A 144,179-nucleotide genomic window follows, 5' to 3' on the forward strand; every position below is an offset into this window, starting at 1 on the left:
CACATGAGTGTGAGGCTAAGTGTCATGCTCTATTATGCAAATTTGCCAAAGAGTGATCCCGTCCATTGTGGGCAGGGCTCACATCATAGCGCCGAGGAGCAAATGGTTATTCAACGCAACCCACAAGGGACCTCACCGAGTAACGCATGGGCGAGGCTGCATATAGCCCCATTTTGCACACTGGGGAGCTCCGCTTGCCAGAACACCCTAGTGTAGCGAAAAATTGGGTCGCCGTTTTTAAATGGCATCAGGATCTTCGAGGCCCCCGTAGTGATCCCTGACGTCCCCCAGCCCGAACGCACTATGGGAGGGTCCCTGTCCCCCCAACACCCACACAGGGCACTCCCGACCTGATCGCGCAAGCACAGAAAATGCCAGCTTGGCACATTGCAGTGTGAACCTGGGACTCTGGCAGTGCCCATGCCAGCCTGGCAGTGCCACCTGTGCATTTTGACAGTGTCAGGTTAGCATCCAGTGGGCATTGCCAGGGTGCCAGGCTGGCACTGCCAGGGTGCCCAGGGGGCACCAGCAGTTCCAAGGCACCACCCTGCCCAAAGTGCATGCAGTTGGGATCCTCCAATCTCATGGGAGACCCCACAACTGCCGTTCCGTCTGGTCCCCATTTGTGGGGACCAGTGCTGAATCGCACTCGCCCGAGGTCTCTGAGTAGAATCCCAAAGCCTCAGGTACCTCAGGAAACTGCACATTAGAGTGAGGGGCACTGTCTTGTTTCAATATACAGATTTGCCAAATGGACAGGACTTACATCGCGTTAGATCTTGCAAGGCATTGCGAGCCGGGTAGATCCCAGGAACAGGGGCCGGGATTCTCCCTTCCGGGGACTAAGTCCCCACGCCGGCGGGAAAACCGGCGCCAATGACTCCGGCGTCAACGGGCCCCCAAGGCGAGGAATTCTCCTCTGTCCCAGGGGCTAGGTGGACGCCGGAGGGGTTGGTGCCGCTCCAGCCGGCGCCAAAGGGACAGCGTGAGTTTGCGCATGCGCCGAAGGGCTGGTGTGATCCCGCCAGCATGGTTCCACGCATGTGCAGACCGGCCGGCGCATTTTGGCGCATGCGCGGAGGGTTCTCTTCTCTGCGTCGGCCATGGCGGAGTCCTACAGGGGCCGGCGCGGAAGGAAGAAGTGCCCCCATGGGACAGGTCTATCCGCAGATCGGTGGGCCCCGATCGCGGGCCAGGCCACCGTGGGGAACCCCCCCCCCCTGGGGTCGGATCCCCCTGCGCCCCCCCCAAGGACTGCCCCCGCCGACTTACCTGCCAGGTTCGCCCATATGGGACCATACCACCCGTATGGGACCATACGCAACCCACGCCGGCTGGACTGGCCAAAAACGGACGGCTGCTAGGCCCATCGGGGCTCGGAGAATTGCCGGGGGTCCGCTGCCAATGGCCCCCGACAGGCGTGGTGTGAATCTCGTCCCCGCCCGGAAACGGCGCCGGAGAATATGGCAGCTGGTGTCAGAGTGGGATTACGCGCCGCCCCTGGGGATTCTCCGATCCGGCGGGGGGGGGGGGGGTCGGAGAATCCCGCCCAGGATCTTCCGGCTTTCAACCACACTGCGCCACAGCGAGCTGTTTTTCCGTCGTATCATGGCCATTGGATCGCGCCCATAGTGTCTCGGTTAGCTCAGTTGGCTGGGCAGCTGGTTTTGATGCAGAGCAAGTCCTGCAGTGGGGTTCAATTTCCGGTCCGGCTCAAGTTATCCATTGAGGTCCCGATTTCTTAACTTTGTCTCTCGCCTGAGGTGTGGTGACCCTCAGGTTAAATCACAATCAGTCAGCTCTCTCTCTCAGAGGGGAGAGCAAACTCTGGGACTGTAGGTGACTCGAATTCTTTCAAAATGCTTCAGAAGAACATCACCATACAGATCTGACACTGAGGCACATTGGTTGCTGGGTATCTATTTTGAATAGTCCGTGGTGCAGTCGGTAGTGTCTCTACCTCCAGGGCAGGCCACAACAGGCATTGCATTCATTATGTGGCCAAGCGGGTTGATTATCAGCCTGTAAAATCCTTCCAAATTATCTGATGGCAAACGTTAAATTGCAAGGTTGCAGTTAGATAATATTAAGAGAGAATGTTTTCCCCATGTTTCAAATACTGAGGACACTTACTACCATCGTGGAGTGCCACCTCTCCAGTTCTCTCCGTTCATAGTGCTTTTTCATAAATGTTGCACAAGTTTATTTGCATTTGAAGAGGAAATGACTCAGGGACAGTCGCAGTGCATTCCCATGAGGGGGCAAGGCAGGGCAACCAAAGGTAAAGCTGAAGTTGTACAAGACATTAGTCAGACCACACATGGAATACTGTGCTCAGTTCTGGTCACCCTATTATAGGAAGGATATTGTTAAACTAGAAAGAGGTGCAGAAGGGATTTACAAGGATGTTACCAGGATTTGATAGTCTGAGTTATCAGGAGAGGCTGGATAGGCTGGGAGTTTTTTCCCTGGAGCGTAGGAGGCTTAGGGGTGATCTTATAGAGGTTCTCAAACAATGAGAGGCACAGATAAGGTAGATAGTCAACATCTTTTCCCAAAGGTAGAAGAGTCTAGAACTAGAGGGCATAGTTTTAAGGTGAGAGGGGAGAGATACAAAAGAGACCAGAGGGGACATTTCTTCACACAGAGGGTGGTGAGCATCTGGAACGAGCTGCCAGAGGCAGTGGTAGAGGCGGGGACAATTTTTTCCTTTAAAACACAGTTAGACAGTTACATGGGCAGGGTGGGTATAGAAGGATATGGGCCAAATGTGGGCAAGTGGACTAGCTTAGTGATAGAAACTGGGCAGCATGGACAAGCTGGGCCAAGGGGTTTGTTTCCATGCTGTAAACATCTATGACACGAAGCTGTTTTGATGGTGAGAAAGTAAGATGAAGCAGAGAAAGGGTGACTATGATAAATGTCAGATTGATGATACGATGGAAGCCAGGCTGAATGTGGAGAGTTCATTGGCAAAGATTTTATGCCAGGTGACCAAAAACCTGGTCAAATCTTAAAATTCTAAGGAGCACCTCAAATGAGGAGAGAGAGGTAGAGGGGCAGTTTAGGGAGGAAAATAAAGCACATGGGGCTTCGGCAGCTGTAGATATAGTGCAAAATGGTAGAGTGTAGAAAATACGGGATGTACAAGATTCCAGTGTTAGAACATAGAACATAGAACGATGCAGCGCAGTACAGGCCCTTCGGCCCACGATGTTGCACCGAAACAAAAGCCATCTAACCTACACTATGCCATTATCATCCATATGTTTATCCAATAAACTTTTAAATGCCCTCAATATTGGCGAGTTCACTACTGTAGCAGGTAGGGCATTCCACGGCCTCACTACTCTTTGCGTAAAGAACCTACCTCTGACCTCTGTCCTATATCTATTACCCCTCAGTTTAAAATTATGTCCCCTCGTGCCAGCCATTTCCATCCGCGGGAGAAGGCTCTCACTGTCCACCCTATCTAACCCCCTGATCATTTTGTATGCCTCTATTAAGTCTCCGCTTAACCTTCTTCTCTCCAACGAAAACAACCTCAAGTCCATCAGCCTTTCCTCATAAGATTTTCCCTCCATACCAGGCAACATCCTGGTAAATTTCCTCTGCACCCGCTCCAAAGCCTCCACGCCCTTCCTATAATGCGGTGACCAGAACTGTACGCAATACTCCAAATGCGGCCGTACCAGAGTTCTGCACAGCTGCAACATGACCTCCTGACTCCGGAACTCAATTCCTCTACCAATAAAGGCCAACACTCCATAGGCCTTCTTCACAACCCTATCAACCTGGGTGGCAACTTTCAGGGATCTATGTACATGGACACCTAGATCCCTCTGCTCATCCACACTTCCAAGAACTTTACCATTAGCCAAATATTCCGCATTCCTGTTATTCCTTCCAAAGTGAATCACCTCACACTTCTCTACATTAAACTCCATTTGCCACCTCTCAGCCCAGCTCTGCAGCTTATCTATATCCCTCTGTAACCTGCTACATCCTTCCACACTATTGACAACACCACCGACTTTAGTATCGTCTGCAAATTTACTCACCCACCCTTCTGCGCCTTCCTCTAGGTCATTGATAAAAATGACAAACAGCAACGGCCCCAGAACAGATCCTTGTGGTACTCCACTTGTAACTGAACTCCATTCTGAACATTTCCCATCAACCACCACCCTCTGTCTTCTTTCAGCTAGCCAATTTCTGATCCACATCTCTAAATCACCCTCAATCCCCAGCCTCCGTATTTTCTGCAATAGCCTACCATGGGGAACCTTATCAAACGCTTTTCTGAAATCCATATACACCACATCAACTGCTCTACCCTCGTCTACCTGTTCAGTCACCTTCTCAAAGAACTTGATAAGGTTTGTGAGGCATGACCTACCCTTCACAAAGCCATGCTGACTATCCCTGATCATACTATTCCTATCTAGATGATTATAAATCTTGTCTCTTATAATCTCCTCCAAGACTTTACCCACTACAGACGTGAGGCTCACCGGTCTATAGTTGCCGGGGTTGTCTCTGCTCCCCTTTTTGAACAAAGGGACCACATTTGCTATCCTCCAGTCCTCTGGCACTATTCCTGTAGCCAATGATGACATAAAAATCAAAGCCAAAGGTCCAGCAATCTCTTCCCTGGCCTCCCAGAGAATCCTAGGATAAATCCCATCAGGACCCGGGGACTTATCTATTTTCAGCCTGTCCAGAATTGCCAACACCTCTTCCCTACGTACCTCAATGCCATCTATTCTATTAGCCTGGGTCTCAGCATTCTCCTCCACAACATTATCTTTTTCCTGAGTGAATACTGATGAAAAATATTCATTTAGTATCTCGCCTATCTCTTCAGACTCCACACACAACTTCCCATCCCTGTCCTTGACTGGTCCTACTCTTTCCCTAGTCATTCGCTTATTCCTGACATACCTATAGAAAGCTTTTGGGTTTTCCTTGATCTTACCTGCCAAATACTTCTCATGTCCCCTCCTTGCTCGTCTTAGCTCTCTCTTTAGATCCTTCCTCGCTACCTTGTAACTATCCATCGCCCCAACTGAAACTTCACACCTCATCTTCACATAGGCCTCCTTCTTCCTCTTAACAAGAGATTCCACTTCTTTGGTAAACCACGGTTCCCTCGCTCGACGCCTTCCTCCCTGCCTGACCGGTACATACTTATCAAGAACACGCAGTAGCTGATCCTTGAACAAGCTCCACTTATCCAGTGTGCCCAACACTTGCAGCCTACTTCTCCACCTTATCCCCCCAAGTCACGTCTAATGGCATCATAATTTCCCTTCCCCCAGCTATAACTCTTGCCCTGCGGTGTATACTTATCCCTTTCCATCATTAACGTAAACGTCACCGAATTGTGGTCACTATCCCCAAAGTGCTCTCCTACCTCCAAATCCAACACCTGGCCTGGTTCATTACCCAAAACCAAATCCAACGTGGCCTCACCTCTTGTTGGCCTGTCAACATATTGTGTCAGGAAACCCTCCTGCACACACTGTACAAAAAACGACCCATCTAATGTACTCGAACTATATCTTTTCCAGTCAATATTTGGAAAGTTAAAGTCTCCCATAATAACTACCCTGTTACTTTCGCTCTTATCCAGGATCATCCTCGCCATCCTTTCCTCTACATCCCTAGAACTATTTGGAGGCCTATAGAAGACTCCCAAAAGTATGACCTCTCATTTCATGTTTCTAACCTCAGCCCATACTACCTCGGAAGATGAGTCCCCATCTAGCATCCTCTCCGCCACCGTAATACTGCTCTTGACTAGCAGCGCCATACCTCCCCCTCTTTTGCCTCCTTCTCTGAGCTTACTAAAATACCTAAACCCCGGAACCTGCAACATCCATTCCTGTCCCTGCTCTATCCATGGGGCGAAATTCTCCATTATCGGCGGAAAGTCCGCCTATCGGCGCAAAAAACGGCGCAAATCCCACTTGCGTCACGTCATAAAAAAGGGCCGATAATCTGTGGCCCGAAATGGGCTAGCAGCGACGTAACGGGATCCGCGCTTACGCAATGGTTCACGCCGTGCAGCGTCATACGCGCTGCACGGCGTGACGGCTCATAAGGCCGCGCAGCTCCCCCTCACCCGACCGGAACAGCCGACCGCAACACCCGACTTGATGGCTGGCCGTCGCTCAGCCCCGAGGTTCGAGTCACGCGATGTGGAGGCGCTCCTGGACGCGGTGGAGCAGAGGAGGGACACCCTGTATCCCGGGCATGGCCGCAGAGTTGCCCCACGCCACAGCCGGCGTCTGTGGAGGGAGGTGGCAGAGGCCGTCACCGCTGTGGCCCTAACACCACGGACAGGCACCCAGTGCCACAAGAAGGTGAACGACCTCGTCAGAGCAGGCAGGGTGAGCCTCCCCCATATCCCCCATATCCCCCCCTCCCCATATCCCCCCTCCTCCATATCCCCCATATCCCCCCTCCCCCATATCCCCCCTCCCCCATATCCCCCCTCCCCCATATCCCCCCTCCCCCATATCCCCCATCTCCCCCCTCCCCCATATCCCCCCTCCCCCATATCCCCCATATCCCCCCTCCCCCATATCCCCCCTCCCCCATATTCCTCATATCCCCCCCTCCCCATATCCCCCTCCCCCATATCCCCCCTCCTCCATATCCCCCCTCCCCATATCCCCCATATCCCCCCTCCCCCATATCCCCCCTCCACCATATCCCCTTCTCCCCCATATCCCCCTCCCCCATATCCCCCCTCCCCATATACCCAATATCCCCCCTCCCCCATATCCCTCCTCCCCCATATCCCCCATATCCCCCCTCCCCATATCCCACCCTCCCCCATATCCCCCATATCCCCCTCCCCCATATCCCCCCTCCCCCATATCCCCCCTCCCCCATATCCCCCATATCCCCCCTCCCCATATCCCCCCTCCCCCATATCCCCCCTCCCCCATATCCCCCATATCCCCCCTCCCCCATATCCCCCCTCCCCCATATCCCCCATATCCCCCCTCCCCCATATCCCCCCTCCCCCATATCCCCCCTCCCCCATATCCCCCATATCCCCCCTCCCCCATATCCCCCCCTCCCCCATATCCCCCATATCCCCCCTCCCCCATATCCCCCATATCCCCAAGTGAATCCAGCCCTAACCTTAACCTCTGCAATGCACGCGCAACCGATGGTGTGCATTCATATACCTGTCTAACACTGTTGCCTTTTACCCCTGCCACCACCCCCCCCCCCCACAGGAGAAGCGCGCACACAACAATAGGGAGCATGTGAGGACTGGAGGAGGGCCCGCTGATGAGAGGCCACTGACCGTACACGAGGAAAGGGCCCTGGAACTGGCTGGCGGACCTGAGGACCGGGAGGTTGCTGATGCAGAGGTCGGGGCCCCACGAGCAAGTGAGCCACCAACAGCCCGTCCCCATATCCCCCCTCCCCTATATCCCCCTCCCCCGTATCACCTGATCACTGCCTGATGTCTAACCATGCATGCTTCATTGTGTATCGCAGGACCAAACGTCCAGGCACCCATCCCCGCAGATGCACACCGCCCGCAGGATGCCCCTCGGAGACCACGGGAGACGGAGAGACCCGCACACTCCAGCATGCGACGCCCGCAGGATGCCCCTCGGAGACCACGGGAGACGGAGAGACCCAGACCCTCCAGCATGCGACGCCCGCAGGATGCCCCTCGCACACCACGGGAGACGGAGAGACCCGCACCCTCCAGCATGCGACGCCCGCAGGATGCCCCTCGGAGACCACGGGAGACGGAGAGACCCGGACCCTCCAGCATGCGACGCCCGCAGGATGCCCCTCGCACACCACGGGAGACGGAGAGACCTGGAGCAACAGGGAGACGACACCCCCATCACGTGCGGGAGCGACCACCCAGCGATGAGGGGGGCAGCCACAGGCCCCCGTCACATCCGAGCCAGGACACCACTACCCAGGTACCCACCACTGCAACCACCGACACGGAGACGAGCGAATAGGGTGACGGGTGGCTTGCGGCGGCTGCGGTCGCAGGTGGAGGAGTCCACCCGCGTCCAGGAGCTGGGAGTGGTCCCGGTCATGCGTGCCACCCAGGCTGACACCGCACGGGTGGCGTCTGCGGTGGAGGCAATGGGTGCGACGGTGTCAGACATGGGGAACGGTTTGCGAGGCCTGAGGCCTTCCGTGCAGGCGGTGTCTGTGGCCCAGGAAATGGCTGCCCTCTCACAGGAGGCCATGAGCCAGTGCCAGCGCCAGATGGCAGAGGCGCTCAACGCCATAGCCCAGTCTCAGCAGGCCATGGCCCAGTCTCAGCAGGCCATGGCCCAGTCTCAGCAGGCCATAGCCCAGTCTCTGCAGGCCATGGCCCAGTCTCTGCAGGCCATGGCCCAGTCTCAGCAGGCCATCGCTGAGGGCATCGGCGCCAGTGGCCATGTGCGAGCTGGCGTCGCACTGTCGCAGACAGGGTTCGACAACCCCCTGGGCTCCATGGCTGCAAACCTGCAGACCCCTGTCGATACCAGCACGGGCCTCCAGGACTGGCAGCGCCAGATGTCGGGGGCGCGCCGGATGACCAGTCCGTTCGCATCCCCCACCCATGTAGAGGCCTGGGGGCCATCGGGCACCCCGAGGGAAAAGGAGGTGGTGTGGTCCGTCCCGGCTCCCTCTGTAGGGGAGGTCCCGGTACACCGCGACACCTCGGACTCCCCCCCTTCCGTCCCAGGTGCATCGGGTGGGCAACGGGCAGGACAGGCTGGCAGCTCGCCATCCCAGTCGCCCGGGCCGCAGCCTTGCCCATCTAGGCCAGGACGCCCCAGGAAACGGCCGCCAAAGGGATCCAGTGTCAGAGGGCAGGAATCACAGGAGTCCACCTCCAGTTCTGCTGTACCGTCTGGGGAACCACGTAGACGTAGTCAAAGGGCCCGTAAGGCCAAACAATTAGACACTGAGTAAGTTGGCACGGGTGCAGGGCACAGATGAGTTTTAGGGGCTAGGGCACGTGCATGAACTCCTTTGGTTATTAAAGTCAATGTTACACCTCTGTCCAAAGTGTGCGGGCGTGTCATGTACGTTGAGCGCAAGTGCGTGTGTGACGGGTGGTCTTACCTCAGCCCCAGGTGTGTCTGCCCCCTTCCCCCTGGGCCGCCATCAACATCCCCCGGGCAGAGGACGGGACCGTGCGCTGCAGTGTCACAGCCGCATGCAGGGATGGTCCGGGTGGATGGTGGTACTGTGGCCATGGGTCAGACATAGTCCAACGATGTAGAGCCAGGAGCTCATCGGAGGCGGGTTGTCATCATCCTCCATGGCCTGCGATAGACACGCGTCCACCCGCAACTGTGTGAGCCCGGCCCGTTGTGCCGCCGGTGGATCGGCAATTGGGGGTGGGGGGGTGGTGTGCATGCGGGTGGGGTGTGTGGGGTTGGGGAGGGGGGTGAGGGTGCTGGGTGGGTGGATGGGTGGGGGGTGTGGGTGGTCGGCTGTTGTCATGGTGTGCGGTCTGTGGCCATACTACCCGATTCCCATGCCCATCTAGTCAGTGAAGCGGGCGTCTATCAGTCTGTCCCGTGCCCGCTGGGCCAGCCGGTAACGGTGGCCAGCCACCCGCCTGTGTCTACCCCATCTGCCCTGACCATTACCCCCATCCCCCTCATCTGGGGAGGACTGGGCCTCTTCCTGCTGCTCCTCCACTCCGCCCTCCTCTGCCTGCGGCACATCGCCCCTCTGCTGGGCTATGTTGTGCAGGACGCAGCACACCACAATGATGCGGCCGACCCTATCTGACCGATACTGGAGGGCGCCCCCAGAGAGGTCCAGGCACCTGAAACGCATCTTCAGCACGCCAAAGCACCTCTCGATCACTCCCCTTGTCGCTCCATGGGCATCATTGTAGCGGTTCTCCGCCTCATTGCATGGCCTCCGTATAGGCGTCATCAGCCATGATCGCAATGGGTAGCCCCTGTCGCCCAGCAACCAGCCCCTCAGCCGGGGATGGCGTCCCTCGTACATGCCGGGGATGGATGACCGCGACAACACGAATGAGTCGTGTACACTGCCTGGGTGACGGGCGCAGACGTGCAGGATCATCATGCGGTGGTCGCAGACCACCTGTACGTTCATTGAATAGGTCCCCTTCCTATTAGTGAACACGGCCCTGTTCTCTGCAGGTGGCCGCACGGCGACGTGCATCCCATCGATCGCGCCCTGGACCATGGGGAACCCGGCAACGGCAGAGAAGCCCACGGCCCGGGCATCTTGGCTGGCCCGGTCCACGGGGAAGCGGATGTAGCGGTGCGCCATGGCATAAAGGGCATATGTCTGCACCGATGTCTGCGATATGCCGGACAGGTCCCCACTCGGTGCCTGGAATGACCCCGTTGCATAAAAGTTCAGGGCCACCGTAACCTTGACGGACACGGGGAGAGGGTGTCCCCCGCCAGTGCCACGCGGTGACAGGTGTGCCAGCAGGTGGCAGATGTGTGCCACGGTTTCCCGGCTCATCCGGAGTCTCCTCCTGCATTCCCGGTCCGTGAGGTCCTGGTATGACTGCCGGGGCCGGTACACACGGGGCGCCCTCGGGTGCCTCCGTTGCCGTGGGGCCGCGACGTCCTCCTCCCCCTCCTCGTCCTGTCGGTCAGGTGTCCCTCCAGCCTGGGCGGCTGCCGCCTACCCCTCTGCGGCAGCCTGCGCCGCCTCTCTGGCACGCTCCTCCTCCTCCTCCTCCTCATCCAGGGCAACATAGACATGAGCGGCTGCCACCACGGCGGCCAACATCGCTGGATGGTCTGAAAACATGACGGCCTGGTGGGGGGGAGGGGAACGACGACATGTCATCATTGCCCATATCCCCTCCTCCCCCCAGCCAGGTGGCATGGACCGCATGGGTCCAACTGTTGGAGGCTGGCACCTGGCCAGGTGGACCAACTCATTTGCCCTCCCATCACCCACCCCGGCACGGACCCCCTCCCCAACCCCCAACCTCCACCCCGGCACGGACCCCCCCCTCAACCTCCACCCCGGCACGGACCCCCTCCCCAACCTCCACCCCAGCACGGACCCCCCCCCCAACCTCCACCCCGGCACGGACCCCCCCCAACCCCCAACCTCCACCCCGGCACGGACCCCCCCCCCAACCCCCAACCTCCACCCCGGCACGGACCCCCAACCACCAACCTCCACCCCGGCACGGACACCCCCAACCCCCAACCTCCACACCGGCACGGACCCCCCCCCCAACCCCCAACCTCCACCCCAGCACGGACCCCCTCCCCAACCCCCAACCTCCACCCCAGCACGGACCCCCCCCCCAACCCCCAACCTCCACCCCGGCACGGACCCCCTCCCCAACCTCCACCACAGCACGGACCCCCCCCAACCTCCACCCCGGCACGGACCCCCTCCCCAACCTCCACCCCAGCATGGACCCCCCCCAACCTCCACCCCGGCACGGACCCCCTCCCCAACCCCCAACCTCCACCCCAGCACGGACCCCCCCCCCAACCCCCAACCTCCACCCCGGCACGGACCCCCTCCCCAACCTCCACCCCAGCACGGACCCCCCCCCCAACCTCCACCCCGGCACGGACCCCCTCCCCAACCTCCACCCCAGCATGGACCCCCCCCCCAATCTCCACCCCTGCACGGACCCCATCCCCAACCCCCAACCTCCACCCCAGCACGGACCCCCCCCCCCAACCCCCAACCTTCACCCCGGCACGGACCCCCTCCCCAACCTCCACCCCAGCACGGACCCCCCCTAACCCCCAACCTCCACCCCAGAACGAACCCCCCCTCGCAACCTCCACCCCGGCACGGACCCCCCCCCAACCTCCACCCCAGCACGGACCCCCTCCCAACCTCCACCCCGGCACGGACCCCCTCCCGAACCCCCAACCTCCACCCCTGCACGGACACTCTCCCCAACCCCCAACCTCCACCCCAGCACGGACCCCCCCCCCCAACCCCCAACCTCCACCCCGGCACGGACACCCTCCCCAACCTCCACCCCAGCACGGACCCCCCCTAACCCCCAACCTCCACCCCAGCACGGACCCCCCCTCGCAACCTCCACCCTGGCACGGACCCCCCCCCCAACCTCCACCCCAACACGGACCCCCCCCCCAACCTCCACCCCGGCACGGACCCCCTCCCGGCACTCCCCCGGAGCCCAGCCTACTCTAACCACCCCCCCCCCCCCCGCCGCACACACACACAAGCCGAGACACACCTCTCCTCACGCAATCAGTCTGCGGCCACGCCATTTCCTGCCCAGAGCCAACCCCCCAGGCCGTCACTCACCTCCTCGCTGGTCGGCGTGAGCCTGGAGCACCGGGTCACGCCGATGAAAAGGAGGTTTGATTGACGTTGACGTGAACGGTCATCACGTCGACGGGACTTCGGCCCATCCGGAAGGGAGAATATCGGCAGGCCAAAAATCGGCTGCCTTGCGCAGACCCGTGACATTCTCCGCGGCAGCGGCGCCATTAACGCCCCGCCGACTTTTCTCCCTTTGGAGACTTCGGCGGGGGCGGGGGCGGGATTCACGGCGGCCAACGGCCATTCTCCGACCCGACGGGGGGGCGGAGAATGACGCCCCATGGGCGAAATTCTCCCCCAACGGCCGGATGCCCGCCGACTGGCGCCAAAGCCGGCGCAAATCAGACGGGCATCGCGCCGGCAAAAAGGTGCGGAAGTCTCCGCATCTTTGGCGGCCTAGCCCCAACATTGAGGGGCTAGGCCGACGCCGGAGGGATTTCCGCCCCGCCAGCCGGCGGAAATGGCGTTTGTTGCCCCGCCAGCTGGCGCGGAAATGCGGCGCATGCGCGGGAGCGTCAGCGGCCGCTGTCAGTTTCCCAGCGCATGCGCGGGAGCGTCAGCGGCCGCTGTCAGTTTTCCGCGCATGCGCAGTGGGGAGAGTCACTTCAGCCTCCGCCATGGTGGAGGCCGTGGCGGAGGCGGAAGGGAAAGAGTGCCCCCACGGCACAGGCCCGCCCGCGGATCGGTGGGCCCCGATCGCGGGCCAGGCCACCGTGGGGGCACCCCCCGAGGCCAGATGCCCCGCGCCCCCCCCCAGGACCCCGGAGCCCGCCCACGCCGCCTGGTCCCGCCGGTAAATACCGGGTTTGATTTACGCCGGCGGGACAGGCAATTCCTGGGCGGGACTTCGGCCCATCCGGGCCGGAGAATCCAGCGGGGGGTCCCGCCAACCGGCGCGGCCGGATTCCCACCCCCGCCCAATCTCCGGGAGCGGAGACTTCGGCGGGGGCGGGATTCACGGCGACCAACGGCCATTCTCCAACCCGGCGGGGGGTCGGAGAATGACGCCCCATGTCTCCGAAATGGCCACAACATCGAAGTCCCAGGTACCAACCCATGCTGCCAGTTCCCCTACCTTATTTCGTATACTCCTGGCATTGAAGTAGACACACTTGAAACCACCTACCTGAACACTGGCCCCCTCCTGCGACGTCAAATCTGTGCTCCTGACCTCTATACTCTCATTCTCCCTTACCCTAAAACTACAATCCAGGTTCCCATGCCCCTGCTGCATTAGTTTAACCCCCCCCAAAGAGCACTAACAAATCTCCCCCCCCAGGATATTTGTGCCCCTCAGGTTCAGATGTAGACCATCCTGTCTGTAGAGGTCCCACCTTCCCCAGAAAGAGCCCCAGTTATCCAGAAATCTGAATCCCTCCCGCCTGCACCATCCCTGTAGCCACGTGTTTAATTGCTCTCTCTCCCTATTCCTCATCTCACTATCACGTGGCACGGGCAACAACCCAGAGATAACAACTCTGTTTGTTCTAGTTCTGAGCTTCCATCCTAGCTCCCTTAAAACCTGCCTGACATCCTTGTCCCCTTTCCTACCTATGTCGTTAGTGCCAATGTGGACCACGACTTGGGGCTGCTCCCTCTCCCCCTAAGGACCCGGAAAACACGATCCGAGACATCACGTACCCTTGCACCTGGGAGGCAACATACCAAACGTGAGTCTCTCACGCTCCCACAAAATCTATCTGCGCCCCGGACTATCGAGTCCCCAATTACTAATGCTCTGCTCCTCTCCCCCCTTCCCTTCTGAGCAACAGGGACAGACTCCGTGCCAGAGGCCCATACCCCATGGCTTACCCCTGGTAAGTCCCCCCCCCACAAGTATCCAAAGCGGTATACTTGTTTCTCAGGGGAACGACCACAGGGGATCCCTGCACTGACTGCTTCTTCCCAGTCCCTCTTACAGTTACCCATCTATCTCCAATCTTTGGTGTAACTAATTCCCTGAAGCTGCTATCTATGACCCCCTCTGCCTCCCGAATGATCCGAAGTTCTTCCAACTCCAGCTCCAGTTCCCTAACTCAGTCTTGGAGGAGCTGGAAATGGCAGCACTTCCTGCAGGTAAAATCAGCAGGGACACTAACGGCATCCCTCACCTCAAACATCCTGCAGGAGGAACATTGCACTCCCTTCCCTGCCATCCCTCTAACTTTCTACCAAGATCTGGCTAACAACTAAATTAAATTTAAAAAAAAATAATAATAATAAAATATGGTACTTACCTCACACCAATGGGTTTTATTATTAGGTTAGAGGAGGAGGGTGGGTGGGAGACACTACACGTGTAGTGTCTTGGGTTTCCTCTCCACCAGAATTTATTGGTGAGGGTCTTCCCAGAAGTCCGCGGGTCGAACTTCCTGGGCGTCATTCTCCGACCCCCCGCCGGGTCGGAGAATGGCCGTTGGCCGCCGTGAATCCCGCCCCCGCCCCCGCCGAAGTCTCCGCTCCCGGAGATTGGGCGGGGGCGGGAATCCAGCCGCGCCGGTTGGCGGGACCCCCCGCTGGATTCTCCGGTCCGGATGGGCCGAAGTCCCGCCCAGAAACTGCCTGTCCCGCCGACGTAAATCAAACCTGGTATTTACCGGCGGGACCAGGCAGCGTGGGCGGGCTCCGGGGTCCTGGGGGGGGGCGCGGGGCGATCTGACCCCGGGGGGTGCCCCCACGGTGGCCTGGCCCGCGATCGGGGCCCACCGATCCGCGGGCGGGCCTGTGCCGTGGGGGCACTCTTTCCCTTCCGCCTCCGCTACGGCCTCCACCATGGCGGAGGCGGAAGAGACTCTCCCCACTGCGCATGCGCGGGAAACTTTCGGCGGCCGCTGACGCTCCCGCGCATGCGCGGGGAAACTGACAGCGGCCGCTGACGCTCCCGCGCATGCGCCGCATTTCCGCGCCAGCTGGCGGGGCAACAAACGCCATTTCCGCCAGCTGGCGGGGCGGAAATCCCTCCGGCGTCGGCCTAGCCCCTCAATGTTGGGGCTAGGCCGCCAAAGATGCGGAGACTTCCGCACCTTTTTGCCGGCGCGATGCCCGTCTGATTTGCGCCGGCTTTGGCGCCAGTCGGCGGGCATCCCGCCGTTGGGGGAGAATTTCGCCCCCTGTTCCTGACTTGAACACTAAAATTTTAAAAAAAAACAGCAAAGAGGGACCGAAAACGGGACCAGGTAAGTGTTTACCGCTGAAATTGACTAGCCTGCTCCGCTCCCGCTGAAATCGACTGGCCTGCTCCTGCAAAGACAAGTGTTTTTAAAGGAGAGACTTACCTCCCAGAAATCACTTGCGCACTGCTCCCGCTGAAATTGACTAGCCTGCTCCGCTCCCGCTGAAATCGACTGGCCTGCTCCTGCAAAGACAAGTGTTTTTAAAGGAGAGACTTACTTCCCAGAAATCACTTGCGCACTGCTCCCGCTGAAATTGACTCGCCTGCTCCGCTCCCGCTGAAATCGACTGGCCTGCTCCTGCAAAGACAAGTGTTTTTAAAGGAGAGACTTACCTCCCAGAAATCACTTGCGCACTGCTCCCGCTGAAATTGACTAGCCTGCTCCGCTCCCGCTGAAATCGGGTGTTGGGGGAATGTCAAGAACTTGGGGGGATTGGAGATGGGAAGGGTTGAGGCCAAGGATTTGAATCTATCTCAGAGGGGCTGGTTTAGCACACTGGGCTAAATCACTGGCTTTTAAAACAGACCAAGACAGGCCAACAGCACGGTTCAATTCCTGTACCAGCCTCCCTGAACAGGTGCTGGAATGTGGTGACTAGGGGCTTTTCACAGTAACTTCATTTGAACCCTACTTGTGACAATAAGTGATTTTCATTTTCATTAATTAAAATGTAAAATACATGGGTCTCTCACTGATGTAAATCAGACTTGGCTTCATTCCTGAGCAATGTGTGCGAAGGCTCCGTCATAAAGACAGCTCTTAACAAATTGCATCATTTCCTGGAACTAAGCCTGCAGCCATGAGAGAACATTGACAACAGTGCTATGCAACTTCATTTTTGTTCCTCGTAAGCAATAGAAAACATTTAGTCAGTTAGTAATTTGCCGGCGGCCAACACTCTTGCTTCTGCACAGTAGTAACATCATTAAGTTCAACACTTCGAGTGCAACAGGAGTAGGCAAAGCCACAGGGTTTTTTGAAAGATGTGGGGCGGGATTCTCCATTGGCCAACGCTGAAATCGGGAAACGTGACTGGATGGAGAATCGGTTCAAAGATGTCGAAATCATGGCGGCTGACGATTTGACGCCAAACCGCAATTCGCCGTCACCGCAACAGCGCCGTCAATGTGTACCGGAACATACAGACAGTAAACACCATTTACATATCCTCGCGGGCCTGACCCGGTATTCCCCAGGGCCTCCACGTTTCTCCGCCTCCGATGGGCCGATGATGAGGTTCACATGTGCTTTTGAAAATCGTGAAACCAGCGATGAGGGAGAGAGAGGAAAGAGAAATGAAATGAAATGAAAATCACTTACTGTCACAAGTAGGCTTCAATTAAGTTACTGTGAAAAGCCCCTCGTCACCACATTCTGGCGCCTGTTCAGGGAGGCTGGGAGAATTGAACCGTGCTGCTGGCCTGCCTTGGTCTGCTTTAAAAGCCAGTGATTTAGCCCAGAGTGCTAAACCAGCCCCTGGTTTAGGAGGTAGGGAGGACAAAGAGAGGCGCGACCGTGGGCTGCCGGACTGGACATAGGCCAGGCTGGCTGTATTGGGGGGAGGGGCTTGCCAGGGCCGGGGAAACGGGCCGGGTGGCCGGGGTGAACCCCTACGGGACTGGGGCGGTGCCCAGCCATGGATCGCCATTGCGGTCGCCTGCAAGACAGCCATCTTGCGATGCATCCCACTGACCACCCACCTTGGCCCCTGGTTCTGCAGAGTGACACTGGCCATATGGGTACTCGCACCCCCCACCCCCGCCCCACAACCCAGTTCCCAACCCCGCACCCCACCTTCACCACACACCCCACCACCCAACCGGCCGCTATCTGCCGGTGGGGCATCACGCGGCCCAGTCAAGGGCAATGGCCACTATAGCCCCTACGAGGGTGCCAAGAAGTGCCAGCCGACAGTACCCCTGGCATCAGGGATGGGTGATCCCTGCATGCGACCTGGCCATTCTATCACACGGTCCCATCGAATCCCTGGGGTGATGGTGGTGGGGACGGTCGAGAGGGTGGGGAGCCCAGCCCACCCACAACATCCGCCTATTTCCCATCTCCCCACTGCACTCCCTCTGCAGCCAGCCCAGACCAGCCCACCCCTCACACCCACCTGACAGAGCACTGAGGCAGGTTGCAACAGTGTGAACAGGTGTTTAATGTGCACAACTATTTACAGATATGTGCCGTAGCCTACATAACTAAACTGTGCCCTGCACCCGTGTCAACATAACTAGTGTCTAACTTTCTCGCCTTACGGGTCCTAATGCTACGTCTAGGTGGATCCCCAGATTGGAGACGTCCTGCTGTGATACCCGCCCTGCAAGCTGGATCCCCATTGGCAGGCGCCTTCTGGGGTGGACGGGTCTGGATGGCCATGGCTGCTCGGGTGTCCCAGATATTGTGCCACCCTGTTCTGCCCGCTGCCCAGATACAGGGCAGTCCGAGGTGCTGCGGTACTTCGGCACCTCCCCTGTGGGAGTCACCGGCATGGGCCCCATCACCTCCTCCTCCCTTGGGGTGCTCGATGGTCCCGGGATACATCATAGGACGGGGGTACGACCGGAGCTATCCCCTGAGGCTCACCCACCAAAACCCTCTGGGTGAAAAAGTCTTTCCTCACATCTTCTCTAAACCTCCTGCCCATTACATTAAATCTATGCCCCCTGGTTCATAACACCTCCACAAAGTGAAATAGTACCTTCCTTTCCACCCTATCTACGTCCCTCATAATTTTATCCACCTCAATCAGGTCCCCCCTCAGCCTTCTCTGCTCCAGAGAAAACAACCCCAGCATAACCAATCTCTCTTGATAGCTGGAATGATCCAGCCCAGGCAACATTGCCTGGATCTCATTGGAATTGATTGTGTTCCACGTGGCGCCGGTGCCAGCCCCTTAACAGTTGTTGAATCGGTCCAGGTGCGGCTCCAGTTTTGCAGTCGTGGATCTCCATGAATCCTGCACCGGCGACAACACTTAGTCTTAGGAACAGAGAATTCAGCCCTTGCAGGGCAACAGTGATTACAGTCATAGAATCCCGACAGTGCAGAAGGAGGCCATTTGGCCCATTAATTCTGCACGGTAGCATGGTGGTTAGCACAATTGCTTCACAGCTCCAGGGTCCCAAGTTCGATTCCCCACTGGGTCACTGACTGCGGAGTCTGCACGTTCTCCCCGTGTGTGCGTGGGTTTCCTCCGGGTGCTCCGGTTTCCTCCCACAGTCCAAAGATCTGCAGGTTAGGTGGATTGGCCAAGCTAAATTACCCTTAGTGTCCAAAATTGCCCTTAGTGCTGGGTAGGGTTACTGGGTTATGGGGATAGGGTGGAGGTGTTGACCTTGGGTAGGGTGCTCTTTCAAAGAGCCGGTGCAGACTCGATGGGCCGAATGGCCTCCTTCTGCACTGTAAATTCTATGTAATTCTATGCAATTCTATGTAATTCTACTTACAGGTTATAACAAATAGGCAGTTGGATGAGTACCTGAAGGGTCGAAAGCAAACTGCAAGGTTGTGTTGAAAGAGCGGGGGACCTGACGTTGCAGGAAGTCAGAACCAGCTTGATTGGCCAAATGACCTTCCTTCAAGTTGCAACCTTTGGGGGATGGGGTGGAGGTGTTGACCTTGGGTGGGGTGCTCTTTCCAGGAGCCGGTGCAGACTCGATGGGCCGAATGGCCTCCTTCTGCATTGTAAATTCTATGATAATCTATGCACGCTTGGATGATTCTACAATAGGTTTAAAAATTTGATTCGAGGCAAATATCAGTTACCTGCTTGAAATGTGTCCAATTGCACACAGATATGATAGATCCCTAAGGGAAAAAAAAATCAAACAGCAAAACACAGGTGAGAAGGAAGGACTAGATTGAGCAGATATTTGAAATACAAGTTCAAAAGTCCGGACTGTATGGGAAGGGGTGGGGAGGAGTTCTTAACCCTGAGAAACAGCTGTGAAAATGGTAGTGCTGTGGAACCAGCTATCTGCCTGCTTGCAGGTGAGAGAGCTAGTAACCAGCTTTGACAAAAGCAGAGGATGTCTGATGAAGAGCTAGCAGAGGCAGAGCAGGCATTGTAGGAAACAACGTCCGTTCACCTGGCGATTGTGGCAGCTCTTCACCTTTATCGTGTTTTATGTTTCAGTGGGCTGTTGCTGCTGTTCACTGGAAAATTGGGGCCGGGATTCTCCAATCCCGCGGCCAAGTTCTGCCGCCGGCGTGAAAAGCGGCGCCAACCACTCCGGCGTCAACGGTCCCCGATATTGAGAAATGCTCCCCTTTCTAGGGGGCTAGGCCAGCGCCGGAGTGGTCCCCGCAGCTCCAGTCGGCGCGGAGCGGCCGGCGCGAGTTCGCGCATGCCTGGAACGGCCGGCGTGATTCCACGCATGCGCGTGGGTTCCCGCCTCCGCTCCGGCCCCCGTGTAATATGGCAGAGCCCGACAGGGGCCCGGCATGGAGGAACATAGGCCCCCATGGAACCAGCCCACCCGCCGATCCCCTGCCCTCCCCTTCAGGACGGCCCCCGCAGACACACCCTCCAGGTCCCGCCGTGTGGGACCTGAGTAATCCACGCCGGCGAGGCTCGGCCGAACTCGGCAGCCACTCGGCCAAGCCGGAGCCCAGAGAATTGCCGGGGGGGGGGAGGCGCCTGAGAATTGGCGCCGGAGAATAGGTAAGCCGGTGTCAGGGTGGCGGGGCGCGATTCTCGTGTCCCCCCGGGATTATCCGACCCGGCGCAGGGTCAGAGAATACCGGCCAGGAGCTGCCACTCCTGGGGCGAAATTCTCCGTTATCGGCGGAAAGTCCGCCGATCGGCGCAAAAAACGGCGCAAATCCCACTTGCGTCAAGTCATAAAAATGGGCCCGATAGTCTCCGGCCCGAAATGGGCTAGCAGCGACGTGACGGGATCCGCGCTTGCGCAATGGTTCACGCCGTGCAGCGTCATACGCGCTGCACGGCGTGACGGCTCATAAGGCCGCGCAGCTCCCCCCCACCCGACCGCAACACCCGACTGGATGGCTAGCCGTCGCTCAGCCCCGAGGTTCGAGTCACGCGATGTGGAGGCGCTCCTGGACGCGGTGGAGCAGAGGAGGGACGCCCTGTATCCCGGGCACGGCCGCAGAGTTGCCCCACGCCACAGCCGGCGTCTGTGGAGGGAAGTGGCAGAGGCCGTCACCGCTGTGGCCCTAACACCACGGACAGGCACCCAGTGCCACAAGACCTCGTCAGAGCAGGCAGGGTGAGCCTCCCCATATCCCCCCCTCCCCATATCCCCCCTCCCCCATATCCCCCCCTCCCCCATATCCCCCCCTCCCCCATATCCCCCATATCCCCCCTCCCCCATGTCCCCCCTCCCCATATCCCCCCTCCCCCATATCCCCCTCCCCCATATCCCCCTCCCCCATATCCCCCCTCCCCCATATCCCCTCCCCCATATCACCCCTCCCCCATATCCCCCCTGCCCCATATCCCCCCCCTCCCCCATATCCCCCCTCCACCATATCCCCCCATCCCCCATATCTCCCCCCCCATATCTCCCCCCTCCCCCATATCCCCCTCCCCCATATCCCCCCTCCCCCATATCCCCCCTCCCCCCATATCCCCCCTCCCCCATATCCCCCTCCCCCATATCCCCCCTCCTCCATATCCCCCCTCCCCCATATCCCCCCTTCCCATATCCCCCCTCCCCCATATCCCCCATATCCCCCTCCCCATATCCCCCCACCATATCCCCCCTCCCCCATATCCCCCTCCCCCATATCCCCCCTCCCCCATATCCCCATATCCCCCCTCTCCCATATCCCCCCTCCCCCATATCCCCCTCCCCCTCCCCCATATCCCCCCGCCCCATATCCCCCCTCCCCATATCCCCCCTCCCCCATATCCCCCTCCCCATATCCCCCCTCCCATATCCCCCCTCCCCATATCCCCCCTCCCCCATAACCCCCCTCCCCCATATCCCCCATATCCCCCCCTCCCCCATATCCCCCCCTCCCCCATATCCCCCCCTCCCCCATATCCCCCCCTCCCCCATATCCCGCCCTCCCCATATCCCCCCCTCCCCATATCCCCACCTCCCCATATCCACCCATACCCCCCTCCCCCATATCCCCCCTCCCCCATATCCCCCCTCCCCCATATCCCCCCTCCCCCATATCCTCCCCTCCCCCATATCCCCCATATCCCCAAGCGAATCCAGCCCTAACCTTAACCTCTGCAATGCACGCGCAACCGATGGCGTGCATTCATATACCTGCCTAACACTGTTGCCTTTTACCACTGCCACCCCCCCCCCCCCCCCCCACAGGAGAAGCGCGCAGACAACAATCGGGAGCATGTGAGGACTGGAGGAGGGCCCGCTGATGAGAGGCCACTGACCGTACACGAGGAAAGGGCCCTGGAACTGGCTGGCGGACCTGAGGACCGGGAGGTTGCTGATGCAGAGGTCGGGGCCCCACGAGCAAGTGAGCCACCAACAGCCCGTCCCCATATCCCCCCTCCCCTATATCCCCCTCCCCCGTATCACCTGATCACTGCCTGATGTCTAACCATGCATGCTTCATTGTGTATCGCAGGACCAAACGTCCAGGCACCCATCCCCGCAGATGCACACCGCCCGCAGGATGCCCCTCGGAGACCACAGGAGACGGAGAGACCCGCACCCTCCAGCATGCGACGCCCGCAGGATGCCCCTCGGAGACCACGGGAGACGGAGAGACCCGGACCCTCCAGCATGCGACGCCCGCAGGATGCCCCTCGGAGACCACGGGAGACGGAGAGACCTGGACCCTCCAGAATGCGACGCCCGCAGGATGCCCCTCGCACACCACGGGAGACGGAGAGACCTGGAGCAACAGGGAGACGACACCCCCGTCACGTGCGGGAGCGACCACCCAGCGATGAGGGGGGCAGCCACAGGCCCCCGTCACATCCGAGCCAGGACACCACTATCCAGGACACCCCTACCCGGGACACCACTACCCAGGATACCCCTACCCGGGACACCACTACCCAGGACACCCCTACCCGGGACAGCACTACAGGGACAGCACTACCCAGGACAGCACTACCCGGGACAGCACTACCCAGGACACCCCTACCCGGGAAGACGAAATACCGGACAGTGACTCAGAGTGGATGGGTGGAGACGAACCCCCACCCCAAAGTGCCATGGACTCAGAGTGGGACGAAGAGCACGACACAACGCCACTGCTGTCACCAACACCCTCCACCATCGCAGAAACACTCACCACGGTTGGGCACTTTAGTGATGAGGCGTCTGGTACACTCACTGGTGCGCACAACACAGCCGTCCCGGTACAGCAGGTGGAGGTAGGAGCAGCAGAGGGACCGGGCGGTCGGAGGGCAGCCCAGGCCAAGCGAACATCTGCCGCCCAGATGGATCCCGGGTTCCTGCAGTTACCACACCCACACATAGATCCGATGCAACCACCGACACGGAGACGAGCGAATAGGGTGACGGGTGGCTTGCGGCGGCTGCGGTCGCAGGTGGAGGAGTCCACCCGCGTCCAGGAGCTGGGAGTGGTCCCGGTCATGCGTGCCACCCAGGCTGACACCGCACGGGTGGCGTCCGCGGTGGAGGCAATGGGTGCGACGGTGTCAGACATGGGGAACGGTTTGCGAGGCCTGGGGCCTTCCGTGCAGGCGGCGTCTGTGGCCCAGGAAATGGCTGCCCTCTCACAGGAGGCCATGAGCCAGTGCCAGCGCCAGATGGCAGAGGCACTCAACGCCATAGCCCAGTCTCAGCAGGCCATGGCCCAGTCTCAGCAGGCCATAGCCCAGTCTCAGCAGGCCATAGCCCAGTCTCAGCAGGCCATAGCCCAGTCTCTGCAGGCCATGGCCCAGTCTCAGCAGGCCATCGCTGAGGGCATCGGTGCCAGTGGCCATGTGCGAGCCGGCGTCGCACTGTCACAGACAGGGTTCGACAACCCCCTGGGCTCCATGGCTGCAAACCTGCAGACCCCTGTCGATACCAGCACGGGCCTCCAGGACTGGCAGCGCCAGATGTCGGGGGCGCGTCGGATGGCCAGTCCGTTCGCATCCCCCACCCATGTAGAGGCCTGGGGGCCATCGGGCACCCCGAGGGAGGAGGAGGTGGTGTGGTCCGTCACGGCTCCCTCTGTAGGGGAGTCCCGGTACACCGCGACACCTCGGACTCCCCCCCCTTCCGTCCCAGGTGCATCGGGTGGGCAACGGGCAGGACAGGCTGGCAGCTCGCCATCCCAGTCGCACGGGCCGCAGCCTGGCCCATCTAGGCCAGGACGCCCCAGGAAACGGCCGCCAAAGGGATCCAGTGTCAGAGGGCAGGAATCACAGGAGTCCACCTTCAGTTCTGCTGTACCGTCTGGGGAACCACGTAGACGTAGTCAAAGGGCCCGTAAGGCCAAACAATTAGACACTGAGTAAGTTGGCACGGGTGCAGGGCACAGATGAGTTTTAGGGGCTGGGGCACGTGCATGAACTCCTTTGGTTATTAAAGTCAATGTTACACCTACCGAAGCTGCCTTTGTGCTCTGTCCAAAGTGTGCGGGCGTGTCATGTACGTTGAGCGCAAGTGTGTGTGTGACAGGTGGTCTTACCTCAGCCCCAGGTGAGTCTGCCCCCTTCCCCCTGGGCCGCCATCAACATCCCCCGGGCAGAGGACGGGACCGTGCGCTGCAGTGTCACAGCCGCATGCAGGGATGGTCCGGGTGGATGGTGGTACTGTGGCCATGGGTCAGACATAGTCCAACGATGTAGAGCCAGGAGCTCATCGGAGGCGGGTTGTCATCATCCTCCATGGCCTGCGATAGACACGCGTCCACCCGCAATTGGGTGAGCCCGGCCCGTTGTGCCACCGGTGGATCGGCAATTGGGGGGGGGGGGTGGTGTGCATGCGGGTGGGGTGTGTGGGGTTGGGGAGGGGGGGTAAGGGTGCTGGGTGGGTGGATGGGTGGGGGGTGTGGGTGGTCGGCTGTTGTCATGGTGTGCGGTCTGTGGCCATACTACCCGATTCCCACGCCCATCTAGTCAGTGAAGCGGGCGTCTATCAGTCTGTCCCGTGCCCGCTGGGCCAGCCGGTAACGGTGGACAGCCGCCCGCCTGTGTCTACCCCGTCTGCCCTGACCATTGCCCCCATCCCCCTCATCTGGGGAGGACTGGGCCTCTTCCTGCTGCTCCTCCACTCCGCCCTCCTCTGCCTGCGGCACATCGCCCCTCTGCTGGGCTATGTTGTGCAGGACGCAGCACACCACAATGATGCGGCCGACCCTATCTGCCCGATACTGGAGGGCGCCCCCAGAGAGGTCCAGGCACCTGAAACGCATCTTCAGCACGCCAAAGCACCTCTCGATCACTCCCCTTGTCGCTACATGGGCATCATTGTAGCGGTTCTCCGCCTCATTGCATGGCCTCCGTATAGGCGTCATCAGCCACGATCGCAATGGGTAGCCCCTGTCGCCCAGCAACCAGCCCCTCAGCCGGGGATGGCGTCCCTTGTACATGCCGGGGATGGATGACCGCGACAACACGAATGAGTCGTGTACACTGCCTGGGTGACGGGCGCAGATGTGCAGGATCATCATGCGGTGGTCGCAGACCACCTGTACGTTCATTGAATAGGTCCCCTTCCTATTAGTGAACACGGCCCTGTTCTCTGCAGGTGGCCGCACGGCGACGTGCATCCCATCGATCGCGCCCTGGCCCATGGGGAACCCGGCAACGGCAGAGAAGCCCACGACCCGTGCGTCTTGGCTGGCCCGGTCCACGGGGAAGCGGATGTAGCGGTGCGCCATGGCATAAAGGGCATCTGTCACTGCCCGGATGCACCGATGCACCGATGTCTGCGATATGCCGGACAGGTGTCCCCCCGCCAGTGCCACGCGGTGACAGGTGTGCCAGCAGGTGGCAGATGTGTGCCACGGTTTCCCGGCTCATCCGGAGTCTCCTCCTGCATTCCCGGTCCGTGAGGTCCTGGTATGACTGCCGGGGCCGGTACACACGGGGCGCCCTCGGGTGCCTCCGTTGTCGTGGGGCCGCGACGTCCTCCTCCCCCTCCTCGTCCTGTCGGTCAGGTGTCCCTCCAGCCTGGGCGGCTGCCGCCTGCCCCCTCTGCGGCAGCCTGCGCTGCCTCTCTGGCACGCTCCTCCTCCTCCTCCTCCTCCTCATCCAGGGCAACATAGACATGAGCGGCTGCCACCACAACGGCCAACATCGCTGGATGGTCTGAAAACATGACGGCCTGGTGGGGGGGAGGGGAACGACGACATGTCGTCATTGCCCATATCCCCTCCTCCCCCCAGCCAGGTGGCATGGACCGCATGGGTCCAACTGTTGGAGGCTGGCACCTGGCCAGGTGGACCAACTCATTTGCCCTCACATCACCCACCCCGGCACGGACTCCCTCCCCAACCTCCACCCCAGCACGGACCCCCCCCAACCCCCAACCTCCACCCCAGCACGGACCCCCCCCAACCTCCACCCCGGCACGGACCCCCTCCCCAACCCCCAACCTCCACCCCAGCACGGACCCCCTCCCCAACCTCCACCCCAGCACGGACCCCCTCCCCAACCTCCACCCCAGCACGGACCCCCTCCCCAACCTCCAACCTCCACCCCAGCACGGACCCCCCCCCAACCTCCACCCCGGCACGGACCCCCTCCCCAACCCCAACCTCCACCCCAGCACGGACCCCCCCCCCAACCTCCACCCCAGCACGGACCCCCCCCAACCCCCAACCTCCACCCCAGCACGGACCCCCCCCCCCAACCTCCACCCCGGCACGGACCCCCCCCCCAACCTCCACCCCGGCACGGACCCCCTCCCCAACCCCCAACCTCCACCCCAGCATGGACCCCCTCCCCAACCTCCATCCCAGCACGGACCCCCTCCCCAACCTCCAACCTCCACCCCGGCACGGACCCCCTCCCCAACCCCCAACCTCCACCCCGGCACGGACCCCCCCCCCAACCTCCACCCCAGCACGGACCCCCTCCCGGCACTCCCCCGGAGCCCAGCCTACTTTAACCAGCCCCCCCCCCCTGCCGCACACACACACACACAAGCCGAGACACACCTCTCCTCACGCAATCAGTCTGCGGCCACGCCATTTCCTGCCCAGAGCAAACCCCCCAGGCCGTCACTCACCTCCTCGCTGGTCGGCGTGAGCCTGGAGCACCGGGTCACACCGATGAAAAGGAGCTTTGATTCACGTGGACGTTAACGGTCATCACGTCGACGGGACTTCGGCCCATCCGGAAGGGAGAATATCGGCAGGCCGAAAATCGGCTGCCTTGCGCAGACCCGTGACATTCTCCGCGGCAGCGGCGCCATTAACGCCCCGCCGACTTTTCTCCATTCGGAGACTTCGGCGGGGGCGGGGGCGGGATTCACGGCGGCCAACGGCCATTCTCCGACCCGGCGGGGGGTCGGAGAATGACGCCCAGAGTGTTGATGTGATATTGAAAAGGCGTCCTGTATGGTAAATTTAATACACTGCTGTACCTCTAACCTACACCCCACTCCCTCTCACGGAATATGTGTCCTTTCCACTTTGATTGTTTTTTACTTAGTGTCAGTTGAGTATGTGAAATTGTGACAGTCAGTCTCTCCACTTTATTTTATCTTTTTTCTGCGCTTTTGTTTATTGCTTCACTGGTTCTCACAGTCTTTATTACTTCCCATTACACTGCAAATGCAGTCATTTAGAGGATTGTAAACTGAGGTGCTTTGGCCAATCTTGTCTGAATTTGATTGGCACCACTCCCGAACTACATCTAATAACAGCTTCCATTAGTGGCAGTGTGGGTTTCTATGCTCGTTTGCATTCCTTATTTTTGCATTCTCTTGTAAATCGTATACCTTGGTGTTGATTTTGATGTTTCCAATGTTTGCAGTCAGAGGTGGGAAACGGCAACAGGAAACGCTGCACAGGAGAGTTGGCGGGAGACACATCCAGAGCGGGATTCTCCTTCGGCTGATTGGGTGGAGAATCAGTTTCAACACCAAAATCATGGCAGGTGCCAGTTTCATGCCAAATCGCAATTCTCCGGTGCCTTGACAGCGGCGACAATGCGTTCCACTCCGCAAATACAATAAACACTGTTGGCATTCTCCCGAGCCTCCGGATTCACCGCTTCCACTGGGGTGAATTCCGTATGGCGAGGTTCACTTGTGCTTTTAGAAATGGTGAAATAGGTGCCGTAGCTGCTGAGGGAGACAGATAGGGGGCGAAATTCTCCCCAAACGGCGCGATGTCCGCCGACTGGCGCCCAAAACGGCGCCAATCAGACGGGCATCGCGCCGCCCCAAAGGTGAGGAATGCTCCGCATCTTTGGGGGTCGAGCCCCAACATTGAGGGGCTAGGCCGGCGGCGGAGGGATTTCCGCCCCGCCAGCTGGCGTGGAAATGACATGTCGGGGCGGCGCATGCGCGGGAGCGTCAGCGGCCGCTGACAGTTTCCCACACATGCGCAGTGGGGAAAGTCTCTTCCGCCTCCGCCATGGTGGAGACCGTTGCGGAGGCGGAAGGGAAAGAGTGCCCCCACGGCACAGGCCCGCCCGCGGATCGGTGGGCCCCGATCGCGGGCCAGGCCACCGTGGGGGCACCCCCCGGGGTCAGATCGCCCCGCGCCCCCCCCCCCCCCCCCAGGACCCCGGAGCCCGCCCACGCCGCCTTGTCCCGCCGGTAAATAGGTACTCTAATTTACGCCGGCGGGACAGGCAATTTATCGGCGGGACTTCGGCCCATCTGGGCCGGAGAATCCAGCGGGGGGGGCCCGCCAACTGGCGCGGCCAGATTCCCGCCCCCGCCGAATATCCGGTACCGGAGAATTCGGCAACCGGCGCGGGCGGTATTCACGGCGGCCAACAGCCATTCTCCGACCCGCTGGGGGGGTCGGAGAATGACGCCCAGTGTACGGAAAGTATCCAACATCGCCATAGTTTGCTGACAGTCGTGCCGCTGGCCGGGGGCTTCTGCCAGGGCCAGGGGGAGTAGCAGGGTGTGGCCAGGAGGTGGGCCGTCGGGTCAAAGAACAAAAAACAGGCCCTTTGGCCCTTCAAGCCTGTACTGGTCATGATACCAACGTTTGCCAAAACCCTCAGCACTTCCTTGTGGCGTATCCCTCTATACCCATCCTATCCACTCACAATCCTCAACACTATCTGCCGCTGACAATACTCAACACCGTCTGCCACTCGTGGTGGTTGGGCATGGACCACCATTGCCGCAGCCGACAAGGCAGCCATGACTGCCCTCTGTGAACTTCGGGACACAGGCCGTATCGTGCTGCCCTTGGTGCCCTCTGGCCCCAGCCGACCCATCAGCGGGATGGGCAGGCTCCAATGCAACCAGTGCCACCTTGTTGGCTGGCATGATGTGTGTGGGGAGTGAAGTGTGTATTTGCAACTGCAGCTTGTAAGCTTCCCAAGTGTCAATCATGAACCCAGCAAATCTCACACCGTTTCTCTTTAGAATCGATTGTCTTTTGCGTGGCACCGGTGCTAGCCCCACCTTAATCACTGAATCAGTCCAGGTGTGTGGCCAGTTTTGCTGTTGTGGAAGTCCATGAATCCTGCCCCCCGAATCAACACTGAGGGCTGGACTCTCCAATTTTAAGGATATGTCCGGAGGAAGTTGATGTGTTAGGCAGGTAGGTTCGATGTCGACTGCACTCGATGCAGGGAAGCTAGAAACAGGCATCTAACACTGGAGAAGATCCAACACTGTTTTATTCAATGATAGAACTGATATACATATTCAGCTGTGGGTCGACACTATACTGAACTGACTGGAGACCTTGTAGTAGCCTGACCAGACTTACTATCTACTGCATGGTGTTTGCACTTGCTAGCTCGCGGACTCTGACTGTCTCAGTGGCTGGGTCCCGAGAGAGCTGGAAACATAGTGCCCTCTGGCTTTATAGTGGTGGTGTCCTGTCTGGTGATTGGCTGCACTGTGTTGTGTGCTTATTGGTCATCCTGTGTTCAATCACTGCCTGTCTGCATCTCATTACATACATGAGTGGATATTATGACTGAAGTGTCTGGTTTTACAATGAAAAAGCCCCCCCCCCCCCCCCCCCCCCCCACAGCGATGCTCTGACTGATGAGGCGCTAGCAGCCACGCCACGTAAAATGCACGGCCTTCCCGATATAAATGCATCGAGAATTGCCGGTCCGTGGCTGTGCATGCGCCCGGCCGCAGGCGGACCGACCGGCCAGATAGTGCCCCCTGGACCCCCCATCGCCACCCAGGGCCACCCCCCACCAGTCTCCCCAGCCCTCGTCGAAGCCCTACCCGGCCAGCAGCACAGCTCGCCCCCCCCCCCCGACTGTGGCGGCGCTGGACACAGTCTACAGCTGCCACGCCGGCCGGGGTCACGAAAACTGAGAGCACACGTGTCCCGCGCCATCGGAAACTCAGTCCATCGGGGGCAGAGCATAAGGGGAGGGCCTTCAGGTCACATCCTAAAGCCATCCCAACGGCATGCGGCGTACTCCTCGATGACTCTGTTTTGGAGGGGGGAAGTATCTTAAAACAGGCACCGCCCCCGATTTGGTCGTAAACAGGGATTTTCCGCCCGATCGTCTCTTACGATATTGGCGTCAGCCAACGGGTCTCAGGAACGGAGAATCCTGCCGCCTGTCTTTTGTTTCGCTCTGCTAACATATGGCAGGTGATCTGCCAGAGAAAAACAATCAATAACGTCTCGGACGAGGGGTAATCCCGCGATCTCTGCATATCCCGGCATCCTAAGCTGCTGCTTGTGAATACCCAGGAGAAAAGCGTTTTGCTCTAGCAACCAGGCATCCGTCATCCTCTATTGATTGCACGCTGGCTGGTGTTGCTGCTGTCCCATGTGGCAGTCTGGAAGGAGTCGGAAACAAAGAAGTGAAGGGCTGCAGTGACCTTGATTGTAGAGAGGTTGCAATGTCCTAACTCCAGCATTTGTCTGCATGTTTTCTTGTGGAATATGACACAGTTCTGTCACTACCTCCCTGGAGAAATGCAAAAGCCTCCTCATATATCGTTCTTCAGAGAACTGTATTCTCCCGGGCCCATGCACACTGCTGGGAAAGTCAGGATTTCTCCGAACATGCATCCTTCTACTTGCTCTCCCTCCAGCTGTGGCTCTCTTTACTACTTCCCCCTACCCCTCATCCTTCCCGATTTGGATTCTGAAAACAAAATCCCCCGTGAAGACGCAGCTGCAATGCCAAACACTGCTTCACGTCCCAGGGTCTATCGTAGCAAACACATTTTGCCAGCTTAATTTGAGGAGAAGTTGCCTGCAAGTTAGTCTGAGAAATGAAAAAGATCTTCAGCTACTCTGAGGTAATGTTCCATTCAACTTTACCTGAAAGTAGCTGGAGTTTTCTTTAAGAAAGGCCTGAAGCGGCTGCCTTGTGTTTTGGCAATTAAAGTTTGGAAATTGCGTTTCTGAATGATGATAGGTGACCCAGATTTGTTAACCATTTGTCCCAAGGCACTTCACAAAAATACTAAACAAAATTTGACACTGAACTAAAGGGGTGGATATAGGGCTCTTGATCAGAGGTTTGGTTAAAGACTTCTGCTCTTTCAGGCAGGAACTTCCATCAAGAGATTCCTTCTCCCCAGGATGGGCAGTTGAAATGAAATCTGAAACTAATGTAATCTGGGCAGATGAAGTTGTGCATTCTTTTCAGATTGCTACTTCCTTGTTTAGGAAAGAGATGGAAACTATTTCCATGTTTTTCTGATATTCCTTTCTCCATTTTTTTCGATCCTAACCCTACAGCCACTGTGAAGATGATGCTCTCTCATATCTGCTTGACATTCCCTCATGAATGATTTGCCCCCACCACCTCACATACATAAAACAAACTGAGGTCCTTGCTTATTTCCACAAAAACTTGTTTACAAATCTTCAATGGGGCGGCACACTGGTTAGCACTGCTGTCCAACAGCTTCAGGGACGTGGGTTCGATTCCGGCTGTGTTACTGTCTGTGTGGAGTTTGTACATGCTACCCATGTTGGTGTGGGTATCCTCTGGATGCTCCGGTTTCCTCCCACAGTCCAAAGATGTGCAGCTTATGTTAAGGGGTAATCGGTATAGAGCGGGCAGTGCGTTTGAGTGGAGTGATCTTTCAAAGTGTCGGTGCAGAATCAATGGGCCAAATAGCCTCCTTCTGAACTGTAGTACTTCTATGGTTCTATCTCACCAGTTAGAAAACATTCTTCCCAGTATTTTTGATTGGGCATTAATTTTAGCATACCCAAATGCATCATGAATTCAGAAAACAAAGTTGGTATTCCTTGTGAATGTATTTACAAAAATTGGCAACATATATATGGGAACACACATTAGGAGCAAGTGTAGGCTATTTGGGCCCTTGTACCTGCTCTGCAATTCACGAAGGTCATGGCTGATCGAGCTGTGGCCATAGTACCACATTCCACCTACCTCCGATAACCTTTGACTCCCTTGTTTGTCAAGAATCTACCTACCTCTACCTTAAAAATATTCATTAACTCTAACTCCACTGCTTTCTGGGGAAGAGAGTTCCAAAGAATCTTGGTCCTCTGAACAAAAATCTTCTCACCTCCATCTTCAATGAGAAGCCCCTTATTTTTAATCTGTGTCTCCTGGTTCTCGTCTCTCCCACAAGGCAACACATCCTCTCAGCATCCACCCGGTCAAGTCCCCTCTGGATCTTATATGTTTCAATATGATCACCTCTCAGTCTTCTAAACACCAACAGATACAGGCCCAACCTGCCCAAACTTTCCTTGTAAGATAGCACCCGCCCCCCACCCCACCCCAGGTATCAGTCGAGTGAATCTTCTCATGTGCATTTCATGATAGGAGTGGGCCTCCTATCATATCGGTAAAAGTTGAACTAGAGGGGCGGGATTCTCCCGAACCTGGCGGGGCGAGGGGTCCCGGCTGGATGGAGTGGCGTGAACCACTCCGGCATCGGGCCGCCCCAAAGGTGCGGAGTCCTCCAGCTGACACCGAAGGGCCTCCGCCAGCCGCCGCGAGTTGGCGCATGCGCGGGAGTGCCAGCGGGTGCTGGCGTCATCCCCATGCATGTGCAGAGGGAATCGCTTCCGCACCGGGAATGGCGGAGGACCACGCCCTCCGGTGCGGAACAATAGAGTACCCCCACGGCACAGGCTCGCCCGCGAATCGGTGGGCCCCTACCACGGGCCAGGCCACCGTGGGGGCACCTCCCGGAGCCAGATCCCCCCGCGACCCCCAGGAACCCTGGAGCCCACCCGTGCCGCCAGGTCCCGCCGGTATGGGATCGACTCTAATTTACGGCGACGGGACCGGCTACAGATGGGCGGGACTTCGGCCCATCGCAGGCCTGAGAATTCGGGCGGCCCCGATGCCCATTGAGTTGCGCCGGATCCCACCTATCTCCGAGGTGGGCGGCGCAACTCACGCCGGGCCGGTTTTTGGGGGAGGGAGAATTGGGAGGATAGCGGGGGCGGGATTCACGCCGACCTCCGGCGATTCTCCCATCCGGCGGGGGATCGGAGAATCCTGCTCTAGGTGTCCAGTGCTTGCACCTGAAACAGGAACTCATTGAAAACTGAGTTGCCCTGAATGTAGCTGCTGTAAAGATTGATGAGTTAAAGTCTTCAAAGAGTCTAACCAGCGGTCTTTAAAGTAACCAGTGGAGGCCACTGTCGAAAAGGTAAGATTATAAACAAATACTTACCTCCGATGTGAAGATGTTTGAATGCCCTCGGCTTACACCCCATCACCTTTACTCCGACCAATTTCCTTCATACACTTGATTGCCATCTCCTCCACGGACCAACAAGAGGATTGCCACCAATCATGCATTGCGTGTCAAGCTGCCTGGAGATGCACATCTGGGGCGTCATTCTCCGCCGGCGGGAGTCTCCGTTTTGCCGGCGCCCGGGGGTTTCCCGACGGCGTGGGGCTGCCCCACAATTGGAAACCCCATTGACCGGCCGGTGTTACGGAGACTCCCGCCGGCCGGTCGGCGCAGAAATGTGGTGGGGCGGGTAGGAGAATTTCGCCCCAGGAATCCACCACATTCTGGTCTAATTTAAAAGAGGCCCAAGGTCTACTAATGAGCGTACCAAAGGCCTAGACATACCGATGCAGGGAATGCTTCCCATCCCCAGTTTGTGATGTCCATGTCATCTGACTGTTTCTGTATTAAGAAGGACACTCTATCCCTCCCACCCAATCAGTCACTTAGCATATCTGTCTGTCCATGATTGGTTGGTGTTCATTTGAACAAAAAAATCAATATCCTGCCAACTCCTGAAATATAAATATAAATTCAGCATAGATTTAAATAATTTTTATTCAGATAATCACTTATTTGAATCTAATTGCGTGGCAGATGTCCACAGTTTAGCTTAACGTGTGTGATTTTGCCACACATAAATCATCGTATTACAAAGGTAATTGGTTCGGTTTGAAACAAATTTTATTTGAATGGGAGGTTATCACCAGCATTAATTTGGGACAGACAGTGTCATGTTTGAAGGATCACAACAGGGCATGTGTACTAATTAGGATAGGTTGGCAGAGCGGCGGCACTCGTCATGTAAGAATTCACTGAATGATATTGGGGGTAATTTTCACCTGGGTGGTAATCTGGCAGGTTGAAGCAACCCACCCGTAACAGAACCCACTGTGCTTCCTTCCTATTGAAATGAGAAAGCTGGTTGGGTTCCAGAGTAAGTGGGAAATTTCCCCCACCCAACTAACAGTCGGGCAGAGAAGGGAGAAATGACCCAGTTGCAACTTTGAGTTATTCCTTTGAAATACCTGGGCCGGAATTCTCCGGTTGTTGGGACTGTCTCTTCCCGCTGGGTTTCTTGGCGACATGCATGGCTTCAATGGGAAGCTCCATTGACAAATGGCACCCTGTAACCAGCAAAGAGCAGACCGCTGAGGACCAGAGAATCCCTGATGTCCACTCGTTACCTCTGAATTAACTCTGAGACAGAAAATAAATGTTGCGCGTGTTGCACAGGAAGCATCATTTGTAAATAGTAACTTGACATTACTGTCAACACAGCTAGAGTTCTTTCTTTCATATTCATGTCATGTACTTTTGATGTTTTAGCAGCGCAACATTAATTTTCTGAGGTTTTTCCACTGTGTTAATCATATTTAAAAAGAATTATAGTTTAAAATCGCAGAGGTCTGTTGCATTCAGAGATTTGGAACAATTAAAAGTGGATAGGCTAAGGGATGTCAGATGGATATTAATCTGAATAAGTAACAATGTAACTTGTATTGAACATTAGCTGAGACGGAAAAGGATTTTGGTGTGAATATTGACCGTTTGCTCAAAGTGTCCATCAATACGAATCTGTCCTCAATTAAATTATTCAAGTGCTGTGATACATCTTAAGACATTTTGCCGATAAGTCAAAACAAATTATTTTTTAAGCTGAAGCATCCAATTGAACATTTTTCCTTTTGAATGCCCTTGACTCCTTCAGGGTATGTTCCACAGCATTGTGTATCCACTTTTTTATCTTTGAGCACGATTTAACGGAAACATTTCAAAGTGTCATTTTGGACATGTTTGGCAGGGTGTTTTTCGATGGCCGCGTCAGCGAGATCGCAGTCCATATTTAGTGGCGCTTAGTGCCAAAAAATGAGCCCCCATGAGATTCTCGACATTACTTGCTTCTCCAACGTCTGATTGGTCTGACTCATGCCTCAGCTTCTCACGCGAATAAGAGAGAGTTGCCTTTAAATGCTTCAAGACCACTCACTCCCAGTCAACACACAAGCCTGGCAGCGTGCAGACCTGCTCCTCACTTTGGCGATGCTGACCTGGCCAGGCTTCTCAATGCTGTGGATGAGAGACAGGCCACCCTGTTCCCCCGAGGGAGTCGGAGGACCAGTAGCTGGGTCAACAATGGTGCCTGGGAGGCAGTAGCAGTGACTGTCAGTGCGGGCAGCTTGACCAGGCGGTCTAGTGCCCGATGTCAGAAGAAGACCAACGACCTCCAACAAGCTGCAAGGGTAAGTTACCATCTCTCTCCTGGCATCGGGTCCGCATGCCACCCTACAAATTCCCAAACCCCACCCTCAAAAATCACTGGCTGACACCTTGCACCTTCCCTACATCTGGGGCGAAATTCTCCGTTATCGGCGGAAACTCCGCCAATCGGCGCAAAAAACGGCGCAAATCCCACTTGCGTCACGTCATAAAAATGGGCCGATAGTCTGCGGCCCGAAATGGACTAGCAGCGACGTAACGGGATCCGCGCTTGCGCAGTGGTTAACGCCGTGCAGCGTCATACGCGCTGCACGGCGTGACGGCTCATAAGGCCGCGCAGCTCCCCCCCACCCGACCGGAACAGCCGACCGCAACACCCGACTTGATGGCTGGCCGTCGCTCAGCCCCGAGGTTCGAGTCACGCGATGTGGAGGCGCTCCTGGATGCGGTGGAGCAGAGGAGGGACGCCCTGTATCCCGGGCACGGCCGCAGAGTTGCCCCACGCCACAGCCGGCGTCTGTGGAGGGAGGTGGCAGAGGCCGTCACCGCTGTGGCCCTAACACCACGGACAGGCACCCAGTGCCACAAGAAGGTGAACGACCTCGTCAGAGCAGGCAGGGTGAGCGTCCCCCATATCCCCCATATCCCCTCTCCCCCAAATCCCCCCCTCCCCCATATCCCCCCCTCCCCCATATCCCCCCTCCCCCATATCCCCCCCCTCCCCCATATCCCCCCCTCCCCCATATCCCCCATATCCCCAAGTGAATCCAGCCCTAACCTTAACCTCTGCAATGCACGCGCAACCGATGGCGTGCATTCATATACCTGCCTAACACTGTTGCCTTTTACCCCTGCCACCACCCCCCTCCCACCCCCCCCCCCCCCCAGGAGAAGCGCGCACACAACAATAGGGAGCATGTGAGGACTGGAGGAGGGCCCGCTGATGAGAGGCCACTGACCGTACACGAGGAAAGGGCCCTGGAACTGGCTGGCGGACCTGAGGACCGGGAGGTTGCTGATGCAGAGGTCGGGGCCCCACGAGCAAGTGAGCCACCAACAGCCCGTCCCCATATCCCCCCTCCCCTATATCCCCCTCTCCCGTATCACCTGATCACTGCCTGATGTCTAACCATGCATGCTTCATTGTGTATCGCAGGACCAAACGTCCAGGCACCCATCCCCGCAGATGCAGACCGCCCGCAGGATGCCCCTCGGAGACCACGGGAGACGGAGAGACCCGCACCCTCCAGCATGCGACGCCCGCAGGATGCCCCTCGGAGACCACGGGAGACGGAGAGACCCGAACCCTCCAGCATGCGACGCCCGCAGGATGCCCCTCGGAGACCACGGGAGACGGAGAGACCCGAACCCTCCAGCATGCGACGCCCGCAGGATGCCCCTCGGAGACCACGGGAGACGGAGAGACCCGGACCCTCCAGCATGCGACGCCCGCAGGATGCCCCTCGGAGACCACGGGAGACGGAGAGACCCGGACCCTCCAGCATGCGACGCCCGCAGGATGCCCCTCGGAGACCACGGGAGACGGAGAGACCTGGAGCAACAGGGAGACGACACCCCCGTCACGTGCGGGAGCGACCACCCAGCGATGAGGGGGACAGCCACAGGCCCCCGTCACATCCGAGCCAGGACACCACTACCCAGGACACCACTATCCAGGACACCCCTACCCGGGACACCACTACCCAGGACACCCCTACCCGGGACACCACTACCCGGGACAGCACTACCCGGGACAGCACTACCCGGGACAGCACTACCCGGGACAGCACTACCCAGGACACCCCTACCCGGGAAGACGAAATACCGGACAGTGACTCAGAGTGGATGGGTGGAGACGAACCCCCACCCCAAAGTGCCATGGACTCAGAGTGGGACGAAGAGCACGACACAACGCCACTGCTGTCACCAACACCCTCCACCATCGCAGAAACACTCACCACGGTTGGGCACTTTAGTGATGAGGCGTCTGGTACACTCACTGGTGCGCACAACACAGCCGTCCCGGTACAGCAGGTGGAGGTAGGAGCAGCAGAGGGACCGGGCGGTCGGAGGGCAGCCCAGGCCAAGCGAACATCTGCCGCCCAGATGGATCCCGGGTTCCTGCAGTTACCACACCCACACATAGATCCGATGCAACCACCGACACGGAGACGAGCGAATAGGGTGACGGGTGGCTTGCGGCGGCTGCGGTCGCAGGTGGAGGAGTCCACCCGCGTCCAGGAGCTGGGAGTGGTCCCGGTCATGCGTGGCACCCAGGCTGACACCGCACGGGTGGCGTCCGTGGTGGAGGCAATGGGTGCGACGGTGTCAGACATGGGGAACGGTTTGCGAGGCCTGGGGCCTTCCGTGCAGGCGGCGTCTGTGGCCCAGGAAATGGCTGCCCTCTCACAGGAGGCCATGAGCCAGTGCCAGCGCCAGATGGCAGAGGCGCTCAACGCCATAGCCCAGTCTCAGCACGCCATAGCCCAGTCTCAGCAGGCCATGGCCCAGTCTCAGCAGGCCATGGCCCAGTCTCAGCAGGCCATAGCCCAGTCTCTGCAGGCCATGGCCCAGTCTCTGCAGGCCATGGCCCAGTCTCAGCAGGCCATCGCTGAGGGCATCGGCGCCAGTGGCCATGTGCGAGCTGGCGTCGCACTGTCGCAGACAGGGTTCGACAACCCCCTGGGCTCCATGGCTGCAAACCTGCAGACCCCTGTCGATACCAGCACGGGCCTCCAGGACTGGCAGCGCCAGATGTCGGGGGCGCGTCGGATGGCCAGTCCGTTCGCATCCCCCACCCATGTAGAGGCCTGGGGGCCATCGGGCACCCTGAGGGAGGAGGAGGTGGTGTGGTCCGTCCCGGCTCCCTCTGTAGGGGAGGTCCCGGTACACCGCGACACCTCGGACTCCCCCCCTTCCGTCCCAGGTGCATCAGGTGGGCAACGGGCAGGACAGGCTGGCAGCTCGCCATCCCAGTCACCCGGGCCGCAGCCTGGCCCATCTAGGCCAGGACGCCCCAGGAAACGGCCGCCAAAGGGTTCCAGTGTCAGAGGGCAGGAATCACAGGAGTCCACCTCCAGTTCTGCTGTACCATCTGGGGAACCACGTAGACGTAGTCAAAGGGCCCGTAAGGCCAAACAATTAGACACTGAGTAAGTTGGCACGGGTGCAGGGCACAGATGAGTTTTAGGCGCTAGGGCACGTGCATGAACTCCTTTGGTTATTAAAGTCAATGTTACACCTACCGAAGCTGCCTTTGTGCTCTGTCCAAAGTGTGCGGGGGTGTCATGTACGTTGAGCGCAAGTGTGTGTGTGAGGGGTGGTCTTACCTCAGCCCCAGGTGAGTCTGCCCCCTTCCCCCTGGGCCGCCATCAACATCCCCCGGGCAGAGGACGGGACCGTGCGCTGCAGTGTCACAGCCGCATGCAGGGATGGTCCGGGTGGATGGTGGTACTGTGGCCATGGGTCAGACATAGTCCAACGATGTAGAGCCAGGAGCTCATCGGAGGCGGGTTGTCATCATTCTCCATGGCCTGCGATAGACACACGTCCACCCGCAACTGGGTGAGCCCGGCCCGTTGTGCCGCCGGTGGATCGGCAATTGGGAGTGGGGGGGTGGTGTGCATGCGGGTGGGGTGTGTGGGGTTGGAGAGGGGGGTGAGGGTGATGGGTGGGTGGATGGGTGGGGGGTGTGGGTGGTCGGCTGTTGTCATGGTGTGCGGTCTGTGGCCATACTACCCGATACCCACGCCCATCTAGTCAGTGAAGCGGGCGTCTATCAGTCTGTCCCGTGCCCGCTGGGCCAGCCGGTAACGGTGGACAGCCACCCGTCTGTGTCTACCCCGTCTGCCCTGACCATTGCCCCCATTCCCCTCATCTGGGGAGGACTGGGCCTCTTCCTGCTGCTCCTCCACTCCGCCCTCCTCTGCCTGCGGCACATCGCCCCTCTGCTGGGCTATGTTGTGCAGGACGCAGCACACCACAATGATGCGGCCGACCCTATCTGACCGATACTGGAGGGCGCCCCCAGAGAGGTCCAGGCACCTGAAACGCATCTTCAGCACGCCAAAGCACCTCTCGATCACTCCCCTTGTCGCTACATGGGCATCATTGTAGCGGTTCTCCGCCTCATTGCGTGGCCTCCGTATAGGCGTCATCAGCCACGATCGCAATGGGTAGCCCCTGTCGCCCAGCAACCAGCCCCTCAGCCGGGGATGGCGTCCCTCGTACATGCCGGGGATGGATGACCGCGACAACATGAATGAGTCGTGTACACTGCCTGGGTGACGGGCGCAGACGTGCAGGATCATCATGCGGTGGTCGCAGACCACCTGTACGTTCATCGAATCGGTCCCCTTCCTATTAGTGAACACGGCCCTGTTATCTGGAGGTGGCCGTACGGCGACGTGCATCCCATCGATCGCGCCCTGGACTATGGGGAACCCGCCAATGGCAGAGAAGTCCACGGCCCGGGCACCTTGGCTGGCCCGGTCCACGGGCAAGCGGATGTAGCGGTGCGCCATGGCATAAAGGGCATCTGTCACTGCCCGGATGCACCGATGCACCGATGTCTGCGATATGCCGGACAGGTCCCCACTCGGTGCCTGGAATGACCCCGTTGCATAAAAGTTCAGGGCCACCGTAACCTTGACGGACACGGGGAGAGGGTGTCCCCCGCCAGTGCCACGCGGTGACAGGTGTGCCAGCAGGTGGCAGATGTGTGCCACGGTTTCCCGGCTCATCCGGAGTCTCCTCCTGCATTCCCGGTCCGTGAGGTCCTGGTATGACAGCCGGGGCCGGTACACACGGGGCGCCCTCGGGTGCCTCCGTTGCCGTGGGGCCGCGACGTCCTCCTCCCCCTCCTCGTCCTGTCGGTCAGGTGTCCCTCCAGCCTGGGCGGCTGCCGCCTGCCCCTCTGCGGCAGCCTGCGCCGCCTCTTTGGCACGCTCCTCCTCCTCCTCCTCCTCCTCCTCCTCACCCAGGGCAACATAGACATGAGCGGCTGCCACCACGGCAGCCAACATCGCTGGATGGTCTGAAAACATGACGGCCTGGTGGGGGGGAGGGGAACGACGACATGTCAACATTGCCCATATCCCCTCCTCCCCCCAGCCAGGTGGCATGGACCGCATGGGTCCAACTGTTGGAGGCTGGCACCTGGCCAGGTGGACCAACTCATTTGCCCTCCCATCACCCACCCCGGCACGGACCCCCCCCCCCCCAACCTCCACCCCGGCACGGACCCCCTCCCCAACACCCACCCCAGCACGGACCCCCCCCCAACCTCCACCCCGGCACGGACCCCCTCCCCAACCTCCACCCCGGCACGGACCCCCTCCCCAACCTCCACCCCGGCACGGACCCCCTCCCCAACCCCCAACCTCCACCCCAGCACGGACCCCCTCCCCAACCTCCACCCCGGCACGGACCCCCTCCCCAACCTCCACCCCGGCACGGACCCCCTCCCCAACCTCCACCCCGGCACGGACCCCCTCCCCAACCCCCAACCTCCACCCCAGCACGGACCCCCCCCCCCAACCTCCACCCCGGCACGGACCCCCTCCACAACCCCCAACCTCCACCCCGGCACAGACCCCCTCCCGGCACTCCCCCGGAGCCCAGCCTACTCTAACCACCCCCCCCCCCCCCCGCCGCACACACACACAAGCCGAGACACACCTCTCCTCAGGCAATCAGTCTGCGGCCACGCCATTTCCTGCCCAGAGCCAACCCCCCAGGCCGTCACTCACCTCCTCGCTGGTCGGCGTGAGCCTGGAGCACCGGGTCACGCCGATGAAAAGGAGGTTTGATTCACGTCGACGTGAACGGTCATCACGTCGACGGGACTTCGGCCCATCCGGAAGGGAGAATATCGGCAGGCCGAAAATCGGCTGCCTTGCGCAGACCCGTGACATTCTCCGCGGCAGCGGCGCCATTAACGCCCCGCCGACTTTTCTCCCTTCGGAGACTTCGGCGGGGGCGGGGGCGGGATTCACGGCGGCCAACGGCCATTCTCCGACCCGGCGGGGGGTCGGAGAATGACGCCCCTGATCTTCGAGCTTGTTCCTCAGGACCCCCTGGCATCCACCAGCACCCCTTCATGTCCAGGTGTGGTACCCACACATGCCACCTGTTATGGACCCCCCTGACTCACCAAGCGTGTGGCTCACACTGCCGTACCTTTGACCCTGCAGGAAAAGATAGCCCATAATAAGCGGGAAAGGGCCAAGACTGGGGATGGGATGCCAGAGATCTGAGTCCTCAACCCCTATGAGGAACGGGTCCTGTAAATCGTGGGGTTGTCCGAGGGCAGAGCAGTCACCAACAGCAAGGTTTGCCTGCGCCACAGAGGTGAGAACCCACTGCCCCTTCACCCAGATGACCTGTCTCGAGTTGTTCATGTCAGACAAAATTATCCTTCCCTCTCACTGACCACATGTCCATTGTCTCGCAGGATCTCCATCTGATGAGGCCAGACCATCCGGATTAGTTCTCAGCCCCGCCACCCAAGAGACCACCTCAGAGCAGAACTCCGAGCAGACCACCATCGAGGCATCACAACTATCACCCCCAGCTTCCATCAGTCGGTGGGCGACATTAGTGGACATGCCTCTGGGGCACAATCTGGTGAGCACCACACAGTTGCTGATGTATATCGGGTGATGGCAAGAACATCCAAGGTAGACAACAGTTAGAGGCCTGGACTCAGCTGGGTCCCAGTCAAATGCCGAGTCTCTGGACAAGTTTCTCCCAGAACTGATGCAGATGATAGGACACAGCCGTGACATTCAGGAGGGGCTGACAGCGCCATTCGAGGGACTGCAAAGCCGATTGGAGGAGTCCTAAAGGCTTCAGACGCAGGGGATGGTGCCAACAATGCGTGGCCCCGAGGTCAACACTGCAAGAATTGGGCACTTTAAATTAAAACAAACACTGCAAGGGTGGCGACCGTCGTGGAAACTTTGAGGCATGACGTCCACATCTTGAGTGGCGGTGCCCAAGGCATGGATCTGTCTGTCATGACCATGTCTGACGGCCTCGACATCATGTCCGAGTCGATGAGGGACATGTCCCAGATTCAGATGGCCATTACCGAGGAATGCCAGAACGTGACCCAGTCACTGAAGAACATAGCTGAAGGCATCGACACCATGCTGCAGACAATGGGGAGCCTCCAGGACTGGCAGGGCCAGATGACTCAGATGTTTTTGGAGCTCACCACCCATCCCATGGAGCCCCGCAGGGCCATACCGGTGCCGTCAGAGAAGAGGAAGCGCTGAGGCCAACCTGGAGAGGACTGCATCCCCCCCTCCTGACACCGGCCCATTTCAAGGACAGCGGGCAGAACAGAGTGGCACGGTGATGCCTGTGACATTGGTGAGTTAGCCAGGGCCATCCAGCTCCCGGCGCTCCAGAGGATGTCAGCCAAGGGCATGAAAGGCCACAGGGCACGGAAAGTATCAGGCTGCCTCCATCTCTGATGTGCACCCCAGGGACACATCTAGGCAAAACACGAGACCAGGAAAGACCAAGAAGAGAGAGGGGCACTGAGTGGGCACTGGGGCATTCACTGTCTGTGGTTAGGAGGAATGGAAATGCAACATGGTCACTATGAAAACATGTAACACCTGATACATGTGACGCCTCGGTCGTGTTAATATTGGCGGCAGAATTGTCTGCAACAATCCCCCTGTTGCACTCCGCTCCACCACACCCATCCGCAGACACAGTGGTCAAGATCAAAATGCCGACCCCATTCCGAGGATGGGTGTGAGCGTGCCGTAGTCACACTTGTGCAGAAACTGAGGAGCACCAGAGCTTTCCTCACAGCTAATTATCAACACTCTCCTGCCCTGTGTAGTTCACCCTGGAGTAATGTTACACAGACCCTTGGAGGGGGGGACGAGGGTGGTCAGGGAGGAGATGGTGGGATGGGGGGTGGGGGCAGGGGAATGGAGGGCGAAAGGGGAAAGAGGGAAATGGTGGGAGGGGGGGAAAGAGGGAAATGTGGGGGGGAGGAGTAAAATGGGGGAGGGGGGATTGGGGGGTATGAGCTGATGATAACTCGCTGTGAGGAAAGTTCTAGTGTGCACTCCATGGGATGGGTTGGCAGCTGGATTGAGCTCCAGAAATCATTGAGTCATCTGGCACTGCCAGTCCTTGAGGCTCCCCATCATCTGCACCATGGTGTCGATGCCTCCAGCGATGTTCTTCAGTGACTGGGCCACGTTCTGGCATTCCTCGGCTGATAGACACAGCCTAGTCCTATTAGAATCTGGAGATGAAGAGAGCATTCCTCCTCACTTCCCCTCAGAAGCCATCGCGCCAACTTCACGATTTTAAAAAGGGGTACGACACAACACCCGTGTAATTTCTCTCTGGGGAGTCGAGTAATTCCCAGGAGGCCGCAGCATTCGACTTCAATCTCGCTAATGAGATTGAAATGAATGCAAATGAGGGTTAACGATATTCTCGCCATTTTTGGGCGAGATCCAGAACTCGCCACCTGGAGAGGGAGTTTCCCGCCATTCACTCTGCGTGCCCCAATCTGTGCCGGGCGCAACACAGTGGTTATAAATTTTGCCTTTTACGTCTTGATTAACTCTGGTTTGAAGCAGATTTAAATTGATGACCATTACCTCTGTGACGGTCAATGGTTCTCAGAACAATGCACAGCACTCCAGCAAGAGGTAGGAACCATTATTGCCCTGTTGGGCATGAAACGCACTTGCAAAGTCAAGTGGGCAAACATTGGTAAACAGAACTGTGTCAGTCATCGCCCATGTGAGAATCCCCAGGCAATGCCAAGGCAGTGTCAAGGAGCAATACCTGGGCAGCGCCAATGGCATTGTCGGGGCAGTGCCAGGCGGCAGTGCCATTCTAACTTTTGTGTATGGGGGAGCCTTTAAGCCTTTAAAAAGGGTACCCTGCTCTTTAAAAAATGAAGTTGCTGGTGATGCGGGCTCAATCTGAACCTGCCTTGCCAGTATAACGTTCAGGGACCCACCCCTTCAAGTTCTTTTAAAACTAAGTTCAGAGCAACATGACAGAGAAAGCCGCTGTTGGGGATGATGACTTAAAATCCCCCCCGTCCCACCCCGTCCCACCCATCCCCACCCCACCGCTGCCGCACTCTGCATAAAGGAGGGAGAATTCCACTCAATGGCCGGGATTCTCCGAAATCCCGGCCAAGTGTTGACGCCGGCGTAAACACCGGAGTGGTGTGCTCCGGCGTCAACGCGCCTCCTGGCCCAGTTATTCTCCGGATTTCAGGGGTTTGAATGGCGCCAGAGCAGCGCAAAGCACTGACCAGCCCTGCACAGTCGGCGCTGGTCCGCGCATACACGCGACGGACGGCGCGGGTCCGGTACCCGGGCAACATGGCGGAGCCCCACAGGGGCCCGTCACAGAGGAACATAGGCCCCCAACCGGAATGAGCACGCCCACCACCGATCGGTAGCCCCCGATCGCGGGCCTGGCCACCGTGGAGCCCTCCCCCAGAGTCGGATCCGCCCACCCCCACCAGGACGGCCCCCACAGCCAGAACAGCAATGTCCTGCCGGGTGGGACCATATGTGAACAATGGTGGCAGGACTCGGCCCGTCGAGTGCGCAGAATCGCCGTGGGGGCCGCTTTCAATGGCCCCCGACCAGCGCCGTGGCGACCGCGCGGGCGTTTTTGGCGGCGATTATCCGGCTGCCGGAGAATCGGTGGCCCGGCATCAGGGGCGAAATTCTCCGTTATCGGCGGAAACTCCGCCGATCGGCGCAAAAAACGGCGCAAATCCCACTTGCGTCACGTCATAAAAATGGGCCGATAGTCTGCGGCCCGAAATGGGCTAGCAGCGACGTAACGGGATCCGTGCTTGCGCAGTGGTTCACGCCGTGCAGCGTCATACGCGCTGCACGGCGTGACGGCTCATAAGGCGGCGCAGCTCCCCCCCACCCGACCGCAACACCCGACCGCAACACCCGACTTGATGGCTGGCCGTCGCTCAGCCCCGAGGTTCGAGTCACGCGATGTGGAGGCGCTCCTGGACGCGGTGGAGCAGAGGAGGGACGCCCTGTATCCCGGGCACGGCCGCAGAGTTGCCCCACGCCACAGCCGGCGTCTGTGGAGGGAGGTGGCAGAGGCCGTCACCGCTGTGGGCCTAACACCACGGACAGGCACCCAGTGCCACAAGAAGGTGAACGACCTCGTCAGAGCAGGCAGGGTGAGCCTCCCCCATATCCCCCATATCCCCCCCTCCTCATATCCCCCATATCCCCCCTCCCCCATATCCCCCCTCCCCCATATCCCCCCTCCCCAATATCCCCCCTCCCCCATATCCCCCATATCCCCCCTCCTCCATATCCCCCCTCCCCCATATCCCCCCTCCCCCATATCCCCCCTCCCCATATCCCCCCTCCCCCATATCCCCCCTCCCCCATATCCCCCCTCCCCATATCCCCCTCCCCATATCCGCCCCTCCCCCATATCCCCCCTCCCCCATATCCCCCCTGCCCCATATCCCCCATATCCCCAAGTGAATCCAGCCCTAACCTTAACCTCTGCAATGCACGCGCAACCGATGGCGTGCATTCATATACCTGCGTAACACTGTTGCCTTTTACCCCTGCCACCACCCCCCCCCCCCCCCCCACAGGAGAAGCGCGCACACAGCAATAGGGAGCATGTGAGGACTGGAGGAGGGCCCGCTGATGAGAGGCCACTGACCGTACACGAGGAAAGGGCCCTGGAACTGGCTGGCGGACCTGAGGACCGGGAGGTTGCTGATGCAGAGGTCGGGGCCCCACGAGCAAGTGAGCCACCAACAGCCCGTCCCCATATCCCCCCTCCCCTATATCCCCCTCCCCCGTATCACCTGATCACTGCCTGATGTCTAACCATGCATGCTTCATTGTGTATCGCAGGACCAAACGTCCAGGCACACATCCCCGCAGATGCAGACCGCCCGCAGGATGCCCCTCGGAGACCACAGGAGACGGAGAGACCCGCACCCTCCAGCATGCGACGCCCGCAGGATGCCCCTCGGAGACCACAGGAGACGGAGAGACCCGCACCCTCCAGCATGCGACGCCCGCAGGATGCCCCTCGGAGACCACGGGAGACGGAGAGACCCGCACCCTCCAGCATGCGACGCCCGCAGGATGCCCCTCGCACACCATGGGAGACGGAGAGACCTGGAGCAACAGGGAGACGACATCCCCGTCACGTGCGGGAGCGACCACCCAGCGATGAGGGGGGCAGCCACAGGCCCCCGTCACATCCGAGCCAGGACACCACTACCCAGGACACCACTATCCAGGACACCCCTACCCGGGACACCACTACCCAGGACACCCCTACCCGGGACAGCACTACCCGGGACAGCACTACCCGGGACAGCACTACCCAGGACACCCCTACCCGGGAAGATGAAATACCGGACAGTGACTCAGAGTGGATGGGTGGAGACGAACCCCCACCCCAAAGTGCCTTGGACTCAGAGTGGGACGAAGAGCACGACACAACGCCACTGCTGTCACCAACACCCTCCACCATCGCAGAAACACTCACCACGGTTGGGCACTTTAGTGATGAGGCGTCTGGTACACTCACTGGTGCGCACAACACAGCCATCCCGGTACAGCAGGTGGAGGTAGGAGCAGCAGAGGGACCGGGCGGTCGGAGGGCAGCCCAGGCCAAGCGAACATCTGCCGCCCAGATGGATCCCGGTTCCTGCAGTTACCACACCCACACATAGATCCGATGCAACCACCGACACGGAGACGAGCGAATAGGGTGACGGGTGGCTTGCGGCGGCTGCGGTCGCAGGTGGAGGGGTCCACCCGCGTCCAGGAGCTGGGAGTGGTCCCGGTCATGCGTGCCACACAGGCTGACACCGCACGGGTGGCGTCCGCGGTGGAGGCAATGGGTGCGACGGTGTCAGACATGGGGAACGGTTTGCGAGGCCTGGGGCCTTCCGTGCAGGCGGCGTCTGTGGCCCAGGAAATGGCTGCCCTCTCACAGGAGGCCATGAGCCAGTGCCAGCGCCAGATGGCAGAGGCGCTCAACGCCATAGCCCAGTCTCAGCAGGCCATGGCCCAGTCTCAGCAGGCCATGGCCCAGTCTCAGCAGGCCATAGCCCAGTCTCTGCAGGCCATGGCCCAGTCTCTGCAGGCCATGGCCCAGTCTCAGCAGGCCATCGCTGAGGGCATCGGCGCCAGTGGCCATGTGCGAGCTGGCGTCGCACTGTCGCAGACAGGGTTCGACAACCCCCTGGGCTCCATGGCTGCAAACCTGCAGACCCCTGTCGATACCAGCACGGGCCTCCAGGACTGGCAGCGCCAGATGTCGGGGGCGCGTCGGATGGCCAGTCCGTTCGCATCCCCCACCCATGTAGAGGCCTGGGGGCCATCGGGCACCCCGAGGGAGGAGGAGGTGGTGTGGTCCGTCCCGGCTCCCTCTGTAGGGGAGGTCCCGGTACACCGCGACACCTCGGACTCCCCCCCTTCCGTCCCAGGTGCATCGGGTGGGCAACGGGCAGGACAGGCTGGCAGCTCGCCATCCCAGTCGCCCGGGCCGCAGCCTGGCCCATCTAGGCCAGGACGCCTCAGGAAACGGCCGCCAAAGGGATCCAGTGTCAGAGGGCAGGAATCACAGGAGTCCACCTCCAGTTCTGCTGTACCGTCTGGGGAACCACGTAGACGTAGTCAAAGGCCCCGTAAGGCCAAACAATTAGACACTGAGTAAGTTGGCACGGGTGCAGGGCACAGATGAGTTTTAGGGGCTAGGGCACGTGCATGAACTCCTTTGGTTATTAAAGTCAATGTTACACCTACCGAAGCTGCCTTTGTGCTCTGTCCAAAGTGTGCGGGCGTGTCATGTACGTTGAGCGCAAGTGTGTGTGTGAGGGGTGGTCTTACCTCAGCCCCAGGTGAGTCTGCCCCCTTCCCCCTGGGCCGCCATCAACATCCCCCGGGCAGAGGACGGGACCGTGCGCTGCAGTGTCACAGCCGCATGCAGGGATGGTCCGGGTGGATGGTGGTACTGTGGCCATGGGTCAGACATAGTCCAACGATGTAGAGCCAGGAGCTCATCGGAGGCGGGTTGTCATCATCCTCCATGGCCTGCGATAGACACGCGTCCACCCACAACTGGGTGAGCCTGGCCCGTTGTGCCGCCGGTGGATCGGCAATTGGGGGTGGGGGGGTGGTGTGCATGCGGGTGGGGTGTGTGGGGTTGGGGAGGGGGGTGAGGGTGCTGGGTGGGTGGATGGGTGGGGGGTGTGGGTGGTCGGCTGTTGTCATGGTGTGCGGTCTGTGGCCATACTACCCGATTCCCACGCCCATCTAGTCAGTGAAGCGGGCGTCTATCAGTCTGTCCCGTGCCCGCTGGGCCAGCCGGTAACGGTGGACAGCCACCCGCCTGTGTCTACCCCGTCTGCCCTGACCATTGCCCCCATCCCCCTCATCTGGGGAGGACTGGGCCTCTTCCTGCTGCTCCTCCACTCCGCCCTCCTCTGCCTGCGGCACATCGCCCCTCTGCTGGGCTATGTTGTGCAGGACGCAGCACACCACAATGATGCGGCCGACCCTATCTGACCGATACTGGAGGGCGCCCCCAGAGAGGTCCAGGCACCTGAAACGCATCTTCAGCACGCCAAAGCACCTCTCGATCACTCCCCTTGTCGCTACATGGGCATCATTGTAGCGGTTCTCCGCCTCATTGCGTGGCCTCCGTATAGGCGTCATCAGCCACGATCGCAATGGGTAGCCCCTGTCGCCCAGCAACCAGCCCCTCAGCCGGGGATGGCGTCCCTCGTACATGCCGGGGATGGATGACCGCGACAACACAAATGAGTCGTGTACACTGCCTGGGTGACGGGCGCAGACGTGCAGGATCATCATGCGGTGGTCGCAGACCACCTGTACGTTCATTGAATAGGTCCCCTTCCTATTAGTGAACACGGTCCTGTTCTCTGCAGGTGGCCGCACGGCGACGTGCATCCCATCGATCGCGCCCTGGACCATGGGGAACCCGGCAACGGCAGAGAAGCCCACGGCCCGGGCATCTTGGCTGGCCCGGTCCACGGGGAAGCGGATGTAGCGGTGCGCCATGGCATAAAGGGCATCTGTCACTGCCTGGATGCACCGATGCACCGATGTCTGCGATATGCCGGACAGGTCCCCACTCGGTGCCTGGAATGACCCCGTTGCATAAAAGTTCAGGGCCACCGTAACCTTGACGGACACGGGGAGAGGGTGTCCCCCGCCAGTGCCACGCGGTGACAGGTGTGCCAGCAGGTGGCAGATGTGTGCCACGGTTTCCCGGCTCATCCGGAGTCTCCTCCTGCATTCCCGGTCCGTGAGGTCCTGGTATGACTGCCGGGGCCGGTACACACGGGGCGCCCTCGGGTGCCTCCGTTGCCGTGGGGCCACGACGTCCTCCTCCCCCTCCTCGTCCTGTCGGCCAGGTGTCCCTCCAGCCTGGGCGGCTGCCGCCTGCCCCTCTGCGGCAGCCTGCGCCGCCTCCCTGGCACGCTCCTCCTCCTCCTCCTCCTCCTCCTCATCCAGGGCAACATAGACATGAGCGGCTGCCACCACGGCGGCCAACATCGCAGGATGGTCTGAAAACATGACGGCCTGTTGGGGGGGGAGGGGAACGACGACATGTCATCATTGCCCATATCCCCTCCTCCCCCCAGCCAGGTGGCATGGACCGCATGGGTCCAACTGTTGGAGGCTGGCACCTGGCCAGGTGGACCAACTCATTTGCCCTCCCATCACCCACCCCGGCACGGACCCCCTCCCCAACCCCCAACCTCCACCCCAGCACGGACCCCCCCCCAACCTCCACCCCGGCACGGACCCCCTCCCCAACCTCCACCCCAGCACGGACCCCCCCCCCAACCTCCACCCCAGCACGGACCCCCCCCCAACCTCCACCCCGGCACGGACCCCCTCCCCAACCTCCACCCCGGCACGGACCCCCTCCCCAACCTCCACCCCGGCACGGACCCCCTCCCCAACCTCCAACCCAGCACGGACCCCCCCCCCCAACCTCCACCCCGGCACGGACCCCCTCCCCAACCTCCACCCCAGCACGGACCCCCCCCAACCTCCACCCCGACACGGACCCCCTCCCCAACCTCCACCCCGGCACGGACCCCCTCCCCAACCCCCAACCTCCACCCCAGCACGGACCCCCCCCCAACCTCCACCCCGGCACGGACCCCCTCCACAACCCCCAACCTCCACCCCGGCACGGACCCCCTCCCGGCACTCCCCCGGAGTCCAGCCTACTCTAACCACCCCCCCCCCCCCCCCCCCCCGCCGCACACACACACACAAGCCGAGACACACCTCTCCTCACACAATCAGTCTGCGGCCACGCCATTTCCTGCCCAGAGCCAACCCCCCAGGCCATCACTCACCTCCTCGCTGGTCGGCGTGAGCCTGGAGCACCGGGTCACGCCGATGAAAAGGAGGTTTGATTGACCGTTCACGTCGACGGGACTTCGGCCCATCCGGAAGGGAGAATATCGGCAGGCCGAAAATCGGCTGCCTTGCGCAGACCCGTGACATTCTCCGCGGCAGCGGCGCCATTAACGCCCCGCCGACTTTTCTCCCTTCGGAGACTTCGGGGGTGCGGGGGCGGGATTCACGGCGGCCAACGGCCATTCTCCGACCCGGCGGGGGGTCAGAGAATGACGCCCCAGAGTAGCGTGGCTGGATTTTCGTGGCCCCCCGCCGATTCTCCGACCCGGCGCGGGCTCGGAGAATCCCGGCCAATATTCTTGGAACTCCCACTTGCCTTTATAATTTGTAAATTCTTTGTAAGTTTAGTGTCCCAACTTTACTTCAACAGCAGTGATGGTGGAATAGCTTGATGGCAAGGGATAGGGATTCATCAGAACCATTACACTATTCCATGGTTGGTGCTGCATTGTCTACTTCTTTTTAGGCAGCCCCAGGAGACCGCGGATGACTTGCTTGCAATCCCATTCAGTGGGTTCTGAGATAGCTGACAAGTCCAGTGTGTGATCTGCAGACTCTGACACATGCGTGGCAGGTGGTGCTCGAAGGGTTAGATAGATTTGTTTTTTGGAGGTTTGTGTGCTCCCGCTGATGCCTGAACTTCGCCTCTGCACATTTCAGATGAGGTGTCTCAATGTGTTCGGTGACGCATCCCCGAATGAGCCTTCTCCATTTTGATTGGATTTAAACCAGGGTCTCCTATGAGTCAGTGGGTATGTTTGACCACTTTGAAGATGCTTTCTGAGGACCCTAAATTGAGATGCTTTGAGAGGACCCAGTCGAGCTAGTTTTGCAAGATTCACACCTCCATGTCAGTCAAGTTGCCTTGGGAAATGCCGCTGCTGTTGGACCACCTTTTTAGTCAACAGATTTGGAGAATCATGCACAGGTGCCACTGGTGGTACTTATCCAGTACTTTGCGGTGTCTGCTGTGGGTTGCCAAAGTTACTGAAGCAGAGAGGAATGTGGAGATCATGGCTGCTCAGTAACCGTGATGTTCGTCTCTGGTTTGAGATCCTAGCCCACAGATACTCGTTTCCTCAGAGTTAGCATGTTGGAGGCAATGATGAATTTTGGCATCTATGTTTGTCTTTGTAGAGTGGAGGCTCTCTAGACCGGCAAAATGCTACACTCTGAAACAGAGAGAGAAAGAGAGATAACAGGATTGAGTAATTCGTCAAATGAAGGTTCCAGTGTCTTGATCGGACTGGAATTGTACCAGACATTGTCCCTCATATTGTGGAATCATGTTGTGTGTAATCAGGAATGAGTCAATTGTAAATGACCTGATGCCAGGGAGCTTGATGTTGAAGCTGCTAATACTAAAGGCCTGGCCAACGAAAACAGGCAGCTGTTGCAGTGGCAACTGCTGCGAGACAACTAAGAAACGGGCACATTTGGAACGCCTACAGTTTTCATTTTGTATTGTCCTGACAGTAATTTTATTGATTAAAGGCCCACTGAAGAGACACATGATACAACACTGTCATTGTAAGCCGAATAAAAATTATAACCCAACCAAGTGAATGCACTTAGTGTGGCTGAATGCAACCAAAATAAAGAGAAAGACAGCAGGAGGTGAATTGTTTCAACAGACACTGTTTAATCAATTGAACTAGGACTGATGTACAATAATCAAGAAGATGCACTGTGTCCTCAACACAAGTTAGGATTAGTAATGGCTCACTCCAAGTGTATGGAATTAAGTGGACTGGATGGTACATTCACTGGGATGATGCACTTGTGTTCATGTTATTAAATTAAAAAGGTGCAAACCCATTTCCAGTGTCTCTGTTTGAGCTAATTATTCCTTCTTGTGTCTTCCCTTAAGCTCTGTCTCTGAGCATGGCAACGTAATAGCAACTGTGATCAGGAATTTTAACTTAGCAATTGTTTATTTTGAGATTGCTTTATTTTGCTGCTTTTTTCCATTGTGTTTTCCAGCAATGTCCTCAACAAATAGATAGCAAACTTTATTGTCTCCCCAGAACGCAGGCTGGGAAGCGGGAATGGCCGATTCAATCACAGGGAGCTACGTCAGGACAGCTGGGGCATTTTATCAGCAGTGGAAGCCACTGGTCCACTGGCATTTTGCTGACCATAGGGGTGATGTTTAATGGAAGCGGCCTTTCTGCGCCATCCCTGTTGGCGCCAGAGACTCACTAGCCAAAAGCGGGTACCTATGGCAGGGAAGGAAGCCCCTGAGTCCCAAATATCTCCCCGGCAAATTAGGAGACTGTATGTCGTAAACTTGCTGAAGCAGTCCCATTGCTGCCAAATGTGGACTTGGGCACACTTTATTCCTTGACTTCAGGATCCCAATGCCCATTGTAGGTCACTGCAAAGATACAGAGCAAACTTTAAAACACGTTTCCCTCATTGGTGAAGGAAGCCTCAAGCAGTGACGTGTGTTGCATCAGAGATTCTGGTGTGTATTTTGCCAAAGTGCCGTGTACTTAAAAATTCAAACATCAAGGCTGACACACCAATGCAGTTTGAGGGATTGTTGGAGCAGTCATTATATGGATAAGACAATAAATGGAGACTCTAGCTGCCCTCTCACACGGATGTAAACAATTCCACAGAACTATTTGTAGCGCACAAAGACTCCGTGAGACGAACAGAGTGAAGTCGATGAGGCTTTATTAAGCGTGTCTGTTCCCCCGCAGCTCGATAGTAAACTGGCCTGCGGGGGAAGACTCCGGCTTCTTATACTCCGCCTTCAGGGCGGAACTAGAGGTCAACGGCCAACCAGGACCCGGGATCTGTCAGCCAATGACATTAGGGCTTCCAGTCCCACATGACCCCCAATACATACTACCACATTCACCCCTTGTCAAAAATGAACCCGGCGGGGTGATGCTTCGTATGGTGGTAAGGGTTTACAGGGCTGGTCCTGGGAGGAAAAAAAACATTCACAAGGCAATACAGTATTGTACAATTTTGTCCTGTTGCAACTATTTACAGAGGGTATGGGAAGAAAAGCAAAATGTTCTTGTGAAAAGTCCATATTTAGTTTTAGATCGACGCCACGAGTCGGTCGGGTGGTCTGGTCGTCCGTGTCGATCGCCTCGGCCCCGATGGTGGTGGTGCTTGTACCGGTGTTGTCGCCTCCAGGAGCCTTACGGTTTCAGCTTGGGCTTTATTCTTGGTTGGTGCTGAGGGGAGGGGAACCGATCCTCCTGGGAAGGGGCCGGTCGCGGGGTGCGGTGGTGGCAGGAAGGGGGGGGGCTTGGGTTGATGGTGTCGGGGGGGTGTGCGTGTTGCCGGCGGGCGCCAGATCCCGCAGGGAGACCGTGTCCTGTCGGCCGTCGGGGTACTCCACGTAGGCGTACTGGGGGTTCGCGTGGAGGAGGTGAACCCTTTCGACCAACGGGTCCGCCTTATGTGCCCGCACATGCTTTCGGAGCAGGATGGGTCCTGGGGCCGCCAGCCAGGTCGGCAGCGACGTTCCAGAGGAGGACCTCCTAGGGAAAACAAAGAGACGCTCATGAGGCGTTTGATTAGTGCTCGTACATAATAACGACCGGATGGAGTGGAGAGCGTCCGGGAGGACCTCCTGCCACCGTGAAACTGGGAGGTCCCTGGACCGTAGGGCCAGTAGGACGGCCTTCCAGACCGTGCCGTTCTCCCTCTCTACTTGCCCGTTCCCCCGGGGGTTGTAGCTGGTCGTCCTGCTTGAGGCTATGCCCTTGCTGAGCAGGAACTGGCGCAGCTCGTCACTCATGAAAGAGGATCCCCTGTCGCTGTGGACGTAAGCGGGGTAACCGAACAGTGTGAAGATGCTGTTCAGGGCTTTAATGACTGTGGCCGCGATCATGTCAGAACAGGGAATGGCAAAAGGGAAGCGGGAGTATTCGTCCACCACATTAAGAAAATATGCGTTGCGGTCGGTGGAGGGGAGGGGCCCTTTGAAATCGAGACTGAGGCGTTCAAAGGGGCGGGAAGCCTTAATCAGGTGCGCTCCATCTAGCCTGAAAAAATGCGGCTTGCATTCCGCGCAGATGTGGCAGTCCCTTGTGACTGTACGGATCTCCTCTAAAGAGTATGGGAGATTGCGGGACTTGATGAAGTGGTAAAACCAAGTGACCCCCGGGTGGCAGAGGTCCTCGTGGAGGGTTTGGAGGCGGTTAATTTGTGCATTGGCACATGTGCCGCGGGATAGGGCATCGGACGGCTCGTTCAGCTTTCCAGGACGATACAAAATCTCATAGTTGAAGGTGGAGAGCTCGATCCTCCACCTTAAGATCTTGTCGTTTTTGATTTTGCCCCGCTGTGCATTATCGAACATGAAGGCTACCGACCGTTGGTCCGTGAGGAGAGTGAATCTCCTGCCGGCCAGGTAATGCCTCCAATGTCGCACAGCTTCCACTATGGCTTGGGCTTCCTTTTCTACTGAAGAGTGGCGGATTTCTGAGGCGTGGAGGGTCCGGGAGAAAAAGGCCACGGGTCTGCCCGCTTGGTTAAGGGTGGCCGCTAGAGCTACGTCGGAGGCGTCGCTCTCGACCTGGAAGGGGAGGGACTCGTCGATGGCGCGCATCGTGGCCTTTGCGATATCCGCTTTGATGCGGCTGAAGGCCTGGCAAGCCTCTGTCGACAGAGGGAAGGTCGTGGTCTGTATTAGGGGGCGGGCCTTGTCTGCGTACTGGGGGACCCACTGGGCGTAGTATGAAAAGAACCCCAAGCAGTGTTTCAGGGCTTTTGGGCAGAGCGGGAGGGGGAATTCCATGAGTGCGCACATACGTTCGGGGTCGGGGCCTATTATCCCATTGCGCACTACGTAGCCCAGAATGGCTAGCCGATCGGTGCTAAAAACGCACTTGTCCTCGTTGTACGTGAGGTTCAAGGCTTTGGCGGTCTGGAGGAATTTTTGGAGGTTGGCGTCGTGGTCCTGCTGATCGTGGCCGCAGATGGTTACATTGTCGAGATACGGGAACGTGGCCCGCAACCCATGTTGATCAACCATTCGGTCCATCTCCCGTTGGAAGACCGAGACACCGTTTGTGACGCCAAAAGGGACCCGTAGGAAATGGTATAATCGCCCGTCTGCCTCGAAGGCTGTGTACTTGCGGTCACTTGGGCGGATGGGGAGCTGATGGTAGGCGGACTTGAGGTCCACGGTGGAGAAGACTTTATATTGGGTAATCCGGTTGACCATGTCGGATATGCGGGGGAGAGGGTACGCGTCTAGTTGTGTGTACCTGTTGATGGTCTGGCTATAGTCAATGACCATCCTTTGTTTCTCCCCTGTCTTCACTACTACCACTTGCGCTCTCCAGGGACTATTGCTGGCCTGGATTATGCCCTCCTTTAATAGCCGCTGGACTTCGGACCAAATGAAGGTCCGGTTCTGGGCGCTGTACCGTCTGCTCCTAGTGGCGATGGGTTTGCAATCCGGGGTGAGGTTCGCAAACAAGGACGGGGGTTGCACCTTGAGGGTTGCGAGGCCGCAGATAGTGAGTGGGGGTATTGGGCCGCCGAATTTGAACGTAAGGCTCTGTAGATTGCATTGGAAATCTAATCCCAGCAAGGTGGGGGCACAGAGTCGGGGAAGGACGTTTAGTTTGTAGTTTTTGAACTCCCTCCCCTGCACCGTTAGGGTAACTATGCAGAATCCCTGGATCTGTATGGAGTGGGATCCTGCAGCTAGGGAAATCTTTTGTGCGCTGGGATAGGTGGTCAAGGAACAGCGTCTTACCGTGTCGGGGTGTATAAAGCTCTCCGTGCTCCCGGAGTCGACTAGGCATGGCGTCTCGTGGCCGTTTATTAGCACCGTTGTCGTCATCGTCTGGAGTGTCCGGGGCCGAGCTTGATCGAGCGTAATTGAAGCGAGACGTGGTTGTAGTAGTGGAGTGGGGTCCGTTATTGCCGTCCAAGATGGCGTCGGGGATGGACAAAATGGCCGCCCCCATACATCGCACGTGGCTGGGGGGTCACAAGATGGCGGCGGGGTGGACAAAATGGCCGTCCCCACGCGTCGTACAGGTCTGGGGCGGTCCAAGATGGCGGCGCCCCTCCTCCCCTCGTGGTGGCTGGGACCCAAAATGGCGGCGTCTGCGGGTCGCACATGGTGTGCTGGGGGGGCTGGGAGCGCTAGGACCGCGAGCGCTAGGACCGCGCGGAGCTCCCTCACCGGGGACAGCGGTGGTCGGGGCCCAAGTAGGTGGCGTCGGCGGGTCAGGCGTGGGGCGCGGGGTGGGGGTTAGGGTGGCGTTAGGGACGCGCAAAGCTCCCTCCTCTCCGTGGAGAGTGTTGGCCAGGACCCAAAGCGGTAGCGCCGGCGGCGGGTCATACATGGGCTGCGGGGAGGGGGGTTGGGGGGCGTAAGCGGCGTGCAGAGCTCCCAGTTCTCCCGGGACCGCGGTGGTCGGGACCCAGAGCGGCTGCGCCTGCGGGTCGTACATGGCGTGCTGGGGGGGTTGGGGCGCGTAAACGGCTTGCAGGGCTCCCTGTTCTCCCGGGACAGCGGCGACCTCGCGGGACCGGCTCACAACCGCATAATGGCCCTTTTTCCCGCAGCTTTTGCAGATAGCTGCGCGGGCCGGGCAGCGCTGTCGGGGGTGTTTCGCCTGGCCGCAGAAATAACAGCGGGCGCCCCCGGTGCGACTCGGCGTTTGGACCGCGCAAGCCTGTGGGGTGTCCGAGGGGGGGTACGGTGTTTGCCGCGACGGGTACGTACGGGGCCCAATGGGTTGCCGCGCGGTCGGGGCCGTAGGTGCGGGTATTACGCGCGGCCACGTCTGGGGAGGCTGCTAGGGCCCGTGCCTCTGAGAGTCCTAGCGACTCTATTTCTAGAAGTCTTTGGCGGATTTGGGAGGATTGCATACCTGCCACAAAAGCATCGCGCATTAACATGTCCGTGTGTTACAAAGAACAAAGAACAAAGAAATGTACAGCACAGGAACAGGCCCTTCGGCCCTCCAAGCCCATGCCGACCATGCTGCCCGACTAAACTACAATCTTCTACACTTCCTGGGTCCGTATCCTTCTATTCCCATCCTATTCATATATTTGTCAAGATGCCCCTTAAATGTCCCTATCGTCCCTGCTTCCACTACCTCCTCCGGTAGCGAGTTCCAGGCACCCACTACCCTCTGCGTAAAGAACTTGCCTCGTACATCTACTCTAAACCTTGCCCCTCTCACCTTAAACCTATGCCCCCTAGTAATTGACCCCTCTACCCTGGGGAAAAGCCTCTGACTATCCACTCTGTCTATGCCCCTCATAATTTTATATAGCTCTATCAGGTCTCCCCTCAACCTCCTTCGTTCCAGTGAGAACAAACCGAGTTTATTCAATCGCTCCTCATAGCTAATGCCCTCCATACCAGGCAACATTCTGGTAAATCCCTTCTGCACCCTCTCTAAAGCCTCCACATCCTTCTGGTAGTGTGGCGACCAGAATTGAACACTATACTCCAAGTGTGGCCTAACTAAGGTTCTAGTGGCCTAACTAACAGCTGCAACATGACTTGCCAATTCTTATAGTCAATGCCCCGGCCAATGAAGGCAAGCATGCCGTATGCCTTCTTGGCTACCTTCTCCACCTGTGTTGCCCCTTTCAATGACCTGTGGACCTGTACTCCTAGATCTCTTTGACTTTCAATACTCTTGAGGGTTCTACCATTCACTGTATATTCCCTACCTGCATTAGACCTTCCAAAATGCATTACCTCACATTTGTCCGGATTAAACTCCATCTGCCATCTCTCCACCCAAGTCTCCAGACAATCTAAATCCTGCTGTATCCTCCGACAGTCCTCATCGCTATCCGCAATTCCACCAACCTTTGTGTCGTCTGCAAACTTACTAATCAGACCAGTTACATTTTCCTCCAAATCATTTATATATACTACAAAGAGCAAAGGTCCCAGCACTGATCCCTGTGGAACACCACTGGTCACAGCCCTCCAATTAGAAAAGCATCCCTCCATTGCTACTCTCTGCCTTCTATGGCCTAGCCAGTTCTGTATCCACCTTGCCAGCTCACCCCTGATCCCGTGTGACTTCACCTTTTGTACTAGTCTACCATGAGGGACCTTGTCAAAGGCCTTACTGAAGTCCATATAGACAACATCTACTGCCCTACCTGCATCAATCATCTTAGTGACCTCCTCGAAAAACTCTATCAAGTTAGTGAGACACGACCTCCCCTTCACAAAACCGTGCTGCCTCTCACTAATACGTCCATTTGCTTCCAAATGGGAGTAGATCTTGTCTCGAAGAATTCTCTCCAGTAATTTCCCTACCACTGAAGTACGGCTCACCGGCCTGTAGTTCCCGGGATTATCCTTGCTACCCTTCTTAAACAGAGGAACAACATTGGCTATTCTCCAGTCCTCCGGGACATCCCCTGAAGACAGCGAGGATCCAAAGATTTCTGTCAAGGCCTCAGCAATTTCCTCTCCAGCCTCCTTCAGTATTCTGGGGTAGATTCCATCAGGCCCTGGGGACTTATCTACCTTAATATTTTTTAAGACACCCAACACCTCGCCTTTTTAGATCACAATGTGACCCAGGCTATTTACACCCCCTTCTCCAGACTCAACATCTACCAATTCCTTCTCTTTGGTGAATACTGATGCAAAGTATTCATTTAGTACCTCGCCCATTTCCTCTGGCTCCACACATAGATTCCCTTGCCTATCCTTCAGTGGGCCAACCCTTTCCCTGGCTACCCTCTTGCTTTTTATGTACGTGTAAAAAGCCTTGGGATTTTCCTTAACCCTATTTGCCAATGACTTTTCGTGACCCCTTCTAGCCCTCCTGACTCCTTCCTTATATTCCACGCAGGCTTCGTCTGTTCCCAGCCTTTTAGCCTTGACAAATGCCTCCTTTTTCTTTTTGACGAGGCCTACAATATCACTCGTCATCCAAGGTTCCCGAAAATTGCCGTATTTATCTTTCTTCCTCACAGGAACATGCCGGTCCTGTATTCCTTTCAACTGCCACTTGAAAGCCTCCCACATGTCAGATGTTGATTTGCCCTCAAACATCCACCCCCAATCTATGTTCTTCAGTTCCCACCTAATATTGTTATAATTAGCCTTCCCCCAATTTAGCACATTCATCCTCGGACCACTCTTATCCTTGTCCACCAGTACTTTAAAACTTACTGAATTGTGGTCACTGTTACCGAAATGCTCCCCTACTGAAACATCTACCACCTGGCCGGGCTCATTCCCCAATACCAGGTCCAGTACCGCCCCTTCCCTAGTTGGACTGTCTACATATTGTTTTAAGAAGCCCTCCTGGATGCTCCTTACAAACTCCGCCCCGTCTAAGCCCCTGGCACTAAGTGAGTCCCAGTCAATATTGGGGAAGTTGAAGTCTCCCATCACCACAACCCTGTTGTTTTTATTCTTTTCCAAAATCTGTCTACCTATCTGCTCCTCGATCTCCCGCTGGCTGTTGGGAGGCCTGTAGTATACCCCCAACATTGTGACTGCACCCTTCTTATTCCTGATCTCTACACATATAGCCTCACTGCCCTCTGAGGTGTCCTCTCGCAGTACAGCTGTGATATTCTCCCGAACAAGTAGCGCAACTCCACCTCCCCTTTTACATCCCCCTCTATCCCGCCTGAAACATCTAAGTCCTGGAACGTTTAGCTGCCAATCCTGCCCTTCCCTCAACCAGGTCTCTGTAATGGCCACAACATCATAGTTCCAAGTACTAATCCAAGCTCTAAGTTCATCTGCCTTACCCGTAATGCTCCTTGCATTAAAACATATGCACTTCAGGCCACCAGACCCGCTGTGTTCAGCAACTTCTCCCCGTCTGCTCTGCCTCAGAGCCACACTGTCCCTATTCCCTAGTTTTGTTTGCGTTCACCGATGGGCAGCTGCAGGCTCGTCCCAAGATCAGCAGCGCGGCGTAGAATTCGTCCATCGATTCTCCGGGAGCTTGTCGTCTCGTCGCGAGCTGGTAGCGAGCGTAGATTTGGTTAACTGGGCGGACATAGAGACTTTTCAGTGCTGCGAACGCCGTCTGGAAATCCTCCGAGTCTTCGATGAGGGAGAAAATCTCCGTGCTCACCCTCGAGTGCAGGACCTGCAGTTTTTGGTCTTCTGTGACCCGGCCGGTGGTCGTTCTGAGGTAGGCCTTGAAGCAAGTCTGCCAGTGCTTGAAGGCTGCTGCCGCGTTCACTGCGTGGGGGCTGATCCTCAGGCATTCCGGAATGATCCTGAGCTCCATAGTCCTTTTTAGGCACGCTTAATAAATTGTAGCGCACAAAGACTCCGTGAGACGAACAGAGTGAAGTCGATGAGGCTTTATTAAGCGTGTCTGTTCCCCTGCAGCTCGATAGTAAACTGGCCTGCGGGGGAAGACTCCGGCTTCTTATACTCCGCCTTCAGGGCGGAGCTAGAGGTCAACGGCCAACCAGGACCCGGGATCTGTCAGCCAATGACATTAGGACTTCCAGTCCCACATGACCCCCAATACATACTACCACACTATTTTCATAGAACTGTGGCCAACATTTATCCATCAACATTACAAAAGCAAATTATCCAGTCTTTTCACATGGGTGCCTTGGGAGCTTGCTGTGCACACGTTGGCTCCCGCCTTTTCTACTTACAAAGTGGAGGCTGGCTAATTGAATATATTTAGGGCTGAGTTAAACAGATATTTGATTGATAAGGGTGTTGATAGTTATGGGGAGGGGAGAGGTGCGGGGTGCAGAATGTAGGCAGGAAGGTGGGGTTAAAGCCGCAATCAGATCAACCCTTATTTTATACAAAGAAAAATACAAAAAATAGAAGCAGGAGGAGGCCATTCAGCCCTTTGTTGCTGCTCCACCATTCATTGTGACCATGAACATCAAGTTCAATACACTGACCCAGCCTTCCCACCATATCCCTTGATCACTTTAGCCTCGAAAGCTATATTTAACTCCTTAAAATTATACATCATTTTGGCTTCAACTACTTTCTGTGGTAGTGAATTCTACAGATTCACCACTCTCTGCATGAAGACATTCCTTCTCACCTCAGTCCTAAAAGTTTTTAACCTCTTATTCTCAAACTATGACCCTTAGTTTTGGTCTCCTCCCCCACCATTGGGAACATTCTGAATCTACCCTGTCTAATCCTGTTAGAATTTTGTAAGCTCCTATGCGATCCCCTCCCACTCTTCTCATCTCCAATTACTATAATCCTGACCAATTTAGTCTCTCCTCATATGACAATCCCGCCATCCCAAGAATCAGTCTGGTAAACCTTCGCTGCACTCCCTACATAGCAAGAACATCCTTCCTCAGATGAGGACACCAAAACTTCACACAATAGTCTTGGTGTAGCCTCACCAATGTCCTATATAATTGCAGTAAAGCATCTCTGAGCGGGATTCTCTGCTCCTGAGGCTAAGTGTTGACGCTGTCGTAGACGCCGTCTCGTTTCCTGACGGCGTCAACATGGCCTTAGGATCAGCAATTCTGGCCCCTACAGGGGGCCAGCACGGCACTGGAGCGACCCACGCTGCTCCAGCTACCGATCCCAGCATCAGATCGGCGCTGTCCGTCCGCACATGCTCGGTGGGACCAGCCCGATATCCACGCATGCACGGTATCTCCCTTCTCCGCGCCGGCCCCGACACAACATGGCGTAGGGCTACAGGGGCCATCGCGGAACGAAGGAGGCCCCCAGCCCGAGAGGCCGGCCCGCCGATCGGTGGGCCCCAACGTGGGCCAGGCCACAGTGGAGGCCCTCCGGGGTCGAAGCCCCCTCCCTCCCACAGGCCGCCCAGGACCCTTCCATGCTGAGGTCCCGGCGGGTAAGACAAGGTTAGAACGGCACCGGCAGGACTTGGATTTTTTGGTATGGCCGCTTGGCCCATCCCAGGCGGAGAATCGCCGGGGGGGGGGGGGGGCCATAGAGCGGCCCCAGACCAGCGCCACGCCAACCCTGCCGCCGCCGCTGGCGCCGATTCTCCGCTCTGCGGAGAATCACGTCCCGGCGTCAGGGCGGCATGGCGCGATTCGCGCTGGTCGCGGCAATTCTCCAGCCCAGCCCCAGGCTGAGAGAATTCCGCCCTCTATTTCTATATTCAAATCCTCTCATTATGAAGGCCAACATACCATTTGCCTTCTTTACTGCCTGCTGTACCTGTGCGCTTAATTTCAGCAATGATGCACGAGGACTCCAAGTCTAGCTGAGTATCCACCTCTCTCAATTTACACCCATTCAAATAATAATCTGCCTGCCTATTTTTTCTACTGAAGTAGATAACCTCACATTTATTCACATTATACTACATCTGCCATGCATTTGCCCACTCACTCTGTCTGTCCAAATCCCACTGAGTCATTCCTGCATCCTCCTTACAGTTCAGCTTCCCACCCAACTTTGTATCTTCTGCAAATTTGGTGATGATATATTTAGTTTTCTCATCCAAATCATTAATATATAATGTGAACAGTTAGGATCCTAGCACAGATCACTGTGGTACCCAACTAGTCACTGCCTGTCAATTGGAAAATGATCCAATTATTACAACTTTTTGCATTCTGTCTGCTGACCAGCTTTCTATCCATCTCAAGACACTACCCACAATCCCATGCGCTTTAACTTTACAGAGTAATCTGCTATATGAGACCTTGTTGAAAGCCTTCGGAAAGTCTAAATAAACCGCATCCACCGGTTCTCCCTGGTCAACTCTAATCGTTACATCTTCAAAGAATTCTAGCAGGTTCTGTTCTTTTTTCAGATTTCCAGCATCAGCAGTATTTTGCTTTTGACTTATTTGATTCTGCTTTGCAGTTTACATTCGCTGTGATTATTGACACAGTGAATGAATGCTACTGTACATGTGCATGTGTCTGCAAAGCCTAAACATCATCTGCCTGGAGCATTGCTGTGACCACACATGTGCACGCATTGTTCCATTGCGCATGCGCCATGCGTGTGGAACCTGCAGCCTGAAGCATGCTTGATCTCTGCCTGCTGCCATGACTGTCAGCTTTTGTGTTCATGTCCTTTTCCAGAAATCTTCCGATGCTTGTGGCCACTCTACCCTGTGCTGAATTTTCACTTACTTTATTGTATGAACCTTTCTGTCAAACTAATGCCTGGATTATCTATGATGCTGTATTCTGTTCATATACTTACATTGGATTAAGGTCAACAAATGTGCACTTTGGTCGTTTAAGTATGTAACCAATGATTTATCATCTTTCCAATATTCCATCAGCCTCTGGCATATCTGCACAATATACTTCCTCCACTTCATGGTGATAAAAAACTTTTACAAGCTTGGCATTCATTTGTCAAAAATGCCACACTGTTTGGTAAAACTCAGAGCGCTGCAGTTTTAAGTGGGGAAAGAATTGGTAATGCAGGCTGTCCATGTCAGCCCAGCATTGCTTTCCCTTAACCTGATTTTTAACTTGATATCTTTGGAGTTTATGTGAATTTTAGAATTCCATCTCCAAAGAGAATTGCTCAGCATTGACATGGAGGTGAGCGGGGAGTGGAGCAGTTAGCATTTTGACCTCTATAACAAACAAAATCCTGTCAGCTTCACCCAACTACTGATATTTTTCAGTTGAGCAGGTCCCATGTGTCGTTTTAAATGTCTGTGGATCTTATTGAACTGAGCTATGCCTACTACATCGTTGCAGGTTTGATTTTACTGCTGTTGCTACTGACACATGTAATTCACTTCTTCGTCCCTCGAGCAAAGGTGTCCACATTCATCACCTGTGATATTTCGAGTTCTGGTGGGTACATATGGATGGTTGAGGCCAAACTATTCCCGGAAAGTTCAGCTGCCATTGCCTGGGAGGGTGGTAGAGGTGGGTTGCCTCACATCCTTTAAAAAATATCTGGATAAGCACTTAGCACGTCATAACATTCAAGGCTATGGGCCAAGTGCTGGCATATAGGATTAGGTAGACAGTTCAGGTGTTTTTCATGTGTCGGTTCCGATTCGATGGGCCAAAGGGTCTCTTCAGCGCTGTATTATTCTGTGATTCTGTGACAGGATACCACAGAAGGTTGAGTTTTGGATGCGTTGTTGGCTCAGCTTTTCCATTCCTTTCCTTTTCCTCTGTGTCTGTTTGCTTGAGGGAGGTTGCACTGTCCTTCATGCAAGGTGCAACAATCCTGAGGGATCTTCTCCCAGAACGCAAAGTCAAAATCAAAACTCCTAAATGAAGCCTTCATAGTGTCCTTGTCATGATTCGATGACTATTATAAGGGTGCAACCCAAATTCAAGCTCGCTAAGTAAATTCGCTTGTAGTGAGTGTCAGGCATTATGGCTACACGACTCAGCTGTGATTGCCTCAATGGGTGTGGATGCTTTGCATGTCCTGCACCAGTGGAAAAAGAAATGAAATACATTTATACATGGGTAGAAACATCAAATTTAAAAGCTTTGATCCAGTTGCATTTGCCAACTCTGGTAAAAGGTTTTCTTGGAGCTTTCACCACATCACCGCCTTCCTCAAGCATCATGGCAGGTTGAATTTTGTCTATCTCCAAAAACCTTATAATAATAATCTTTGTCAGTGTCACAAGTAGGCTTACATTAACACTGCAATGAAGTTACTGTGAAAAGCCCCTAGTCACTGTTGCGTTCCGTGTTCGTTGTCTCGCAAGGAATCTACAGAACTGCTGGTGACTTGTCCAAACCAGGATTTTTATTAATGCACACGTGATAAGGTAATGATCAGATACTGAACAAGTTTTCATAGACTTTCTTTAGAGTCCCCTGGAACTACCCCTATGCACGACTGTCCTCAGGTACATCTAACAACATTATCAGATAGCCTGATGTTGCCTGACTTATATCTGATGCGACCTGCTGATAGGAGGTCACACTGCTGCATACATGGCCACCTGCTCGTGGGAGATCACACTGCTGCATACGTGCAGTATTATCTACAGGCATATCACCACAGTCACCACGGTGCCTGTTCGTACACCGAGGGAGAATCTAGAACATCCAATTTACCGAACAAGCACGTCTTTCTGGACTTGCGAGAGGAAACCGGAGCACCTGGAGGAAACCCACGCAGAGACGACGAGAACATGCAGACTCCGCACAGACTGTGACCCGAGCCGGGTATCGAACCTGGCTCCCTGGTGCTGTGAAGCAACAGTGCTAACCACTGTGCTACCATGCTGCCCTACTGTTCACAACTGATAACTTAAAATGGTCAAACAAAATGAAAATAAAACTTTTTTTTCAATGCTCCTTTGATTTTTCTCTTGGGTTGTGCAGAAGATTAATCTTTGATTTCTGGAGACTTTAAGAGAATCTTGGGCAGTTGGCTATCCTATCACATTCCAAATGAAACTTTAGCCGTATCAATGCTTCTGTCGATGCCTCTCACCTCCTTTGTCTGACTTTTTAACTTTCTTGCCAGATTCACAACAGCATGGTGTGGATCAGTGCCATGATGTGAGTAAGTTTTATTTTCTTCCTAGATTTTATGAACCTGCTATTCTTGTATGTCTGCTCCATCACTTTAAGTGCAGCAGGATAGGTCTGACAGTCAGAACCAGCCTTGAACTCCAGCCTAAATGTTTGGAATGGGGTCACATCTCCAGCTCTCCCCATGGTTTTGCTCTGTAGGGTGGGGGAAGCAGGTATTTTCAGAGTGGCAACTTGATGGCATTATCAGGGCATTCTGTTCTGGCAAAAGTCTGAGAATTTAATTTTGAAATGCATCAATTCTCTACATCTATCTTCTCATTGCTCTGTCACCGATTACCTGTAGCAACCCAGCAATGTGGTCCCGTCTTTCTTGAGAAGTCATCATGATACACGAGTGAGCCTGCCTGTTGCTATCCACTCTGCATTGAACTTTGGGAAAAGTAGTTTCGAGAGAGAATTCAACACTGAAACAATGTTTAGCCTGAAGCTACAGGGCCAAGACAGGTAAGTATAAACCTCTTGTACAATTTGTGCTTGAGCAATGTCGAGTTGTTTATGTATATATGCGCAATACTGTTTTTGAATGTGAATTTCACTATCAATGCTTGTTTTCATTTGTATGTGTGGTGTGGGCACCATTGCTAAGGCCAGCAATTACTCTTGAGAAAGTGGTGGTGAGCCACCTTCTTGACCCACTGCAGTCTTGTGGTGTAAGTCCATCCGCTGTTAAGGGCGGAGTGCCAGAATGTCGACCCAGCAACAATGAAGGAGTCGCAATATATTTCAACTTTTGGTTAGGTGGGTGTCTTAGAGGGGAACATGCAGACACTGATGCTCCCATGTGTCTGCCGTCTTTGTTTACATAGGTGGCAGAGGTTGTGTGTTTGGAAGGTGTTGTCAAAGGTGTGGTGAGCTGCTGTACTGGAACTTGTAGATGGTACACTCTGCTGCCACAGCACTCCAGTGGTGGAGGGAATGTTATAAAGTGGTAAATGGTGTTATCAATCAAGCGGGTTTCTTTGTCCTGGTGGTGTCAAACTTCCTGAGTATTATTGAAGCTGCACTCATCCAGATAAGTGGGAAGTGTTCCATCACATTCCTGAATTGTGCCTTGTGGACAGGTTTTGAGGAGTCAGGAGATGAGCTAATGAGTTTTATGTGGCTGATCCAATTAAGTTTCTGGGCAATAGTGTCATAGAGTCATACTGCGCAGAAAGGCTCTTCGGCCCATTGAATCTGCACCAACAATAGCTACCTCTAACCTCACGCTAGTCCCACTTGCCAGCACTTGTCCCAAATCCTTGAATGCGAGGGTGTTTCAAGTGCTCGTCCATGTGATTTTGAAAGGCTGTGAGGTTTCTAGCCTCCACTACGTTCCCAGGCAGTTCATTCCAGGTTCTCAGCACCCTCTGAATGGTGAGTTTTCTTTCTCAAATTCCCTCGGAGTCTCCTGACCTTCACGCTAACACTATGCACCCTTATGATTGACCCCTCAACTAAGGGGAACAGCTGCTTCTTATTTACCCTGTCAAAATCCCTCACAATCTTATACACCTCAATCATGTCCCCCCTCTGCCTTCTCTGCTCCAAAGAAAACATTGGCCGGAATTATCCGCCGTCGGAATTCTATGTTCCCGCCAATAGCGCACTATCGCCCGCAGGTTTCCCAGTGGCATGGGGTGGCTACAATGGGAAATCCCTTTGACAAGCAGCGGGAGCAGAGAGTCCTGCCACCAGTGAATGGCGTGCCACCGAGAATCATGGGCTGGGGGACCAGAGAGAAGCCAGCCCATGCTGACCCCAAGGTCACCAAGTATGGGAGAAAACCATGATCATCACAACAGCTGCCGTCCAAAATAAAAATAAATCAAAGGAGAGAAGGGAGCTATCTGAAATTGTTAAACTTAGTAATTCAATAATTCCTAATTGAACACAGTCTAAAAGTGTCCACACTTATATACTGTATCTGTTCCACTTGGATACGTAAGAATCTTATTGTGCAGAAGTTGAATTTTGTTGCATACTTCATTATCATCAGAAAAACTTAAATAATAATCATTATTGTCACAAGTAAGCTTACATTAACATTGCAATGAAGTTACTGTGAAAAGCTTCTCGTCGCCACACTCCAGCACCTGTTCGAGTACACAGAGGGAGAGTTCAGAATGTCCAAATTACCTAACAACACGTCTTTCAGGACTTGTGGGAGGAAACCGGAGCACCCGAAGGAAACCCACGCAGACACGGGGAGAACACGCAGACTCCACACAGATAGTGACCCAAGCCGGGAATCAAACCTGGGACCCTGGCGTTGTGAAGTGATGGTGCTAACCACTGTGTTACCGTCCCGTCCAAATTGTCCTGGGCAAATTATTATCTGTAGATCTGCCTGTAGTAGGGAGATCTCAGTCACTTCACCTGTAGTAAAGGAAAGGTGATGAAGGAATCTCCTCCAACTTACCAAGGTAAGAGAGACATGTGTTGCAAATCTAGGTGCAGAACAGAACAGAAGGTAATTTTTCTTATTGAAGTGAAATTCCTCAAATGATTTATGCAGTCCAGCTGGAAGAGCAGCATAAAATAGTGAACTTCCAATAATACAGAATCGCTTAAATCAAGTTATACAAAGTGCAAAAAGTCAGAAACGTTTAAAACAACAAAGAGTTTTCACCAGCTCTATTAATTTCAACCTTGTTTTAAAGATTCTGCAGAAGGAGGCATTATAACATTAAAGCATTAAAAATATGCCAACTTAAGCAGTTTTTGTTGTTCACCAATCTTAAACTCAAGATTCAAGGGTGAACTGGTTACGATACAATATTAGTTGGATTCTCCAGGGCTGCCTGCCAGAGGGGGGAAATCCTGAAGGCATGGTGAGTCATTCGTCGGACCAAAAATGGGTTTCATGACCGGACCGAGTCTCGCAGCCTGCCTCGCCAGCCCCAGTCCCCAACGAGATTCTCACCCAGACCTGGCGGCAATGTGCAAATAGCTCATTAGAGCTGGTTTTCAATCTCATTTATGGGCAGCAAGCACTATTTACCAGCTTCCTGGAAAGCACCAGCCCCCCAGCCAAGAATCCCACTGGTGTGATTTGGTGCTAGTCCTGAGAAACAGGGACTCGGCAGCTTGCAGTCCGAGGAGTGGCAAGAGGGTGATTACCCTCCCTACATCTGCCTCCAGGGTGCTGAGGGCCTTTACTTGAAGTGGGATTCTGGGGGGCTTGTACTGGGCTGGAGATACTCAGGTTCCGGGTCTTTCTTGGGATGAGGACCATTTGGCTGCTCTTCCCATTTTCAGCCGTTAAACCCTTGAAGCTGTCTGTCAGCATATGCATGCCGCTTGCTATATTGGACGTTTATGCAGAGCGTTTGCACCTGTAAACCGAATGCGACCTGATTGAACTTCTAAGATAATTTTTAAGGTGCCATTTCACAAAACTTCCATTTTGCCAATTATGAAATACCCATTCATTGACCAAAATCTGTGCAAGTAAGGAACATTCGCCATGAGGAATATGTCACACTTATCTTTCCTTGAATAGGACAACTGCGTGACACTCCGATGTTTATGACGCTCTCACGTGACAATGGACTTGCCATACTCTTTGATGACACGTTGGTTAGTACTTTACCGAACGTTGATCAAAGCATCATCAGCTTTATGATATAAATGCTGCACATCAAACTGAAATGATGGTAATTAAATAATATCTTAAATAAACCGGAGGCCGGGAGGTCTCAGATGGCTGGACAGCTGGGGCAGGATTCTCCCCTACCCGGCGGGGCGGGGGGTTCCGGCGTAATGGAGTGGCGGGAAGCACTCCGGCGTCGGGCCACCCCAAAGGGGCAGAGGTCCCCGCACCTTTAGGGGCCAAGTCCTCAGCTTGAGGGGCTAGGCCCGCGCCGGAGTGGTTTGCGCTCCACCGGCTGGCGGGAAAGTCCTTTGGCAGGTCGGGGCATGCGCAGGAGCGTCAGCGGCTGCTGACGTCATCCCAGCGCATGCGCAGGGGAGGGGTCTCTTCCGCCTCTGCCATAGTGAAGACCATGGCAAAGGCGGGAGAAAAAGAGTGCCCCCTCAGCACAGGCCCAGCCGTGGATCGGTGGGCCCCGATCGCGGGCCAGGCCACCGTGGGGGCACCCCCCCGGGGCCAGATCCCCCCCCCCCCATCCCCCCAGGACCCCAGAGCCTGCCCGCGCTGCCTTGTCCCGCCCTTTCAAAGGTGGTTTAATCCACGCTGGCGGGACAGGCATCCCAGCAGCGGGACTTCGGCCCATCGCAGGCCGGAGAATCAGCGGGGGTGGGCCCGCCGACTGGCGCGGTGCAATTCCCGCCCCCGCCGACCGGCGCAACACGATTCCCGCCCCTGCTGAATCTCTGGTGGCGGGGACTTCGGGCCACGGCGGGGCGGGATTCACGCCAGCCCCCGGCGATTCTCCGACCCGGCGTGGGTTCGGAGAATCCCGCCCCTGATTCTTGACGTTGAACGAGGCCAACAGCATGGATTTAATTCCTGTACCAGCTGAGGTCACCTTCTCAACCTTGCCCCTCGCTTGAGGTATGGTGACCCTCAGATTAAATCCCCATCAGTCAGTTCTCCCCCTCAAAGAGGAGAGCAACCTGTGGTCATCTGGGACTCTACTTTACTTTTTACTATATTAAATATAACACCACTTTATTGACATATTTTAAAATAGTATTTTTTTGAGTGTGTGAAGCTTTTGCGCGGCGATATTAGACACTCTTGTCTCTAGGTTTACGGCATCTACAACAGAATGACACACATGTTTAAAATAGTAAATTACAGTGTGCTACAAATAAAATTACTTTGTATTCATTCTGTACACTGGCAACGTAGTTTACATCAAGGAAATGGCCAGAGTAGAAATATCACAAATAAATGAAATAAAAAGATATTTATTTTAAAATAAATCTATTTATCCAATAATGAATGTTTGTGATTTGTCCTCAGCACTTGTCAAAAGTGCTTAGCACACACTATAAAATCTGTTCCTCACATTAATGTGATTCATGCTATAATTCTGTCAGTATGCTGAGTTCTGCTTTACTAACAGCGCTTGACAGTGGTTGAGTATGTCTCCATCTATTAAAGCAGACCTGACACCTGGATATCTTCTCTCTAATTACTCAGACCCATTCCTGGACACTTTCTCACAACTGGTAAAACTGCAACTCCTAAACAATCGAGTTCAGTCAAGTCAACATATTCGCCCTTCAGTTCAGCTAAGGAATTCAATTGATCCTGCCCAGGAAGCTGCTTCATCCAGTTCTGCAGGGTGAAAGAATTGATTCTTTGTTGTGTAAAATGCTTCAATCCAGAATACAACTTCGTGGGGTAGGAGAAGACTGAAGTACGGCACGAGGGGAAATGCTCATTTGGAGAGACGGTGTCGACACAATGGGCCAAATGGCCTCCTTCTGTGCTGTAACAATTTTGTGATTCTGTCAATGGCCATGACCACTGTCTGTCGATGAGTGAAACTAGAGCTTGAAGATGTCAGTTTGAGGATAACCGGGAATTAGTCCTAAAGCCACTTTACTATGAAACCACTGATGTGCAAGTGTCGATTGAGCGCCCCATTGCAGCACACAAGGACATCATTGGCTAGTGCCGGTCACATTGATGGCACTCAGGTCGATTCTGGGGTGATGGAAGTTGTGTGGGTCGGGCTGAGTCAGGACCGAATGTATTATTAAGGAGCCCAGGAGGAGAACTCCCGTTACTCCTGATTCCACATTTGGATAACTGAAAAAAGTTTTCTTCTCTGTCTTTGGCAGTTTCCCTTTGCAAATATCCAGTAAACCACCTTAAGAGCCGAAAGCCAAGCAGGAGCTTGGATCGTGCATAGGGGCAGCATGGTAGCACAGTGGTTAGCATTGTTGCTTCACAACTCCTGGGTCGCAGGTTCGATTCCCGGCTTGGGTCACTGTCTGTGTGGAGTCTGCACGTTCTCCACCTCTCTGTGTGGGTTTGCTCCGGGTGATCGTGTTTCCTCCCACAAGTCCCGAAAGACGTGCTGTTAGATGATTTGGACATTCTGAATTCTCCCTCTGTGCACCCGAACAGGCACTGGAATGTGGCGAAAAGGGGCTTTTCACAATAACCTCATTGCAGTGTTAATGTAAGCCCACTTGTGACAATAAAGATTTTTAAAAATTCCAGGTAGTTTTTGACCTATTAAGCAGGTAATAGGCCTCTTACCAAATGCAAGGATCCTCACGTTTATTTAAGATGGCCGCCACGAATATCTGAATATTATTTTCAGACGTCATTGAGGTGTCATAACCCCACAAATGCAAACTTTTCTTGTCACCATACTTCACACCAGTGAAGTGGGTGAAACAAGGCCTGATTTCTCCTACTCTGAACTTTATGTTATCTATCTTGACTTCCAAAAGGCCTTTGATAAGGTGCCTCACAGGAGACTGCTGAGTAAAATAAGGGCCCATGGTATTCGAGGCAAGATATTAACATGGATTGCCGATTGGCTGTCAGGCAGAAGGCAGAGAGTTGGGATAAAACGTTATTTTTCGGAATGGCAACCGGTGACGAGTGGTGTCCCGCAGGGTTCAGTGTTGAGGCCACAGCTGTTCTCTTTATATATTAACGATCTAGATGACGGGACTGGGGGCATTCTGGCTAAGTTTGCCGATGATACAAAGATAGGTGGAGGGGCAGGTAGTATTAAGGAGGTGGGGAGGCTGCAGAAAGATTTAGACAGTTTAGGAGAGTGGTCCTAGAAATGGCTGATGAAATTCAACGTGGGCAAGTGCGAGGTCTTGCACTTTGGAAAAAAGAATAGAGGCATGGACTATTTTCTAAACGGTGACAAAATTCATAATGCTGAAGTGCAAAGGGACTTGGGAGTCCTAGTCCAGGATTCTCTGAAGGTAAACTTGCAGGTTGAGTCCGTAATTAAGAAAGCAAATGCAATGTTGTCATTTATCTCAAGAGGCTTGGAATATAAAAGCAGGGATGTACTTCTGAAGCTTTATAAAGCATTAGTTATGCCCCATTTAGAATACCGTGAGCAATTTTGGGCCCCACACCTCAGGAAGGACATACTGGCACTGGAGCGGGTCCAGCGGAGATTCACACGGATGATCACAGGAATGGTAGGCTTAACATATGATGAACGTCTGAAGATCCTGGGATTATAATCATTGGAGTTTAGGAGGTTGAGGGGGAGATCTAATAGAAACGTACAAGATAATGAATGGCTCAGATAGGGTGGACGTAGGGAAGTTGTTTCCATTAGCAGGGGAGACTAGGACCCGGGGGCACAGCCTTAGAATAAAAGGGAGTCACTTTAGAACAGAGATGAGGAGAAATCTCTTCAGCCAGAGAGTGGTGGGTCTGTGGAATTCATTGCCCAGACGGCGGTGGAGGCCGGGACGTTGAGTGTCTTTAAGATAGAAGTTGATAAATTCTTGATTTCTCGAGGAATTAAGGGCTATGGAGAGAGAGCGGGTAAATGGAGTTGAAATCAGCCATGATTGAATGGTGGAGTGGACTCGATGGGCCGAATGGCCTTACTTCCGCTCCTATGTATTATGGTCTTATGGTCTTTATGGTTGACAGGAATAAAGTAGAGCTCAAGCCTGATTTATTTTATACCAGTCAACAATGTTCACAAATGAACAACATTATAAAATAATGCTTTTTCTTAGGCTGCTTGTCTGAGAGTCACTGAACCAACAATGAGCTGCTTGATATGATTGGCAATATGCTCCAGTAGTTTCTTTCCCTCAAACGTCTGGAGTTCAATTTGAGTAAAAACACATCTGAAACACATATTATTGTTATGGTTCTATAACTTGCATGTTGTGAGTGCAGAAGCATTAAGTTGCATAGAATTTTGACACTGAATGAAGTATTTCACGCACAAGGACTGCGATTCTCACATTTGCAAACTAAGTGCTCCCGCCAGCGATAAAAGCAGACCGATTCCTGCTGGCACTGGGAGCGAACCTGACATGCCATTCAAAGGCAGTTAGAAAATATTTTACCCAAGATTGGGTTTTCAGTGCCATGCAATGGCCCACTGGCGTTCTCGCTGGACATGTGAGGGGCAGGATCTCTTCTCTCGAACAGATCCTGCTCCTCAGAGATCGAAGCACTTACTTAAAAGAGCGCCCCAGTTTCAGAATACTGCAGCAGTCCCTCCTGGACCTTTGGCAAGGCGCCCCCCCCACCCCGGATCACTGGAAAGAGCACCCCTCAGAACCCCCTTTCAGCCCCACCGTACCCACCTACAGCCTCATTCATTTGCCCCTCAACCCCCCAGTTATCCCCATCAGCTCCACTTACTTCTCCCTTCAGAGCCCACCCCTTGGCCGTTGCAACCTGGCACATTGCACTCCGACAGTTGGCAATAGGGTGAGTACCCTCCCAAAACTTGACTCCAGGGTGCTGAGGGAGGTCCTTCATGGGAGGTGGAGGTCAGGGGGGGCTTGTGCTGGGCTTGGGGGGCTCAGGTCGGTGGAATTTCCATGGATGGGGATTGTTTGGCTGCTCCTTCCTCTGCAGCCATTAAACCCTTTAATCAGTCTGTCTGTATCTCAAAAATACAGTTCTGTGATAATAACGTGAACGTTTTCCCATCTGTATCCCTAAACCCTTTAAACAGTATGTTTAAATCTCAAAAATACAGTTCTCTCATGATAAAGTGAAAGTGTTCCAATTGAATGATCCTATCCCTTTAAACAGTCTCCCAGTATGTAAAGTTCAAAGATGTGTGAGATTAGGATAAAGTATTTCATTTAATGTGGTGTAAAATTTTGAAGTCATTTTTTAACAGTCAATTTCATTGCCCTTTAAAGCATTGAACCCTGTTTGTATACCTAGAAGCCTAAAAGCTTTGAACTGCATTGTTGACATTCATTTTCACAGACCACTACCTTTTAAAAGTTATTTGCTTGGTAGGTCCAGGCAATTTTAAAGGGAAAATTAAGGTTGTTTTTTATATAGATTTTCAGGGGTTCCAGTAACTCTTGAGGAGCAGCTGTTTTTCTAACCGCAGCTTTTTCTAAGAGTCTGACTCTTCATTCTCAAGAGCTTCTTGGAAAAAACAGGTGCTCAGTCTGGGTGCTGTCCCTACACCTGCTCTTTGGAAGAAGCTCTTGAGAACAAAGAGACACAGACTGTGTATTACTAAGAAAATTATAGCCTAAGATATACTTTGTAACCTGTGTTAACCTTAAAATCTGTGTGAAGCTGACGGGAAAGTAAAGGGGTATTGTATCATAATCAAACTTTACATGTTTAATAAATGTTTTTTTTCTTGATGTTAAAAGTAATTAGCAGTCTTGTGACAAGTAATGTCTTTTGAGCCAGGATTCCATTATGGCATCTTCACGTACATGTATAACACCAACTGGGATTGTAACAGACTTGAACATGGAGCTTTAAGTCCAGCAGTAAGGACGCTACAACTGCGCCGCAAGGTTTCCTTACTAGAAATATTAAAAAGGATTATTAAAATATTTACACAAAGGACTTTGCTTGATTTAGGACACTCGTGACATTGGACCACCCAGCGCCTGACTTACCCAATAATATATGGCACTAAAGGGCAGCAAGATCCCATCTCCCGGACCTCTGCTCTAATTCCTTCCCCTCCCTCCCACACCCAGGATAGGGCTCCCCTTGTCCTCACCTTTCACTCCACCAGCCTCCTCATTCAAAGGATCACTCCAGCATGATATCACCACCAAATACATCTTGCCTTCAAACCCCCAGTTTGCATTCCACAATGATCACTCCCTCTGGGATACCCTGGATCATTCCCCCAAACACCTCGGCATCTTCCCATGCTATAGCAAACATGCAGAACCTTCCACTTTACCTCCTTCCTGCTCACCACCTAAAGGCATAAACAGGTGAGGCAATGCTTCACGTGCACCTCCTTCAATCTGGTATATTGCCTTTGCTGCTCCCAATGCGGTCTACTCTACATTTGGGATGAATGTTGGAATATCAGCTATATTGTATTATGAGTATTTGGTGCAGTAAGGGTTACAAGCCTGGGTTATAACGTGACTGCTGCAGGCATGTTTTTAAAGAGCCCTGGTTTAAAAGGTATTGGTAGCCAGGGATGCAATTAAGGCATCATAAAAAGCTTGGGCTAATGCAGTTTTGTTTGGATTGAGGGCAGTTCCCTGTGGAATTAATTAGATTTCATCTTGGTAAGATGATGTAGCTACTGAGTGACCTGCAAACAAAAAAAATAGGTCAGTGAAGTTTTAGATGAAGCTGTGAGCAGAAGTCAAGATTGTGCTCTCAATGCAGTTCAGTTAAACTATACATCTGTCGGCAGAAGAGCAACGTAGCTGGAAAGGTGGACAAACCAGTTAAAGAAGCTTTTGAAGAAATAGAGTTTCTACATGGTTCTGACAGGAGTCAGATCTTTTCTTTCAAGCACTATCAAAAGATCTTTCCTTCTCCAAGTAGAATATCCAGACATCTCTGTAAAACAGGTATTCCTGTGTGCAAATGGTATTTTAAAGTGGATTGACAGCTGAAATGTTTTTTCTTGTTGTTTGAGTGGAAATAATGAAAGCAGTTAAGGGTTACTGTGTCAATGCATTGATTAGCATTGTTTAAGGAAGTTATTTTTATTGTGTGATGTTAATATATTTTAAGTGTTAGTAATAATAGAAGGCAGCACGGTAGCATTGTGGATAGCACAATTGCTTCACAGCTCCAGGGTCCCAGGTTCGATTCCAGCTTGGGTCACTGTCTGTGTGGAGTCTGCACATCCTCCCCGTGTGTGCGTGGGTTTCCTCCGGGTGCTCCGGTTTCCTCCCACAGTCCAAGGATGTGCAGGTTAGGTGGATTGGCCATGCTAAATTGCCCTTAGTGTTGGGTGGGGTTGCTGGGTTGCGGGGATGGGGTGGAGGTGTTGACCTTGGGTAGGGTGCTCTTTCCAAGAGCCGGTGCAGACTCGATGGGCCGAATGGCCTCCTTCTGCACTGTAAATTCTATGATAATAATACCATATCCCTATTTTTCGTAGAATCACTCTGACAGCGAGGTATTCTTTCCTCACAGTCTTAAAGAATTAAAATACAATATTGGGGCTGGTGTCCCGTAACTTTGCTGTTCTTGGGGTCTAGTCTGGAATCATAATATACTGCAGGAACTAACTGCAGATTGGGTGAACACTTTTGCAAAACACCTTTGACCTGTCCGCAAGCAGGACCCAGACTTTCCTGCCGCTTGCCATTTCAACTCACTGTCCTACGCTCGTGTCCACATGTCTGTGCTTGGCCTGTTGCAATATTCCAGTGAAGCCCAGCGCAAACTGGAGGAACAGCACCTCATCTTCCGATGACGCACTTTACGGCCTTCCGGACTTAACATTGAGCTCAACACCTTCAGACTGTAAAACTCTCTCCTCCACCTTCACCCCATTTTTATTCCTATCATTTACTTTCGTTTTTTCCTTCGATCTTTTTTTCCTTCACCATTGCCTCCCCTCCCCCCATCCCACTTGGCCCGCCTGTCCCCTGACTTCAGATTAGTTTCTCCCCATTCAGGTTTAGGATTAGGGGGTCATCTAGGTTAGCTCTGCCGGTGGGGCAATTGAGCGAGGAGAAGCAGCCAAGGAAACAGGAGAGATGAGGAAAAGCTGGGAGAAGAATAAGGAGAGAGAGGCGGGGGGCGGGGGGGGGGGGGGGGGGGGGGGGTGGAGTGTCCGACATTAAAAACTAGATCTGCTGCACCTTCTGGACTTCTTCCAGCCCATTCCACTTGCAGAGCTCCCTTGCTGGTTGCAACTCGAGTGGATGTCTGCTTTGAGAGTTGTCTATTGCCTCTAAATAGCAACAGGAAAGACTATTTCCACTTCCCCCACTCCCCACCAAAGCAATCACAGTGGAACTGAATAAAGTAGCTGGCAATAAAGTGTGTGCCCTAAATCACAATAAGGAGCTGCAATACCCATTTAACCCCTTTGCATGTAAGTAGGCTTGTGGAGCCCAAGACCCTGCGTCCCTGTCGTTGATGAATTTTTATTAGCAGTTTAGAATTTTATTTGTTCAAGTGATACATTTTTCCATTCTGAAACATCAACGAGTAAGATTTCTACATGGATTAGAGCTAATGCGCACATTAAGATTGTGTTAATATTTTATGATCATGCAATAACATCAAAATTTCTTTTTGAAATTCTCCATGCGACCAAACTGCTTTATGATACCAAAAAGCCTGGAACCTGCTTGAACTTTGTTCTTGTTTTGTGAAGAATTGTTAGTTGCAAATTAAAGGCAAAGGTGCAGTTTATCTTCATGTTTTTGTCTCCCAGCTCACACTGCATTAATGAGTCTTCTATAATTGTGTTACTTGGAAAGAGTTGGCAGTAGTCCAACATAGAGCAGAAGATTTTCAAGAGTGACTTAAACGTTTCAGTCAAGATTGCCATTATTAGCAGCTTATTAGCAAGTTTTACTACCAAGAGGACAAGCAGCAGAAAAGTGTTTGCGAGGTCAAAAGTTACAGAAGAGGATTACGAGGATCGCCTCTCAGGCAGTATGTTTCCTATTGATAACAGGGCTACTTTGATCTTGTTGAACAGCAGTGTGTGGGGAGGCTGCGCCTTACGAAGGAAGCCATAAATGAATTGTGACATCTCTTGTAAACAATTCTTGCAACCAAGGGATCATCACCAGTACTGCACTGACAATGGCGTTTGAAGTGCTGATGATATTCAACTTTTAACCACATACTGCTTCCAAGCAGGAGGCTTAACAACAATCAAACTCTTTCTGATTCACTGCTGCATTACCCAGGTCATGGGCACCTTTTCTTACAGCATGCTGCTGAAGATATTAAAATCATAAGTGCTTTAGAAGGACAACAGGGAAATGTTGGAACACCAGTAACTACAATCACAATGACCATTCAAGGACTTGGGAAACATTACAGCCCATGTCCCTGTTGTCCAGTATCTTGCGCTGGTGAGTGGAGGGTTTATGGGTACCATTCAAGGACGGCACTATGGCACAGCGGTTAGCACTGTCTGCCTCATGGCACCAGGGACCCGGGTTCGATTCCGGCCTTGGGTGACTGTCCGTGTGGAGTTTGCACGTTCTCCCTGTGTCTGCGTGGGTTTCCTCCGGGTGCTCCGGTTTTCTCCCACAGTCCAAAGATGTGCAGGTTAGGTGGATTGCCCATGTTAAATTGCCCCTTAGTGTGTAAAGGTTAGTTGGGGTTACAGGGAAAGGCAGAGGGAGTGAATCTAGGTAGGGCGCTCGATCGGTGGGTCGGTACAGACTTGATGGGTTGAATGGCCTCCTTCTGCACAGTAATGATTCTATGCTTCTACAAACAAAATTCTAATAAACCTATACAAGTAAACAATAATACACAAGATGACATTTGAACTTGGATAGTAATTTCCCGAACAATACATTGGACCAGACTTTCTCAAAATGGTTCTGTGAAACTCTGGGGTTCCTTTGGATACATCCAGGATTCCGCGGTAGGCCAGCATGATATACAAAATTTGAAAAATGCTATGAAGCTTCCTGTCCAACCATGGCTGGATTCTCCCTGTGTTGGCTGCTGATTGGCTCATTAGTGAGCCGATGAGAAGCCAATGCGTTGAGAAGCCAGTCTCTGATTGGACAAGCTGGAACCCGCAAGAAAGTAAGCCCTCAAAGGCCCAAGTTGGGTGAGAGTGAGGAAGAAAGCATATGGTGGAGCAAGGTAGGCAGAGACCTTGCAGTGACAGAGAGAGAGGGAGAAGTGAGTGTCCATGAGTGTGAATGAGTGTGTGTGGAAGTGTTTGAGTGTGAATGAGAGGGAGGGAGAGAGAGGTGGGTGCGTGAATGTGAGAGAGGAAAAGAGCTAAATGTTTGTATAAGTGCGTGAGAGAGAGGTGAGTATGTGAGTGTGAAAGACAGAGGTGAGTGTGTATGATGGAGAGGTGAGTTTGTGCATGTGAAAGAGAAAGAGAAGTGAGTGATGGAGCAGATGGGAGGGGTGGACCCGTGGAGATTCAGTAGACCTAGGAGTAAGGAGTTCTCGTTTTTCTATGGAGCAGATGGGAGGGGTGGACCTGTGGAGATTCAGTAGACCTAGGAGTAAGGAGTTCTCGTTTTTCTCCTATGTCCATAAAGTCTATTCACGCATAGACTTTTTTGTGTTGGGTAGGGCATTGATCCCGAGGGTGAGGGGAACGGAATATACGGCTATAGCCATTTCGGATCATGCCCCACACTGGGTAGACTTGGAGATAGGGGAGGAAACAAGAGGGCGTCCACCCTGGAGAATGGACATGGGACTAATGGCGGATGAGGGGGTGTGCCTAAGGGTGAGGGGATGCATTGAAAAGTACTTGGAACTCAATGACAATGGGGAGGTTCAGGTGGGAGTGGTCTGGGAGGCGTTGAAGGCGGTGGTTAGGGGGGAGCTGATATCAATAAGGACACATAAAGGGAAGCAGGAGAGTAAGGAACGGGAGCGGTTGCTGCAAGAACTTTTGAGGGTGGACAGACAATATGCGGAAGCACCAGAGGAGGGACTGTATAGGGAAAGGCAAAGGCTGCATGTGGAATTTGACTTGCTGACCACAGGCACTGCAGAGGCACAATGGAGGAAGGCGCAGGGTGTACAGTATGAATATGGAGAGAAGGCGAGCAGATTGCTGGCACACCAATTGAGGAAAAGGGGAGCAGCGAGGGAAATAGGGGGGGTGAGAGACGAAGATGGAGAGACGGAGCGGGGAGCGGAGAGAGTGAATGAAGTGTTCAAGACATTTTATAAAAAATTGTATGAAGCTCAACCCCCGGATGGGAGGGAGAGAATGATGGATTTTTTGGATCGGCTGGAAATTCCCAAGGTGGAAGAGCAGGAAAGGGTGGGACTGGGAGCACAGATCACGGTAGAAGAAGTGGTGAAAGGAATTAGGAACATGCAGACGGGAAAGGCCCCGGGACCGGACGGATTCCCAGTTGAATTTTACAGAAAATATTTGGACTTGCTCGCCCCGCTACTGAAGGACCTTTAACGAGGCAAAGGAAAGGGGACAACTGCCCCCGACTATGTCAGAAGCAACGATATCGCTTCTTTTAAAGAAGGAAAAGGATCCGCTACAATGCGGGTCCTACAGACCAATTTCCCTCCTCAATGTGGATGCCAAGGTCCTGGCCAAGGTAATGGCAATGAGAATAGAGGAATGTGTCCCGGGGGTGGTTCATGAGGACCAAACTGGGTTTGTGAAGGGGAGACAGCTGAACACGAACATACGGAGGTTGTTAGGGGTAATGATGATGGCCCCACCAGAGGGTGAAACGGAGATAGTAGTGGCGATGGATGCCGAGAAAGCATTTGATAGAGTGGAATGGGATTATCTATGGGAGGTGTTGAGGAGATTTGGGTTCGGAGAGGGGTATGTTAGATGGGTGCAGCTGTTGTATAGGGCCCCAGTGGCGAGTGTGGTCACGAATGGAAAGGGATCGGCATATTTTCGGCTCCATAGAGGGACAAGGCAGGGATGTCCTCTGTCCCCATTACTGTTTGCACTGGCGATTGAGCCCCTGGCGATAGCGTTGAGAGGTTCCAAGAGATGGAGGGGAATACTTAGGGGAGGAGAAGAACACCGGGTATCTTTATATGCGGATGATCTGCTACTATATGTGGCGGATCCAGCGGACGGGATGCCAGAAATAATGCGGATACTTGGGGAGTTTGGGGATTTTTCAGGGTATAAATTGAACATGGGGAAGAGTGAGCTGTTTGTGGTGCATCCAGGGGAGCAGAGTAGAGAAATAGAAGACCTACCGTTGAGGAAGGTAACAAGAGACTTTCGTTACCTGGGGATCCAGATAGCTAAGAATTGGGGCACATTGCACAGGCTAAATTTGACGCGGTTGGTGGAACAGATGGAGGAAGATTTCAAGAGATGGGATATGGTAGCATTGTCAATGGCAGGGAGGGTGCAGGCGGTTAAGATGGTGGTCCTCCCGAGATTCCTCTTTGTGTTTCAGTGCCTCCCGGTGGTGATCACGAAGGCTTTCTTCAAAAGGATAGAAAAGAGTATCATGGGTTTTGTTTGGGCCGGGAAGACTCCGAGAGTGAGGAAGGGATTCTTACAGCGTAGTAGGGATAGGGGGGGGCTGGCACTACCGAGCCTAAGTGAGTATTATTGGGCCGCTAATATTTCAATGGTGAGTAAGTGGATGGGAGAGGAGGAAGGAGCGGCGTGGAAGAGATTAGAGAGGGCGTCCTGTAGGGGGACCAGCCTGCAGGCTATGGTGACAGCCCCATTGCCGTTCTCACCAAGGAACTATACCACGAGTCCGGTGGTGGTAGCTACACTGAAGATTTGGGGACAGTGGAGACGACATAGGGGAAAGACCGGAGCATTGGGGGGGTCCCCGATAAGAAACAACCATAGGTTTGCCCCGGGGGGAATGGATGGGGGATATGGAATGTGGCAAAGAGCAGGTATAACGCAATTGAAAGATCTATTTGTGGATGGGAAGTTCGCGAGTCTGGGAGCGCTGACCGAGAAATATGGGTTGCCCCAAGGGAATGCATTCAGGTACATGCAATTGAGGGCTTTTGCGAGGCAACAGGTGAGGGAATTCCCGCAGCTCCCGACACAAGAGGTGCAGGACAGAGTCATCTCAAAGAAATGGGTGGGGGACGGTAAGGTGTCGGATATATATAGGGAAATGAGAGACGGAGGGGAGACTATGATGGACGAACTAAAAGGGAAATGGGAAGAAGAGCTAGGGGAGGAGATCGAGGAGGGGATGTGGGCAGATGCCCTAAACAGGGTAAACTCGTCGTCCTCGTGCGCCAGGCTAAGCCTGATTCAGTTTAAGGTATTACACAGGGCACATATGACTGGAACACGGCTCAGTAAATTTTTTGGGGTGGAGGATAGGTGTGCGAGGTGCTCGAGAAGCCCAGCGAATCATACCCATATGTTTTGGTCATGCCCGGCACTACAGGGGTTTTGGACGGGGGTGACAAAGGTGCTTTCGAAAGTAGTAGGAGTCCGGGTCGAACCAAGCTGGGGGTTGGCTATATTTGGGGTTGCACAAGAGCCGGGAGTGCAGGAGGCGAAAGAGGCCGATGTTTTGGCCTTTGCGTCCCTAGTAGCCCGGCGCAGAATATTGCTAATGTGGAAAGAAGCCAAGCCCCCGGGGGTGGAGACCTGGATAAATGATATGGCGGGGTTCGTAAAGTTAGAGCGGATTAAGTTCGTCCTAAGGGGGTCGGCTCAAGGGTTTACTAGGCGGTGGCAACCGTTCGTCGAATATCTTGCGGAAAGATAGATGGGGGAAAACAAAGAAGGCAGCAGCAGCAGCCCAGGACTTGGGGGGGGGGGGGGGGGGGGGGGGGAGGGATGGGGGTGTGTGGGGGGGGGGTGGCCTGAGACAAGGCAGTTGCCAATTAGGGCTAGTTTTTATTTTTGTTATTTAATATTTATTTATTTGTTGTTGTTTTTGTTCAAATAAAAAAGGTCATTATTATCTGTATTGTTACAATGTTGTGTAAAGGATGCACAATGTACTGTGTTGGTTGACCAAAAATTTTCAATAAAATATTATTTAAAAAAAAAAGAAAGAGAAGTGAGTGAGCGAAGTGGGGTGTTTGTGAGAGAGATAGATAAGTGTGTGTTTGTGCATATGTGTGTATGTGTGAGAGAGAGGTGAGTGTCTGTGAGCATGTGTGTGAGGGGGAGAGAGAGATGAGTGAGTGAGTGTCTGTTATGAGAATCCAGCTCTCCAGCAGCATTCTTAATATGAAACAAATGTTTGGCCTAAAGAAGCAGCATTACTACTTCCATTAAAAATGACAAACAGGCAAGATTTAAGTACTTTGTTGAATAAGTGAACTTTAAAAATGATAATACATGAATGCATATAAGAAATAGAAAATAGTTTATTGATGTGTTTTGCATGTTTGTATCTATTGCAAAAAAACAACTGAACCTTTGTGGTTTAACTCTACAACATGATAAGAGTGTTTCTCAGTGATTCCATCAGTACTCTTGGGAGGTCAAAGGGTTCCATGGCTGGGAAAGTTTGGGAAACATTATCCTAGACTGTTATCCTTCACCACCTGCTCATGATGGTTGAGGTAAGGGCCCAGATGGCTCCTGGTATCTTTAAAACCATGTGCCAGTATAAGTCACTGCCTTTAGACACAAATTAAACAAATGAAAACACTCACGATCACAATTTCTAATGTCTTGCATTAAGATGTTTAGTGTAGAGTAAATCTCCCATATTCTTGCTTTTTATTTCCAATAGCTCACAATATATAGTGAACCCTCATTTCCACTATAGTTTTACATCACAACTGAAAGATAATTAAGTTACTGTACATGCCTGTGAGTCATAATATTTAAATTAGTGATTATTTCACCTAACAACCTTTGCTGTTAATCCAGATAATGGATCTGCCATTTTTAAAAATAATACATAATGTTTTCTAATAAATTAGATTAAGTGTACACAAGTCCCATCAGTTAACCAAATTCTTGGGGTCAACAGAGCATAAGCAGAGCTACAAAAGGGAAAAACAAACACATTAAAACATGTATTATGTGACGGGAAACAGTGCCAATAATAATTGCCATTCAGATAAAGTTATTAATCACAATACTGATGTATCGGGCATTTGCAATATTTTAAGTAATAATTGTTTAAGCAGGACAACATTACTACAAAAGCAAAATACTGTGCACGCTGGAAATCTGAAGTAAAGGCAGAAAATGCTGAAAATGCTCAATTTAAAAAAAAATTATTTACAGGATGTGGGCATCGCTGGCTAGGCCTGCATTTATTGCCCATCCCTAGTTGCCTTCAGAAGTTGGTGGTCGGTTGCCTTCTTGAATCACTGCCATCTGCTGTAGGTACACCCACTGTGCTGTTAGACAGGAAGTTCCAGGATGTTGTCCCAGCAACAGTGAAGGAATAGCAATATATTTCCAAGTCAGGGTAGTGAGTGACTTGGAGGGGAACCTCCAGGTGGTGGGGTCCCAGGTATCTGCTGCTCTTGTCATGGGTTTGGAAGGTGCTGTCTGAGGAACCTTGGAGAGTTACTGCAGTGCATCTTGTAGATGGTGCACACGGCTGCCACTGTTCGTCAGTGGGTTTGAATGTGTGTGGAAGGAGGAGCAATCAAGCGGGCTGCTTTGTCCTGGATGGTGACGAGCTTCTTGAGTGTTGTTGGAACTGCACTCATCCAGGCAAGTGGAGAGTATTCCACTGCACTCCTGACTTGTGCCTTGTAGATGGTGGATGGGCTTTGGAGGGTCAGGAGGTCAGTTGGTCAGTTGGTCAGGCAATAGCGCTGGGGAGAGGAAGAGAAAATGAAAAGGAGGACTTTTTCTGTATCATTCAGAAAAGCAAACCAAAAAGCACACCATGCAGACAATTAAAGGTTATCTGGATAATCATCACATTGTTACTTAAAGAAAGTCATTAAATAAAACAAATGGCTCATTAATTGAAGGAGTCATGTTTAATTGACAGAATCTCTCACAGTAAACATAACTTCATCTCTTCAAATAAACAGCCTGCTATTCGTTCCCAATAATCTATTCTATTCTACCTGAATTAAGATAGGCCAGGATGGATAAATCCTGTTTATTATTGGATTCATGCATAACAGAATCTTTACTTAGTATTGATTATAGCATGTATTGTTCAAACTGAGTCTAGTGAAGACATGCTTGTGCTATGGATTAATTTATAATTTTCATGTTGTCTAATTTCTAATGCCATTTTGAAGAAGAACTGTGAAGAACATTATAGTTTCCAATGATCTCTTCACAGTACATTTTTACAACACTCCTGTGTTGTTCAGACAATGGTTGCAACAGAACATTGTTGGATTGTTGTTTGGAGTTTTTGAACTTGATTTTCCTCATACAAAACCTTTGGCGCTGAATGGCATTAGTTAGACCATTATGCTCTCCACCACCCTCACCTCTCCCCCCCCCCCCCCCCCCCCCCAACACTGATACTGTGGTGATAAATTTACAACAAAATTTGCCAGAGAACGTATTTGAATGCAGCACGGTAACGATAGTGGCAAGTCAGAGATATGCAGCCAATGTCCGATACATATCCAAGATGGGCACAGAATGGACCTACGTTTACAAAAAAAATGTAAGAGCGCTGTACAAGTTGTGCACGTTCCTTTTCATAAAACTTCAAAATTTCTTTAAGCTGCTTTTATAGAACTTGAATAGATTAGTTATAAATATTGTATACCTGGTCTAAATTGAATAGCCCCCAGCCAGAAGGAAATAACAGTTCAGAGCAGTATTCTTATTTCCCTGGCGTTCCATTTTAAAGTGTACAAGACCAGTTCAGACCAGGATTCTTATTTCCCCATTTTACTGTGTTTTCCTTCTGAGTGGGACTTGTGAAGCTTGATTAATCCAAGCCCGTTGGTTGTAATGAAAGAAAGCAGAAAGCCAATTTCACATTGTCTGCTCATTTGAATGATCTCTGCATCCAGCCGGCTGCTGTTCACAGGTAGCCAATATTAAGAGTGTTCAGCATTACTTAGAGCCATTCTGCACCTCTTAAAGCAGAACATTGTGGCTGGAGCAAGCACTGGAAGTCATGGTTGAAGTGAATTTGACTTGCGAAGGAGTGGCAAATGACAGAACAGGTGAGAGTTTGCTGGACGCTACATTGGAGGCTTTGATGAAGAAGATGGAAAAGAAGAGAGATTGTTTCTTTGTATGTGGGGGTAAAGAGGCCATCCAAAAATAAGGTCAACAGGTAGTGTAAACATCTAATCATGGACATCAATACCAGGGGTTAAGCTCTAATTAACTAGATGCAGAGCCACAAAAGGTTCAATGACCTCACATGAGTGGTCAAGGTCGATGAATGCATCTCCGTGTCCTAGGAACTGCTCCACTCACCTTAACCACTGTTCAATTCAGCATATCCTCATCACTCACCTACTCTCTACCAGTCAGACCTAATCTCAAACATTCTTATGCTTCATATCACCCTCATAAACTTAGCGCTGCTTCAAGCTTCACACCAACATCTCACAGGTTGCACATGTTGTGAGCAATTTCATCATGGCAACCAAACAGACATCATACACTTACTGATTCACTTCCCTCCCTCTTACAGGAAAATGTGTCGTACAAATGGAGGCAGAAGAAGCTAACTGGAGGGCGACAGGCACATGTGTAGACCCCCTGGAGGAGATGATGCAGCCCATTGCTGGGATGCGCGCTGCTGAGGCTGTGGCTGGCAGTGGGGCAGAAACCATTGAAGGTGACAATATCCTCCTTCTCACATTCTAAGAGAGCAAAGAGAACAAAGATCACTACAGCACAGGAACAGGCTCTTCGGCCCTCCAAGCCTGTACCGGTCATGATACCAACTATGATTCCACTTGCTATTCATCACGTAATCTCTTCTGATTTTCAAGCTCACTCGCTGTCATATTGAATACTCTGGCGACTTTTTTCCTTTCAGATAACCGAGAAGTGCAACTTGGTCAGGCAGTGGAGAAACATCAAAACCGGAACTTTCTGGCCGTTCACACCCGCGGGATCATCCGGTCCCGCAGACAGCATAACCCCCCGTGGGTTTCCTGGCGGTGAGGGGTATAGTCAACAGGAAACCCTGTTGATGACAGCGGGGCCAGAAGATCCCACAGCCGACTAATGACGGGCCACCTCCGCTACCATGAAAGACGCAGTGATGCATGGAAAATCCAGCTCCATGAAGACAGTGGTGATAAAGGCACTCGACTTTACATTCAGACACCAAGCCATCTATCTACATTTTACACATCTTAAAGGATGGACTAGAGATGGGATCTGCACATGGTGAGACAGTGAGCACGAATGGTCTGCAGCCAGGGCAGTGTTAAGGATAATGCCGATGCCAGCTTGTCAGGGGAGAATTTAAACACACATTCCATATCAGCAGAACTAGGTGAATGCTTCAATGGGGCAAGTTACAGTAGAGCACTGATATAGAAGTAGGAGAGGACACGTTGGCTGGTGTCTGAGCTACAAAATAACACAGTTAATGTTAAATCAATTCTGCCCACTGATTGACATCATGGCCTGCCTGCTCTGAATCAACATTAACAATCAACAAAACTAACACCATAATCCATATGGCACCTCCCACGATTTACGCCACAATGTACGTCCAAGCCGCAGATACCATTTTTGGGTACTTGTAGCACCCAAAAAACTAGCAATGATGTGCTCAATTTATTTACCAATTACTTTAAATAGAATTTAAACAGTATTTATTTCACCCAATTTACTGGTGACACAGTAGAAACGTGCTTAATTACTTTATTCAGTTCAATATAGTTTATTGTGCCTACACTGAAATTTGTGTGGGGCACATTGTTCGTTCATTAAACAAAATATATAAATGAATAAAAACAATAAAAGAAAGAAAATGACCCAATCACAAAGATCTAACTTTAATTATGTGTGTGTTAAAAACCATTCTAATCCATTAAAATATCAGTCAGTGAGTCCCATCCTGAATGTTTATCCTCATCCATAGATCACACTCTGGGCTCGGATGATTTCAGGAACTGATTTGTCCTCCACCTGAGGGACTATAGCCTTTTCCCTGAAAACTTCCAACAGTCATACTGAGACAGGGCGTGATAATAACTGTTTCAATGTCCACATGTTGAATCTTCACTGGAACATTGTGATTCACTGGCTTTTGCCTAAAATCTGCAACTAGTCCATTCAACTTGTTGGACAGGATCTTCCAGTCCTGCTGCATGTAGTTCACTTCCTTATTCCATGTGAACCCACAATTAGTACCGTATCATCAGCATCCTTCAGGATCATTATCCAGAGGTATGCTGATGATACAGTGCTTGCAGTTCATACTTCACAAGTCAAACTCTAAAAATCACGATATGGTAGCATATTCTACCGATTGGTATCTGCACATTCTTCTTGTATCAGTTTTGCATACAGTAGCTGATTACTCTTCAATAGAAAATAAGAGAAGACTGCATTTATATAGCGCATTCCATGGTCTCGGGACATCCGAAAGTGCTACACAGCCGGTGAAATACTGTTGAAGCATGTTCATTGTGGTACTGTAGTAAATATGTCGCAAAAGGGCTTACCTTTCCTAAAGTACATGTAAAGGAGGCGTCCACACATCTGTCTCAGCATCAGATTTATATTTAAGAACGGTGAAAAAAGGTGGAGTTGGGATAGAATATCAGTCACAATCTCATTGACGGAGCAGGCTCAGTGGGTTAAATTGTCTGCTCCTGCTCCTACTCCATATGTCCCTATCTGTGCAAGAAGGCGAAGTTGGGGTAGAAGATGAATCATTATCATATTGAATGGAGGAGCAAGCTAGAAGGATCAAATGGTCTCCTCCTGCTCCGATTTCTTATGTTCTTAGACTGTCAGACTGCATGATGTGGGTCTGTTCTAATAGGTTCAAATGGATGAGAATGTCAAAGTTGGCACACTAACTAAGCAGCCATTGATTCTATTACATACCCTGGTGGAACACGTCTGGCTGTCAAAATGCTTACTTTATTATTTAACTAGGGTTTATGATTTTAATGAGGTTCCTAGAACAAGTCAGTAAAATGTTACCCTCAAGGATTCCTTTAAGGTTGAGGCACCATTATATTTTATCATGATTATAAAATGAAGCCCTTTCTTAAATGTAGGCAAATTCTCAAGCAATAGCTTTATTGAACGCTTCAGTACCATTCTATATATTACCAGCGCCATTCAGCAATGATCTAACAGTCAGCAGTGTTGTGTTAATTCAGCAAATGCATAATTGTGGTTAATTTTTATGGTTGTGAGTGGGTGTGGGGATTGTTGGTGGAATAAACGCCCTTTCAGCCAATGCATTCCATATTAAAACGACTCAACGCCAAACAAAAACTTTCAGCGATGTCAAAAGCGAAGATAAAAAGCAAATTACTATGGATGCTGGAATCTGAAACAAAAGCAGAAAATACTGGACAATCTCAGCAGGCCTGTGGAGAGAAGGGAGCTAATGTTTCAAGTCTGGACTCGAAACAGTAGCTCCCTTCTCACTCTCCGCAGAAGGAGTCAGACCTGCTGAGATTGTCCAGCATTTTCTGTTTTTGCATCTATATCATGCCTACTGTCAGAGATGCAGTATACTAGATATTACACAAGGAAAGAACAGTAAAAACGAGGAAGTTAAAAAAAATGGCCCCCACTGGTCTTATATACCTTAAAATGGAGCACCAGTAAAAACCTGAAAAAAGAGTACTAGTCACAGGGCTGCATGGTGATGCAGTGGTTAGCACTGCTGCCTCATGGCGCTGAGGACCCGGGTTCGATCCCAACCCCGGTCGCTGTACATGTGGAGTTTGCACTTTCTCCCAGTGTCTGCATGGGTCCCACCACACAACCCAAAGATGAGCGGGGTAGGTGGATTGGCCACGCTAAATTGCCCCTTAATTGGAAAAAAAAGGAATACTGGTCATAAGTTTTTTGGCCGACAGTGTAAAAGTTACCAGAAATTATGGCAAGGCAGAAACCATGGCATAATTCATTCACTCCATAATTTCCTAGTATTTCTGCAACATAATATTAACATAAAATGTAAGTATGCCGATACAAAAAGAACAGACTGTTTCCTGTGTCCAGGACAACATTTATCCTTTGAATAACATCACCAAAACATTTAGTCATTTATTCCATTGTTGATTGTAAGATTTCATGTGCAGAAATTGGCTGCCACATACAACATAATAACAGCTTTCAACAAACAGCTTCAAAAATAACACCCATCAATTTATTGCCTGGGAGCACATAGAAAGATCCTGAGGATGTGGCAGATGCCAGATAAATGCTGGTTCTTTTTCTTCCTTCAAAGTCAAAGCACAGAAATATGATCGAGCTACATGAAGGAACCGACATTTCTGAATTTGTAGTTTGGAGATGAACTTATTGTTGAATACAGATAGTGGAATTTGCTGCTGCAAATATGAAATCCTATGGTGCCTCATACAGAGTCACAGGATCAGAGCACAGACAGAGTCAATTTGGTCCACTCTGCCTCTAAGTCTCATGGAGCAGCTCAAAGGAAGAGAGGCGGCGTTGCAGAGGTTTAGGGGGAAATTCCAGTGATTAGGGACTAGGCAGCTAAACAGACAAACAAGTATGCAAAATAGGAGCAGGAGTAGGCCATTCAGCCCCTCAAGCCTGCTCCGCCATTCAATAAGTTCATGGCTGATCTGCTTGTGTTTCAAGTTCCGGGGATCACGCCGCACCGGTCGGGGGCCATTGGTAGCGCCCCTCCCCCCCCCGCCGATTCTCCGAATACTCAATTACATCCGTCCTAGAATAATGAGACCAAAACTGCACACAGTGGGCGTCATTCTCCGACCCCCCGCCGGGTTGGAGAATCGCCGGGGGCTGCGTGAATCCTGCCCCCGCCGGTTGCCGAAGTCTCCGGTACCGGATATTCGGCGGGGGCGGGAATCGGGCCGCGCCGGTTGGTGGGCCCCCCCGCTGGATTCTCCAGCCCGGATAGGCCGAAGTCCCGCCGATAAATTGCCTGTCCCGCCGGCGTGGATTAAACCACCTTTTGAACGGCGGGACAAGACGGCGTGGGCGGGCTCCGGGGTCCTGGGGGGGTAGGGGCGCGGGGTGATCTGGCCCCGGGGGGTGCCCCCACGGTGGCCTGGCCCGCGATCGGGGCCCACCGATCTGCGGGCAGGCCTGTGCCGTGGGGGCACTCTTTCCCTTCCGCCACGGTCTCCACCATGGCGGAGGCGGAAGAGACCCCCTCCAATGCGCATGCGCGGGAAACTGCCGCTGACACCCCCGTGTATGCGCCGCCCTGATATGTAATTTCCGCACCAGCTGGCGGGGCAACAAAGGCCGTTTCCGCCAGCTGGCGGGGCGGAACTCCCTCCGGCGTCGGCCTAGCCCCTCAATCTTGGGGCTCGGCCCCCAAAGATGCGGAGCATTCCGCACCTTTGGGGCGGCGCGGTGCCCGTCTGATTGGCGCCGTTTTGGGCGCCAGTCGGCGGACATCGCGCCGTTTGGGTAGAATTTCGCCCAGTATTCGGAGAATCGCCGGGGGGGGGGGCAGAGGGGGGAAGGGGCGCTACCTACGGCCCTCGACCGGTGCGGCGTGAACCCCTCCCCGCCCGAAAACTGGCGCCGGAGAATACGGCAGCTGGCGTCGGAGCGGCGGGGCGGGATTCAACCCCCCCCGCCCCCGGCGATTCTCCGAATACTGTGTGCAGTTTTGGTCTCCTTATTTTAGGACGGATGTAAATGAGTTGGAGGTGGTTCAGAGCAGGTCTACGATGTTGATACCTGGAATGAGCAGGTTGGATAGACTGGGCTTGTTTCCACTGGAGTTCAGGGGCGTCATTCTCCGAGCCCTCGCCGGGTCGGAGAATGGCCGTTGGCCGCCGTGAATCCCGCCCCCGCCCAAGTCTCCGCTCCCAGAGATTGGGCGGGGGCGGGAATCGGGCCGCGCCGGTTGACGGGACCCCCCGCTGGATTCTCCGGCCCGGATGGGCCGAAGTCCCGCCCAGGAATTGCCTGTCCCGCCGACGTAAATCAAACCTGGTATTTACCGGCGGGACCAGGCGGCGTGGGCGGGCTCCGGGGTCCTGGGGGGGGCGCGGGGCGATCTGACTCCGGGGGGTGCCCCCACGGTGGCCTGGCCCACGATCGGGGCCCACCGATCCGCGGGCGGGCCTGTGCCGTGGGGGCACTCTTTCCCTTCCGCCTCCGCTACGGCCTCCACCATGGCGGAGGCGGAAGAGACTCTCCCCACTGCGCATGCGCGGGAAACTGATAGCGGCCGCTGACGCTCCCGCGCATGCGCCGCATTTCCGCGCCAGCTGGCGGGGAAACAAACGCCATTTCCGCCAGCTGGCGGGGCGGAAATCCCTCTGGCGTCGGCCTAGCCCTCAATGTTGGGGCTAGGCCGCCAAAGATGCGGAACCTTCCGCACCTTTGGGCCGGCGCGATGCCCGTCTGATTGGCGCCGGCTTTGGCGCCAGTCGGCGGACATCCCGCCGTTGGGGGAGAATTTCGCCCCTGAACTCCAGTACAATCAACAATGGAATAAATGACTAAATGTTTTGGTGATGTTATTCAAAGGATAAATGTTGTCCTGGACACAGGAAACAGTCTGCTCTTTTTATATTGGCATATTTACATTTTATGTTAATATTGTGTTGCAGAAATACTAGGAAATTATGGAGTGAATGAATTATGCCATGGTTTCTGCCCTTGCCATAATTTCTGGTAACTTTTACAATGTCGGCCAAAAGTCTTCTGACCAGTATTCCTTTTTTTTCCAATTAAGGGGCAATTTAGCGTGGCCAATCCACCTACCCCGCTCATCTTTGGGTTGTGTGGTGGGACCCATGCAAACACGGGGAGAATTCTGCGGGCCCCGATGGGCTGAGCGGCCGCCCGTTTACGGTCAATCCCGCCGGCGTGAAATGGACATGGTCCATCCCGGCGGGACCTAGCTTGGAGAGTGGTTAGCGGAGTCCTCGGGGGTGCGCGGGGGGGATCCGGCCACGGGGCGGGCCCTCATGGTGGCCTGGCCTGCGATCAGGGCCCACCGATCTGCGGGCGGTCCTGTGCCATGGGGGCACTCTTTCCTTCCGCGCCGGTCTCTGTAGGGCTCTACTTCTTTTGAATTCTCCTTGCCAAAGTGAACAACTTCACATTTTCCCACAATATACTTGAATTGCCTTTTTTTCCCCACTCACTCAGACTATCTACATGATCTGCAAACTCCTTGACTGGGATTTCCTGGTCCCAAAACCAAAAGTTCCCGCCCGAGGTCAACGAACCTTTAAATGGTCTGTCAAAGTTGCTGTTCTGCTCGAGACGATTCCCACAGTGGGCGAAATGGAAAATGCATCCCGTTATTTCTTCTTTGCAACACATTTTCTTATCGTGGGTGGGATTCTCCATCGACTAACGCTGAAATCGGGAAACGTGATTGGACGGAGAATAGGTTCCTACGTCAAAATCACGATGGACCCCGATTTGACATCAAATCGCAATTCTCCGTCATCTCGACATCGACTATGCATAGACAGTAAATACTGTTTGCATATAATTAGCGGGCTTGACCCGGGATTCTCCGGGGCCTCCGCGATTCGCTGCCTCCGATGGGCCGAGTTCCCAACGGCGCGGTTCACTTGTGCCTATAAAAATCATGAAACGGGCGCCGTGGCTGCTGAGGGAGAAAGAGGGGGCATGGAAATTGTCCAACATCGCCATAGTTTGCCGATAGTTTTGCCGCTGACTGGAAGGCTTCTGCCAGGACCAGGAGGAGTAGCGGGGAGTGGCCAGGAGTTGAGCTGTGGAGTCGGGGTAGATGGGCATTGAACACCATTTTGCAGCTGAAAAGGCAGCTGTGCACGCTGCTGACATCCCACCGTGAATGTACGGCCATGGGTCGTATGGGTGTCCCACCTAGGCAACTCCCCTAGGTGCCCTCTGGCTCCAGCCGACCCAACCAGTGCCATCTTGTTGGCTGGGATGGGTGAATGTGGGGATTGTAATGTGTATGCGTGGCTGCAGTTTGTCAGCCTCCCAAGTGTCAATCATGGACCCGGCAAATCCCGCACCATTTTTCATTAAAATCAATTGTGTTCCACTTGGTGTCGGTGCTAGCCCCTCCACAGTCACTGAATTGGTCCAAATCTGGCACCAGTTTTGGTATTGTGAAAGTCTACAAATCCTGCCCCGGTGTCAACACTTAGTCTCAGGAACGGAGAATCCAGTCCCATACCTTTGTGTCGTATCCAAATCTGACTACTATACCTTCGCTCCTCTTATCTAAGTCTTTGATGTAAATTGTAAAAAACTGAGGCATCCAACTATAACCTTTTTTTAACACCTTCCCAAGACAGCCATCAAGCTAACTGGCCTATGGTTTCCTGTTTTCTGCCTCCCAACTTTCTTGAATAGAGAGGTTATATTTGCGAATTTCCGGTCTGATAGAACCTTTCCAAAAGTTAAAGAATTTTTGGAAAATTAACACCAATGCATCTACTTCCTTCTTTGACACCTCTTTTAAGACCCTAGGATGAAGTCCATCTGGACCTGGAAACTTGTCAGCCCGTAGCTTCCTCAGTTTGCTCAGTACTACTTCCCTAGTGATTGGGATTTTGACAAATTTCTCTTTCCATTCCACCTCCTGATTCCTGATTTACTGCTAATACTGGATTGTTTTTTGTATCCTCTATGGTGAAAAAACAGGCAAAATATTTGTTCATTTCATCGGTCATTTCCTTATTATCTACTATTAACTCCTTATTTTCTCTTTCCAATGGTCCCTCACTTTACCCACTCTGTTCCTGTTTAAATACCCATCGAAACTCTTGCTATCCATTTTTACATTTCTAGCTAGCTTTGTCTCATACTCAACAAAAATATTCTTTCTCCTGATTAACATTTTAGCCATTCTCTGCCATTCTTCATATTCTGTCAAACATCAGGGGCGTCATTCTCCAACCCCCCGCCGGGTCGGAGAATGGCCGTTGGCCGCCGTGAATCCCGCCCCCGCCCCCGCCGAAGTCTCCGGTACCGGAGATTGGGAGGGGGCGGGAATCGGGCCGCGCCGGTTGGCGGGACCCCCCGTTCAATTCTCCGGCCCGGATGGGCCGAAGTCCCGCCCAGAAATTGCCCGTCCCACCGGCGTGAATCAAACCTGGTATTTACCGGCGGGACCAGGCGGCATGGGCGGGCTCCGGAGTCCTGGGGGGGGTGCGGGGCGATCTGATCCCGGGGGTTCCTGCCCCCACGGTGGCCTGGCCCGCGATCGGGGCCCACCGATCCGCGGGCGGGCCTGTGCCGTGGGGGCACTCTTTCCCTTCCGCCTCCGCTACGGCCTCCACCATGGCGGAGGCAGAAGAGACTCCCCACTGCGCATGCGCTGGAAACTTTCAGCGGCCGCTGACGCTCCCGCGCATGCGCCGGGAAACTGTCAGCGGCCGCTGACGCTTCCGCGCATGCGCCGCATTTCCCCGCCAGCTGGCGGGGCAACAAACGCCATTTCCGCCAGCTGGAGGGGCGGAAATCCCTCTGGCATCGGCCTAGCCCCTCAATGCTGGGGCTAGGCCGCCAAAGATGCGGAGCATTCCGCACCTTTGGGCCGGCGCGATGCCCGTCTGATTGGCGCCGTCTTTGGCGCCAGTCGGCAGACATCGCGCCGCTGGGGGAGAATTTCGCCCCTGGTCTGCCCCGGGTTCAGTCCCGGCTCTGGGTCACTGTCCGTGTGGAGTTTGTACATTTTCCCCCTGTCTGCATGAGTTTCACCCCCACAATCCAAAGATGTGCAGGTTAGGTGGATTGGCCACAAAAAATTGCCCCTTAATAGGAAAAAAAATAATTGGGTAATCTAAAATAATTGAGTACTCTAAATTTATAAACAACTGGCCTGCCACTCATCTTTGCACTGTTATATGCTGTTGCCTTAAGTTTGATGCTCGCCCTGGTGTCTGAAGACACAGGCATTAATAATTGAGAAATTTAAACCGGGAATGCGCAAGAAGCCAGAATTGCAGGCGCACAGATATCTCCGCGGGTTGTCGGGCTGGAGCAGGTTAAAGAGATAAGGAAGCACAAAGCAATGGGGGATTAAAGACAAGATAACAATGTTAAAATTCAAAGCTTTGCTGGATCAAGGGCTGAAGTCAGTCAGCAAGCATAGGGGTCATAGATTGATAGGATAGCAAATTTGGATGGCCTTGAGTTTATGGAGGGTGAAGGGTGGAAGACTAGCCAAAGGAGCATCGACATAATCAAATATTCGTTGCGAGAAAGCAGCAGAGTGGAGGAGGGCTTCAACAGTAAATGAGCTGAGGAGCTGAGGTGAGGACAGAGGCAGATAATGTTAGCAAGGTGGAAGCAGGCAGTCTTGGTGATGGAGCAGATATGTGGTAAGAAGCTTATCTCATAGAAACATAGAATCATAGAGTCCCTACGGTGCAGAAGGAGGCCATTCGGCCCATTGGTCTGCACCGAATCTTGAATGACCACACCACCTCAAAGAACAAAGAACAGTATAGCACAGGAACAGGCTTTTCGGCCGTCCAAGCCTGTGTTGATCACGTGTCTCAACCAATTGTCTGTATCCTTTTATACCCCGTGTGTTCATGTGTCTATCTAGATAAGTCGGCCCAATCTCTCATCCTATTCCTGTAACACCACCCTAAGGGGCAATTTAGCATGGCCAATCCACCTAACCTGCACATCTATGAATTGTGGGAGGAAACCAGAGCACTCGGAGCAAAACCACTCGGACACGGAGAGAATGTGCAAACTCCACACAGGCAGTGACCCGAGGTTGGAATTGGTGCTGGTGCGGGTCCCTGGTGCTGTGAGGCAGCAGTGCTGACCACTGTGCCACCGTGCTGATCAAGCAGGTTTCAAGGCTGAGACTGATCTGGTTCAGCCTCAGTTGATGATCTAGGGAAAGGATGGAGTCAGTGGCTTGCAAACAAACTTCATGATTTAGTTGGAGGGAATTTCTGTTCACCCAGAACTAGATATTAGGCAAGCAACTTGTCACTTGAAGTAAGTTCTCAACTTCCCCCTGGTTCTTCTAAAGATGGTACTATATATTAGTGTTCTCTAATTACCAACATAACTTCCAATGGAAAAACATCTTCCTATTTTCTACATCAAAACCACTTAAACCCTGAAAGGACAGAACCTTGTCCAATTTAAATACAGTGGAGGGGTGGAACTATTTCCTGGTCTTGACCTCACACTAGCTGTCAGCATATCCGATTGGGAAATCTTCCCAGAGGCATCCAATGAAAAGGCCACCTCTGAGTGTACCATCCAATTAATGATGGTGGACATGGGTTCCTGAGTCTGCAGATCCAACCAGAGGGCCTGGAACCTTGGAAGAATGGTAGCTCCGCCCGCAGAAGTGGGTGCTACTGCTGCAGGAATGGGAATGTTGTTGCCCTCTCCTGGTTTCAGTTGAAGAAACAGCCAAATCAGTCGTAATTTGGCTTATACTCAATACAAACTTTATTTAATGCAACTTTAGCTAACTCAATAAGACTTTAGTTATATGCTTATTTGAACAATTACATAAGTTTCAAGACTCACAACTTGAATTCAAATTACTACCCGACAGAGAGAAATGGAGGAAACGAGAGCACCCAAAGGAAACCCACGCAGACACAGGGAGAAGGTGCAGACTCCGCACAGACAGTGACCCAAGCCCACTCTGGAGGGTGTGTTATTCTCCTCTGAGTTCAAAACTCAGGGGGCGGGATTCTCTGACCCCTCACCGTGTCGGAGAATCGGCGGGGGCTGGCGTGAACCCCGCCCCTGCTGGTTGCCGAATTCTCCGGCACCGGATATTCGGCGGGGGCAGGAATCGGGCCGTGCCGGTCGGCGGGCCCCCCCCCGGCAATTCTCCAGCCCGCGATGAGCCGAAGTCCCGCTGCTGGAATGCCTGTCCCGCCGGTGAGAATCAAGCCACCTCTCTTACCGGCGGGACTAGGTGTCGTGGGCGGGCTCCGGGGTCCTGGGGGGGGGGCGTGGGGCGATCTGGCCCCGGGGGGTGCCGCCACAGTGGCCTGGCCTGTGATCGGGGCCCACCGATCCGCGGGCGGGCCTGTGCCGTGGGGGCACTTTTTTTTACCTACGCCTCGGCCACAGCCTTCACCATGGCCGACGCGTAAGAGATACCCCCCCCCGCGCATGGGCGGGGATGTCAACAGCAGACTTCCGCCGGCCGGCCAAAGGCCTTCCACGCCTGCCGGTGGGGCGGAAACCACTCTGGCGCGCCTAGCCCCTCATGGTGATGGCTTGGCCCCTAAAAGTGCGGAGAAATCCACACCTTTGGGGTGGCCCGACGCTGGAGAGTTTCCCGCCACTCCATCCCGCCGTGACCCCCCGCCCCACCGGGTCGGGGAGAATCCCGGCCAGGGTTTCTTCTCCGTGAATTTTGATCCCAGGGTTATCGCTGCTGAATTTTTAAAAACCTCTTTTTAAACAATCCGTTACGACTTATGCATCAGTTACTATCGGTGAGTCTTGCTTCCTCTGTTTCAACACAAAGTGCTATCAGTGAAGAGTCCACGTGTATAAGCCATTGTTCTTTACTTTCCCACAAAACTCATTTTGCTGGGTTGCAGTTTTCCTACACACAAGTCTGCTAGTCTCTTTTACCATCATGCCTCACGCACAATGTTTGCTATTTCTCTGTCTCAGCAGCCCTCCTTGATTAATTAAATTGAGTGATGGGAAAAACCTTAGCCAGTTCTTCCCATTGGGCAAATATTCAAGTTCAAGCTGCGACGCAACTAATTATAACCACTTAAAGCAATTACATTAATGTGTATATATATAATTATTCATTGGCATACAATGTTTCCATCAATCTTTCCCGTTTTTGCAAAAAACAACTCCATCTCCAATTTCTTGTCCACCTTAATATTCCAGCGCTTTAACGTAAACCTCGTGTAAGTTTGATACAATAAAATAATAAGCACGATTGTTGTTACTAAGTGTGATATCATTCGTTCAAATTGGTGAAGTTGTATATTTGTTCCCCAATTCAAAATATCATCCCACCAACTAATTTATGTCAGTTTTGATTTCACTTACTTCTCAAAATACCTTCTGATATGTTAAATGAGCATATTTAAGGCACTTTTTAATAAAGTTTCTGGTAAAAGTTGTATATTTGTCACATATTTCTCCCAATAATCCTTGAGTACTGATTTAATTTCCTCTGTGACATAAATTTGCTCTTGTTTTCGTTTATGAATATTAACTCACTCAATTTGACCAATTCTAGCTGAAACTGGGGTTTATTGCAAATGTGGGTTTCTCAACAGGCAATTTTCTGGTCCATACCAATATCAGTGAGGTGCTAACACAATATTCTCCTTTACCCACATGTGCGACCTTTGGGATTTCTGTTTTTAGTGCTCTAACTTCTAGGTTACATTATCATGTGTCTTAAATCCACACTTGGCTTGATCGGAGGGGTATATTGGATATGGACAGACTATAATTTTGCTGGCTTGCTGACATTTGCCCAGCATAGATCCTACTAATGATATGTTCCATTATACCTCATATAGGACGTGCATCTTTGTGTCCCATCCACACATCATGCTGGTTGATCCCAATGTTTTCTACTTCAAAGACCATCATCCCAGACTCTTCAACTGGGATGATGGAAATTCCTAGTACCATTCTTCTTGCTTCTCCACTATTTCCGATACATTCTTCACTGAACCAAACTTTAGTTAGCTGTTTAAGTTGGCATCCTGCAACTTTTGTGTTAATGTCCCTATTGGTCAAATTTTGTAACTGTTCATTGCTAATCCATGATACTAAGCTATGATGGCATTAATCCTTATTTACTTCTCAAATTTTTTTCTCCAATTGCTCAATCATCCAATTTCCATAAATACTGCAAAAAAAAAAATTCTGATTCTGGTCTGAATCATTAGCCTTCTCTTTTATTATCTGGTTAATCGTTTTTGCATGTTCTTCGAGTATTTTCAAAATATCTAATTCTGCTTGATTCGTTTCTTCATTCCCCCCAGCTTCTTGCTTTTGTTTAATTTCCTTAATATGCTTTTAATTGTCTTCTCTTGTTAACTTGTCTTGTTAAAATTCTCAATTTTTCATCTAAATTTTTAAAATCAGTTGTGAACAGTCGTCATTCATGTACTGTACAGGGGTGCCGTATTATTTACCACGTCCCTTTTTCGCCTTCTCTTTTTCCTGCCATTCCCTACTTCGTTGCAGGGGCAGCACGGTGGCACAGTGGTTAGCACTGCTGCCTCAAGCTCCAGGGTCACGGGTTCAATTCCAGGCTCGGGTAGTGGTCTGTGTGGAGTTTGCACTTTCTCCCGTGTTTGCGTGGGTTTCCTCTGGGTGCTCCGGGTGGATTGGCCATGCTAAAATTGCCCTTAGTGTCCAAAAGGTTAGGTGGGGTTTTGGGAATAGGGTGGAGGTGTGGGCTTAGGTGGGGTGTTCTTTCCAAGGGTCGGCGCAAGACCAGATGGGCCGAATGGTCTCCTTCTGCACTGTAAATTTTATGATCTATGACTCGCCTAACAATATTTAGTCTCTTGATCTGGGCAGGATACCAATCCAGGGGTTCCATTTTTGCAATATTTAAAACTACTGGTACGAATTCATGGTGTACATTATCATATAAAATGTATCCATTATCACTATCAACCCATTACTGTGTCCTGGGGTTGACTCCGGACACTTCAATCGATCCTTTGTCTCCCAAATCCCTGTACTATTACTGTTCTCACAGACTATTAATTTTTGTAGAAGTTTCTCCATGGGGCGCTGTTTTATGCTTTCAGTCACTGAAGCTTCAAGATCTACTAAGGAATTCTGAGTCTTACTTTTATCTTTACAAAATTCAACAGATGGTAGGTTGGACCACTTCTCATCCCAAACTGCACTCCATTGTTGGGAGATCGTTCCTATCAGGTTCGCACAACCTGACGGTCCACTACGGGTCCTTGTTATCACCACTGTTCCCATGGTTAAAAGGCACATGATGCATCTCATTTTGATCGAGAAAACATCAAGGTAATATCTGCTCTTATTTACAGTGTCAATTTTGCTAGCCAAGCAGCCAAAGTTTCTTCATCACTAGGATCGTGTTGGACTAAGCGTCTCCCATTTCACGTTTTACTCTCCCAACCTGGGGGCATACGGTGAGATCTCCTTCGCGATTTTGCTTTTCGGCACTTCTGCAAGTCTGTCGCCTTCATTAGAGCTGTCGGCAGCGTCCGCAGATGCTCCATTCTCTACAAGGGTAGCAGCGGGAGGTGGAACTGTGTCTCCCTCACCCGCATCCAGCAACACATGGTGCTGGTGATTGCCTTGATGGTTAAATAGTTTTAATTGGTTTACATGGTACTATCCAGTTTAACCAGGGTCTAATAAAACTTTGTAAACCAAGGGACTTGCTTAGTCTACTATAAGAATGTGGGCGACAAAGTTAGGGGATAAAAGCATTCCAGGTTGGTGAATTTGGAACATGACCTTTTTCCCAATCTCATACTCCACAGGCTTAGCCTTCCCATCAAAGTATGCTTCGCTGCCCTTCTTTTCCTGTCCCATTTTAACTACAGCGGCCATTTGGAAGGCTTGGATATTACCCATAAATTATTGTACAGCCTTTTCATGGCTGACAGATGTCAATTCTGGCACTGCCATATCCAATCCCAGCAAGGGTTCCAATCCTGTCATGGGCCGTCCTGTCATTAGGACATGGGGAGTAAAACCATTGAACTGGATAGAATCTTTCATACTATCTTTGGGACAAAGGACAGAACTACATTCCAAATAGAGTTATTTTGTTGGACTTTTTTTGAATCATGCTTTTCATTGTTCATTCTTTCCATTAAATGTAAATAAATGTAAATAACCTTTATTGTCACAAGTATGCTTACATTAACAGTGCAATGAACATTACTGTGAAAAGCCCCTAGTTGCCACATTCCGGCACCTGTTCGGGTACACACAGGGAGAATTCAGAATTCTCAGCTGGTAGGGGAATTGAACCCATGCTGCTGGCCTTACTTTGCATCACAAACCAGCTGTCTAGCCCACTGAGCTAAACCAGCCCTATGCCTCTGGCCTGTGGATAATAGGCGATGTGGAATTTCTGTTTTATTCTCAATAGGGTCACTATATTCTGCATCACCTGAGCGGTGAAAAGAGTTCCTTGGTCTGATTCAGTGCTCCAGGGAAGTACCCATTGCATGAACATCTGCTGTACCAGCATATTGGTTGTTAGCTTTGCCGTGTTCGTCCTGGTAGGCAATACTTCAATCCATTTGCTAAAGGTATCAATAATGACCAAAATGTATTTGTAACCCCCACCCCCCTCACGTGGTGGCAAGGGGCCCACATAGTCTGCTTGTAAATTTGTCCATGGCCCATTTACCGGTCTGGTGTGTCTAAGGTCTTCCTTCTCAGCATAGAGGTCTGGATTATTTTGAGCACAGACCAGATAATTTTCCACATTATGCTTCACGGCTCCATCTACTTTGGGCCACCAACATAAACGTTTGATTATTCCCGTAGTTGCATTTACACCCTGGTGTCCCTGGACATAGTGAAATTGATAGATTATCTGGTTCCGATCCTGGGCCGGCACCAGATATCTTCCGTCCTTAAGGACAAGACCGTCCTTTATCTCTATTTTAGCTTTCTATTTGTTATAAGATGCTGGAAATCTTTCAAATCCTCATTTGCCTTCTGTGCCTCTACCAAGTCCTCTAACTTAGTCTGATTAACTGTGATAACGATAATTTTTTCGCCGATTGGGCGTTGCCATGGCTCCCCTTTGCTTTTGCAAATTTGCCTGCTTTGATGTGCCTACGGGTGATGATTTATGACTTGCTTTCACCTTGACAATCCCAGATTCCTGTCCCTGCGCTGACTGAATAATGTACTTTAACAGTAGTGCAGATGACAAAGGCTTCCCGTCTGCTGATACAAAACTACTTGCCTCCCACAGGGGCAGAAATTCTGTTAATCTACTGCACACATGCATACTATTGAATGTATGTCCACTGGTGGGGAAATTTATCTGGGTGATTAACCACATAAACTACTGCTGCTAATTCAGCAATCTGGGCACTCATTCTGTCTGGTAGTCTTAACGCCAATTCTACTAATGGTGCATATAGATATCACAACCTGTCTTCCGAATGCCATATCGACAAATAAATTTAAGGGTGAGGGCGATGGCCCAGTCCTTGGCAGCCTGGACTTACCCCCCTTTCAGTTTTGGCACGAACGGAAACATGGGATCGTTCACTGTCAAGACCAGACATTCATGCTGTTGCCATATGTAACTGAGCTTGTCTGTGAGGAAGGTAGGTGTTCTGGTTCTCTTAATAGTAATGGCACGGCCTTGGAGCATTCGTGTCCATCAGGGTATACAGTTCTAACTTACTGACCCATCTTTAATGCGTCCATCCAGTAACAGATGGATTGGTGTATGTTCAGTGAGAATAGTTAAAGGGTTCAATCCGATAATTATGTAAAATTCTGTACTGCCCAGAAAACTGCTAACAGATGTCGTTCAGATACAGAAATCCTCTGTTCGAAGGGAGTCAGGAGTCGGGATGCATATGCCACCGGACCAAGTCTGTCATGTTTTTTTTATAGCAGAACAGCCAAATTGGCTGACTCAGTGGCCGCTACTTCTAGAGTACAAATCTGGGGCTGTGGCTAAAACCTTTTTCAGTCCACAATGGTGTTCCATCCATTGCCACAGGGCATCCTTCTTGAGAAGTCCCGACCAAGGGACAGCTTTTGTGGCGAAGCCATCAATGTGGTTACAGCAGTAGCTGACTAATCCTAGAAAGGATGGGAGGGACTTTACATCTCTCGGAATAGGAAGCTTAAGTATTATTTCTGCATGTTTCTCCTTTTCCATAAGTTATATTTGTTCCAAAGTATGTGACTTGGGGCTTTATGATTTGAGATTACTTAAGGTTCACTTTTAGACCTAGGGAGGTGAGTAGAACTAATAACTTGGCTCAAAGCTGTAGTTCGTCCTCCCTCCCATCTGTTTGCAGGAGGAGGTCATCTACTTACTTAACCAAGCACTTGGGCTGAGGAAAATGTTCGAATGCTGGGGCGAGTCTTCGGTGAAAAGTAAAAGGTGAATTGTGGGACCCTGGCGGCAGGCATGTCCATGTGCATTGTTGGCCTTGAAAGGTAAAGGCAAATTTTTCATCTTTAAGGGAATTGACCAAATACCATGACTGATATCTGATGCCATGAAATATCAAGCTTTGGGTTCTGTTTTATCATGGTCTCGACATTAGGTGCGGTCAATGGAGTAGCCTTCTTTAATTCTTGATTGTAAATTGTCAGTCGCTAGAATCCGTCCGGCTTTCTTTCAAGTCAAGTCGGCAAATTGTTTGTGGATGCAACAGGTCGCCTGAGGTGTAGGTACACTCACTGTGCTGTTAGGGAGGGAGTTCCAGGATTTCGCCCCAGAGCCATTGAAGGAACGACGATATATTTCTAAGTCAGGGTGGTGAGTGACTTGGATAGGAACCTCCAGGTGGTGGGGTTTCCAGGTTTCTGCTGCTCTTGTCTCTTTAGATTTAGATATAGATTTATTGTGATGCATACCGAGGTACAGTGGAAAGTATTATTTTGCATACAGTCCAGGCAGATCATTCCATTCATGAAAAACGTTGGATGTACATAAATACACAATGTAAATACATAGACATTGACATCTGGTGAAGCATACTGAGTGTAGTGCTACACAGTTGAGAAGATGTGTGGGGAGATCAATTCAGTCCACAAGAGGGTCTTTTGAGAGTCTAGTACTAGAGGGAAAGAAGCTGTTTTTGAAAATGTGAGTGCTCTCGGACTTTTGTATCTCCTGCCAAATGAAAGAGGTTGGAAGAGAGACTATCACCGGTGGAAGGGGGGTCAGTGGTTATGCTGCTCGCTTTCCTAAGGCAGCGGGAGGTGTAGATAGAGTCAATGGATGGGAGGTGGGTTCACCACTCTCTGCAGTTTCTTACGGTCTTGGGCCAAGCAGTTGCCATGCCAAGCTGTGATGTAGCCAGATAGGATACTTTCTATGATACATGAATAGAAATTGGTAAGAGTCAATGTGGACATGCTGAATTTCCTTAGTTTCCTGAGGAAGCATAGGCACTGTTGTGCTCTCTTGGTCGTAACATCAACTTTGGTGGACCAGGACTGATTGTTGGTGATGTGCATATCTAGGAATTTGAAGCTGTCAACCATCTGCACCTCAGCACTATTGATGCAGAGAGGGGATGTACGATACTTTGCTTCCTGAAGTCAATTACCAGTTCCTTAGTTTTGCTGACACTGAGGGAGAGATTGTTGTCGTTATACCATGCCACTAGATTCTCGATCTCCCTCCTGCACTCTGACTCATCGTTGTTTGACATTCAGCCCAGTACAGCTGTCCCTTAGTCAGGACTCCTCAAGAAGGATGTCCCGTGGCAATGGACGGTGTCATCAGCAAACTTGTAGATGGAGTTGGAGTCAAATTTTGCCACGCAGTTATGTGTACATAGGGAGTATAGTTCACAGTCTTGTGGGTCCCTGGTATTGAGGACTATCATGGAGGAGGTGTTGATGTTTAGCCTTACTAATTGTGGTCAATGGGTCAGGACGTCGAGGATCCAAGCCCTAGGTTTTGGAGTATGACATGAGCTTGGCAGGGATTGTAGTGTTGAATGCGGATCTGTAGTCAATAAATAGGAGTCTGACATAGGAGTCCTTGTTATTGAGATGCTATAGGGATGAGTGAAAGGCCAGGGAGATGGCATCTGCTCTGGACCAGTTGTGGCAGTCTGTGAATTGCAGTGGATCAAGGCATTCTGGCAGTATTGAGTTGATGTGTCTATGACTAACCTCTCAAAACACTTCATGATGATCGATGTCAAGTACACCGGAAGGTAGTCATTGAGGCATGTTGCCTGGTTCTTCTTGAAAAAGGTACGATAAACTTCCTGCATGCCGACTGTGACAAGTTCCGTCATCCTCTTCTGCATATACAGAAGACACCAGCAGACTGGCAAGTTATCGCTATTGACAGTTTTAGGCATATGTATGTCTTCCCAGACTTTAAAGACTTATGACGGTATGATGGTGGTCTTCTTACAGCAGGTGGGAACCTCGGAAGTGGGGAGAGGTTGAAGATGTCCGCGAACGCACCCACTAGTTGGGCCGTGCAGAATCTGAGTGCACGACCAGGGACTCCCTCAGGGCCTGTTGCTTTCCGAAGGTTAATTTTCAAGAAGGTAGATCTGACATCGGAGGTTACGACGGTAGGTATGGGTGTGTCACACTCCTGACTTTGCTTTGTAGATCGTTGACAGGCTTTGGGGCGTCAGGAATTCCTTCCCCTGCCACACCAGCTGTGGTCCACTGAGAGCTGTGGTTCCAGGCGAGCTAGTCGGTGAACTGAAAGAGGCCTCCTGGGCCTCCCTGACGATCAACAGTAGGCTGCCTCCAGGCGTGTGCTGGGATTTGGCCTCACTGGATGGGGGAGGGCGGTCCATCAACAAGGTTATACCGGTGGCATCTCCATTCATCCTACAGTTGTGCAGTTCAATGTGCAAAGTGGCTACCCACCCACCACCACTGGGTGGGTAACCGGGATCTTTTGCACCTCACCTTCGGTAAGGTTAAGATCCAATAGATTCTGCCCAAAACTTATGCTTCCTCTCCCTTTAATCTTCTCTGCTTGATGGAGAACAATACTCGCTTCTGTAATTTATGCCTATCAGTGAAGACCCTGATCCCTGCTATCATTCTTGTCAATCACTTCTGAAACTTCCCCAAGGTCATGGCATGCTTCTAAATTTGGCACCTCAAATTAACATAATACTCTAGCTGAGGTCTAATCAGTAATTTTTTTTTTTTAAATGGTTAATTATGCAATTCATTGACAGGTTCTCAGCGGCATTGTGAGAGAGTGAATTCTGGAAAGATGATTTGAGTTAGGTAGCAACAGCTTGTGCAGAATCAAGCCACCTCAGCACCAATGGGGAACTGCCATTGCACTGTCCTAATTTCCCACCTGCATTCACGAAAAAGGGATCAGAGATTGTTTCACCAAATATGAACACGTCTTAGAAGAAATGAGGAGAGGAATGCTGCAGTAAATAATTTATGATGTGGAGATGCCGGTGTTGGACAGGGGTGAGCACAGTAAGAAGTCTTGCAACACCAAGTTAAAGTCCAACAGGTTTGTTTTGAATCACACACCCCTGCTATGAAATTATTAAGGATAACACATTGAGGCATCTGACCTACATGCCACCCACACACCCTTTGCTGAAGAAGCTAAATATGAATTGCAACAATTTCTTCTCCGAGTTTCTGCAACTATTATCCCACCTTCTTCTGAAAAGAGTGACACATTGTAAAGTTAAGTTGACCATATTATTCTTGCCTCTGGATCCTCAGTTATTTTTCACACGGTGAGACTGAACAGTCAATGCTCGGAAACTATTCAAAGGGGAGTGAGAGAGACCTTAGAGCCCAAATATCTGGGGTGGCATGGCAGCACAGTGGTTAGCACTGTTGCTTCACAGCTCCAGGGTCCCAGGTTCGATTCCCGGCTTGGGGCACTTGTTTGTGTGGCGTCTTCACGTTCTCCTTGTGTCTGCGTGTGTTTCCTCCGGGTGCTCTAGTTTCCTTCCACAATCCAAAGATGTGCAGGTTAGGTGGATTGGCCATGCTAAATTGCCCTTCGTGTCCCAAAAGGTTAGGTGGGGTTACTGGGTTACAGGGATAGGGTGGAGGTGTGGGCTTGAGTAGGGTGCTCTTTCCAAGGGCTGGTGCAGGCTCGATGGGCCAAATGGCCTCCTTCTACACTGTAAATTCTATGATCTCCGCAGCTTTTGCGTTTTTCAGGTATGTTTCCACCTCCGTCACAATGCAGCAACAGGAGTAAGGAGCCCAGTTATTTTGGCCTATTCTTAAATCAGGTGCTTGGAGACCAGTGTGACTTCACCACTGACTTAGTTGTGGTTATTTAGTTCAGCAGAACTGGAATCTTCCTGATGTGTGTGACTCAGTACCATACATGGGTCACGATGTGTGGTGCGTGTGTGAGTTTGTGATGTGGGTGGGTAATGGGATGCCGGATTTTCTGAGTATTCCCCACCATAAATTGAATTTGTGTACCCACTGTAAATCCTTCCCTTTTGGTTAGAACTGATTAGACTGATACATAACCATTCAAACATATGCCACCGAATCATAAGACTGATGAGTGAATATTCGGTGAGACAGTCCATTTCCTTTTCCCATTAGCCTAGTGGGGAAAGGATATGGAATATCAGATTGAATATCAAAAGATGAACATCAAACAGACGGCATTGTATCTTCCCTCTCAGTATAATACAGAAATTAATTTAAGCTGTTTTAATTTTAGCTCCAGCCTTCGATGCCAATTGCTCACTCAACATTCATTACAGTAACAAAGAGGCAATATGCAAAGCAGACAAATTGTTTGAAGAAATTGGCATGTCAGAAGCTAAATAGTCACCTTGAGTGTTTAATGAGTTAACCCTAAAAAGTCTAATTTTATTCACTTTCGGAATGGAAATGTATTCAGTTTTAAGCCAGAAACTGTCTCATTAATTCAGCAATTGTAGAAATACTCAGAGTATTATTTATTGGCAATGCTGTGACAAGCAGCTAACCAGTATCTAAAACAAAGACAACAAAGTAGCTTTGATTAAATATTTGGTATCAACTATTTGTAAAAAAATAACTTGCTGACACAGGAAGAGCCCATTACTAATTAGTAGCTAGGGTTTCCTTATTTACGTAGATTGTAAGATGGATTAATGATAATAAAAAGACACCTGTTGTAACGAATTAAGCCATGGAGAGTCCTATCTCATTTGGAGATAAACATTGAATCTTGGAATCTACAGTGCAGAAGGAGGCCATTCGGGCCGTGGGGTCTGCACCGGACCTTGGAACGAGTACCCTACTCAAGCCCACACCTCCACCCTATCCCCATAACCCAGTAACCCCACCTAACATGTTGGACACAAAGGGAAAATTTACCATGGCCAATCCACCTAACCTGCACATCTTTGGACCGTGGGAGGAAACCGGAGCACCCGGAGGAAACCCACGCAGACACAGGGAGGAAGTGCAAACTCCACATAGACAGTTTCCTGAGACCGGGATTGAACTCGGGTCCCTGGAACTGTGAGGCAGCAGTGCTAACCACCGTGCCATCTATTTTTTTTTTACATTATTTCACGGGCATGGGTATCACTGGCTAAACCAGCATTTTTGTTGTCCATCCCAAATTGCCCTCGAGAAGATGATGGTGAGCTGCCTTCTTGAATAGCTGCTGTTTATTTGGTGCAGTTGCATCCACAGTACTGTTCGGGGGAGAAGTTCCAGGATTCTGACCCAGCGTCAGTGAAGGAATTGGCGATATGGTTCCAGGTCACGATGATCTGTGGCTTGGAGGGTGCTTGCACGTGGTGATGCTCTCATGCATCTGCTGCCCTTGTCCTTCTAGGCAGAAGAGAATGCGAGTTTGGAAGGTGCTGATAAAGGAATCTTGGGGAGTTGCTGCAATGCACCTACTCATATATAGGGCGCGATCCAATGGCCATGCTGCATCTGAAAAGCAGCTCTCCGCGGTGCAGCATAGGCAATAGAAGCTGGGAGAACCCGCTCCCAGGATCTACCCGGCTCGCAACGCCTAACGAGATCTAACGTGATCTTGTGAGACGTTGCGATGTAAACCCCACCCAATGTGGACATGGTCACATTTTAGCAAATCTCCATATTAAAGCAAGACAGCTAGTCTCACTTTCTTTAATGTGCAGATTCCTGTGTTACATGAGGCATGGTATCAATCTCCTTCGGGGATCACATCTAGGACCTCTGAGATCGGGATGCTATTTAAAAATGGTGTCCCGAACTCTCGCTGCACTGAGGAGTTCCGGTGAGTAGAGCTCCTCGGTGCACAAAACAGGGCTAAGTGCAGCTTCGGCTGCGCGTTCCCTACGTAGGCCCCTTTTCTAATGTGGGTGGCATTTATAGTCATGTGTTTATCGGTGCTGCAAGCTCTGTGAAACATGCGGCTAAACTCGCTCACTTTGGGTCTTTGTTCCCTTTGATATAATAATAGGCCTAGGTTAGGGTTCCCTCACTTAAACATCCTGGATAGACAAACCAATGCGAGGTTTAGAAAATAGCAAGTTGAAGTGCAAGGAGTCCCAACTTCTAATACTTTGGTTTTGATATTTTTAATATTTGTTCCTTTTGGATTTGTTTCTTTTTGGAGGTTGAGTGTTCAGCTTCACATGAAGCAAATATGAAACTTAAGTCCTGAAAATGGATGCTGTGCAAACTTCAAGGAAGAAGTGATTGGGTGCCCATTATATTATTAAAATAAAGAGAGGGACTCATTCTGAATGGAAAAATATGCAAAAGATTTCTCCAACTGGTCAAAGTACCAGGGATACAGACAGTTCTAACACTAGTTATCCTTTCAACCATTCTGGATAGCACCAGCTGTTAATAATGCTCCCCCAATGAAAAATTAATATTATTAAATCTATATTCATGTGGAAACTAGTGGCAGGGAAAGGATAATGGTTTGGGTCTGAAAGCCATATTCTTTCGCTCACTGCTCATGCTAATTTAATCTGAACTTGAAGTGATCTAGGTGGGGTGAAAATGTTATTCTAAAGGAAACTCAAATACTCATTCACTCACTCTGACTCCTGTCTCAGCAGAGTATGCTACCAGAATGCTTATGGACGGCACGGTGGCACAGCGGTTAGCACTGCTATCTCACAGTGCCAGGGACCCAGATTCAATTCCGGTCTTGGGTGATTGTCTGTGTGGAGTTTTCACATTCTCCCCATGGCTGATGAGTTTCCTCAGGGTACTCCAGTTTTCTCCCACAGTCCAAAGATGTGCAGGTAAGGTGGATTGGCCATGCTAATTTGCCCCTTACTGTCCAGGGACGTGTGGGTGAGGTTAAGGGGTTTATTGGGATATGGTAGGGAAGTAGGCTTGGGTGGAGTGCACTTTCAGAGGGTCAGTGTATACTCAATGGGATGAATGGCCTTCTTGTAGGAACTCTATGGTTCTACGATTCTTTCACAGGCCCAGATTTCACTGTTTGTGATGAAAACATGGTGCTTGCTGCTGATGTTGAAGAAAAATGCAGCCATAGGGTAGGATTTTACCACATTTTGGCAAAGTGTCAGACTGAGACTGAAAATTGGCGTGCAGCTCCCCAGTTGCACAGACCAAATTTATCTCCAATTATTGAACCTTTCTGAAGAAAAAGAAAGAGTGGGATATTCCACCCATGCCACCAATTCCGGGAACGGCAAGTATGGGCTCAAAATCGCCCCGAGTGATTTAGCAATACCAGTTGTGTGGATTTCCTCTTTCTTGACATTAGTTGGGGCTGGTTTAGCACAGTGGGCTCAATAGCTGGCTTGTAATTACAGAACAAGGCCAGCAGCGTGGGTTCAATTCCCATACCGGCCTCCCCGAACAGGCGCCGGAATGTGGCGACTAGGGGCTTTTCACAGTAACTTCATTGAAGCCTACTTGTGACAATAAGCCATTATTATTAGTTTGAGTCTGACCCTAGTGCCCTCAAACAGAGTAAACAGTCAAATGTGTTGAAGTTTTGTCAAAGACAAGTACAATCTATTGAACTTTTCACTGTTACCTAAAATTTCACAGGGAACAATAGTGATTGGACATAGGCATGGGAGATATTCTTTAAAAATATATTATTTTGAAAGATAATTCTTTTTATCATAATGGAAACATTTGATCGTCTACAAAAAACAGTTTTTCAGGGCCAGTGAGGATGTCCGTCAGGAATTATTAAATATAGAAGCAAGAGCAAGCAATTGACCCCACCGATCCTGTTCCACCATTCAATATGATCATAACTAATCATCCACTTCAATGCCTTTTTCCCGTATTATACCTGTAACCCTTTATGTCACTGGTATTTAGAAATCTGTCGATCTCTACTTTCAACATACTCAATGGCAGAGTTTCCATAGCCCTCTGTGGCAGAAAATTCCGAAGATTCTCAACATTCTGATTAAAAATATTAATCCTGATCTTCATCCTAAGTAACTTCCCCCATATTTAGAAATTGTGTCCACTGATTCTAGACTCCCCAACTAGGAGAGATATCTCGCCTGCATCTCTCCTGAATCTTGTAGATTTTTAAACGCCTCTCATCCTTTGAAACTTTAAGGAATGCAAGTCCATTTTCCTTGATGTCTCTTCAAAGGTTAGACCTGCCATCCTAGGAATAAGTCTGGTGAACATACGCTGCACTCCCCTATGGCAGCAACATCCTTTCCAAGGCAAAGGGACCAAAACTGCACAAAGTACTCCAGGTGTAAGCACGGTTCTATACAATTGAAGCAAGACTTTTCTATTTCTGTACTCAAATCCTCTTGCAATAAAGGCTAACATATCATTCGCCTTCCAACTTGTTGCTGCACCTTTTTGTTAGCTTTTCGATGACTTATTGACGAGGACACCGAGGTCCCTTTGTACATCAATACTTTCTAATCTCTTACCATTTAAGAAATATTCTGCTCATCAGTTACTCCTACCAATGTGGATAGCCTCACATTTTCCCGCATTCTATTCCATCTCTTATCATTTTGCCCACTCATTAAGTCTGTCCAAATTCCCTTGAAGCCACGTTGCATCTTCCTCACAATGCACATTCCCACCTAGCTTTGTGTCATCCACAAACTTGGAAATATTACATTTGGTTGGTCCCCTCACTCAAATCGTTGATGTATATTCTGAACAGCTGAAACCCAGGTACTGGTCCTTGCAACAGCTGGCTAGTCAAAGCCTGCCGAAGCATGAATGACCTGTTTATTCCTACTCTCTGTTTTCTGCCTGTTAAACATTCCTTAATCTAAGACAGTGTTTTACCTCCTATCCCATGTTCTTTAATTTTGTTAACTAACCTCCTGTGGGCACTTCACAAGAAGCCGTCTGAAAATCGAAGTGTACCATGCCCATCAATCTGCCTTTATAAATCCTGTTAGCATCATCCTCAAAAACTCCAACATGTTCATCAAACATGCTTTCCCATTTATAAATCTATGTTGACTATGCCCAGTCAAATCAGTATTATCCAAACACCCATTTATCACATTCTTTCGGGTGAATTCTAGTATTTTCCCACTGCTGTTGTAAGGCTAACAGGCCTTTTGTTCCCGATATTCTCTCCCCCTTCTTTCTTAAATAGTGCAGAGACATTTGGTATCTTTGAATTTGCTGGAACAATTCCAGAATTTATAGAATATTCGAAAATGATTGCCAATGCTTTTAGTACCCCCATAGCTACCTCTTTTTCCACTCTGGGATTCTAAGAAGGGGATAAATCAACCATGGTTAACCAAGAAAGTTAAGGATAGTATTAAATTTGTCATGTGAGAGTACCTTTAAGAAACGGGTGTTATAAATGGGTGTGTATATAAATATCTGTAGTGAGAGTACCTTTAAGAAATGGGTGTTTACTACTGCAGTGATGTCAGAGAGTGGGTGGAGCTGGGCTTTCTGTCAGCTTTTTACTTTCGTTTGAGGCTGATTGCTGCAGGATGTGTTTTAGTTTAGTTTTCAGTGTTCGAGCTGAAGCCAGACACAGCAGCTGTACTGCTGTTCTCTCTGCCATGAAAAGACTATCTCTTGATCATTTGGTGAATTCAGGATTATAAATGTTTTCAGTAGTGACTTTATGTGACTGATGTGCTTCTGTTGAAGATTTTGTTTTTAAGTTGTATGGATGTTAAAAGGAAAACTTAAAGGATTACTTAGTGACTTAGTGTTGTATTCTTTGGGGGTTGTATATGAATTAATGGTTTCTAAGATGTTCACTCTATGTTTTAAAAAGGTTAACTTGAGTTCAGAGAATAAACATTGTTTTGCTTTAAAAAATACTTCTCCATTTCTGCTCCACCAAACCTGTAGAATGGGCCGTGTGCTCCCCATACCACAATGTATTAAATGTTGTGGGTCAGGTGAACTGCATGATACACTTTAGGGTGCTCTAAACTCTGGCCCATAACAAATTGGGGGCTTGAGGGGATAAAAGTTTATGTATTGGATTGGCTTAGTGAACTTAAAGACAGTGAGGGGTGAGCATATTGTGGTTGCTTATCAGGTGAGGTATTCTAGTTTAAGCGGGGAGTGTGTTGTGGACAATGGCTCTATCAGAGGCTCTGAAGTTTTTGGGGGTTGAGACGGTCACAGGGAGTACCTTACGGACAGAGACCAAAAGCAGACTTAGATTTGGCAAAAAACATTACAGTTAACATTACCTGACAAAATGCGAAAAGGTGAGGTAATTATGGCGGTGGCTAAGCATTTAAAGTTGTCTGAGATACAGTTTGACTCATTGGAAATGACAAAAATTCAGTTACAAATTAAACAAATGGAACATGAGAAAGCATTAAAGCAACTTGAATACGAAAGAGAGAGAGAGGAAAAAGAGAGAGAAGAAAGGAAAACAGAAAGAATAGCCCAAGCAGAACAAAAAGAAAGAGAAAGAGAGATACAGATCAGGGAAAAAGATAAAGAGAGAGAGTTTGAACTTCAGAAAATGGCCATGAAACATGACAGTCAGTTAAAATTGGCAGACGTAAAGAGAAACGTACAGTTGGATGATAGTGATGAGGATAGTGAGAAAGAGCGTTAAAGTCGAAGGCTTGGTGGGAATCTATTTAAATATGTCCAAGCATTGCCAAGGTTTGATGAGAAGGAGGTAGAAGCCTTTTTCTTTTCATTTGAGAAGGTGGCTAAACAAATGAAATGGCCACAGGACATGTGGGTATACCTGATTCAAACAAGGCTGATAGGTAGGGCTAGTGAAGTGTTTGCATCACTACTGAGGGAGATATCTGGGATGTATGAGGAGGTGAAAAAATCCATCTTAGTTGCATATGAACTGGTGCCTGACAAAGGTTTAGAAATTTAAGGAAAGAATTTGGTCAAACATACATGGAGTTTGAAAGGATCAAACAGAGTAATTTTGATAGGTGGATAAGGGCTTTTTCAAACGTATGAAGCTCTCAGAGAAATTATATTTTTGGAGGAGTTTAAAAATTCAATTCCTGATGTAGTGAGAATTCATGTGGAAGAGCAGAGAGTTAAAACTGCGAGATTAGCAACAGAAATTGCAGATGATTATGAATTAGTTCATAAATCAAAGCTTTGTTTCCGACATCAGTTTCAGCCTGTGAGGAATAGAAACTGGGGACATGAGAAATACTCAAGTGGTAAAAGTAAAGGTGATCTGATGGGAGATAATAAGGAGATGTACCTCAGATTAGAAAAGAAATCCAGGAGAATGGAAGAGACATGAAAAGTTTCAAATGTTTTCACTGTAATAAACTAGACCATGTAAAGTCACAGTGATGGTGGTTGACGAAAAGCACTGGGAAGGCTGATGTGGTAAAACAGGATAAGACAGTGGGGTTTGTTAAAATGGTAAAGGAATGTTGATCTGATGGGAGATAATAAGGAGAGTGTACCTCAGATTAAAAAAGAAATCCAGGAGAATGGAAGAGACATGACAAGTGAAGCGAAGGAGGTGCGAAAGATTGTACAGCTTGATCAAGAGGTGACTGATAAGAAGGTGCCAGATCTCTTTAAAGAATTTACTTGTGTGGATAAAGTTTACTCATGCGTATCAGGAGGAGCAAGTAAAGAAGTCACAATTTTAAGAGATACGGAAGCTAGTCAATCTTTCATGGTAAGAGATGAGGAGTTAAGTAGTCTGGGAAGAATATTGCCATTCAAGGTGAGAGGAGTAGTGTACCATTATATCAGGTAAAGTTGGAATGTCCAGTGGTAAAGTGGTAGTAGGAGTAATAGATAAACTATCTTGTCCAGGAATACAGTTTATCTTGGATAATGATATAGCTGGATCGCAGGTGGGAGTGATGCCTCCTGTGGTTGATAGGCCAGTGGAAAATCAGACAACTGAAGTGTTGAAGGACGAATATCCTGGGATTTTTCCAGATTGTGTAGTAACAAGGTCGCAAAGTCACAGGTTAAGACAAGAGGATAAATCTAAAAGTGAAGATGAAGTTGAAGTGCAATTATCAGAAAGAATTTTTGATCAGATGATTGAATAAGAACAAGAACATGTGGAGGATGAGGCGGCTATTTTTAGTTAAGGAAAATTGGCGGAGTAACAACAGAAAAATGTAGAAATAAAACGGATGTATCAGTGTGGTGAATGTAAATACAGTTAATTCACCAGTTATGTTCTATGTTATTAACCTGTGGGCTTCGTCTGTGGGCCATTGCATGGCTTCACCCACAGGTGAAGATGTTGGAGGATGTTGGAGCATGTACGGGCTCAGCCCATGGCTCTGCCCCTTTGACGAAGTATAAGAGTAGCTGGCCTGTGGGACTGCCCTCAGTATGTACCAGTCGCAGGCAGGCAAAGTTGATAGTTAATTAAAACCACTGTATTATTCCGACACGAGACCTTGAGTGAATTGATGGTCACATCAATTTAATTAATTATCTGAACAAAACGATTATGTAGTCAGCCCTCAAACCTGACAGACATGGAGCTCGATCCACAGGCCGCGGAGGCGAAGGAAATTTTTTCACACTGGCTGCGGTGTTTCAAGGCCTACCTTGGCGCGTCGTCGACGCCATCCGTCACGGACGAACAAAAATTGAGTCTCCGCCACGCACGGGTGAGTCACAGTATTTCTGTGCAACTCGAAGAGGCCACCTCATATACCGCCGCTCTCGCAACCCTCGATACTTGCAGCCTGTGAACGAGGTCTATGCGCGACATATTCTCACTACTCGACGCCAGCGCCAGATGACTATCTGTACAACCTCAAAGCCCTCGCGGGCAACTGCAACTATCAGGCCGTTACGGCCACTCAGCACATGGAGCTCGCCGTCCGAGATGTCTACATCGCGAGGGTCAGATCAAATTACATGCGGCATCGACTGCTCGAGAAAGGGGCCCAGGACCTGGACGTGACGGTGAAACTGGGGACTTCACTGGAGGTCGCTTTCACTGCATTTCCGGCCGAACACGCGACCCCCCTCGTGGCCTCCCGAGCAGAGACTACCCCAGGCCTGTGCTGCGCGCCCACCCGCTCATCATGGGAGGTTGCTTTGTTATTTTTGCGGCCAGCCTCAACACCCTCGACAGCACTGCCCGGCCCGCAACGTGCACTGCAACAGTTGCGGCCAAAAAGGGCACTTCCCCAAGGTCTGCCTCGCCAAGCCTAAGCACGCGAACTCTCAGACCTGGACTACCGACTCTCAGGCCCGCAGACCTCGCAATGTGGCAGTGTGCCTGCCAACTCCGCACAGCACATGCGACTCACGGGGGCCGTCATTTTGGCCATCCTCCCCCACGCGGCCGGCCACGTGCGATCTATGGGGGCCGCCATCTTGGACGCCATCTTCCTCGATGCCCGCCACGCTTGATCAACGGGGGCCGCCATCTTGGATGCCTTCTGCTACGCCGCTCGACGCGTACGACCTGCTCGTACAGTTACCGGGGGGCCGCCCCAGCACAGCCGATAATGCCGCCGGTTACCCTCAACTCAGCGCAGTCACCTTGGACCAGTCACGACCCAAGCACCTCAAGAGCTCAATGATGGCCGTCCGGGTTAACGGGTACAAGACACCTTGCCTGTTCGACTCCGGGAGCACCAAGAGTTTCATCCACCCGGATCTGGTAAGCCGCTGCTCGCTCCCGTTATTCCCAGCGCAACAAACAATTTCCTTTCGCTCGGGGTCGCACTCGGTGCAAATCCGAGGGTGCATTACGGTCACCTTAGGGGTACAGAGCGCTGAGTACACTAATTTCCAGCTGTACGCGCTCCCAGACCTCTGCGTTCCCCTCCTTTTAGGGCTCGATTTTCAATGTAATCTCAAGAGCCTGATGCTTAGCTTTGGCGGACCCCTGCCCCCACTCACTGTGTGCAGCCTAGCCACTCTGAAAGTTGATCCTCTTTCCCTCTTTGCTAATCTCACCGCTAATTGCAAGCCAGTAGCCACTCGCAGCAGGCGATATAGCATTTATTAGGTCTGAGGTCCTGCGTCTCTTGCGGGAAGGAGTCATAGAGGCCAGCAATTGCCCCTGGAGAGCTCAGGTGGTGGTCGTCAAGACCGGGGAGAAGCTCCAGATGGTGATTGATTACAGCCAGACCATTAACCGGTTTACGCAAATTTATGCGTACCCCCTCCCCCGGATTGCAGACATGGTCACTAAGATCGCTCACTACCGCGTGTTCTCCATGGTGGATCTGAAGTCTGCATACCATCAGCTCCCAATCGTCCGGGGGATCGCCACTACACGGCGTTTGAGGCAGACGGCCGCCTTTTTCATTTCCTCCGGGTCCCTTTTGGCGTCACAAATGGGGTTTCGGTGTTCCAACGAGCAATGGACCGAATGGTGGACCAGTAAGGGCTATGGGCCACGTTTCCGTACTTGGACAACATCACCATCTGAAGCCATGATCAGCAGGACCACGACGCCAACCTCCACCGATTTCTCCAAACCGCCCAAAAACTGAATCTCACCTATAATAAGGAGAAATGCGTTTTCTGCACCGCCAGGCTAGCCATCCTCGGCTACGTCATGGAAAACGGAGTCCTAGCGCCCGACCCTGACCGTCTGCGCTCCCGCCTGCAACTCCCTCTCCCTCACTGTCCCAAGGCCCTCAAGAGGTGCCTTGGATTTTTTTCCTACTACGCCCAGTGGGTCACCCAGTATGTGGATAAAGCCCGCCCACTATTTAAGGCCACCCTTTTCCCTCTGGCAGCCGAGGCCCGTCAGGCCTTCAACTGCATCAAGACGGACATCGCCAAAGCTGCGATGCGCGCGGTGGACGAGTCGGTCCCCTTTCAGGTGGAGAGTGACACATCAGAGGTCGCTCTCGCCGTCACTCTCAATCAAGCAGGCAGACTGGTTGCGTTTTTTTCACGCACCCTCACCGCCTCTGAACTTCGACACTCCTCGGTCGAAAAAGAGGCTCAAGCCATCGTGGAAGCCATGCGTCACTGGAGGCACTACCTCGCTGGTCGGAGGTTTACCCTCGTCACCGACCAACGATCGGTAGCCTTCATGTTCGACAATACGCAGCGGGGCAAAATCAAGAACGATAAGATCTTGAGGTGGAGAAACGAACTCTCCACCTATAATTATGATATAGTTTATCGTCCTGGGAAGCTCAACGTGTCCCCAGATGCCCTGTCCCGCGGCACATGCGCCAGTGCGCAAGTGGACCTACTACAGGCTATCCACGACGACCTCTGCCACCCGGGGGTCACCCGGCTCACCCATTATATCAAGGCCCGCAACCTGCCCTACTCCACCGAGGAGATAAAAGCTGTAACCAGGGACTGCCAAATCCGTGCAGAGTGTAAACCGCACTTCTATCGACCAGATAAGGCCCACCTGATGAAGGCGTCCAGGCCCTTTGAACGCCTCAGTATCGATTTCAAAGGGCCCCTCATCTCGAATAATCGCAATACCTACTTTCTCAATATTATTGATGGGTTCTCCCGTTTCCCGTTTGCCATCCCGTGCCCTGACATGACCACCCCCCCTGTTATCACAACCCTGCACAGTGTCTTCACCCTGTTTGGTTTCCACAACTACGTCCACAGCGACAGGGGCTCGTCGTTCATGAGCGACGTACTGCATCAGTACCTGCTCAGTAAAGGCATTGCTTCGAGCAGGACTACCAGTTACAACCCCCGGGGAAACGGACAGGTGGAGAAGGAGAATGCGACAGTCTGGAAGACCGTCCTACTGACCCTATGGTCCAGGAATCTCCCGGTTTCCCACTGGCAGGAAGTCCTCCGCAATGCGCTCCATGCTATTATGTCCCTCCTTTGCACGGCCACAAACCAGACTCCTCATGACCGCTGGGATATTTTCCCTAGGGGGACTACCACAGGGGCCTCGCTCCCACCCTGGCTGATGACACCGGGACGGGTTCTCCTCCGGAAACACATTCGGACCCATAAGACCTATCCCCTGATAGAGAGGGTCCAGATCCTGCATTCAAACCCGCACTACGCATATGTTGAGCACCCCGATGGTCGACAGGATACCGTCTCCCTCCGAGGCCTTGCGCCCGCAGGCTCCGCCACCACTACGTCCACAGTACCACCTGCGCTGTACCCCGCTCTTTCTCCCATGCCCAGTGCTCCCACGCTTTCTTCCATCCGGCACACCAGTCCGCAGGAATGAAGCTCAGGGTGAGCCGCTCCCGGAGTCCACCCCTGGGGCTGTACCGGACCCACTTCCCCAGCGACCTGAAGCGGCTGCAACACCAGTGCTTCGGCGGTCGCAGCGTACGATCCGGGTGCCGGACCGGCTGAACTTGTGACCCATCACCCCCGCTGGAATTTATTTTTTTACAGGCGGTGAGTGTGGTGAATGTAAATACAGTTAATTCACCAGTTATGTTCCATGTTATTAACCCTGTGGGTTTTATCTGTGGGCCATTGTATGGCTTCACCCACAGGGGGAGATGTTGGAGGATGTTGGAGTATGTACGGGCTCAGCCCATGGCTCTGCCCCTTTGAAGGAGTATAAGAGTAGCTGGCCTGTGGGACTGTCCTCAGTATGTACCAGTCGCAGGCAGGCAAAGTTGATAGTTAATTAAAACCACTGTTTTACTCTGACACGAGTCCTTGAGTGAATTGATGGTCGCATCAATCAGAAAGCCTACACGGAAGAGGAATCTGAGTGTATACCCGAGTGTTATTACCATAAAAGTAATGTCTTGATGAGAAAATGGAGACTTTTGTATATGCAGGTGGGTGAAAAGTGGGCAGAAGTTTATCAAGTAATATTGCAGGTTGGGTATAGAAAGGAGGTGTTGTGAGTTGCACAGGAGGTACCAGTGGGAGGTCATTTGGGAATAAGGAAAACTCAAGTTAAATTTTGTCAATCATGTCACACATGTCAAGTGATAGGGAAACCTCAAGCAGTGATAAAACCAGTGCCCTTAATACCCATTCCAGCATTTGAGGAAACTTTTACAAGGGTCCCAATTGATTGCGTAGGACCGCTTCCTAAAACAAAAAGTGGGAATCAATATCTTTTGACGATAATGAATGTGTCTACTAGGTTTCCAGAGGCCATTCCAGTACGTAATATTACAGCTAAAAGATTGTGGAGGAGTTACTTAAATTCTTCACTAGATATGGACTACCCACAGAAATACAATCGGATCAAGGATCAAATTTTACCTCAAGGTTTTTCAAAGAAGTTATGGATAGCTTAGGAATAAAACAATTTAAATCAACTGCATACCATCCAGAATGTCAGTGAGCGTTAGAAAGGTGGCATCAGACATTAAAGACAATGTTGTGGGCTTATTGTCAAGATTATCCAGAGGATTGGGATAAAGGAATTCCATTCATACCATTTGCAATTAGGGATGCACCTAATGAGTCAACCAAATTTAGTCCTTTTGAACTAATTTTTGGTCATGAGGTAAGAGGACCACTTAAATTGATTCAGGAAAAATTGGTGAGTGAGACATCGGAAATTACATTATTGGATTACGTGTCAAATTTTAGGGAACGATTAAATAGAGTGGGTGAATTGGCTGGACAACATTTAAAAGTTGCACAAAATGTGATGAAAGGGCTAGCGGACAAGAAATCCAAAGTCGTAGTTTTGCCAGTGGAGATAAAGTTTTAGTGTTGTTACCAGTGGTAGGTGAACCTTTAAAAGCTAGGTTTTGTGGACCTTATCAGATTGAAAGGAAATTAAGTGAGGTGAATTATGTGGTAAAAACACCAGATAGAAGGAAGACTCACCGAGTGTGTCTTGTGAATATGCTTAAAAGGTACTTTGATAGGGAAGGAGAGAAAAAGGAGGAGGTTTTAATGATTCTAACTCAAAGTGACGAACCAAATCCAGATGACTGTGAATTTGACATCCCTCAAATTAAATTGGAAAATGAGGATGTTCTTAAAAATTGGGATAAATTGTTGAGTTACCTTCCAGAGGAAAAGCGAACTGACCTGAAAGAATTATTGATATCACATGGGCAAGTTTGTGGAGATAAATTGGGAAGTATTAAAATGGCTATACGTGAGGTAGATTTGGGAAATGCTGTTCCAATCAAACAACATCTATACAGAACTTAACCCTTTAAAAGTGGCACAGGTTAACAAAGAGATTGAGAGTATGCTTAAAAATGGCATAATTGAAGTGGGTTGCAGCCAATGGAGCTCACCCAGAGTGATGGTACCAAAACCAGACAGCACCCAACAGTTGTGTGTGGTCTATAGAAAGGTTAATGCAGTTACAAGAACGGACTCTTATCCTATCCCATGTTTGAAGGATTGCATTGAGAAAGTTGGACAATCAGCTTTTATTTCCAAATTGGATTTAATTAAAGGTTACTGGCAGGTACCTTTCTATGAAAGGGCGAAGGAGATTTCAGCTTTGTGATTCCAGATGGTAGATACCAATTCAAAGTTATGCCATTTGGCATTAAAAACACCCCAGCCACATTTCAACAGTTAACTAACAAAGTTGTTTCAGGATTACCCAATTGTGCAGTATACAGCTATTTTGCAGGCCAGGTCGGCGTGCAGCTGGTGCCTTGTTGTAAGGCTCAGCCACCGCAGGTTGCCGCCATGCGCATGCGTGGCCACGGACCCGGCAATTCTCCATCAGTATCTGCAGGTGAAGCCGGAGGCTTTATGTGGCGCGGCTGCTAGCCCGCCACCGGGCAGAGCATTGGTGCGGGGCTGGCGCCGACTTTTTCATTGTAAAACTAGACACTTCCTCCGGTCATAGCCTCAAAATCGGAGAATCCAGCCTATGTTCTCCCGCTGGAGTTGAATTGCACATGATTTGCATTCCTGCTGTTTGAAGTGGTCCAGGAGCTGTTAATCAAAGCTTGATGTTTATGAACATTATGGTTGGAGCACTTCAGAGCTACTCAACCATGGAGAAAGATGAATGGAGCAGTGTTGAGATTTGGGGTGAGTGTAGATGTCAATCACAGCCTAGTGAAATCAATATCAAAGAGAAATTAACAAATGGCTTCCAGAGGGGGTTTAAACACAGCTGATTGGTTTTCTCTTTCCAGGAATGCACAGATGCTGCTTTCTGTGCCTGAACCAGCTGGTGTATTGTCCAGGTGAGTGTTAAAATAATGATTTTCTTTCACTATTTCTGTCTGTACTGCTGTCTTCTTTCCAGACAGGGATCCCTCCTCTGGTAGGTTGGCAGGTTTCTGACAGGAGTATCTTTTCTGGGGGACTTCCTGACAGAAATCTCTCTTCAGGGGTGGTCTCTGGGGATGGGGGGTCTCGTTATTTAGGGGGCCTCTGGGCGGCATCTTTATTTCGGGTCTCTGAGGGTGTCTCTTTATTTAGGGCATTGCTGATGGGGGGGTGGGTGGGGTGGGAGGGGGTCTAGTGAGGGCAGGCAGGACTTGCATTGTGGGGGGGGGAAGGATGGCCCTCAGATGGACTTTGGGGACAACTCTCTGGAAGAGTGATCCCCTTGGCTCTCTGCAAGGCCCAGCACATCAGGGCCATGCTTGTCAAGACCAGTAGTGATTCTCGCTCACATGATTCCAGGTCCAGAGGACCGGACAATCACGGGGGCCCAGAGAATATGGTGCTCAACCCACTAAGTGGATGCAAATGGGTGGGTCTTAATGATCCATTTGCATCCTCCCGATGGTGCTGGTGCAGGAGGATATCTTGATCCCGACGCCAGCAGCGCCGATCCCATTTTATTACATTAAAGGCTGAGATAGTCAGATTTTGCATCAGTCAGGGAATCAAGGATTATGGGGATAATGTGGGAAAGTGGATTTGAGGATTTTCCCATCAGATCATGATCTCATTTAATGGCAGACTCGATGTATTAAATGGCCTACTTCTGGTCCTACGTCTCATGAGGCGTGGAATATCAGGTCCCAGGGACTTAGCGACCTTTCGTTCTATTAATTTATCCAATACAACTTTCTCCCAGACACTAATTTCCTCCAATCCCTATTATTCCTCGTCACCTGGATCTCTAATTCTGGGACATTTCTTGTATCCTCTTCAGTGAAGACAGACACAAAGTAATCATTTAGCTTTGTTGCCAGTTCTCAATTCCCCATTATAGATTCTCCTGACTCTGCTTGTCATGGACCCACTATATCTTAGCCAAGCATTTTCTTTTTAAATACCTATAGAAACTTTTAATAATAATAATAATAATCGCTTATTGTCACAAGTAGGCTTCAATGAGGTTACTGTGAAACGCCCCTAGTCGCCGCATTCTGGCACCTGTTCGGGGAGACCGGTACGGGAATTGAATCTGCCCTGCTGGCCTTGTGCTGCATTACAAGCCAGCTATTTATCCCACTGTGCTAAACCAGCCCCTTCTGTTTTTATAGTTTTTGCTAGTTTCCCTTTCTTTATCAGTTTCTTGGTCATTCTTTGCTGTATTCTAAAATCCCCCCAATCCTCAGGTTTATGGCTATTTATAGGCCTCTATTTAAATCTTTTACATTCTTGGACTTCCTTTGTTCGCCACGGTTGGCTGACTTCTTTTTGGTTGGGTCGGGGCGGGTGTCAGAAGAGTTGGGGAGTGATCGTGACGTGGTAGTCCCAATCATGGGAGAAGCACCCAATGGCCACTATTGCCATTTTGATTGAGAATGGGGGCCACTGCAGTTTTTAAATGAGAAGAAATGAGGCTGTGTGCAGTCTTCTAGCCAGAATCTGTTCACAATTTACATAGATGATTTGGAGTTCGGGACCAAGGGCAATGTGTCCAAGTTTGCAGACGACACTAAGATAAGTGGTAAAGCAAAAAGTGCAGAGGATACTGGAAGTCTGCAGAGGGATTTGGACAGGCTAAGTGAATGGGCTAGGGTCTGGCAGATGGAATACAATGTTGACAAATGTGAGGTTATCCATTTTGGTAAGAATAACGGCAAAAGGGATTATTATTTAAATGATAAAATATTAAAACATGCTGCTGTGCAGAGAGACCTGGGTGTGCTCGTGCATGAGTTGCAGAAAGTTGGTTTTCAGGTGCAACAGGTGATTAAGAAGGCAAATGGGATTTTGTCCTTCATTGCTAGAGGGATGGAGTTTAAGACTAGGGAGGTTATGCTGCAATTGTATAAGGTGTTAGTGAGGCCACACCTGGAGTATTGTGTTCAGTTTTGGTCTCCTTACTTGAGAAAGGATGTACTGGCACTGGAGGGTGTGCAGAGGAGATTCACTAGGTTAATCCCAGAGCTGAAGGGGTTGGATTACGAGGCGAGGTTGAGTAGACTGGGACTGTACTCGTTGGAATTTAGAAGGATGAGGGGGGATCTTATAGAAACATATAAGATTATGAAGGGAATAGATAGGATAGATGCGGGCAGGTTGTTTCCACTGGCGGGTGAAAGCAGAACTAGGGGGCATAGCCTCAAAATAAGGGGAAGTAGATTTAGGACTGAGTTTAGGAGGAACTTCTTCACCCAAAGGGTTGTGAATCTATGGAATTCCTTGCCCAGTGAAGCAGTAGAGGCTCCTTCATTAAATGTTTTTAAGATAAAGATAGATAGTTTTTTGAAGAATAAAGGGATTAAGGGTTATGGTGTTCGGGCCGGAAAGTGGAGCTGAGTCCACAAAAGATCAGCCATGATCTCATTGAATGGCAGAGCAGGCTCGAGGGGCCAGATGGCCTATTCCTGCTCCTAGTTCTTATGTTCTTATGTAAGCGACAGCAATGAGCAGGTCATACACGCTGCACGTACACTTGCCCCAGAACCAGACCCAATTTCTCAGAAATCTGGGGCGATATTCTCCGGAAACGGCGCCCAAAATGGCGCAAATCAGACGGGCATCGCGCCGCCCAAAGGAGCCCCAACCTTAAGGGGCTAGGTCGGCGCCGGACGAATTTCCGCCCCGCCAGCGGCCCGGTGCGAATCGCGCACTGCTGGTTTCCAGTGTGGGAGAATCGCGTGCGGGGGTCGGGGCGGCGTGGCGTGATTCGTGCGGCGCCCGGCGATTCTCCCACCCGGCGTGGGGGGGGGAGAATAGCGCCCCACATTTCTGGGGCGAAATTCTCCCCCAACGGCAGGATGCCCGCCGACTGGCGCCAAAGCCGGCGCAAATCAGACGGGCATCGCGCCGGCAACAAGGTGCGGAAGTCTCCACATCTTTGGCGGCCTAGCCCCAACATTGAGGGGCTAGGCCGACGCCGGAGGGATTTCCGCCCCGCCAGCTGGCGGAAATGGCGTTTGTTGCCCCGCCAGCTGGCGCGGAAATGCGGCGCATGCGCGGGAGCGTCAGCGGCCGCTGTCAGTTTCCCGCGCATGCGCAGTGGAGGGAGGCCACCTGTGGGGGCACCCCCCGGGGCCAGATCGCCTGCGCCCTCCCCAGGACCCCGGAGCCCGCCCGCGCCGCCTTGTCCTGCCGGTAAGGTAGGTGGTTTAATTTACGTTGGCGGGACAGGCATTTTAGCGGCGGGACTTCGGCCCATCCGGGCCGGAGAATCGCGCGGGGGGGCCCGCCAACCGGCGCGGCGCGATTCCTGCCCCCGCCGAATATCCGGTGCCGGAGACTTCGGCAACCAGCGGGGGCGGGATTCACGCCAGCCCCCGGCGATTCTCCGACCCGGCAGGGGGGTCGGAGAATCTCGCCCCAGATGCCTCCCTTCTGTATCAATTCTCCAGCCACATTTTCAATTGATCAATTCTTCTATTCCTATGGTTTCGAGTATGCGATACTGGGAGTAATCCTGAAGTTACTTCTCTTGAGGTCCTGCTTTTTAAATTTCCTTCCTGACTCCCTAAAATCTGCTTTCAGAATATCATCCTCCTTCCTACATATGTTGTTACTACCAGTGTGGACCATGACCTCCGGCTGTTTACCCTCCCTCAGAAGGATGTCCTGCGGCCGGACGTTCCTTTACATCCTTTACCTTGGTAGGTAACACGTCACCTTGGAGTCACATTTACTGCCACAGAAATGTTTGCCTGCTCCTCCGACTATTGAATCTGCTATCACCTTTGCTCTTCAACTCTTCTTTCTTCTGCAGCCGGTGACCCTTCCTGTAGATGTATTCATCTTGGACACATGGTACATCCATGACTTCCAACAAGCCACAGGATGTGCATGCCACTCAACTGAGTTGACTTTCAATCCTGTAATTTTAAAAACTATTTATTATAATTAGAATACGTTGAATATCTTACCAGTTACTCGCCTATCAACTTTTTCCCCTTTATCAAGCATGAGACAGTCACTGAGGACTTGAGAAAGGTAGAAAAAGAAAGGAGCACCTCTCTGAGTGAATTCGCTCATTCACCAAACTCCCCCTTCTCTGTGCACTTAAAAATCAAATTCTTATTCATCTGTGTAACTTTGGCAAGGATTTTTCCAGCATGACTGTTAGATAAAATGTGGAGGCTTATATTAGTTCAGTGGTTTCTAATTGTCATGCCCAATGTGTTATGAACTTTCAGTCAAAACATTTTTAAAAACTGGACACAAAAAAAGTTGTTAAAATGGCTGCCACAAATCATGTGATCTTTAGCATTTGAGGTGCAGCGAGTACCAAGTCTCAAGCGAACAGCTAATTAAATATAGACATTCACAGCCATCTGAAGAATTCACATATCTCTTTTTTTAAGGATAGGCCAGCATAGGCAGCACGGTAGCATAGTGGTTAGCGCAATTGCTTCACAGCTCCAGGGTCCCTGGTTCAATTCCCGGCTTGGGTCACTGTCTGTGCGGAGTCTGCACATTCTCCCAGTGTGTGCGTGGGTTTCCTCCGGGTGCTCCAGTTTCCTCCCCCAGTCCAAAGATGTGCAGGTTAGGTGGATTGGCCATGCTAAATTGCCCCTAGTGTCCAAAATTGCCCTTCATGTTGGGTGGGGTTACTGGGTTATGGGGATAGGGTGGAGGTGTGGACGTTGGGTAGGGTGCTCTTTCCAAGAGCCGGTGCAGACTCGATGGGCCGAATGGCCTCCTTCTGCACTGTAAATTCTATGATATGATAAAGGACTATAAAAATTCCAGACTGCCTGACTCCATGTTTCATATCAATCAAAAGGAAATATTAAAATTAAATGAGTGACAATTTATCATGATGACTAACTCAAATGCTCAGAGGTGTTAATCCACAATACAAATTTGGGAATCAACAAGAACATAGCACCTTTTTGCCAAAGAACTTGAACTTGTGAAAGGTCACATGGTGAGACAGCCATGATGTCTTTGTCTGTTTAAAGGATCATCTTGGAGTTAATTGCAGTTTGTTCCCCCAAAACCATCAAATTATCAGTTAAACTGGTCTGTAAACTATTCTTCGAGGAAAAATCTGCAAGGCGACAGGCAGCCAGAGCATGTAACCTGTTTCAGTTTAAAGTCTGCATGGCAACCAATCTCAACTACAAGTATCCTGACAATTTGCTGTGAAGACCTTTCTTCTCAAGACCCTCACTCAACTTTAAAGCCTCAAAACTATCCAAGAAACTTGTTGTTTCTGAATAAGAAAACACTGTCATGTGGGAAGACCAGAGATTGTAAACCAGAGACTGAGATAACTATAATCTTCTGTAAAAGTGCATGGCCTTTATCTTTATTTAATCTTTGTGTGAATGTGTGTGTCTGAATACGTGTGTCTGATGTTGCCTTTAGTTTTGCGCAAGTGGGACTTCCGGGTGCGGCAATGCAGAGCTAGGTCGCATATTCGGTAGCTCCCGCTTGGAACGGACTTTTGGGCTCTTTTACAGGGCCCCCACGGCATTTGTTTGACATTTCCCGGTGTGGGAAGAAGACTGCAACATTCCCCTGACAGTGTCCCCCAGGAATGTTAAGTCTTTTGGCTACCAGACCCGGCAGAAACAGTAAAAGATTTGCCTGCAACAGGATAAACAGGGCCTCTTCCAGCATGCAGGCAGGGGAAGGGCAAGCTTAAAGCTGCAAACTGACCTGAGGGCCTTTATCAAAAGTGAATTCTAACAGCAGAGGGAACAACTGTGAAAAGATCTCACCAAGGCCACTGAAGAAGCGGGGACGAGGCTTCCAGTGGCGGCCATGGAGGAGTAGGTCGCGCATTCGGCAGCTCCCGTCTGGAACGGACTCTTAGACCTTTTTCAGGAGTTTCCACAGACATTTTGGGGCAGATTGGTGAAGCGAACACTGCCAAAAGGATTCCCTCTCGAGACTTTTGGGCTCTTTTCAGGGCCCCCAAGGGCACTTTTTCGACGTTTCCCGGTGTGGGAAGGAGTTAATAATAGCTCCCCGTCAGTGTATGGCCTAGGAGCGGGGTGACAAAAAAGGTGGTGGTGGACCAGAAGAAGGAAGGGAAGAAGGAGAAAATGGCGGTGGGCGGAGACCAGGCAGCGTGGAGGCAGTGGGCGGAGGAGCAACAGGAGGGTATCCAGCGCCGCCTCAGAGAGATTAAAACGGACCTGTTAGAGTCGATGAAGGCTTCTATTGATAAGCTGCTGGAGACACAGACGGCCCAGGGGGTGGCGATCCGAGAGGCTCAACAAAAGATCTCTGACAATGAGGACGGGAATCGAGTTGCTGCTGCTAAGATCAAGCAGGAGCTGGAGCGAGTGTGGTGGGTCGAGACGGGGGTATGCCGCTGTGGGGAACGGGCCGGGTGTGGGGTGCGGGCGTGTGGCTGGCCGAGGAGTGGTCATGGCTAGTCGGCGGGGGAGGGAGGCGGGTAGCCCCCTGATCCGGCTGATAACCTGGAATGTAAGGGGACTGAATGGGCCGGTTAAGCGGGCCCGCGTGTTCGCGCACCTGAAGGGGCTGAAGGCGGATGTGGTTATGCTCCAGGAGACACACCTGAAGGTGGCAGACCAGGTAAGACTGAGGAAAGGGTGGGTAGGTCAGGTGTTTCACTCGGGGCTAGATGCCAAAAATCGAGGGGTGGCGATCTTGGTGGGAAAGAAGGTGTTATTCGAGGCGTCGAGCATTGTGGCAGATAATGGCGGTAGGTACATAATGGTAAGTGGTAAGTTGCAGGGAGAGAGGGTGGTACTGGTCAATGTGTATGCTCCGAACTGGGACGATGCGGGTTTTATGCGGCGTATGTTGGGTCGGATCCCAGACTTGGAAGTGGGGGGCCTGATAATGGGGGGAGACTTTAACACGCTGTTGGATCCTGCACTGGATCGCTCCAGGTCCAGGACGGGTAGGAAGCCGGCGGCGGCTAGAGTGTTGAGGGGATTTATGGACCAAATGGGAGGGGTGGACCCTTGGAGATTTTCAAGGCCGGGGGCCAGGGAATTTTCATTCTTCTCACATGTCCATAAGGCTTATTCTCGAATCGACTTTTTCATTTTGAGTAGGGCGCTGATAGCGAGAGTAGAGGATACCGAGTATTCGGCAATAGCCATTTCGGACCATGACCCGCATTGGGTGGACTTGGAGATGGGGGAGGAGAGGGACCAGCGCCCGCTGTGGCGCTTGGAGGTGGGGCTGTTGGCGGACGAGGAGGTGAGCGAGCGGGTCCGAGGAAGTATAGAGAGGTAGTTTTAGACCAATGACAACGGGGAGGTCCGAGTGGGGATGGTATGGGAGGCATTGAAGGCGGTGGTGAGGGGAGAGCTGATCTCCATCAGGGCCCACAAGGAGCGGAGGGAGATGGGGGAGAGGGAGAAGCTGGTGGGGAAGATGGTGAGGGTAGACAGGAGGTATGCGGAAGAACCTGAGGAAGGATTGTTGAGGAAGAGGCGCAGCCTCCAGACCGAATTCGACCTGGTGACCACCAGGAAGGTGGAGGTGCAGTGGAGGAAGACCCAGGGGGCGGTCTACGAGTATGGGGAAAAGGCAAGCCGGATGCTGGCGCATCAGCTTCGGAAGCGGGACGCAGCTAGGGAGATCGGGGGAGTTAAGGACAGGAGAGGGAGTGTGGTGCGGAGTGGGGTTGGCATCAATGGGGTCTTCAGGGACTTCTACGAGGAATTGTACCGATCCGAGCCCCCACGGGAGGAGGGAGGGATGGGCCGTTTCCTGGACCAATTGAGGTTTCCAAAGGTGGAAGAGGGACTGGTGACGGGACTGGGGGCCCCGATTGGGCTGGAGGAGCTGATCAAAGGGATAGGAAGCATGCAGGCGGGGAAGGCACCGGGGCCGGACGGTTTCCCGGTCGAGTTCTATAAAAAATATATGGACCTGTTGGGCCCGCTGTTAGTTAGGACCTTCAATGAGACAAGGGAGGGTGGGGCTTTACCCTCGACGATGTCCCGGGCACTAATCTCCTTGATCCTGAAGCGGGACAAGGATCCCCTGCAATGTGGGTCTTACAGACCGATTTCCTTGCTAAATGTAGATGCCAAGGTGCTGGCGAAGGTCTTAGCCATGAGGATTGAGGATTGTGTGCCGCAGATCATCCATGAAGACCAGACGGGGTTTGTGAAGGGGAGACAGTTGAACGCGAATGTGCGGAGGCTTTTGAACGTTATCATGATGCCGGCGAGGGAGGGGGAGGCAGAGATAGTGGTGGCGATGGACGCTGAGAAAGCCTTCGATAGGGTAGAGTGGGGGTACCTGTGGGAGGTGCTGAAGAGGTTCAGGTTTGGGGAGGGGTTTTACAGGTGGGTTAGGCTGTTGTATGAGATCCCGATGGCGAGTGTGGCCACAAATAGGAGGAGGTCCGAGTACTTTCGGTTGCAACGAGGGACGAGACAGGGGTGTTCCCTGTCCCCCCTGCTCTTCACACTGGCGATTGAACCCCTGGCTATGGCACTGAGAGAGCCGAGGAACTGGAGGGGGTTGGTGCGGGGTGGGGAGGAGCATAGGGTGTCGCTTTATGCGGACGACCTGCTGCTGTATGTGGCGGACCCGGTGGGAGGAATGCCAGAGGTAATGAGGATGCTTAGGGAATTCGGGGCCTTTTCGGGGTACAAGCTCAATATGGGGAAGAGTGAGTTGTTCGTAGTTCAGCTAGGGGACCAGGAGAGGGGAATTGGCGAGCTCCCACTAAAAAGGGCGGAGAGGAGTTTCAGATATTTGGGGGTCCAGGTGGCCAGGACCTGGGGGGCCCTGCATAGGCTTAACTTTACAAGGCTGGTGGAGCAAATGGGGGAGGAGTTCAAGAGGTGGGACGCGTTGCTGCTTTTTTTGGCGGGTAGGGTGCAGTCAATCAAAATGACGGTGCTCCCAAGGTTTTTGATCCTGTTCCAGTGCCTCCCCGTGTTTATCCCGAAGGCTTTTTTCAGGCGGGTTAACAGGAGTATGATGGGGTTTGTGTGGGCACGATGGACTCCGAGGGTGAGAAGGGTGTTCCTGGAGCGGAGTAGAGATAGGGGGGGGGGCTGGCGCTGCCCAACCTCTGTGGGTACTACTGGGCCGCCAATGCGACAATGGTGCGCAAGTGGGTGATGGAGGGGGAGGGGGCTGCATGGAAGAGGCTGGAGACGGCGTCCTGTGTGGGTACGAGTCAGGGGGCGCTGGCAACGGCGCCGCTGCAGCTCCCTCCAAGGAGGTATACCACGAGCCCGGTGGTGGTGGCAGCCCTCAAAATTTGGGGGCAGTGGAGGCAGCATAGGGGGGAAGTTAGGGCCTCAGCGTGGACCCCATTACGGGGGAACCATCGGTTCGCCCCAGGAAGAACAGGTGGAGGGTTTTCGGGGTGGCACAGGGCAGGCATACGAAAGTTGGGGGACCTGTTTGTGGACGGGAAGTTCGCGAGCTTGGGTGAGCTGGAGGAGAAGTACGGGCTCCCCCCCCCCGGAACACCTTCAGGTACTTACAGGTAAGGGTGTTTGCCAGACGGCAGGTGGTGGAATTCCCACGGCTACTGCCACACACAGTACAGGACAGGGTGCTCTCGGAACGGGTGGGTGGTAGTGGGGAAGATCTCGGAAACTTACCAGGTGATGCAGGAGGAGGAGGAGGCCTCGGTGGTGGAGTTGAAAGGTAAGTGGGAGGAGGAGTTGGGAGAGGAGATCGAAGAGGGGACGTGGGCAGATGCCCTAGGGAGGGTGAACTCTTCCTCTTCATGCGCGAGACTCAGCCTCATACAGTTTAAGGTGCTGCACAGGGCACACATGACCGGGACAAGGATGAGCAGGTTCTTTGGGGGGTGAGGACAGGTGTGTTTGGTGCTCAGGGAGCCCAGCAAATCACACCCATATGTTCTGGGTATGCCCAGCGCTGGAGGAATTTTGGAAGGGCGTAGCGAGGACGGTGTCGAGGGTGGTAGGATCCAGGGTCAAACTCAGCTGGGGGCTCGCAATATTTGGGGTGGCAGAGGAGCCGGGAGTGCAGGAGGCGAAAGAGGCCGGAATTCTGGCCTTTGCGTCCCTGGTAGCCCGGCGAAGGATTCTCCTTCAGTGGAAAGATACGAGGCCCCCAAGCGTGGAATCCTGGATCAGCGATATGGCGGGGTTCATTAAATTGGAGAGGGTGAAATTCACCTTGAGAGGGTCGGTACAAGGGTTCTTTAGGCGGTGGCAACCGTTCTTAGACTTTCTGGCAGAACGATAGACATTGGTCAATGGCTGCAGCAGCTCGGGGGGTGGGGCGGGGGGGGGGGGCTGGTTTACTTTATTTTTGTTTATGTTATTTACACTGGAAGGGTCTGAGGGGTGTATACACCTGTTGTCTTAAGTCGGGGTGTTAATGTTAATTTATTATTTAGGGACGGGGGGGGAGGGGTTTGGGGGGTTGCTTTTTTAGATTGTGTTTTGTACTTAACCCTGTTGGGTTCTTTTTTCTTTCTCATTTTGTTATTGATATTTTATGAAAACCTTTAATAAAAATTATTTAAAAAAAAAAGTTTGTGCAAGTGTGTGAGGATAAATAGCCTTCTTTATTTTATAACTCACACAAATCTTGCTGCTGAATCATTTATTTTGGGTACACACTCAAGCAGGACAAGAATAGGCACACCTCTTTCCATCCAAAACATACTGACAAGTCAACAAGAAAGCACAAACGTTCTGTCTGTGACAGAATTGATTACAGGTTGGGAAGGGGGCTTCGCCAGTGCATCCATGGGGAAGTGTAGAATCCCTCATAGCAGCTGTCCCCCTTATCTTTTCTCCCTCAGCATCCACTATCATTCCTTTGTGTTCCAAAGTACGATGAGATATTTTTCAAGATATGAGGAATGCTTCAGAAATTTAAATTATTCTCCCAACAATATTTTGAGATGATACTAAATGCAAACATTTGATATGTATGAATATATATTTTTCTCTGTCGGATTACAATTCGATTTTAAGGACTTATAAATTGGCATTCTGAAATTTCGCAAACGTTACATGCAGCATTGGGTGCCATTTAGAAATAGACAATGCTCTGTGGACTGCAGTGGAAAAAGATTGAAATTTTTTGCACATTTTATTTGCAACAGATACATTTCTGCTTCGTTCAGAGAAAATAGTTTCATGTAAGCTGACAAAGAAAGCTGACAAGGAGACAAAATGGTGAGAATTCTTAACCGTAATATGTTACAGCATCTTGATCTCGAGAAATTAGATTGTGCTTGAATTGGGCGATTAAATTGGCATGGCACATTCTACTTGTCCCTGTTAAGGGGGTTAGCAGGAAGGTAGCTCATTGGAATAATACCCACAAACTAAGGTTCTCCTTCACAGCCCCATGCCCAACTGGATAGCCATGAGAGAGCAATGATATTAACTAAACCAAGCACAGGCTATTTCCAGGCTCAAGCAGTAGCCCGTAGTTATTGTGGACAGCACAATTGCTTCACAGCTCCAGGGTCCCAGGATCCCAGGTTCGATTCTGGCTTGGGTCACTGTCTGTGCGGAGTCTGCACGTCCTCCCCGTGTGTGCGTGGGTTTCCTCCGGGTGCTCCGGTTTCCTCCCACAGTACAAAGATGTGCAGGTTAGGTGGATTGGCCGTGATAAATTGCCCTTAGTGTCCAAAATTGCTCTTAGTGTTGGGTGGGGTTGCTGGGTTGTGGGGATAGGGTGGAGGTGTTGACTTTGGGTAGGGTGCTCTTTCCAAGAGCCGGTGCAGACTCGATGGGCCGGGTGGCCTCCTTCTGCACTGTAAATTCTGTGATAATTCTATGATAATGTAGAGATAGGAGACAGTCAGCAGCATTCTTTTTTGGCTGTCAGCTTCTAATGGTCCCTTTAAGGAGTGCTGTTTTGGTTGCTTCAAGAAAATGATTACAGTATGCGCAGTGAATGTTGCAAACGTTCACCTTCCAATTCTGCAAGGGCCTGAAAGAGGGGCTAAGTTCCCCAATTAAAAATGCAATGGCCTAACGCCAGTTTGAGGCATAATCCTTGTACAAAGGGGAGGAGCCGCAAACAGCATGCCGTCTGACACTATTTTGGTGCAGAACGCTTGCACTACTTCTTCCCACCCTTAAGCACCCATTCTAGGCTTTTAAATTAAGTGCAATGTAATCCAATTTCTTGTTCTCACACTAGTTTCACAGACACAATAGAATATGTCAAAGAGTGTTCATTGTTTACTGCTGAGAAGATAGATTTGAAAGGTTTGAAAGAAAATTGGATGATGCAATGTGATTTCAATCAGCTTGATATAGACTGATATCTGCAAAAGGTAATTGATCCTAAAGCAACAGAGAAGAACGAAATGTGAGTGTTAATTTTAAGTAATCCCTTGAATAGACATTCATTTGTTCAATTTGTGTGGCTTCTTGTGCCTTGACAATATTTAGCTATTTGCAATCAATAAATAAATTTCAAAACATTACTGAAGCATTACCATGATAAAGGGCAGGATTTTCCATTCGGGAGATTCACTGCTCCAGCCAGAGTAGAATCGCTCCTGGTCACCACTGGCACTAGGAGCAGGGTCCCTGGGTGGGATTCTCTGATCCTGAGGCTAAGTGTTGACACCGTAAACATGGCCCCCAGGAGCAGCAATCCTGAGCCCGACAGGGGGCCAGCACAGCACTGGAGTGACTCATGCAGCTCCAGCTGCCGATACCGGCATCAAACGGGTGCTGCGGGTCTGTGGATGCGTGCTGCGGCCGGCGCAAACTCATGCATGCGCACAAGCTTCCTTCTCAGCGCCGGCCTCGACGCAACATGGCGGAGAGCTACAGGGGCCGGCGCGGAGACAGAGAGGTCCCCACTAAGAGAGGCCAGTCTGCTGATCGATAGGCCCCAATCGCGGGCCAGGCCACGGTGGAAGCCCCCGCGAGGTCGGATACCCCTCCCCCCCTGCCAGGCCGCACTACCGCAGGATGGACACCGAGGTCCCGCCGGGTAAGACCACATGTGAACGGCACCAGTGGGACTTGGGCTTTCCTGGCGGCCACTTGGCCCATCCCGGCGGAGAATCGCCGGGGGGGGGGGTGGTCCGCGTATAGCGGCCCATGACTGGCACCGCGCCGACCGTGGCGGCGCCAATTGCGCCGATTCTCCGGTGAACGGAGAATCGGCGGACCAGCATCGGGACGTCGGGACCCCGGCCCTGGGGTCAGAGAATCCCGCCCCCACTCTTTTGCCATGGATATTTATGCACGACGAGGGATTCCGTCAGAACCCTGCAATCAGACCGCCATTTTGAGCGGCGGCCCGATACCGAGGCTTGGCGGCGGAACCCCCTACTCCCCACAATGCAAATCCTGCCCCCTCCTTCCCTGACGCCCTACCCCTAAGCACATATTTTTTCAAATACTCAAGAACTACCATCATGCCCTGCAGGCACAAACATTGAGGAGGCTGAAGTCCTGGTGGAAGAATGCACTGATTGTTTGGTCTTCTGGTTCCCACAAAGTATGGATAATCACACTTTTCATTCAGAATGCTGGAGCTTCATCAAGTGTATTTCTTACAGCTCTCCATGTGACTGTTGGACTGATGCATTGTGACTTGGCACCGCACCGCAATATGCACACTGATTGTACATTCCCATAATAATTAGCTCCTATTTCTTTCCAAATAATACAACATTATAACACTTATGAAGAAGAAACTGGATTTGACACTTGCACTTTTCAGCTCAAATACTGGCACTGTGTGGGTAACTTAGAGGCAGGATCTGCATGTGTGAGGCACGGTCAATTTGGCTGGAGACGAAGTTGAATCCAAACTGAGGCTTTATTAGTATCAGATGTGTGGCGTCCCACAGCAGCTGGCGAAATGGCTGCGAGCTGGAGGCCACGCATATTTATAACCCGCCTCCTGGGCGGAACTAGCATGCAGGGGCCACAGGTGAACCTGTAGTGCAGGTTCTATCGTACAACCTCTAATATCAGAACACAGTGGTTTACCACAGTGTGCAGTGTCACTGGGCATGAAGGAAATATGGCTCGGGAAGAGAAAAAGGATCACATGAGTGCCAGCACCTTAGAGAGAGTGAGGTCACACAAAGGTTCTGCTGTGGAGGACACAGATGAGCACTTTGATGGGGACTGTACAGAAAAAGGTAGATTGTTATTCACACGTAAATGCGATCTGAACTGGTTCACCCATCTAGAAAGCACACTGACAACATCAAAGAGTGTGGAGGAGTCCCGCTCCATTTGGCACAGGGCTTTTGCGCAGAGCTTGCATCCCACCACTTCCAGTGTGAAAGATGTAGGCAACACCACAAGGGCACTGACGGACTCGACCAGGATGGCAACATGTGATGGCTGATGTCTCAGCTCTACTGCAGCACAAACAGAAGCCACTGAATGTCTGAGTGCTGCTCAGACTGAGGCCATGGATCTCAGCCAGCTGCCCTCATGGTTGAGACTGCGATGGTGCTTTCAGAAGCTCACGACAGTAACCTCTGCTATAGGGGATTACTCAGACTGTTGAGGTTCTTCCCCCCCCGCCATGGGAGGGACATTGTGAACATGTCATCTCGCCCACTGCCCACCATCTACCCACCACGCCTCTCTACCAGTGAGTTTACTGTTAGTTGTCACTCAGCCAGCCTCACCTACTCCCACTCATTCATGTCGAGATAGTACAGTCTGAGCCTTTTGCATTCAGAGCTGTTTGAGGCCCAAATCCTGAGTTGGGGATTAATATTTTGGTTTAGTTACACTAAGACTCGCCACGCCCCTCTTCCACTGCTGGCCTTATATGGGGCAAGTGGAGGTTCTGCCCCCTATAGGCCTGACAGAAATCCTGATCTCAGATGCGAAGCTGAAGTTCCAAAGTTCCAATTTAATCTCCCGTCCTTGCGGCACACTTCAACTGGTGTTAAAGTGAAATTATTATCAAAATTGTCGGAACCTTTTTCTGTCCATACATTTAAATACTCATGGAAACGTCTATTATGGATGCACATTTACTTGGGTAGAAATGATAAGCTACATTGCATACTGGCATCTTGAATAGAATGGAGACATGTTGATGATTTAAATATATTTATTTTACTCATAGTAGAGAGGACTGCTGATGAATCAGCCACTTAGAGTGTAGGGGCTGGATTTAACAGGCTGCTGGGAATTCCTGGCCGCACCTCACGTGAAACTCAGGGATCACCCACACAATGAAGGCTCATCCTGCAGGCATTTAATGTCCAGATGATGTCGCTTTCCAAGAGGCAAGACTTCTGGACCCATCTGGACAGGAAGTCCTGCCTCTGAGTGTTACTGGCCAACGGGTTGACAGTAGCTCTTCCACCTGGACTGCCCTGACCATGAAGAGGTGAAGTGCAAGGAAGGTATGGCGGAAACAGCCAGGGACGAGCTAACACACCTTGGCGAAGGTGGCAAATTGGGGAACGATGGAGCCAGGCTAAAGAGGAGGGGAGTTTATGCAGGGGTCCCTCTTAAGGGCCTGGGAGCTTCCCCATGACCAGCCCTCACGATGAAAGTTGCCAGCTGACACTTGGTGAGGCCTCCTATGCCGCAACTGGGATTTAACCAGTTGCATGAGAGGTCCTTAATGAGGCCCTTAAACCAGCATTCGTTGGCCACTTAAGTGCCTTAATTGGCCCACAATGTGGGTGGATGGCCCAGCAGGAGTGGGCAGATTGGCAGCAGACATGATGCCTATGGTCATCTCCCCTCCAAGCCCCCCACAGCTGCAAACCTGCCACCGGGGGTATTTAAAAGCAGATTCAGGTTTCATAGGATTATCCAGCATAGTAAAGAATCTCTTTGGCTCTTTGAGCTCTCCCAATTAATCCCAGTCCTGCTCTGATCCCATGGGCGGGATTCTCTGACCCCGCGCTGTGTTGGAGAATTGCCGGGGGGGTGTGAATCCCGCGACGCCGCTCTGACGCTGGGCCACCAATATTCCGGCGACCGGAGAATCAACGCCAATGGCACTTTCGCGGTCGCCGTGGCGCTAGTCAGGGGCCACTCAATGCGACCCCCCACCCCCGACGATTCTCCACGCTCGACGGGCTGAATGCCCACCAGGTTCGGCCGAATTCCGCCGGTGTCGTTCGCATGTGGTCCTGCCCGTTGGGACCTCGGCATTCTGGCTGCGGGGGCCGTCCTGGTGTGGGGGAGGGGGATCCAACTCGGGGTACCTCCACGGTGGCCAGGCCCACGATTGGGGCCTACCGATCGGCGGGCGGGCTTATCCTGGGGGGGGGGGGGGGGGACCTATGTTCATCCGTGATGGGCCCCTGTAGGGCTCCGCCATGTTGCCCAGGGACCGGCACGGAGAAGGCAACGCACGCACATGCACGGACCCACGACGGCCATGCTGGCGCCCGTATCAGCAGCTGGAGCTGTGTGAAGCGCTCCAGTGCCGTGCTGGCGCCCTGTGCAGCGCAGGATCGCTGCTCCTAGCGGCCAGATGACGCCATCACAAAACACTCCGGCGTTTACGACGGCGTCAACACTTAGCCCCATTATCGGAGAATCCCGCCCCATATTTCCGCATTTTGTTCTTTTTCATGCATATGCGCAATTGCCATTTGAAAATTACTATTGAATCTGCTTTCACCACCCTTTCAGGCAGAACATTCCAGATGGCAACAAACCACAGCTGGTGGTACTTTTGGTGATTCTCTTAAATGTGGACACTCCCTACCAGCGGAACCAATTTCTACCTCAATTACAAACATGGCAACGCGGTTCAAATGTTTTGCTGCCCAGTTTGCTTTGCGGCAGCATTTTGCCAAGAGAGTAAATGTGGAGGCAATGCTCAAGTTTCAGAACAAGTATTTCACGAAGGAGCTGGTTGCTAGGAGACCCACTCCCTCACATGATATGATATGATAACCATGTAAAGGGCCAGACACCGCTATCGGTCCACCCTCTTTTCAGTGTGTAAGAATGTTACAAAGGTTGAGTTTAAGAAGAATATTTTTCAGTTACAATCACTACTTTTTAAAGTACTTTGGAATGGTGCCTAAAAAAATAACAAATGACGAATTTGCTAGATTCCTGCAAACTTGTGCTATTTTTGACAAGTTTCTATCCATTGAGTATGGTATTTTGTTAATTAAATATTGGTCTGAGAGGACAGGCATTACAATTAAATGGTGAAAATGTGACTCATCTATAGCCACATGAAATTCTGTTTGTTGTAAGTGAAGGTAGAACTCTAATTCTGGCTGAGACTATCACATATAAAATTAGCAGTTTTGAATTTCTTAAATGTTTAATGGTTTGAAGTGGAATTTGCTATCTCTATGGCAACAATCTCAAGGTCTCTTGTAATTGGGCTGGATTAACTAATCAAAGAGATAACTCATAAGGACGTTTTACAGGTTCAAAGCATTCAAAACAAAAGTTAAATAGTATTTGGTTATTTTTCTGTCAAAGAAATTGCTTTTCAATTTACATGAAGGGACGCATTTTGTTGCCTTCTGATACAAATAAATTAACCCTTTCTGCTGACGGCGCTTTTCAATTTACCACAGAACAACCTTTGTATTTCTGATTGTAAATTTCTAAATTGGGCATTACTAAATTTTAAGTTTCTTAGTTTGAGTGGACAGTTGCCCCATGGTGACAAAAGGAAATCATGAATTCACAAATTAACATCAAGAGCCCAAGGCTGTGCAGGTTAGGTGGATTGGCCACACTAAATTGCCCCTTTGTGTTCAAATGGTTAGGTGGGGTTACTGGGTTATGGCAAAGGGAGGAGGTGTGGGCTTAAGTGGGGTGTTCTTTCCAAGGGTTGGTGTAGACTTGATGAGCTTAATGGCCTCCTTCTGCACTGTATGGATTCTATGAGCTTTTCTTGGGGCTTTTCAAAGTAACTTCATTTGAAGCCCACTTGTGGCAATAAGCGATTTTCATTTCGTTTTCATGATTCAATGAAATGTCATAATGAGTTCTCTTTTTTAAAATTGGGGTGCATGGCTTTCTAAATCGCATGAATGTTGATGGTTTTAAGAATTTCAATTTCAAATACTGCAACATGGAGTGATTTGGGATTAAGATTTTGCCTTTCACATTGGATTTAAAACCATGCAGGGCCATTTGCTTCTGAGACAAAGTGCTCAAGCAGGAGTCACTAACTAAAGGAACTGCAAGTACTTCTTTCTCTCATGCAAAAACATTAACCCTGAAAATCTGTGGGGCGAAATTCTCCCCCAACGGCGCGATGTCCGCCGACTGGCGCCCAAAACGGCGCCAATCAGACGGGCATCGCACCGCCCCAAAGGTGCGGAATGCTCCGCATCTTTGGGGGCCGAGCCCATACATTGAGCGGCTAGGCCGGCGCCGGAGGGATTTCCGCCCCGCCAGCTGGCGGAAACGGCGTTTGTTGCCCCGCCAGCTGGCGCGGAAATGACATCCCCGGGCGGCGCATGCGCGGGAGTGTCAGCGGCCGCTGACAGTTTCCCACGCATGCGCTGTGGGGAGAGTCTCTTCCGCCTCCGCCATGGTGGAGGCCATAGCGGAGGCGGAAGGGAAAGAGTGCCCCCCCACGACACAGGCCCGCCCGCGGATCGGTGGGCCCCGATCGCGGGCCAGGCCAACGTGGGGGCACCCCCCGGGGCCAGATCACCCCGCGCCCCCCCAAGGACCCCGGAGCCCGCCCGCGCCGCCTTGTCCCGCCGGTAAATACCTACTTTAATTTACGCCGGCGGGACAGGCAATTTCTCGGCGGGACTTCGGCCCATCCGGGCCGGAGAATTGAGCGGGGGGGCCCGCCAACCGGCGCGGCCCGATTCCCGCCCCCGCCCCCGCCCAATCTCCGGTACCGGAGACTTCGGCAACCGGCGGGGGCGGGATTCACGGCAGCCAACGTCCATACTCCGACCCGCTGGGGGGTCGGAGAATGACGCCCCTGGTTTCTGAAAGTGGAATTAACCAGGAATAATTGAAATGGTTTGCCTGCTTCAAACACTCAAGAATGGAACATTAAACTGACATTGAAGGGTATAGTCAAATTTTCACGACGAGCATATCAAGTGTAGCTGTGACGGCCGTGTCAAGGAAGAAGGTTTCGGGGAAAATAAAGTGAACATTAGCCAGTTTAAAAATACCACTCTTCGGATTTGGGATCATGTTGAAATGACAAGATGGCCTCAGGCACAATATTTTGTGAAATAATAGGTTCTTGAAAATGAAGAAACAACACGTATTAAAACCTGGACCATGCTGGAACATTTAATCTGTAGGGTTTTCTATCTTTAATGTTGCATTGGACAGTAAAGTTTTTCCAGGACTAATTAAAGAGATCAAATGGCAACAGAGGTGTAGAAATGAAGGAGAGGAAGTCATTAATGATGTAAAGTAGAAACAGGAAAATTAGATTACCTAATGGCAATGTTTCCGTAAAATGTCAAAAAAAAAGTGCACGTGGGAATGAATTGACAACTTTCGCTTGGAGATGCTTGTGTCCTTGCGCATACCGCTTAAATTGAAAATGGTATTTGATAAGAGCAAAATACTGAGGGTATTGGAAATCTGAAATGAAAACAGAAAATGCTAGAAAAGCTCAGCATCTGCGGGGAGAGAAAGATCATTAATATTTTGAGTCCGTCTGACATCATAAAGTAGCCTGGCTGGACTTTATCTGAAATGTCATGCCAGGAAGATCTCCAACCCCTGTCCTCATAATCTTTTGGTTCGACAACCTACAAGCCCAGGTATGGCATGTATTGTAGTTCATGTACAGCATTAAATTCATGTATGTGTGTGTGTCTGTCTGTCTGTCTGCATGCCCGCAAATGTGAGGTAACTGGCATGCAGAAATGTATTGCAAAGCTGTGCAGCATGTGCTCTCAGACATATTTAGTTACTTGACAGCAGCACAAATGTGACCCAAGAGAGGGAGAAAACTTTGAAATCAATAGATGGATACGTG

The sequence above is a fragment of the Scyliorhinus torazame genome, chromosome 3 (genome assembly GCF_047496885.1).
Source record: "Scyliorhinus torazame isolate Kashiwa2021f chromosome 3, sScyTor2.1, whole genome shotgun sequence".
Lineage (NCBI taxonomy): Eukaryota > Metazoa > Chordata > Chondrichthyes > Carcharhiniformes > Scyliorhinidae > Scyliorhinus > Scyliorhinus torazame.